General features: G+C 43.7%; 1 protein-coding gene across 1 annotated transcript; it reads right to left on the reverse strand.

Annotated features, from left to right (window-relative positions):
• Positions 1–9148: 9148 nt before the first annotated feature.
• On the reverse strand, positions 9149–97791 carry PPA1 (inorganic pyrophosphatase 1). Its single transcript, XM_077259140.1, has 11 exons — positions 97480–97791; positions 77498–77562; positions 62398–62451; positions 54530–54649; positions 36279–36365; positions 35853–35979; positions 33261–33388; positions 32969–33054; positions 19239–19308; positions 17407–17446; positions 9149–9540 (listed from the first exon to the last, which is right to left on the reverse strand). Exons 1-11 carry the CDS (start codon positions 97538–97540, stop codon positions 9509–9511), a joined length of 870 nt encoding a protein of 289 aa, XP_077115255.1. The 5' UTR covers positions 97541–97791; the 3' UTR covers positions 9149–9508.
• Positions 97792–144179: the final 46388 nt, after the last annotated feature.

Genomic DNA, 144179 nt, shown 5'->3' on the forward strand with positions numbered 1-144179 from the left:
AAACCCTATGGAAACCGCTGTGCACATGCTGCGGGAAAAACCGCGCAGAAATGCAGCGGTTTAAAACCCGCAGCATGTCACTTCTTTGTGCAGAATCGCTGCGATTCTGCACCCATAGGAATGCATTGAACCGCTTACTTCCCGCATGGGGCTGTGCCCACGTTGCGGGAAGTAAGCGGCTAATGTGCGGGTGGTACCCGGGGTGGAGGCCTCCAGGCCCTGGGAACCATATTTGGGGTAAAAAAAAAGAATAAAAATAAAAAATCATGTTATACTCACCTCTCAGCGCTGCACGCGGCCGGCCGGTCAGAGTTGCTGTGCAAACAGGACCTGCGGTGATGTCGCGGTCACATGACCGTGACGTCGCGGTCACATGACGTCACGAAGGGTCCTTCTCGCACATCATCTTTGGAACCGGACCTCCGGGTGCAGCGCTGAGGAGATCCGGATATCGGAGGGTGAGTATAACCAATTTTTATTATTTTAACATTACTATTGATGCTGCATATTGCTGCATATGCAGCATCAATAGTATAGGCGGAAACCCGCAGCGGAAACCGCGGAACAAACCGCGATAAATCTGCAGGGATAACCGCAGCGGTTTTGCCCTGCAGATTTATCAAATCCGCTGCGGGAGAACCCGCAGAGGGACGCCGCAAAGTGTGAACATGGCCTTAAAGTTCCATTGAAAACATTTTGGGGCACATACCATGTTTTGATCGTTTTCTATTCCAATATTTGAGGCAGCATAAACGAAAAACAGCAATTCAGATATTAGGTTTGTTGTTTTAAAGTCGTTGACTCTCCGGTAAAGGTGATAAGACAACTTTATTCTTCGGATCAGTACGATTACAAAGATACCACACGTAAATTTTATAATGTTTTTCCGCTTTTACATAGTTTTTTGCATTGTCGTGTTTAGAGAGCTAAAGTTTTTTTTATTTGTAAGCTGACAGCCGAGTTGGAGCTTGATTTTTGCGGGACATGATAATGTTTTCAGAGATACAATTTTTATTTACACAAGACTTTGAATGGCAGTATGATTAAAAAAAGTATAATTTTTGCCAACTTTGCATATATATATTTTTTTTTTACGGTGTTCACTGCAGTGGTTAAGTAATGCAAAAGTTTTATAGACCAGGTCATTCCATACACTGATACCATGTGTATTTTTTTCTTGTTTATATTTGTTCTTATGTAAATATACGTATTTATTGATATATTTTTTCCTTTTTTTTTTTTTTTACTTTTCTACATATTCCTTCTATAGCACTTTAACTTTTATTTACTTCACGCTAAGTAATGAACACATCACCAATTTTCTAAGTAAATATATTTCTAAAAGGTGCAATTGCCCTGAAATTCTCAAAAGATATCAGTAATAACAATAATCAAATCCACACAGGCAAAGAAATAAAACCATAGATGTCCATAAATTGAGGTATGCGTAATAAAGAGAAATAACACAGGGAAAAAGTATTAAACACGCTTACTGAAATTTATTTTTCTTTAGAAAACAATTGTACTTGCCGATTCCAGATCTTTTTGCAGCTCTCAAGTGGTCCTTGGCTTTTGGACAACTCTTAAGATAATCATTTTCACACCTCTGTCTGAAATCTAGTGGGAAGCACCTAGTCATGGAAGGTTTATAATAAATGTATTTATAGTATAGCAATGTTCTTTCCAATTCCGGATAATGGCCACAACAGTGCTCACTGGAACCTTCAATAGTATAGAAATTCTTCTGTAACCAATGCCATCAGTATATTTTGCAACAATAAGGTTGCAAAGGTCTCGAGACAGCGCACTGGTTTTACCCATAATGAGATGTTGCTTGTGTGGCACCTTGGTAATGAGACAACTTTTTATAGGCCATCAGTTGAACCAGCTATTATTTTTCACTAAGTGGCAGGATTGCTTTCTAATTACTGATAGCTTTCAGCTGGTGTAATTGCTTTCCATGGCTTTTTGCTCCTCTTTCTTCATGTGTTCAATACTTTTTCCTGTGTCATTTCTCATTATTACACATAATGTGTGGACATTTATGGTTTGATTTCTTTGCCTGTGTGGATTGGATGGGTTATTACTCATGTCTGGTGAGTATTTCATGTCGATAGCACCTTTAGAAATATATTTACTATAAATTCATGACTTGTTCAATACTTAATTCACCCGCTGGATAAGATCACTGGTCTAATGCATTGAAATGCATTACATCTGTCAGTTTCCACAGGCAAAACGACTGTTAGACCCTGCTTCTGACTGAGTCTAACAAACCACTGTAGTTGGTAGACCAGGAGGTCATCATTTGATCTCATGCTGTTGTAGCAACCATCTGTAGCCTATAATCAGGTTGCGGTGGTGCCGATTGGGTGTAAAAGGGAACCACCTCCCTCTCTCAACCTTATAAATGCTGCTGTCTCAGCATATGGAGGGTGAAAAAGGCAGGGGCAATGTGGGTACTGATCCCAAGGCCTCTTTCACACTTCAGTCTTTTGGCTTCAGTTTGAATCCGCCATTTTCGTCTGGCGGATCTGCTATTTTCCCATAGACTTGCATTAGCGACGGATTGTGGCGGATGGTCGTCCGTTCCATCCGCCATGTGACGGATCCGTCGAGATTTGGCGGACGTCATCTAGACATTGACGGACATTATAACGTTTTTTGTCTACACCGAAATGGCGGTTCGCGACGGATCCGTCGCGTCCGCCATTCCCTAGAATGGCCGCCTATGGGCGACGGATCCATCGCGATCCGTCATTTGGCGGATCAGTTGCCCCAATCCGCTTTTTCAATTGAGCATGCTCCAAAAAGTAGATACTTTTCCCAGACAACACCCAAGTAACGGATCCGTTAGAACAGTTTTCTCAACAATTGTGATGGATCCGTCGATCCGTCACTATGTCGGAGCAGACTGACGCCAAACAACTGAAGTGTGAAAGAAGCCTTACTGTCACACCAGGGGCTCAGCTATCAGCTGAGCCAAGTTGCCAGAGACAAGTGTGCAGGCACAGCTCCTGTGCTCACATAAGTCACCAAAACACCAATTGCGGGAACGCACTGCAAAATGGGACACAAATGTCATGAAAAGGTCAATTACAGAATCAATAAAAGAATTAAAAAATTATAGTGTTGCCACCCTGAAAAAAAATCTGGATGAAATGGTGGTATCAAACAAGAAAACCATGACAGATGACCTGATCAGCGATGCAATAAAATCTCCTCAGACATAAAGAATAGACAATCAGGGTCAGATTGGGCCACCAGAGAACAGGAGGATTCTCCGGTGGCCCCAGGCACTGACACCTGCTGCCATAATGGCCAGCAGCTGTCTAGGGACCTCCACTGTTGCAGGGGCCCCAGCCAGTGGGCAGCTGCCATGGGGGCCAGCGAAGTAGCAGCAGGGGGCAGTAAGCAGAAGCCCCTGTCCCGGCTGCTAGAGGGAAATTAATATTCACTGCTTGTCATGCCCCCCATGGGCGTGGAGAAGGGTGAATATTAATTTCACTTTAGCAGCAGGCAGTGTTTGCCGTAGTCTTCACATGAGCGCCGTGTTACTTACAAATACTGACCCGCAGGCTGCAGCAGCCGAACATGCCAGCTGTTATCAGTGATGCCCGCACTGCTCTGACTAATTGTGGGAGGAGCCACGAGCAGGACGTCCTCCCAGCGTGACGTTACCAATACTTCTGGCTCCAGTGCTCAGAGCTACTCAGAGCAGTGCGGGCATCACTGATAACAGCTGACATGATCGGCTGCTGCAGTCTGCAGCTCAGGATTTGTAAGTAACAGTGCTGTCCTGATGACTTTTTCTGTCACTCACCACTTTTCCCTGCGGTGGAGCAGCTCTTAATAAGGTTTAAGGTAACACTGATTGGCTGCACTGTGACCAATCAGTGTTAGCTTTGTCTGTGTCCTCAACTCCCCAGCCATACAGCACAGCTCACGTAATGAGCTGCTGTCATCTGTAACGCGCGCTCCCCTCCCCCACAATGTAAGCAGCAGAGGGAGATAGAGGGCTCCCTACTACAGCTGCAAAGATTGAACAAGGGTCCCTCGCCAGCCTAAAAGTAAGTGTAAATGGGGGGCCTTTAGTCTGGGGTGAGGGAGGGGGAGGGGCTAAGTTACTTACTCCTTTCACTCCTGACTGACTGAACCCCTCCCTCTATATCACCCCTGACTGCACCCCCTCCTCGTATCACCCCTGAACCCTCTCCCACTATATGACCCCTGACTGAGCCGCCTCCCCCTGTATCACCCCTGACTGACTGCATCCCCTCCCCCTGTATCTGTGGCACCCCAGGAGTCCTGTTGCCACAGTGGTATCCCCTGCCTCCCGGAGAGCGTGATGCCATGCCTGGAAGCAAGATGGGATCTCCTTAGCAGGTAACATTGGCATACAACACTTTCCTGACTCCAGACCAGAAGGGGGAAGCTCTAAACCCGGTTTCAGGACAGCTTCCCTATAAGTTCTGGCTTGGAGGAGAAGTTGTAGGTCAGTCTATGCGAGACAGTGAAGGGAGAGGAAGCACAGAAGGATAGGAACTGGGAGTGGAGCTGTGATTAAGCTTACCCCGGGATTGAGCACAGGAAACTGGACACCGGAGTGGTTGTGTGGGAACTGTATGCCCCACTACTGAATCCGGACAGCAGGAGATTGCAGGTCTCCTGGCTACATCTGACACTTGAAGGCACCACAGCAGAATAGAGCCCGGAGTCACCACAAGAGAGGGACACCTGAAAAAGGCTCCAGCTGCCTGCCATGCGGATAGTGTTTCGCCTGAGGGACAGACAGAGAGGGACTTGAGGAAAGCTTAAGGCATCAAGAACCCAGCAAACAGCCCAGTAGGAAGGCTTCCAACACCACCTGGCTAGGGGGAATTCTGTACCGCTTCCAGGTTGCCCCGATTTCCAAGATCACCTGTCACCAGTATTCCGGATTGCACTTGCAATTAAAGGTAAAGAAACTACAGTCCCTGTGTCGTCCATTGATTTCTGCACCCTAACATCTACAACCCCTCAGACTGTTCCGGTAGCCCTGGGGCCTCCGCTCCACCTGTGGGGAGCAAAACCATCTAAGCTGCATCACCATCGGCCCCAGCGGATCCCTTTAAGCAGCGTCGGCCATCCCTGGCCGAGTACCACAGGTGGCGTCCCGAACATTCCCTTTATCCCCTTTCCCTGTACAAGCTTTATTCACATTTCTCCATATACTTTATTTTCCACTACACTTCATCCCCTTTAATTGGACGCCCAGGACCACGGACTGGGTCATTGCTGCCGTGACACATCCCCTTTAAGAACTGTGCCGACCCAGTACAGAGTACACCACGGCCCTTGGGGGCGCTCCATATCACCCCTGACTGACTATCGCCCTGATTGAGCCCCCTCCCCCTTTATCACCCCTGACTAAAATTTTACTTTCCCTGCTACTAACAAAATGAGGCCCTTCATAAAACGTTATGGCCTTATAGGTGGCAGAGAGATTTCTGTAAAAAGTGTATGGGGGGGGGGGGGGATGTGAGGGAAACTCTTTCGATATTACTCCAATGTCATATATAAGGCCACTTTCACACTTCCGTCTTTGTAGTCCCGTCGAGACACGTCGTTTTTTGAGAAAAGCATTTTCTCATAGACTTGTATTAGCGACATATCGCGACGGATGGCCACATGTTTCGTCCGTCGTGCACTTGATCCTGCGGAATTTGACGGCCGGTCTTTTCCAAAAAAAAATGTTCCATGAAACGTTATTTTGTCTGCAGTGGAAAAATGTTCCCCGAAACCTCCTGCGGCATATGTCGTTCCACAGAATGGGAGCCTATGGACACTGGATCCTGCGGACACTATGAAACACAGGAATCCAGTGACGGATGCAGTTTTTACATCTGAGCATGCCTGGAAGCATATTCCGACCCGGGGAAAAGTCCTGCTTCTCCGCTATGCAAATTCTGGAGACGCCTCCATCGAAATACTGGAAACGTTACATGCGTTTTACCAATATTTTCTAACATCCGTCGGTACGTCTCTCCGACGCATTAGGACGTGACACTCCCGACGGAAGTGTGAAAGAGGCCTAAGTGATCTAGGACCAGCACCACTAGAAGAGGGGGCATTCACATAATGTATTTGCTGCAGAAGTCAAACGGCAAATTAACAGTGGAAAAATCCACACAGACATTGTGCAGATATCGCTGCGTTTACTACTACTGCGGTGGATTTTCTCGTATAGACGAGGTGACATAAAATCCCCTCCACTACACTGGTGCTATAACACATTGGCCTAGTGGTTAATAAACACCAGGGGACATATATCATTGAGTTTGAACCAAAATGTGGGCCCCAAACCCCTGCTATATCATTAAGGCGCGTACTACCTTATGTGGGCCCCAAACCCCTGCTATATCATTAAGGCGTGTACTACCTTATGTTATGTCCTGATATTAGCGCGTTATATCGCACAATTGGTGGTCTTGTATTTATTTCTATGTAGCTACATAGTGGGCCCAAGGTGATCCAGTCCGACGCTGGACATAATCAAGGGGTTTGAATGACATACACCCCTATGTACTGCAGGAATTAGTGGGGTTGTTCGATAAAAGCAAAGTATACTTTAATCAATAGATCTTTGAATAAAAACCAAGTTCCACAATTGTATTAAAAAAATGTCCGTGTGCTGAGAATTTTATAAATGTGCCCCTGCTGTGTAATGGTTTTGTCTCACCGTACAGGGACATGGTCTGAAGCAAAAGAAAGTATACAGACAGGACAGCATGCAATAATACAGCCACTCCTATGTTAGGTAAAACATTTCCTTACCTGTTTTAAACAAAATTTTGAGAACAATTGGAGTTTGTTAATTATAATTTCATAGCCCAGCAGTGTGTAGTTTTATGAGGTTACAGAATAGACTAAGGTAAGGCCATAGATGTTGTCTATAAAAGCATTAGATACTGTGCCACATAAAAGGTTGGTATATAAAATGAGAATGGGACTAAGGGAAACAAGAGGTAGAGTCAAAACTGTTCATGACTATGGTTGTATTAAAACTTATTTTGGCCACACATCTAATTAGCGCTTTCCATACGAGTTTGCACGTGTTTGATCAGTTTTAATTCCTAACTGCAGTACAAAAAGCATGGCTGCCCCACTGATTTTTTTTCTTTTTTTTTGTGATCTGAGGGTGTGTCTGGTGCCTATAATTATCAGATACTTTGTGCATATAGTGTGGAGAAAGTGTTTTGCCACGAAGAAGTGTGTATGAATGTATAGAGAAGTTCAAGGAAGATCGCACAAGTGTCACCTAAGAAGAAGAAGCTGGAAGCCAGTCCATGAACATATGTGCAGCAAGTCATTTTGAGATTGCTGTGCATTTATTCATTATTTTTGGTATTTTTTTGAGCTTTTTCAGGCTGATTCAATCAAAGCAGAGCCCACATCAAAGACATTGTATGCACATACCATCATTGGGTTAATAACTGACTCAGTAATAGGAAACAGAGGCTGGTTCTTAACTGAATACACACTGACCGGGTCACAGTTATTACTGTAGTAGCACAGGGGTCAGAACTGGGCCCTCTTTTTAATTATATAATAACGACTTTGTTGGAGGCATAAAAAGTAGAATTTTAATATACTGCAGATGATATTAAGCTCTGCAAGGTACTCAACACAGATGAATAAAATAATTTGATATTACTAAGGGATTTAGGCAAGCTTGGAAAAATAAATTGCAACTGAAGAACATTGACAATGGTCATGCACTTGTGCCATGGAAACAAAATGTAAATCTAAAAATAGTTTTATAAAACCATGTGATAAACTGGCTTGGGTTCATTGGTGACAATAAACTAAACTATAGTGACCAGTGCCAGGCAGCTTCTACAACAAAAATCATGTATTAACCCTCTGTTGTCAAAGCAAGTTTTAGCTTTCATGATTAATACTTTTCTTTTAAAATGTGAGATTTCTAGGAGCCGTAACTTTACATTTTTTCACACCTATATGTTATACAACAATTTGTAACTTTTGTTCAGTTTTCTAGAGTAAACTGTATGAATTTCTCCCTGAACCTTTTTCTACATTGGACGTACTGGTATGTTCAATGCTGTGCTCCCGATTGAGCTATGTGTGATACAGCTCTTGTCAGTTGAGAAGCATCTCGTGAGCTGTATGAGTCCGATGGGAGTCTCTGGTCTTGGTCCTGCATCTCCTCTTCTTGAGATCGCCGTCCTTCTTACTTTGTGTGGATGATGCATCCTAAGTCACCATACACTGTCCTCGACATTTGCGCTCCTGCGCAGGTGTACTTATCTCGGCCCTGTACTACAGTAGCTCACATGCATGGGGAAAGGTGAGAAAGTGTCAGCACATTCGCACTACAATACTTTGTGCTGCCCTTGGCAGGGCCAAGAGAGGTGTGCCTGAATAAGACGAGTCATCCACATGAAGCAAGGATGGTGCCGGACCAAGACCAAAGATTAGACCGGACCACCTCGTCCCAGCATATTTATGGAGAGCGTATTGGGGACATATATACAGCATACTAGACTGCTGCATCACGGGCTTACAGGTGCCAGTTATTCAGATATAATGTGGCTTATGGATTAAAAAGTAGACCCCACCTTGAATTTTGTACTGACCTTTTGAATACTCTCTTTGGTCTCCTTTTTCTCTTTCTTACCAGCCTGTAAGCAGACCTAGCTTAGGTCACGACTCTGAAGTCAATAAGAGCTGGCATTGAAAGCCAACTATTCTTTACTCAAATAGAATGGTAAAAAACATGTTATTGCAAGTGGTGCTCAAAAAAAAAAAATAAAATAAAATAAGTGAATATATATATATATATATATATATATATATATATATATATATATATATATATATATATATATATATTTTATAATATAGTGGTCCACTAAGATGAAGGTTGTCAAAAAACGTAAACAAAAAGAACTTTATAATACCAGTTGAAAGGCAGTAACTATTTTAAAGAGGATTACAAATATTCTTTTGATAAGAGCGGGTGGAAGGTCATGCTATAAGTGTACCTTACTGCATGTAACAGAAGAAATTGTAACAGAATGAAAAATCCTCCTTCAAATGTTGAGTACTTTATTCACATTGAGGGCAAAAAACACCAAAAGCAGAATTTATCAACAAAGTAGCTTTATTTGTTTCTATTGTACAGGAACCTACTCAGAGGTTTAGCAGATTTCAGCATGCCAATTCTGCGGTATGTTTTGATAAAACTAGCGAGAAATAAACTGAAGCCTAAATTGCTGCTGCACAATGAAGATAATGTTGGTGCCGTTAACAGTAACCCATTTGTGGCTGCAGCAGCTCATCATACTCATCACTCCGCACTACATAAGATCGTCCAGTGCTTGACAGGGTTACCGCGGCTTCTGTTTACATGGCCATGTCTGTTCTGTCGATATTGTCTCTATGGTGCAGATCAAATCGCCTAGGGAAAGGCATGCAATAATAGCGAGAGGTCTCCACCGGCTAATTAGTTCTTCTGATAATAGTACCACTTGTCCACTGCATATGCCATGAAAAGGAGAGAGAAAAAAAGAAGAAAAAAAAAAAAAAGCAGGTGGGCGAGAGGAAAAAAACGGAAAGAACATTTCGGTCACAAAGAAACAAAATGTATTGGTTATGCTTGAATGAAACATTGCCTACCTTTCCAAACCTGATAATTGCAGCTATTACTTTTTTTTTTTATATATATATAATTGAATTACTTAGCTAAAATGCAAAATGTTACAAGTGTTATTTAAAACATTATGGGGGCGAGTCAAAGCTTTTATGCCAGAAAACTAATATAAAATGCTTTGAAAAGTCACAAATTTTTGTGCAACTCGGAATTGTGCAAACATTTTGTAACCATGGTATTTTCATGTCAGTTTGAAGCTGCTCAGACAATATGTTGGGGTAGAGCGTGGCAACAACCGCCTGTCAAATTCTTCAAAATGGATGGTGATTTTTATACCAGAAATGCACTGACTGGAATAAAATTTCTGGCAACATGCAACGGAGGAGCCGAATTCATAGAGTGTTGTGAAATTCTTAAACTCTGTATCATACTTCAGCGAACTCTTCATTAGGAATACTGTATGATTCACCAGTCTTTAAAGGGAACCGTCACCACTTCTGTCCCATCAGCTAAAAATATCATTTTATTCAGTGTCAGCTATGAATTCCCTAAATACTTATGTAACCCCCTGACTCCCCATGTATCACCCATAAAAACCTTTTATATTTCTCCCGCGATGTATGTTAATAGGGTCTGATGGGCGTGTCTTCGGTTCACTCACTCCACCCCTCTCCGCTGCTGCACGCGGTCCTTGACGTTGATGACAGATCGCTGTGAGATATCGCGTCCACACAAACTTTCTCGTGCGTGCACAGTATGCTTTGCCCAACTGCGGGCAAAGTCGAAAAGCAGAAGTGCGCACGTGCGAGAAATCATTTGACTGCACAGGCGCAATATCTCACAGCGATCTGCATCATCCACGTCAAGGACTGCGCGCAGCAGCCGAGGAGAGGGGTGGAGTGAGTGAACCGAACACACGCCCATCAGACCCTATTAGCATACATCGCGGGAGAAATAGAAAAAGTTTTTTATGGGTGATACATGGGGAGTCAGGGAATGCATAGCTGACACAGAATAAAATAATATTTTTAGCTGGTAGGATAGAAAAGTGGTGACAGGTTCCCTTTAAGGAGTTGACCCCTGAGCTTCTATACATTTCCAGCAGAATAATATCTGGACTCATGATATTGTATAATACTTAGAGACCCAACAAAATAATGCCTAGCAATGTGTCAGGCTACAATGTATAAAAATACAGAATACAATGGCTTTTATATTATAGGCATAGCTGAAAGATGTCCTAACCTTCACATTTTACTAACTAGGGTCCAGTAAATGGTCTCATTAGTGAATTCTGTGCTAGTCATAATAAAACCAACTCAGATTTTAATTGGCTTTTTCTCATGAAGCAGATACTTCATGAAGTGTTTGTGTCAACCCAATTAAGAACGTGCCAAGAGCTTAGTTCACTTAAAATACCGCAGAGAAAGAAAAATATACTAATATGAAATAGCACAATTAGGCCATACACAATCGATAGTTGTTGGCAAGTCAAGTCATGTATGGTCCCCTCATACAACATGCATGCTCTACCAAGTGTGCATATCTTGTCAATTTGGAAAGGGGAGTAAGTAGCTGTCAGCCCCCACTGGGAACGGCCTATTTCACCAGAGGAGTAAGTAGCTGTCAGCCCCCTCTGGGAACAGCTTATTTCACCAGAGGAACAAGTAGCAGTCAGCCCCCACTGGGAACGGCCTATTTCACTAGAGGAACAAGTAGCCGTCAGCCCCCTCTGGGAACGGTTTATTTCACCAGAGGAACAAGTAGCCGTCAGCCCCCTCTGGGAACGGCCTATTTCACCAGAGGAGTAAGTAGCTGTCAGCCCCCTCTGGGAACGGCTTATTTCACCAGAGGAACAAGTAGCCGTCAGCCCCCACTGGGAACGGCCTATTTCACTAGACTAGAGGAACAAGTAGCCGTCAGCCCCCTCTGGGAACGGTTTATTTCACCAGAGGAACAAGTAGCAGTCAGCCCCCACTGGGAACGGCCTATTTCACCAGAGGAGTAAGTAGCTGTCAGCCCCCTCTGGGAACAGCTTATTTCACCAGAGGAACAAGTAGCAGTCAGCCCCCACTGGGAACGGCCTATTTCACTAGAGGAACAAGTAGCCGTCAGCCCCCTCTGGGAACGGTTTATTTCACCAGAGGAACAAGTAGCCGTCAGCCCCCTCTGGGAACGGCCTATTTCACCAGAGGAGTAAGTAGCTGTCAGCCCCCTCTGGGAACGGCTTATTTCACCAGAGGAACAAGTAGCCGTCAGCCCCCACTGGGAACGGCCTATTTCACTAGACTAGAGGAACAAGTAGCCGTCAGCCCCCTCTGGGAACGGTTTATTTCACCAGAGGAACAAGTAGCAGTCAGCCCCCACTGGGAACGGCCTATTTCACCAGAGGAGTAAGTAGCTGTCAGCCCCCTCTGGGAACAGCTTATTTCACCAGAGGAACAAGTAGCAGTCAGCCCCCACTGGGAACGGCCTATTTCACTAGAGGAACAAGTAGCCGTCAGCCCCCTCTGGGAACGGTTTATTTCACCAGAGGAACAAGTAGCCGTCAGCCCCCTCTGGGAACGGCCTATTTCACCAGAGGAGTAAGTAGCTGTCAGCCCCCTCTGGGAACGGCTTATTTCACCAGAGGAACAAGTAGCCGTCAGCCCCCACTGGGAACGGCCTATTTCACTAGAGGAACAAGTAGCCGTCAGCCCCCTCTGGGAACGGCCTATTTCACCAGAGGAGTAAGTAGCTGTCAGCCCCCTCTGGGAACAGCTTATTTCACCAGAGGAACAAGTAGCCGTCAGCCTCCTCTGGGAACGGCTTATTTCACCAGAGGAACAAGTAGCCGTCAGCCTCCTCTGGGAACGGCCTATTTCACCAGAGGAACAAGTAGCCGTCAGCCCCCTCTGGGAACGGCCTATTTCACCAGAGGAGTAAGTAGCTGTCAGCCCCCACTGGGAATGGCTATTTAGAGGAACAAGTAGCTGTCAGCCTCCTCTGGGAACGGCCTATTTCACCAGAGGAACAAGTAGCCGTCAGCCCCCTCTGGGAACGGCCTATTTCACCAGAGGAGTAAGTAGCTGTCAGCCCCCACTGGGAATGGCTATTTAGAGGAACAAGTAGCCGTCAGCCCCCACTGGGAATGGTTATTTCATCTGAGGAACAAGTAGCCGTCAGCCCCCTCTGGGAATGGTTATTTCACCAGAGGAACAAGTAGCTGTCAGCCCCCTCTGGGAATGGTTATTTCACCAGAGGAACAAGTAGCTGTCAGCCCCCTCTGGGAATGGTTATTTCACTAGAGGAACAAGTAGCTGTCAGCCCCCTCTGGGAATGGTTATTTCACTAGAGGAACAAGTAGCTGTCAGCCCCCTCTGGGAATGGTTATTTCACCAGAGGAACAAGTAGCTGTCAGCCCCCTCTGGGAATGGTTATTTCACCAGAGGAGTAAGTAGCCGTCAGCCTCCTCTGGGAATGGTTATTTCATTTGAGAACAAAATGATACGGTATGTTGAAATCTAAGAGCCCTATCCATCTTTTTGATGACATCTTCTGCTGGTAAGGCTGCTAGTCATATGCATTAGACTATTCACACACCATAGGAAATTCATGTGAAAGACATCTTAAAGCATATGTTATTTAGAAATGCTGTAAAAAGTCCTAATTAAAAGACACACAAGAAGACATACAGAACATAAAACTTGTGTGGGGGCGCCATGGCTATTATTGTGACACTTGTCTTTGAATAACTTTGTTCTCGCCTTTATGGTACAGAATTAGAGAAGATGCAGACAAGAGTACTTACCATTAGCGTGTGATCTGAAAACATCGGATGCACTCGGAACAATATTATCCCATAATGTGACTATACATGACAGATAGTTCCCTTGGACGCCATCAGTTTGAGGGAAAAAAAATGCTGCATGCCAGAGTCTGATCCAATATTCAGATCGCACTTGGCCACGCCATCAGACTGAACTCGATGACATCTAAGTGCAGTTCGGTTTCCACGAACTGACAGAATGGAATAGATGGAGATCTTTTTTTCTCCATCTTCTCCTCATCTGAGAGAATTGGATCACACTATGCTCACACGGATCTAAGTTTGATCAGAGTGTCTTTTGCATAATTGACCCTTTCTCTGCTCTCCTGGAGTCTATTCTTACTTACCGTTGAGTATTGACTCATTCTGGAACTTATCTGCACATATGACACACTACGTTTATGACGTCATCCCAGTCATTTTAGCTTGGCTCACCCATATGTTTGGTGTAGTTTTAACCTTTTTTTTTCTACCAAATTTATAAATAAAATTTGATAGGAAAAGTAATTGATCATCATTCTAATAAAGCCTGTGTTCTGGTTTCCTTCTGCTCTAGTTATATATTTTTCCTAAGCTTGGTTCATTTATGATCATTGGTCTATGTATGGACTCCGCCATTCAAAAGATCTTAAAGGGAATGGGTCACCATGAAAATACGGTCCAATCTTCAAGCATCAAGTTATAGATTAGGGGGAGCCAAGGTGATATTTATATGATTAAATGATGAAACCACAGGTTATAATGAAAGGATTAATCCTCCCAAGCTGTCTATATGGACATGCAGGCCATAGAAGGCTGAATAAAATGATACCGTGATATCTGCAACCAAATGTCTTATTCTAGAGAAATCCACATTTTTTTCTGACAAGTCAGACATAGATCTCCCTTAGAATCTGCCTCCAGAGATTAATCTTAACCCCTTCACACTGCAGCCCATTTTCGTTTTTGCGTTTGTTTTTTTTTGCTCCTTTTCTTCCCAGAGCCATAACTTTTTTAGTTTCTGTCAATATGGCCATGTGAGGGCTTGTTTTTTGTGAGGGCTTGTTTTTTGCGGGAGAAGGTTTACTTTTGAACGACACCATTGGTTTTACCAAACCATGTACTGGAAATTGTGAAAAAAAAAAAAAGCGTGAAATTCCACAATGGTTTATTGGTTTTTTTTTTTACCATGTTCGCCAAATGCTAAAACCAACATGCCATTATGATTCTCCAGGTCATTACGAGTTTGTAGATGCCAGAGGTGTCTAGGTTGTTTTTTTAATTTGAGTGGTGAAAAAAATCCAAATTTTGTTACAAAAAAAAAAATTCCATCATTTCCGAGACATGTAGCGTCTACCATTTTTCGTGATCCCGGGTTGGGTGAGGACTTATACGTGTCGAGCTGATGTTTTTATTGATACCATTTTACTGCAGATACGATGTTTTGACCGCCAGTTATTGAATTTTAATGCAATGTTGCAAAGACCAAAAAATATATAATTCTGGAGTTTTGACTCTCGTTACGTTGTTTACCGATCGGATTCATTATTTTTATATATTGATAGATCGGGCGATTCTGAAAGCATCAATACCATATATGTGTATTTATTTTTTTAATTGTTTTATTTTGAATGGGGCGTATGGTGGGGTGATTTCAACTTTATTTTATTTGTTTAATATTTTTAAAACATGTTTTTCTTACTTTACACTTGCTTCAATAGTCTCCATGGGAGACTAGAAGCTGCGATCATCCAATCGCTTGTACTACACAAAGTAGCCCTGTGCTATATAGCAGAAATACTCGCTTGCTAAGGCTAGTTTCACACATCAGGTTTTTGCAGTCAGGCTCAATCCGGCTAATTTTCAAAAAAACGGATCAGGCGAATGTTGGCGCCGGATCCGTTTTTTTTCCCATATACTTGTATTAGTGTCGGATTACCTTGTGTTCTGTCCGGTTTTCGCCAGTTCCGGCAAATTTACCGTATCTGGAAAAAACGTCCATAGCAACGTTTGTCTCCGGCGAAAAAGCCAGAAGCCGTTTGCTAGAATGGAAGCCGGATTTTTTTTTTTTTTTTTTTTTTTTTTTTTTTTAAACTGAGCGAGCTTCAAACTTTTTTTTATACAATTATCTGGATATGCTAGTCAGATCGGTCAAAAAAACAGATCCGTTGCATCAGTTTTTCACAGTCTGCACCGGATCCGTTTTTTCCAACATTCGCCGGATTGTGCCTGATGCAAAAAACCTGATGTGTGAAAGTAGCCTATGAGCGCCGACTGTTGGGCGTCATTCATAGAAATCCAGCAACGACAACCTGCAGACCCCGGGTTGTCATGCCAACCCATCAGCGAGCCACAGTCACGTGACATGGGCGTCGATCAGCAGGATTAGCTACATGCTTCCGGCGCGATTATGTTAAATGCCGCTGTCAGAGTGACAGCAGCATTTAACAGGTTAACAGCTGCGGATGTATCGCGATTCCACCTGCGGCTGTTAGGGTCAGATGTCAGCTGTTCAAATCAGCTGACATGTGCCGGAAAAGACGTGGGCTCAGTGCCAAAGCCCATATCAAAAGGGGGAGGCCCGACATGCGCCGTACAAGTATGTTATGTTGTGAAGGGGTTAAATGAAAGCAGGAGTTACCAACGTTAGACATGTAATGACTGACCGTCTGCTCTCCTGATCTACATGCCTCACACTGGTAAAGCACTTTTTCATTAAAATTAAGAAAAAAAAAAAAAATGTGGATTTCTCATTTTATTCAGCTTCCTGTGACCTACATGACCATATAGACTACTTAGGAAGGTTAATCCTACTGGCAAATTCCCTTTAAACTTTTTTTGGGATTATCGTCCCAGTGAAGTAAAACTCTCTTACACAAAGAAAGCCGTCAGTGACCAATAGGACTGCCAATTACAGAAAAAAAGCAGAGGACCAATCTCCAATACAAAAAGTGGACCGGTTTTATTCCTACTATTCCCATGACTATTCTGATTTTTTTATTTTTTTTTTTATTTCTTAATTGGTTCAACAGATATGGGTATTTTAATTAATTTGTATAGTCTTTACCAAGGGACCAATGCTCATGGGGTAATAATGCAGAGCAGACTAAAGACATGCCCCAGAGGATCCTGTGAGCTATGCCCCCTTGGTAAAGACAAAAAATAACACTAAAAAGGTCCATATGTCTGGAAGCAGATATCAGACTTAAGAAAAACAAAGTGGAATATTTAAGGGAGCAGCAGGAATGAAATTGGAAGAACATAAATTAGTCACTTCTGACCTGGTGACAGGTCCTCTTTAAATGATTAAAGCGCAGGAAATACTGAATCTGGTCTCACAAACTACATACCAATGTGCTCCGCTTTCCTTGCTCTATAACATGGTGCTTGCACATTGCACAGATTGCCATTAAAGAGAACCTGTCATCATGAAGATTCAGTCCACACTGGCGTTTTATTCAATACGTCGCAATGCGTCGTTTAAGGGAAAAAACGCATCCTGCAAAGTCGTCTGCAGGATGCGTTTTTGCCCCATAGACTAACATTAGCGACGCTTTGTGACGCATTGACACGCGTTGCAACAGTCGTGACACGGTTGCGCCGTATTGTGGCGGTCCGCCGGGAGCAAAAAACGTTACATGTAACGTTTTTTGCTGCCGACTGGCCGCATTTTCCGACCACGCATGCGCGGCCGGAACTCCGCCCCCACCTCCCCGCACCTCACAATGGGGCAGCGGATGCGCTGGAAAAATGCATCCGCTGCCCCCATTGTGCGGTGCATTCACTGCTAGCGTCGGTAACCTCGGCCCGAAGCACTGCGACGGGCCGAGCCCGACGCTAGTGTGAAAGTAGCCTAAGATATTGGGGCGTTTCAATGGGTTTTTAAAGATCAGACCTATCTAAGGGCTAAAACTACAGCATGGCCGCATACTGCTCTAAATAAAGGAACGCTTAATTTGCCTACCATCTACTGGGATGGGTCCACCAGGTCCACATGGAGGTGTCTGAAAGAAAAACCAACAACAACGTTTATTCAAAACTTTAAAAAGCTGAAACATTTCCTAGCAAAAAATGGAATGTGCAAAGTATGAAATCAGATCAGAGTAGCAGCAGGACCCTGCAAAGTAGTAATTAGGGCTTTTCTATTGGAAATAAGGTGAATGCAGCTTTGGTAGGTCTGATGAGCTTATAAAGCTATAAATATCAGATTTCAGGGTTGATGGTGAAAATGAAGATTTTAGCTTCAGAGTGCTTTTTGAGTCATCAGTAGTATATTCCCAAATCTGAAGCAAATGGGTGTCCGTACGTAAGGAAGCCATGTCAACCTACTTTCGGTGGGAATATACAGAAAAGCCTAGACACAGATCAGTTAACGAGTCTAGAGGGCTGAGACTAGGCTGTGAACATGAGTACTTGGTGGGCCAGCCCAGAAATAAGCAGGGTGGTGATACCGCTCTACCATTTTGCACGCTCACTGGCTTTGACATAACCAGACCCCTAGATAGTCAATGACGCAGCATTCACTTTAAATGTACTTCAACCGGTCTGTGTCTAATAAGCAAAAATGAATTGCAGGATGAAAGACTTCGTTGTCATCGTCCTACAAGCTGAGCTAATGGGGCAGAACTACCTACTTGCTGGCAGATAGAAAAACCATGTAGGAGTCATATCTACCAGCCAGTGGGCATCTGTCTCAGAAAGCTGTGTGATGCCTATTAGTACAGCCAGAAAAGAGCCTTGTATTCCCCGCAGAGATTAGCATGCTGCGATACCGATGCACCATGTTTATTCATCACCTGGAAATTATTAAAATGTGAAGTGCTTTATGGCTCTGTGCAGCGCACCTATTCATTACATCAGCTCCGCTCGGAAGAGATTAGGCATTTATTTATAACTACTGTCGTTGAAGATGCTCCATCAATGCCATGTTCCAAAAAGCTGAAACACAGCATGCCTAGGAGGCTACTCCATCAATGTCTCAGCAAGCATACTCTATCATTTGCTACATAAGTACTACAATTACATCAGCCATCTATTGTGCAACGATTGATGCCATTCATAAGTGACACAATCTGCTTGATTTCAGTCATGTTTTCTGTCCAGTTTTATCATTCCACAGCCATTCCAAAAAGAGAGCAGTCTGACTCCACGCTCGTGGCTCTGGTGCTCCCGCTATGAGACATCTGTAAGAAACCGGTCACCAGAGTCATCCTGCCCAAACCACGAGCAGCATGAATGGCAGTCTGGCTGCACACTTCCTGCCAGGTCTATTTTTCTCTGAAACTCGACAGCATTTCAGAGAAAATATAGCCAGAAGATCCGACCAGGGATCTCTCACCTGATTCATGATGCCAGCAGATTGGGTACCTTCAATCAGAACCTGGCTGCACGATTTCAACAAGGCATGTTATTCTTTCCGGTGTTTGAGAGAAAATATAGTTAGAAGACCTAGCTGGGGACCATATCCAGAGACTAGACCACTGCAGGTGATTGGTCAGGATTTTATCCTAGCAAGAGAAAAGGTCAACCACCTAGGGCAGCGCTGGAAGAAACCGGCGAAGGGGGAATAATATGCAGGCAATTAGGATTTTCCCAGTACATGTTTAATGGATGGTCAAATGTTGTTCATAATGTGGAAAATTTTGTAAAGTTTTGGCTAAGGCTTAAAAAAAGAAAAACAAACCCAGAACAAAACCTTAGTCTTCCTTATTTCTTTAATATATGGATTCACATGAGGCATGCAACAATCAGTATGAAGCAACATATACAAAAACAAGGTCAAGGCTGCCAACTCACCGCTTCTACGATGGCCTGAGCTTCAACTGGCTTACAAATGAAGGGGCTTTCATATACCGTGGTGTTAGTGCTGAAAAAGAAGATCATCAAAATGACATTACCAACTCTAAACGTTATACTAGAAAGGCAGATGCACCTTAAAATAAATAAAGAACATTATGAAGGGTTTATCCTTCTCTACTGAAAACAAGGCCAAATCCTTATTTCAAACAGGAACTTCCACACATTTTAACAGGGTTGTCTGGTTTCAAATTTTGTGGCCATAGGGTTGCAGATCTATCAAATTACAATCATAGCTGAACCACCCGTGTCCAGCGCTGCCTCCCTGCTACTGCCCCAGTCTCTGCTGATCGGCCGCAATGGTGACATCACATCTACAGCACAGAGAAGCAGCGCTGGACAAGAGGGTGGGTATCGCCTGTGATTGGCAACAATGTTTGAAACAGGAAAACCCCTTTAACACAGCCACCTATAAAATGGCTAGTGTGTATTAGATTTTCTCTACATAATACCCTAAGGGAAAGTTGATTTCTCTATTGTCACACAGACAATATATAGGCATGCTACATGCCATCTCTGTTATTTGCACATGCAATCACACATCCAGTATTGACAATCAATGTTCTTCATAGGATTCCTAATTTAGTGGATATACTAGAATAGGATACAATACTTACTGGATGCTATGTCAGTACTGTGACCTAGCCTGGGCAGGAAAATTGTTTAAGGAGTAAAAGGGGATTGTCCAGGGAAAACAGGATAGGTGATAACGTGTTGATTGGTTGGGTTACAACAGCTCAGACCCGCAACGATTGGCAGAATGGGGAACTTTTGTCCCTGTTAGAATAGAATTGTAGCGCTGTTGTGCCGATTGTGTTCCCTTCATTCCCGATGGGGCTGTCAAGAACTCATGAATTATCCACCAGTTAGATATCCTAGTCAGGGAAATTCTGCCAATCTGTACAAGTTATCAGCGGTGGATATGTGAACATTTGTTTTCACTGGACCCTTTCATCCATGAGTTATTTATATTTTACAACATTGTTCCTCAATCATTGGTTTAGGGATCTTGGCCCCCAAACAGGGCTCACTAGCTTCTGGTAGTCCTAGAAACTTCTGTGAACTTGTGGCACCAGGGGTGTCACAGTATTTCTGAAACATGGTGTGTAAAACCAGGTAACTGGTTAAAGGGAATGTTCTAAGAATTTCAAATTATCACGTATCTACATTATAACAGGTAAGTGTTTAATTGCCAGGGGTCACCACCTGTCAGAGAAAAGGAGTTTCCACTGTACTTTATCTCCCCCAGTCCTGTAGACTTGGATAGTGTGGCACCTGGTGATGTGAAGTGTTAGTTTCCACCACATACAGTGTTTTGCATTTATCCTAAAAGATCTACTTTGGCCTCATCTGACCAGAGGACCTTTTTACACATGCCTTGTTGGGTATACAGCTAGCATGTGGAAGAAGATGTTCTGATTAGTTGAAATCAAAGTAAACTTTTTGGGCTAAATGCAAAGTGCTATATGTGGCTGAAAATCAACACTGCACATAAACCTGAAAACACCATCCCCATCAACAAACATGGTGGTGGCAGCATCATGCTGTGAGGATGCTTTTCTTCAGCAGGAAAGGGAAGGTGGACATAGTTAATGGGAAAATGGGTGGAGCCAAATAGAGGCTGCAAAAGACTTGAGACTAAACTTAAACTTACTGCCAGAACTACAATCAAATGGTTTAGATCAGAGCATATTCCTGGGTGTGATTGTTCCACAGTCCAGACCTAACTCCCTTTGAGTATCTAAGGCATGTCTTGAGATTTGCTGACCATAGAAGCCTCCATCCAATTTCACTGAGCTAGAGCTAGTTTGCAAAGAATAATGGGCAAAGATTTCAGCATGTAGAAGTGCAATGCTGGTATAAACATACCAAAAGACTTGCTGTAGCAATTGCAGCGAAAGGTAGTCCAACAAAGTATTGACTCAGGGGGCCAAATATAAAAGCATGTCACAATTTTCAGATTTATATTTTTCAAATATTTAGAAAACCATGCATCATTTCCTTTACACTTCACAAATACCTGCTACTTAGTGTTGTTAGATCACATAAAATACAAGTTAAGTTTGTGGGTGTGTTGGGTATGAATACTTTTTGAAAGCACTAATACTAGAGTGAAAGCAGTGTCACTAGGGCATATGTAGAGAATCCATCACTTTCATTATTCAGTTTTGCTCTACATAAAAATCGATCATATCTGAAAGTAGCTATAACCTTAAAAAAAAAATAAAAAATTTTGAATGACCGTTTTCGGATATCAAGAGGACTCTGTGGGTGCATTCACACAAAATATCTTTCCGTTCAAAAGATTTCCTGCACTGTATGAAAGTAACTAACTAGCCAAGAAGGCTTGTGATAGAGCCATTTTTTCAAAGGAGCCTTTGACTAAGTAGAGCCAACATGTGAGCTCCATCACTCAACAGGCACGGCTAGGGGGGGGGGGGCTCATGTTCCATCATTAGTAATATCAGCAGGAAAACGCAAGTTGTAAAATGGAGAGCTGCTCTAATGTGAATATATTGGTCAGTATGTTGAATATCCTTGTGCAATCTTCTTTAATAACCATTAAAGTTAAATATGGCACACAGAAAATTCTATATTCTCACATACATTATACTTGTATAATATGTGCCATTATAGCACATTACGGGAACCAACCAGATAACTGCCTCCACAAGCACCCTGCCTTGTCACAGATTGTATTGTATAGAAATGGTACCTCAGACGTTTCCTCAAAGTCATTAGAACACACAAAGCTCAGGGGGCCAATTATATAGCATGCTCTCAGGCCGCTACTACTGGCTAAGCTCTCTGCACAATCTCCTCTGATGTATATGTCATGGATTGGCCTCCTTGAGAATGATCTGTAAAACGTGCCCTATTCCCAGTGCTTTTGTCATTTAATATGATCATTCAAGGACAGTCTGTTTTCAAAGATAATAGAGCATTTAATGTGTCAGATTCATTCCTAGGGTCGCTCCTTAAGTCAAAATGAAGGAAACTTTTAAAGGCCATTTTAGTAATCAGGATTTAAAAATATAATTTTTTTTTTTATATTATGTACAGTGAAGGAAACAATTATTTGATCCCTTGCTGATTTTGTAAGTTTGCCCACTGACAAAGACATGAACAGTCTATAGTTTTAAGGATAGGTTAATTTTATCATTGAGAGATAGAATATCAAAAATAAAATCCAGAAAAATCACATTGTATACATTTGCATTTTGCTGTGAGAAATAAGCACCACATTATTCGGATTATAAGACGCATTTTTTCCCCCAAATTTGCCGCGGTGGAGCAGGGTCCCAGGGTCGCTGCTGGAGGAGGCAAGAGTGGAGCGTTGCTGCAGGCCGCAGGCCAGGATGAGGGTGTGTTCGCATGTGCGCCGCTGCGGGTATTTGGTGGTGCGGGAGCTTTGCCGACATTTTGCACTTACATGGTTTACTATGCGTTGGACTGCGGGAAAATGCCTGCCGGGGGAGGCGCATGCGCAAATGGAGATCTCGGCACCAAGATCTCGGGAGATGAGATCTCAGCCCAAAACAATGTTTCCACCTCCATGCTTGACAGTGGGGACGGTGTTCTTTGGGTCATAGGCAGCATTTTTCTTCCTCCAAACATGGAGAGTTGAGTTAATGCCAAAGACCCCATTTTTTGTCTCATCTGACCACAGTACCTTCTCCCAATCACTCACAGAATCATCCAGGTGTTCACTGGCAAACTTCAGACAGGCCTGCACATGTGCCTTCTTGAGCAGGGGACCTTGTGGGCACTGCAGGATTTTAAACCTTTACGGCATAATGTGTTACCAATGGTTTTCTTTGTGACTGTGGTTCCCGGCTGCCTTGAGATCATTAAAAGCCCCCCCTCGCCGTGTAGTTTTAGGCTGATCTCTCACCTTCCTCATGATCAAGGATTCCCCACGAGGCGAGATTTTGCATGGTGCCCCAGATCGATGTCGATTGACAGCCATTTTGTATTTCTTCCATTTTCTTACTATTGCACCAACAGTTGTCTCCTGCTCACCCAGCTTCTTATTTATGGTTTTATAACCCATTCCAGCTTTGTGCAGGTCTATGATCTTGTCCCTGACATCCTTATAAAGCTCTTCGGTTTGGCCATGTTGTTGAGGTTACAGTCTGACTGATAAATTGAGTCTGAAGACAGGAGTCTTTTTATAAAGGTGACTATGTAAGGCTAAGTTCACACTTGCGTTGGGCAGAGCAGTGTACTTCCTCCGGTAAGCCCTGCCCACTGCTGCACCTCTTCCATTCAGCTCCGCCTACGTTTGCATGCATCCTGCGTATCCATCTTTAACATTAGGTTTGCAAGCCATGCGGATGTATCCGCATGGGTCATTTTGACACTGCGCTGACCGTAACAAAAAATGCAACATGTTGCGTTCAACGCAGTTTGGCGCAGTGTCCAAACAACGCATGTGGACGCATCCGCATAGCCTGCATACCCAATGTTAAAGATAGGTATGCAGGACGCATGCAGACGTAGGCGGAGCTGAGTGGAAGAGGGGCAGCAGTGGGCAGGGTTTAACGGAGGAAGTAAGCAGCCCGCCACAGCTCTGCCCAATGCAAATCTGAACTTAGCCTAAGACAGCTGTCTTTAAAGCAGGTAACGAGCTGAGTAGGAGCGTCTAACTGGTCAGTAGGAGCTAGAACTCTTAATGGTTCGTAAAGGATCAAATACTTATTTCTCACTGCAAAATGCAAATTTATATAATTTAAACACTGAGATTTTCTGGATTTTATTTTTGATATTCTATCTTTCAATGTTAAAATTAACCTGCCCTTAAAATTATAGACTGTTCATGTCTTTGTCAGTGGGCAAACTTGCAAAATCAACAAGGGACCAAATGTATGCATGCGTATATATGTGTGCATATATGTATAATAAATATATATATATATATATATATATATATATATATATATATATATATATATATATATATATATATATATATATATATATATATATATATATATATATATATTTTACACACACACCGTATATACTCGAGTATAATCTGACCCCCCTAATTTTGGCACAAAAAAATGGGAAAACTTAATGACTCGACTGTAAGCCTAGGGTGGAAAATGCCACCAATAAAAGTAGGAAATATATCTTGGTACCGTCACCATCATTAAGCTGCAGAACAATAAAATAGAGACATCACTGTATCAGAAGCCAATCGACCATCCAACATACCTTAAATGGGACAGTTTCCATCCAAAACACATAAAAAACTCCATTGTCTACAGCCAAGCCATCAGATACAATCGTATTTGTTCCAACCCAATGGATAGAGATGAACACCTTGGTCGCCTCAGAAAGACCTTTTTGAATCAGGGCTACCATCCAAGAACAACTGAAAATCAGATCACAAGAGCCACCAGAATATCAAGGAATCACCTGCTACATTACAAAACTAAAGAAGAAAATAACCGGGTACCTCTAGTAGTTACCTACAATCCAAATCTGGAGGTGCTAAGGGGAGCTGCAGGGAAATTACAACCTTTACTACAAAAAGATGCCAGACTACAATCCATTTTTCCAGACCCCCCACTACTGTGTTTTAGGCAGCCCCCAAATCTAAGAAGCATCATTGTCAGAAGCTCCCTGTCCTCTCCAACAGCTGCAGGAACCTTTCCTTGCAAACAGAAAAAATGCAAAACCTGTCCATCTACAATGACCACGGACAAGATAAAGATCCCCAACTCACATCAGGACTACAAGATACCAGGTACATTCAGCTGCATCACATCTAATGTGGTGTACCTAATTATTTGTACTAAGTACTAAATGTCCAACTGGGGGTCTGTATGTGGGGGAGACAGGGCAGAAACTGAGAACAAGGATGAACTCTCATCGCCATACAATAAAAGAAAAAAGAATGGATATACCTGTGGCAATACATTTCTGTCTCCCAAATCATGACATTATGGACATGAAATTACTTGTATTAAAGGGTAACTTCAAATCGCAGAAAGACAGGAGAGTCTGGGAATATAAACTGATGACGACCTTTGACACTAACTGCAGGAATGAATGTGTCACACGGATTTATGTCTTTTTACATCAACTAACTACAACTAAGGAACTTGCCCATCAGACCATGTGGGGGTCATCACAACAGACCCTAATCACAGGACAATAAAACATTCCTTATCTAAGAATTGGCCTAATATTTATGGACGTAACGGTTTATCACCCATGGTAATTCTGCTTCATGTCACCTGGCTTATCCATGGTTTTTTTTCCCCTCACCTTTTTTTTTTTTTTTTTCCTATACTATGTTGTGCATAAATATGTGATTCTTCAGAATTTGTTTTAGTCTTTGCCTGATGAAGAGACGCATGTAGTCTCGAAAGCTTGCAATTTGTTACCATCTTTTCAGTTAGCCATTAAAAGGTATCAACCACTGAGGACTCTCAATTCTAAATATTTTACCAATAATGCTCCATAAAGTTTATGATGGCCCCATAAGATGCTCCATATTAAAATGTGCCCCATATAATTCTGCATAAAGGTTAATAATGGCCCCATAAGATGCTCCATAAAGATATTTGCCCTATATAGTGCTGCACAAACCTTGATTATGGCCCCATAAGATGCTCCATAAAGATATTTGCCCCATATAATCCTGCGCAAATGCTGATTATGGCTCCATAAGATGCTCCATACAGACACTTGCCCCATATAGTGCTGCACAAACATTATGGCCCCATTCAGACCCTTGCCCCATTTGCTGTTGCTGCGAAAAAAAAAAAAAAAATCACATACTCACCTCTCCGTTGCTCAGGCCCCCAACACTTTCAATATTTACCTGCTCCTCGTTCCGGCGCCGCTCCATCTTCAGCGTCTTCTGCACTGACGTTCAGGCAGAGGGCGCGCACTAACCAAGTCATCGCGCCCTCTGACCTGAGCGTCACTGCAATAGACGCTGAAGAGCGGCGCCCGAAACGGGGAGCAGGTGAATATCGCGCAGCGCTGCGCTCCCCTCCCCGTTATACTCCCCTGCTCCTGGTGCGGTGCAGTCCCTGCTTCCCCGGCACCGCAGCTTCTTTCTGTACTGAGCAGTCACCGTTACCTCTCATTAAAGTAATGAATATGCGGCTCCACCCCTATGGGAGGTGGAACCGCATATTCATTACTGTAATGAGCGGTGCAATGTGACCGATCAGTACAGGAAGAAGCTGCAGCGCAAGGGAAGCAGGGACCGCGCCAGGAGCAGGTGAGTATAATTAGACAGCCCAGGCTCCCCGTCCCCTGCAGACCCCTGTGTATGACTCGAGTATAAGCTGAGAGGGGGACTTTCAGCCCAAAAAAGTGGTCTGAAAATCTCGGCTTATACGGTAGGTAGGTATGTATGTATGTATGTATGTATGTATGTATGTATGTATGTATGTATGTATGTATGTATGTATGTATGTATGTATGTATGTATGTATGTATGTATACACACACTGTATATACTCGAGTATAAGCCGAGGTTTTACAGCCCAAATATTTTATACCCCGTATATACTCGAGTATAAACCAACCCGAGTATAAGCCGGGACCACTTATTTTGCCACAGAAAAACTGGGAAAACTTAATGACTAGTATAAGCCTAGGGTGGAAAATGCTGCAGCTACTGGTAAATGTCAAAAATAAAAATAGATACCAATAAAAGTAAAATTAATTGAGACATAGGTTAAGTGTTTTTGAATATTCATATGGAATTAGAGCCCCATATAATGCTCCATACAGTTTATGATGGGCCCCATAAGATGCTCCATACAGACATTTGCCCCATAAAATGCTGCACAAATGCGGATTATGGCCCCATAAGATGCTCCATAGAGATATTTGCCCCATATAAAAAAAAAAAAGACATACTCACCTCTCGTCGCTCGCATAACGCTTGGCATTTGCCACAGAACACCAGGATTGGCAAATTCGCCACTGGGGCCCTGTGCTCTTCACAGATGAAAGCAGGTTCACACGGAGCACGTGACAGTCTGGAGACGCTGTGGAGAGCGATCTGCTGCCTGCAACATCCTTCAGCATGACTGGTTTGGCAGTGGGTCAGTAATGGTGTGGGGTGGCATTTCTTTGGAGGGCCGCACAGCCCTCCATGTGCTCGCCAGAGGTAGCCTGACTACCACTAGGTACCGAGATGAGATCCTCAGACCCCTTGTGAGACTATATGCTGTTCCCCAGACCTGAATCCAATTGAACACATCTGGGACATCATGTCTCGCACCATCCAACGTCAACGTCACGTTGCACCACAGACTGTCCAGGAGTTGGCTGATGCTTTAGTCCATGTCTGGGAGGAGATTCCTCAGGAGATCATCCGCCGCCTCATCAGGAGCATTCCCAGGCGTTGTAGGGAGGTCATACAGGCAAGTGGAGGCCACACACACACACACAAACTGAACATCATTTCCTGGTCTTGAGGCATTTCCACTGAAGTTGGATAAACGTGTAATTTTATTTTCCACTTTGATTTTGAGTATCATTCCTAATCCAGACCTCCATTGCATATTAATTTTGATTTACATTGATCATTTTTATGTTTTATTGTTCTCAACATATTCCACTATGTAATGAATAAAGATTTCCAACTGAAATATTTCATTCAGTGACATCTAGGATGTGGGATTTTAGTGTTCCCTTTATTTATTTTTTTGAGCGAGACACTTTCTGCATACCATATATAACAATCTTAATCATCTTCACTTGGGTTATTTATTTAAATGACAGAGACCTTTTCATGACAGTTATTAATTGAGCATTTAATGAATTGGAAAAAAAAGATTTCAGTCTAGGATAGCAAAATCAAATATCTAGATACAACCAGAAGGCAGAGTGATAACTGAGACACATCATTTCTTCTTAATTATGTCAGACGTAAAATTGAGTAGGCCCAGAATTATAAACTGTTGTCTGAAGTATTGACTCTTCTAATAGGACAAATATTTACCTCTAATATATTATCTCCTACAGTTTACTTTGTTATCTTTGCAATACAGTAATGCATGGCCACTGAACAATTAGGCTATGTTTCCACGGTCTGGAATGGCAGCGCTTTGGATTTAGCAGACACACACCCTGTCCAAAGCGCTGCCGGGTTTTGTACGTGCGGTGATTCCGCATGTGTTCATTGAACACATGCGGAATCGTCGCATCCTACACATAGAACGGTGCTAATTATCTTGCGGAGACTGAGTCTTCGCAAGATAAATAGACATGGTGCGGTCTTTAAAGACGCGCCACTGTGCGTATACGCAGGTCTGCCACTTGCACCTTTGTACGCATAGTGGATATGGGATTTCATAAAATCCCCTCCACTAGGCTTTAACATCTGGATGCTGCAGCTGTATGCAGAAAATATGCCACGTGGAAACATACCCTTATGTTTACTGATATGTTGATTAGATGCATTGTCCATGCCAGCCAGTTTGTTTGCATTCCAAAAAAAACTATGCAAATAGATTACATAATCAAACTATGCAGGATGGCCTCGTTCACATCTCTCTGACCTCTGTATGCTGCTTAAAGGCCAGTTGTAAACTACAGTAAATAAAGAGACTCTTCTCCTTTAGAGTTTCACGGACCAGATCAGCTTAGGGGACTAGGGCCCTGGCTGGAAAAACACAGGACTGCTTCATTAACCATCACTGAAATCCCAGAGACATCGTAAAGAATCCAGATTGGTACACCTGGCCACATACCTCACTGCTCTCGGTTAGCTTCCTAAGCCTGTTACCTCCTCGGTGTGGGATCCTGCCAAAAAGCGGGGACCCACTGGTGGGGCTATTCGGCATTGGAAGCAGCTCTAATCCCAGCGAGTCAGCAGAAGGGTCAGACTCTAATTTGCACCATCTTGGGTATTTGCTGGGACTGTTCTGTAGTTCTGTATGCTATTGTGTGTTGGTGGCTCAATAAATTATTGCCACACCGTTTTACTCTCACCCTATGTTGTCTGAGTAGTGTTTTGCCCACGGTGAGAGAGAGCGGGTGTTCAGTGGTATGAGCGATGGTCCATGCAGTCTTTCTAAAGACAAAGGGGCCAGTGGACTAGAGCACCCACTGACCCCGTGTTTACACAATAACCATTAGCTTTGTTGAACTTAGTTGCAAATTTGAAGCTAGGCTTTTTGTTAAGTGGGGCAAAGATTTTTTGCGCCAAAATAAATGTTAACCCACAAAATAACCTTGGCTTGGTTAAATATGTGTGACCTGTCCTACATAGGTCAGCAGGTATACAGAAGTGTGGGCTTTTTAACACATTTCATGCTCAAGTGTTCAGATTAATCTTTTTGACTATGGTACTTTAGTAGTCTTCAGATGGGAGTCCATAGTCTGGATCTTATGGTCATACTGTATTAGTGTGCTTCAACTGTATCATTATCTGATAAAGGATTTTTATTCTGATTTTGGCATGACATAATCCCATCACTAAACACCTTGCCATGTTGATCTTCCTGCTGGCACTCAAGTGCACACACCCAACTGGCCCGATAGCTCTGGCCCGATAGATGTGCTTTGTGTAAAACACAATAGCTGATCTAGGTGTGATTTAGTATAGGTTTTTGTGTTTCAAAATGTAATCTATTTAGATATTTTCCCCATTCCAGTATGTTCATTTTGATACTAGATATGTGCAGATTTAGGACTATGGATTGAGCTGGCAGTGCTACTGTTAATCGGTAGCGCACATGCCGCCAGTCTGACCTGTCAATCTTCAAGAGCATACTGCTCCTTACCTGGCAACCAGGAAGCACGGAGGCGGAGGAGCAGTGCGCTCCTGATGATACTTTTCTTTTTGAAAAAGGGGTTGTTTTAAAAAGTGTAACGATGATCCAAACTATGTGCTCTCCTAAGCAGCAAGCAGAGAAAGCTTTACGCTAAAGTATAGTAAAAGGTAGCCAGTAACATAGGCAATTTGCTGTAAACTAAATAAAACTAAATAAATAAAAAATATAAAAATCCCTTTGTTCATGAGATGTGAAAGAATTTTTAATAAGACAGAAACTTGCTTGTTTTAACAAACACGTTGCAATTTTAGCCATTTACCAAGTTGAGACAATCCCTTCAAGAGATGTCTTGGGGGCAGAATCACATAAAAGAATGACAATGTAGTGTTCTATGCAGAGCAGACCGATATGCAAGACACTGGGTGATCAACAAGCGGTTAACAAAAATGCTGAGAGGCTTTTAACGGTAGGTGGCACCCTTTGCTTTTGTGAATGGAAGATTGCATCAAGTCTCACTCTGCAGCAAAACCCTCCGCTCTGCGCTTGGATGTAGATATAAAACATTTGGTTAGTCGGAGGAGCTGCTCACTACACATCACTTAATACTGAAATGGCTGAGTTTTGTGAAATGGCCATTACTGCCACTAACCTGGATAAGAGACGCAGAGAATCACACAATTGGCATAGACATTAGCGGCAGAATAGATTGTATAGAAGAGCGCAATTATTTTTAAAGTGGTATTATTTCAAGATGCCAACAAGTCAGCGTGTTCATCTTTAAGGGGTTTTAACCCCTTAAGGGCACAGCTAATGAAATTATAGACTTTTGTATTCTCACATTGAAGAACTATTACTTTATTTCTCCATCAAGGGCATGTTTTTCATTAGAAGAGTTGCTTTTTTTAGCGCATATTAATATAGAGTCCCAGATCCCCTATTCAGACGACACCACGGCTGACTTGACAAGTTTGGTGGCGCACTTTCTCAACTGTATTCAGAGCTCACATAACTACATAGAAGGAGTCAGGCATGCCCAGCCATGCTTCCAGGAATTGCAGCCATCGCATCAGTAGGAATGGGGATTAAGGGACCCCCATTTTGGAGACAGATGTTGGTTCCATAGGTGAAACCAGCATTTGTTGGATACCCATGGTATATTTCATGGATGTGCTATACATGTTCATTACCCAGCTACTCTTAATTATTTTAACTTTTAATTAAACATTTGTATAGTACCACTTGAGTACAGGACCCTGCAGTAGAGGCCGAAACTTCAGCAGCAATTTGCTCAAGCCATCATTTAAGTTACTTGAATCCCTTTTCCACCTATCAGTATGTGCCAATGGGAGGATATGAGAAGGAAACAATATGGCTGCTCCTAAGCAGCTCTTCCTGCACAATATGTACTAGTTTTTACGTTGTCAAAGCACAGCTCTGGATATGCAGTAGAAGAATAAGGGCTTGTTCACACTCCACATTTTTGCAGGGTTTATTTTGTACGGATTCGCAGAAAAAAAAAAAGTGCATGATATTTCTGAAATCTCATGCAAATATTGATTTTTTTCCTAGCATATCTGAACCAAAGGACTTTTTTCAGAGTCTGCAAGCCCATCAATTCAGCATTTTTGCAGCATTTTTCAACTACACAAAAAACACAAGACAAAAAAAACACTTTAAAAATGCATTAAAAGAGGCAAAAAAAGGGCAAGAAAGTATTTTACTCAAACGTTTTTTTTTTTTTTTAACCAGAAAAATCTGCTGCAAATACTCATTGTGTGCACATAAGCTTAAGCTAAAAATGCAGATAGCATGTACCGATATACAGTATTAAGAATAAGACTGTCACATGAGTTGTTGGGATCTCGGCAGGCAATTAAGATAATGTATATTTTATAGTCCTCTGTCCTTTAACATCCTTCAGAAGACCAGATAATGTCTGGACCACTGATCAGAATGCATCAGAAGCTAAGTGGGTATACTATTTTTTTTTTCTTTTAAGAAGGTAGGGAATGTTTAAGCTAGAAACCCATTTTTCACACATTTTAATCCCCCACGGGTCTTGATTTACTTTCCTGCAGCTGATTCATATGCCGTTCCCCCACATCACTGCTCTAGCCAATCAGTAATCTTCACAGTAAAGGCTGTAGCTACAGCACAAGATGGCTATAGCTAGTGATTGGCTGCAGCAGTCATGTGAGTATACAGCATGTGATCAGCTGCAGGGGCGAATAAGGTTTTTTATTTTTTCTTCATTTACTCTAAAACTTTCTCGATCTTTAAAAAAAAGACAAAAAAAAAACAACTGGACTAGGGACTTAATGCTCCGTTTAGCACAAGCGACTGGATTAATCTCCAACAGGGTGAGAGCCCAGGCCTTGTATGCTCTCATTTGTAACAGCTGTCTTAGGGCAAATCTCCTCAGAGGGGGTATACAGTGGACTCCGTGGTTAGCACTGTTGCTATGTAGCTCTGGGGTCCTGGGTTCAAATCGCAATAAAGGCAACATCTGCAAGGAGTTTGTATGTTCTCATTGTGTCTGTGTAGGTTTCCTCTGGGTTCTCCGGTTTCCTCCCACACTCTAAAGACATACTGATAGGGATTCTAGATTGTGAGTCCCAATGGGGACAGTGATGATGAGGGTTGTAAAGTGTTGTGGAATAGGATAGTGCTATATAATTGAGTAAAATAAAGATAATGGAACTAATCAAGTATCTGTGGTAAGGAAATGTCAGCATTTGTCCTTTTGTATACAGTGGCACTATACAGTCACAATAGGACATCCCTGCAGTCTGTGAGGTCCCATCCTTGAGCAGAGTAAACTGTACAGTATTTGGGACTGGAGTCCAGAAGCGTCAAACCTCACCTTGGTTTACACTGCCGTATGAAAGTTTTAGGAAAACTAGAACTTACCAGTTAATTTCTCCGCCATCTGTATTTTTGGTCACTAGCTCCTTCCAGTGAGCATGGGTACACTTGATCACTTCTATAGCAAAATCCTGCATAAAAACGTGGAAAGAACAGAATTTATAAAATGAGGGCACACAGCGTGATTCTAGCGACATCCATAGACTACAATTAAACTCTTATCATAAGAGCCATGACTTCAGCCTTCCGGATATTCGTATACATTACACTCCGACCCTTGTCCCGGAATACGATTTCTTTTTTAAATTCACATTTAAAATCAAAAATAAAAATATACCTTATTCTTAAATTCAGCATCAAAGGCGAATTGGTTCTCTGGCTTTCCATCAGGAACCTTGTACCTGCGAAACCAGTCGACAGTGGATTCCAGATAATTGGGTTTCTGTCTCCTGACATCCTCAATATCTGAAAGCAAAAGACTCCGCTATTAGCAAAACATAATCCAATTAGAGGTAGAGGTGTTTGCTGCCGTTACGAGTGATGAGGACTTTCCTGACACTGAATAGAAAGAGCACGGCTAGCAAACTCATCAGAACTACGAAATATGGATATAATGAACACCAAGCTAGTGTATAAAAGGCTCCGGCACAAAAAGTCTAAAATACTCTGATCTTTAAAACCTGAAGGCCTCATCATTTAGAGCCATCTTTGTACTTCTTTCCCGATTACAACAGGTTATTCCCTCTTTAGGCAAAACGGATTAATAAATCACATTAATAAACATTATAAAATGTATAAATGGAAGCATTGCACAGCAGCAACCCGTATAGTTTTTCAATGAGTTTTTTCACTTTCAATTGTTATTGACTTAACAGAACAGGATAAAGGACTGCACATAAGTTACCAAATATTAACGCTGAGATCTCCATCCTAGATGAAAGGAAGCTAATCTCCAGAGCAGTAATTGCTCCTAGCCAGCTGCCTTTTATAGTAGAGCCAATCACGGCTTCTTTTAGTACACAACAATATTACAGAAAGGAATTGGATATCCAGCGCCAGAAATCCTATGAACGCAACACCAAAGAATATATTTCTCACAGTACGTGGGGAATCAGATAACCGAAAATAGATGTGAGCCAGTTTTATGAAAAACTCTCCTGAGCTTTGTAGCAGACGTGAAGAGAATGCATAATATGGCAGAAAACAAAATGGATTGATATTTAGATTTTATCTGCAAATATATCTTATTTAAATGGATATTTTTTTTGTCAAAAGACATCCCATTTTATTTCAGAATGATTTTCCAAGGGTAAAAAGAACTCGTTAGTGCACTGTGTAATGGATTGCATATCAAGAGATGGCCATTTATTTTGCTCTTGAACAGAAGCCAAGGAAGAAAAAAAAATTAATTATTTCACAAAATCTTTGCAAACTGACACAAGTTGTACCCTGTGATGCCAAATAAGCTGACTTGATCTACCTTATTTTTTTGGAGTATAAAAGGCACACTTCTTAGCAAGAAAAAAACCTTGCTAAAAAGTGTGTGCATCTTATGGTAAATGCAAACGTTAAGTATTTGGTGCAGAAATTAGTGCACCATTTATGCATCTCTTGGCAGGAAAAATGCAGCATATAATTTTTAATCCGATTTTGGTGCAGGTTTTTCCCCATCTCATTACTATGAGCAAAATCTGCAGCAAAAACGCTGAAAATACAGATATAAATCTGTATCAAATCTGCAAGACACAAATAAGCAACACGTAAATGAGACTTCAGCATTCCCCTTCAGTTTGCTGGCATCAAGAAACCCTTCAGGGTTTTGTGACAAATCTGCAATGTGTGCACAGGCCCTTATGGTCCAGAGGCAACTTAATATGATCAATACAAGAGCTAGGAAATTAGCATATAGGTGTGGCATAAATCATGTGGTCAGTAAATATGTATATAAAATTATACACCAAGTGATGCATGGGACAGTGACAGAAAAAAAACAGTCATGATATTAACAATTGGAAAGAAAAAAAAACGACCATAAAAGCCCAGTATGGAGAAAAATGTGTTAAAATATAAATAAACCCATTAAGGATCAGGAAGGCAACAATAAGAATTACAAAAATGACAAAGATACAGATGCGCGCACCAAGAATTAGTTTGATAGCTGCAGACAATATTTTTATTCAGTGCTTGTAGCAGAGCTAAAATTTGTGTACTGTACATGCAGCAGTGTTACTTATACTGTATGTGAGCACAGAAAAATCTTTACATGAGAAGATGTGTCCAATCTTTTGGTCTGTACTGTATAATATATATATATATATATATATATATATATATATATATATATATATATATATATATATATATATATATATTGTACAGTATCACACACACATATATTATGTGTATATGTATATATATATATATATTGTATCGCACGTGTGTGTGTGTGTGTGTGTGTGTGTGTGTGTGTGTGTGTGTGTGTGTGTGTGTGTGTGTGTGTATATATATATATATATATATATACATATATATATATACACACACACACACACACACACACACACACACATACACATATACACACACACACACATACACTTTTTATTTTTTTTTTGCTAACAATTAGAATAAAGAACAGCATTGCCCCCTACAGAGAAGAAATACTAGTTGTCCCAGAACTACATTGCACTATAAATTATGTGATGCTATGGATTGACATTTAAAAATATCAACTTGAGAGGTGAATTCGCCCTCCCCCCTCCACACACACACACACTTTGTATAGTAAAAGAAAGAATGTAGTTATCAATTCCAGGTGAATCTTCTCATTGACCCCATCCATTCTGAGAAAATACAAATTCAGCCTTTTCATATCTTTTATAGATAGTTCCAGGTTATGATTTATCACTTTGTGCTCTGTGTTACCCACCATTATAGAGTGCAGCCTCAGGGTCTTCAACGTTGATCACTATTAATTTCCAGTCCGTTTCTCCTTCATCAATCAATGCCAAGGTGCCAAGAATTTTAACCTTAATGACCTCTCCTCTTTCGCAAACCTAAGAAAAGACCAAGGCTCAGAATGTAATTCTCTAGCATCCAATATTTCTTAGAAACTAGTGTTGTACTTAAATGGCTTCCACTTTAGTGTTGTGCTGCCCGGCTGTAACCCACTAATCGTGCAGATTTTCAGAAGCATCAAAATGTTCAGATCTACACAAAAAAAGTTCATGGTCCTCTAGTCATGTCAACGAGCCATAATTGGCTTCACCAACACGACAAACATAAAATTCAATCAGCAAAGTTCAATCTCCTATATTTAACATCTACAATACAGACATAAATTGCGTTCCATTACCTTAGTCCCAATGTCGCATACGTCAACAGGGTCATTATCACCACCAAATCCGGTGTTCGCGTCAATGTGAGATGGATTTTCCCATGTCTAAAAGAAAGAACACCTGGTTATTTTCTCTATTATCCAATTATGAGTCAAATTCAGTAATTGCTGTTTTCAAAAAGAAAAAATCATCGCTATGTATTTCAGCTCCACAAAAGAATAGTTTCCACTTTACATAAACTGTAAATAAGACAATGTAGAAGGCAAGAGGAGTTCAAGGTAGTGTCCTGCACCAATTTCATCAACCCTAACCTGTTGACAGACCAGTACGAGGGCTTGGTTTTTGCAACACGAGCTATAGTTTTTAATCTGCACCATTATAGGGTACAATTTACGGATTACTATTTTTTGTTGGTGTGGTGGAACAAGAAAGAAAAACCGTAAAACAATTGTGAAGGCTTAGGCTAGTAAAAGGAAACCATAAGCCTACAATATTCTGCTCAGGTTATATTGTTTTCCAAGATTTCATTCATTTTTTTTTTGCAAAAGAAATATTTGTTTAAAAAGGGAATCTGCTACCTCATTTGATCATACCATAAGGAAAGACGTCCTGATGGCAGCAATGTATCACATACTTTACTGGGTGCAGCAGTTGTGATATAATCAAAAGTTTTCTCTGATGTAGATCTAGCAGAGCTCAGAAAGCTGACCGCACTTACACCACTAATGAGCAGCTTTCTGAGTACATTGTATAGCGACAGTAAGCTGCTAATCAATGCTGGTGGCATGCTTGGACCAGGATCCATATAGGCAGCTAGTCCAGCAGTGATAATCTCCTGCTGATAAAGCACTGATTGTATTCAACACAGGCCAGTGGTAAGTGACAAATCACTGAAATCCATGTCCGAGCTCCTCATTAAGCTGCCCTCAGATTAGATAACAAAAACCTGTTCCCTATTAAATACTGCCAGAAATCAGGGAAAATAATGTTCTGCTACCTATGCTCACACATATAGGTCTGTAATTGTACATTGTGCAAGAATTTATAATCTATACCTTAATTGCTTCTTTTTTCTAGAATCGAGGTCAGAGTATTGTCTAGCATATCAGGGCCACAAACCTATTACAATGCCTTGGTATCATTACATGTGCACTGGTGCTTCATCCAGTTCAGGACTTGACTAAAGTAATCCCATGGAGATTAATGCTTGACCACTGCTCCATTTCAGCAGGAGAAAATTACCCCATTTTGGCGGTTGTACTCACTCTGATCTACAGTAGTAATAATCCATACTGTGGATCAATAAGAACTTCTTCTAACAATCAAATAAAAGATACCACTACAAATTTACTGGTAACCGCCCTCCTCCAGTTGCAAGCAACTTCCGGTACAGTGACCTCCGGTGTGCGAGCCGATAAGGTGCTCTCCTCATTTCCTCCCTGCACAGTCATTGCTATGTACACATGGTTCCTAGCAATAACTATGCAGTGAGGAAGTGGGGAGAGCACCTTATCGGCTCGCACACCGGAGGCCACTGGAGTGGAAGTCGCCTGTGCAGTAGATCCCTGAATGTGGCACCCAATAAAAGGGAGGAATAGGGACATTTCTGAGGGAGTGCAGGGCGCAGGCGTGGGACTCCAGGGCCGTAACTGACGTTGTACGGGAAGGGGGGGGGGAGTTGTAGTATTGCAATGGAGAGGAGCCAAGGATTTCTTTCCGGGCACCGAACATGCCAGAACCTGGAAGAAATCATTAGCCTAAAGACATTACACAACATTTCTCAGCAACAAGACCGCTAATATGAGGCCTACAGGTAGGACTAGTGTAACATTTCTAAGACCTGTATGCCCATACTAATAGGTCACATACGTCCCAGGGGTTACAGATTCCCTTTAAGAATATGAGATCCTCGTTCTGGCTCTCAGACTTCCATTGAGTAGTTCAAGAAAGTCTCAGCACTCATAGGTTTGTTTCTTGGTTCCTTTATTGAAAAATCTGGAGGCATTTCAGCCCATTCAAAGCTTTCATCAGCTTGACCCAACTTAAATTGAGAAGCGACTTCCAGTTCACCCAGCAAACACTGGAGGCATCCGGCAGGTCACGAACTGATGGAGAACGACGGGAAAGGCGCCGATAAAAGACAGCAGCAGGTAAGTATAATACTAGGGGCAGAGAACGTTAGATTAGTGGCACCACTCCAGCACCAAAATAATAATGACAAAAAAAAAAAAAAAAAGCTGGAGTGGCGATTGTATTCCGCGAGAAACAAGTCTTTCCACTGAATATTCCTCGGCTCCAAGACAATTACGAATACACTGCCCGCAAGGATAGGGTGAACTTCCCTCTATACCAGTCTGGTTGTTAGTTTGGCCATTAGTGATATTTGTATTTTGATGTAACCCCTTCTCATGTACAGCACTATGGAATCAATGGTGCTATGTAAACAAATAGTGATGAGCAAGTGTACTCATTGCTGGGGTTTTCCTGAGCACGCTCGGGGGTCCTCTGAGTAATTTTTTGTGCTCGGAGATTTAGTTTTCATGGCAGCAGCTGAATGATTTACATCTGTTAGCCAGCATAAGTACATGTGGGGGTTGCCTGGTTGCTAGGGAATCCCCACGTGTAATCAAGCTGGCTAGTAGCTGTAAATCATTCAGCTGCCGCGATAAAAACTAAATCTCTGAGCATTCTTAAATACTCAGAGGTCACCCGAGCAACGAGTAGACTTGCTCATCACTAATAAAATAATTAAGTGAGCATTACTAGTTGCTGGCGATTCCCTACGTCCTAATATTGTCCAGTGTAGAGGCAAATCCCTTTAACAAGAAAAGTTGTTGCTTTAATTATACATATCTAGGTGAAATGGCAAAAGACGCCGCACAACAGAGAGTTCAAATAAAATATGCTCCAGAATTGTCATTTTATGGGGAATACAACTATCTCTTAAAAATATACAAGTCAAGAGACAAAGTTTTGCTGGGCAGAGGCCCAGATTCTAGGGATGTATCACTTACTGGACTGCTTGCTGTATTTTTGATAGAATACACATTTTATCTTGTACAGATCTAGCAGTTCTCTGAATGCAGAGTTCTGTATAACCCCACCCCTGATTGGCAGCGTCGTGTATAACACCGCCCACACCACTGATTGGCAGCTTTTAGTGTGCATAGGCAGAAAGCTGCCAATCAGTGGTGTGGGCGGGGTTATACACAGAAAGAGGCCAATCAGTGGTGTGGGGTACAAAGAGCTCATGAATATAAAGGACTACATGGCAGCAGGTTACTAGTCCTTCATTGACCGTCTCTTCCTGATAAAACAGGGACTACCAAAACTACAGCAAGCAGCTCAGTAAGTGACACATCGCTGAAATCAGGGTCTCCATTTCTACATTATGCTGTTCTCAGATTACGTGGCAAAAACCTTGTGACAGATTCCCAATTCATTAAGCTATGTGCATCTTTTAGTTAATTAGGTGAATCTTACTCCAGCGGCCCCGTTCATTAAGACTTTTGTAAACGCCGTCAGTGTTAAAAGAATCAGGATCATTATTCTCTATAAGTCATGGGCCAGTGTCAACAAGAGATGTGCCGCCGATAACATGATATGGATGGGTCAGAAAATCCATTTGTGATCATTCTATCCCCATCATTCTTCATCAACATCCATAAATAGGCTGATACACAAGCAGCAGATCACTAATATAATTGATCGCATTCATTTAAGGGTCTGAAATTAGCTCCTGGAAATGCACCATAAAAGGTTTCTGGTGATGGTGCAATAGGTTAGCATTGGTGGCCCCACTTATCTTTTGCCCAGGGCCTCACCTTGTCTAAAATTGGCTCTGGGCATAGGACAGGTGCAGTCTTTTACATCAAAAGGGGAAAAAAAAAAAAAAAAAGGGTCATTGTGGTCCACAAGTTGAGATCTTCTGGACGCCTTAGTGTGGATCTGTGCTGTGTGTTTGAATGTGAACCCCATGCAGAGAGTCTCCATGATTAGCAATTGTGCTCTCTAGAAATGGTAAACCACCACTCCAGCTTATAATTAATTTCAGTGCTGGAGTGGCTCTTTAAAATGTAAGGCCACTGCCCCTGGTAATATACTCACCCTGCAGCGTCTTCACCTTTTTTCAGCACCGCTCCGGCGCCATCTTGTGAGCACTGACTGGCTGGAAGTTTGAAGCTACGTCATAAGCGCTCAATGCAAGTCTAAGAGAGCCAGAACGAGGCCAGAACGAGGCTCTCAGACTTGTATTGAAAAGTGACCTCTGTGCAGCTCCATGAAGCACTGCAGCTGCCGGAAGGTCACTTTTTGCTGGAGACTGACGAGAGTGATGCTGGAAAATGATGAAGGTGGCGGCATGCGAGTATGAGACAGGGGAACAACATTTAGGCCGGGGTCACACTTGCGAGTGCAATGCGAGAAACTCAAAGAGTCTCTCGCATCAATTCCCGGCACTGCTGCCTGCGGTTCGGACTGGAGAGTTCAGCTGCACAGAAATACATGCAGCCGCACGCTCCGGTCCAGAGTGCCATCGACAGTGCCGGGAATTGATGCGAGAGTTTCTCACATTGCACTCGCAAGTGTGACCCCGGCCTCTTAAAGCATGACTCCAAAAGTGCTAAAAAAAAAATTAAATATTGCTGGAGTGGTGCTTCAACTTCAAGACCACAAACAGCTCAAGTTCCCCAATTGCCATTGCTTCCAGTGCAACACAAAGCATCTTGTGCCGTCTTCTGCAGTTATGTTAGCGATTGACATACAAAACCCGAAACCATTTTTGCTTCCAAGTCTAGCCTAATCTACAGTCACAATCAGTCATGGCCCCAGGCCTGCAACAGTCATTGGGGCGCCATGCTGTGTGAGAAGAACAAAAATCTGCTTTTTTTCTACGTCACAGACATTTTCTGGCTTATGTGCTCAAATCTTTAGACATGTCCTGCATATAATGTGCAAAAAAAAAAAAGAAAACAAAAGGCATTGCCCTTCTTCATGAGGCATTACAACAATTCCTTATGGATCACAAAGTAAAAGTAAGAAATTTTGGAAAGGAAATTACAGTTTTAAAGTTTAAAAGGTGAATACAGATCTTTCTCCATTCAATGACTGAATTATTGTACTATGCCTCATTACCTATATAGGCCGCCTAGAACACAACACTTATACCTAGTCTTGCCTATGGCCTTCAGATTAAATAGACTCACCTCTACATCATGACTTCTGCTGGAAACCTTACCTCTCGCCCCCATCTGCTACCCCACTATGATACACTTTTCATTGATTTCTTTAAAATACCGTAGTTAGTTAAATAATAAAAGCACTTCAGGTTTCAGTTACAGATTGTGTCCCATGCACAAAGCTTTTATTACTTGGCTCTTCCTTTAATACCCATTGAATCCTACAACCAAGACTGCCTTTGAGGAGCTTACCCCATCCCTTCTCTTGCCATGCAGAATAAAGGCAAATTTAGATAATTGGGAACAAGTGCACTCCTAGGAATTTGGCATTGACCTGTCACCTGCCTAAACAGGCTGGAAATCACTTGAGAAACTAGCTAAATGTTTGTTCGTCAGGTGAAAGGATTTTTAAGCTTGCCTAAAAATAATTGCTCAGCAGCACATCCTAATGTGCAAGCAGGACCTGAGGCGTTGAGAACATGGATCCAGATTAATCAAGACTGGAGTATCTTACTGGAATAAGATGTCAAGATCATGTGCCACTGAAAAATGTACTACAATAAAGGGACTAGAATTCATTTCTGTTACAATTGAAGCTACTTTTTGGGCTAAATTATGAGGGAATTTCTTGGCTGTGTTTTCCCAAGCCCCCTGTTTTTCAAAAAGTTGGCGGAGCTGACTGGGACTGGTGTAAAAATGGAAACAAGTAGCAATATTTTTGGAGCAACTAATAAAAGAAGCAATTCATGCAGTTTTTTTTCCCAGAGAACTGCTAAAACCTGCTTGCTGAATGGGAGGATATTTTATGAGCATAGAATAATGATATATTCACAATCATTCTGTTAGCCTTTCTAAATTAGGCCATTAGATGACTGACGATCAGCTTTACACTGTGTGCAGAATTATTAGGCAAGTTGTATTTTAGAGGGTTATTTTTATTATTGATCAACAGCTGTGTTCTCAATAAACCCAAAAGACTCAAATATCAAAGCTTAATATTTTTGGAAGTTGGAGTGTTTTTTTTTTTCAGATTTGGCTATCTTAGGAGGATATCTGTTTGTGCAGGTAACTATTACTGTGCAGAATTATTAGGCAACTTAATAAAAACCAAATATTTTCCCATCTCACTTGATTATTTTCACCAGGTTAACCAATATAACTGCACAAAATTTAGAAATAATTTCTGACATGCAAAAACAAAAACCCCAAAAATTAGTGACCAATATAGCCACCTTTCTTTATGATGACACTCAGCAGCCTCCATCCACAGATTCTGTCAGTTGCTTGATCTGTTTACTACCAACATTGCCTGCAGCAGTCACCACATCCTCCCAGACACTGTTCCGAGAGGTGTACTGTTTTCCCTCCCTATAGATCTCACATTTTATGAGGGACCACAGGTTCTCTATGGGGTTCAGATCAGGTGAACAAGGGGGCCCTGTCATTTTTTTCTTCTTTGAGAACTTTACTGGCCAGCCACGCTGTGGAGTAGTTGAGGCATGTGATGGAGCATTGTCCTGCATGGAAATCATGTTTTTTTTAACAATGCCAACTTCTTCCTGTACCACTGCTTGAAGTGTCTTCCAGAAACTGGCAGTAGGTCTGGGAGTTGAGCTTCACTCCACCCTCAACCTGAAAATGTCCCACAAGTTCATCTTTGATACCAGCCCATACCAGTACCCCACCTCCACCTTGCTGGCGTCTGAGTCGGAGTGAAGCTCTCTGCCCTTTACTGATCCAGCCTCTGGCCCATCAAGAGTCACTCATTTTATCAGTCCATAAAACCTTTGAAAAGTCAGTCTTAAGATATTTCTTGGCCCAGTCTTGATGTTTTATCTTAGGTTTCTTGTTCAAAGGTGGTCGTTTTTCAGCCTTCCTTACCTTGGTCATGTCCCCGAGTATTGCACACCTTGTGCTTTTTGTTACTCCAGTAACGTTGCAGCTCTGAAATATGGCAAAACTGGTGGCAAATGGCATCTTCATGCTTGATGTTCCTCAATTCATGGGTAGTTATTTTGCACCTTTTTTGCCCAACACGCTTCTTGCGACCCTGTTGGCTATTTGCCATGAAACGCTTGATTGTCCGGTGAACAAGCTTCAAAAGTTTGTCAATTTCAAGACTGCTGCATCCCTCTGCAAGACAACTCACAATTTTGGACTTTTCAGAGCCCGTCAAATCTCTCTTCTGACCCATTTTGCCAAAGGAAAGGAAGTTGCCTAATAATTAAGCACACCTTATATAGGGTTTTGATGTCATTAGACAACACCCCTCCTCATTACAGAGATTCACATCACCTGATTTACTTAATTGGTAGTTGGCTCTCAAGCCTGAACATCTTGGAGTAGGACAACATGTATAAAAAGTATCATGTGATCAAAATAAAACTTGCCTAATAATTCTGTACACAGTGTACATGGATGACCTGTCGTTCGGATAGGTCATCAATGTCCGACTGGCCGGGGTCCTGGCACCCCCTGATCAGCTGTTATCGGTGGCGGCTGGAAGTACTTGTAGATGGCCAACTCTGCTTGTTACTGCACACCCGCCTTCTATTTATTCGTATAGGAACGAGATGTGTAGTACCCTGAGGCCGATACAAAGTAGACGGCCAGCCCCGCAAGTGCTTCCGGCCAATGCTTGCCACTGATCAGCGGGGGTGCTGGGTGCCGGACCCCAGTCGATCACACATTGATGGCCTATCTTAAGAATAGGTCACCAATGTAAAAGTAGTGGACAACCTCTAACATCTGTGGTCAACTCATGTAAGGCTACGTTCCCATGATGAGCTTTTGATGTTGCACCTATTATGTAAATTAAGTGACTTTTTTCATTGATTTTTTATCAAATTTTTGACACTGCATTTGTTTTAATCTCTTATTGGAAAGTGATATTTTAAATAAAGCTGCTCAGTTTATGATACTTCCTGGTATTTGGCGTTAACAGAACTTTATCCATCTAGTCATTTGCGGATTACATGCATTTTTTATGCATCTCTGCCACGGACAAGCACTAAAAATGCATGTGAGTTTTCTACATGCAAATATTTCCGCAAACAAGACCGGAAACATACTAGCTTAGCACATCCAAGATTGCATTCATCCGATTTAAATCGCAAGTTGGAGCGAACCCTAATGCAAATCTATGGGGAAAATCTGCACACAAAACTCAGCATACCCACAAGAGAAATTAACCTGTTGTGGACATAAAAGTAGCAGAGTAAAAAAGAAGCACAGAGGGCACTTTGCTGGAACTGTACGACGCTGCATTTTTGTTATGCAGCGAAAATACGCAGCGTCAAGAACTCACCAAAAACTCATTGTGGATGCTCAGGCTAAATAAGACTCAACTAAGGCTACGTTCACATTTGCGTTGTGCGCCGCAGCGTCGTCGCCGCAACAAAACGCATGCGTCGTGCGGCCCTATCTTTAACATTGGGGCCGCATGGCGCCGCATGTACATGCGTTGTCATGCGTTTTGGTGCGTCGTACGCCGCATGCGGCGTTAGGGCGCACCTGTCAGGGCGCAGCAAACGCAACATGTTGCATTTTTTGTGCGGCGCCGACTTTTTAAAAAACGCATGCGTCGTGTTTGCGTCGCTTTTGCGTCGTCGATGCGCCTTTTTTACCATTGATTTGTATTGACAACGCAGACGACGCAAGTACTTGCGTCGTGGTGCGTTGTACGACGCATGCGTTTTCTAATAAAAATGCCAAACATCGTCTAGACTTTGGGGGGGGCGCATGCGGCGCAAAACGCTGCGTTTTTTGTTCAAAACGCAACTGCGTTTTTGTTTGCGTTGTGCGTTGCGGCGCCGACGCTGCGGCGCACAACGCAAGTGTGAACGTAGCCTTAAAAGGGACTCAGTTTGAACAGTCATTCTGTACGGAAAGCACTGGAGCTCGGGGCCAAAATTGCACCTGCCTGTATTCCATATATCTGCACCCTTCTCTGGCCCTATAAAGCCAGATAAAAAGCGAGTAGGGGTGAAGATTAGAGGGGAAAACAAGTAAGAGGGAAAGTGCACTTATGTTTGGCCACATCAAAGGAGCACGGCCCACTTAGCGCAGCATGTACCGGTACTTGCTTTGAAAAGCCAACAGACTCCTTTTAATGTACGGTAACTAAATAACTCAATACCAATGTCTCTATCTCCAACAATAGATAAAAAGCTATTCAAGGGACTTGTCACCAGTTGTTTCCCTTCTAAACTGTGCCCATCCCTTTAAGATCATAAGAATGGGGTTCTTGCAACCCCTTTAAATCTTCAGACGTGACCCCGCGTACCTCAGTGTTTTATACTTGTCCTGTGCTGCATCTAAATTGCGCAGTCCAGTCCGATGGGTGTTTCCAGCAATTTACATGCAGCACAGGACAAGTATAAAACACTGAGGTAGGCAGGGACACGTCTGAGGATATAAAGGGGTTGCAGGAACCCCATTATTATGATCTTAAAAAGGTGATGGACATGGTTTATAAGCAAAAAAAAAAAAATATATGGTGATAGGTTCCCTTTAAGGGATCTTCCTCAACTGGGAGTGGTTTCGGTCGTGCTCCTAGTTTGGAGCCCTTTTCTATTAAAATTATTTAAATCATGTAAAATGGCAGTGCAAAATCCTTTATTAGGTTATTGGAAACAAAAATTGGTGTATAGTGGAAAGGAAGAAAGAAGGAGCTCAAATACTGAAAAATAGTCACATCCTAAAAAGAGCGTCTAAAAGTATACCATACATAGAGAGGGATACATGAACAATAACCAGTCACAAACTAGACTAGAAACATATTAATGGTATATCTAATGGATCACCATACAGTAGAATATATGATGTGTATATAATTGTTATGGATAAATATAGCAGTGGCTGGTCAAAAATAGATAAAGTGAATGGTAATATACCTGGAACAGGCCCTCCTAGACAAGTGGTGTCAATATTTTTCAGTGTGTGCGTCCGTCTTTCTTCTGTATTTCTAATAAAAGGTTTCTGCATTGTCTTTATACATGGTTGCATAATTATCTGACCTTATATTGGATTTCCCTCTTTTGGTTTCTCCAGTTCAATAATAGATTGGTCTATGCATCACTGTGTCCGCAGATATACATGTATGGGAAACTACATAGCAAGCATTTACACATTATATCCTGTTGTCATAGAAAAATTAAAATCCATAAGACATCTCTGGATGTCACCCTCACACAACATCTGGGAGAAGAGCTAACAATTCAACCTTGTGAAGTAAGCCTTTACATTGAACATATGGGAAAGTGAGAGAAAGTAATTAAAACAGAAGAACACAGCCTCTTTTGAAGCAGAGGGCCCCTGCAGTGGCAGGTAATTAAAAACAGGAAAGTTCTTTTCTGGGAATCAGATACCAAAAGAGATCTGTTTACACAGAGGTACTGCAACTCTTGTTTCCATCAAAGAACCTTTCATAGACACTCCGTCTCTGATGGTCAGAAATTAATATTGGGGTTTGTACCGATTTGATATATATTCTCGGCTTCGCTGTGATGGGAAGGACGCAACGCATTCACTCACGTCACTGTTGGGCCACTAGAAACCCTCCAATTGAATAACAATCTGATAGATGATGCTATAGGTTGTGCCTGTTTTTTCAATGTGAGCACCTCCCTCCGCTAAGCTCTGAGCCATTTCTGTGACCAGGTTTAGTAAGTCTTTGTTATTCCTTTTAATGTTATGCAATTGTATTGTTTTGCTCCCATCCTGTATATAAATTTATATACCACCGAAGTCATATGCTACCTGTAAAGGGTGTCCAATCAGCCTGAATAAACAATTGGTGGTGGCAGTGAGTAATTTCTTTATTATTGTGGAGCTAGCAGTGACCGAACAGGGGTATATACATATATTTCATGCGTTGGAATTGGAGGTGTATATACACACACCATATGCTCACTGCGATTTCCCCAACATCCGTCCTAGTAATGGAAGCAGCTACGATCTCCTCCATCACTCATCAGACAATTGTGTAACTGTCCTGGAGATTGGAGGCCTTGACAAAAAGTAACAGCGGCTTGATCTGCGAGGACCCTCCCCCGGCTGTGTATCTGACACCTGTATATAAAACTACACATATACACTCTGCTTGTTCTTTGTCCTTTGGGTGTCCAGGCACTTTCAAAAAACAAATGTCAAATCAACTATAAAATCGTTCTTTGGCAGGAAGTTCAAAAGCCTCACTGCTCTTACAATAAACAATCCTCAAATATGTTGGTGTAGAAAACTTTTCATATAAATATAGTAAGAGTCTTGTAATAGATAGGCTGCGGTTAGACAAGTGTATGGAAAATTGTCTATTTTTCAGCCAGAAAAAAAACATGATTTTGCATCTTTATTGTCATCTGTATGTCCATTTTTTACATTCATATGGCATACAGTTTTTGCATGAACTAATTAGGCCAAATACAGTTTCCTATATTAACAATTGTAATGGATCAGTGAGGGACAAATAACGCACACACTACATAAGAACAGTAACTCTTATCTGGCCATTTACGCAATCATTGACTTATAATAGAGAGACTGATCCAGAATACAAATCATAGTACTGCATGCAGCAATTTTTTACATGCAGACCATTGGTCTGTGCGGAGGAATGTTCTTGTGAACTACCACATTGACTTGGGTGCGCTCCGTATGCCATCAATTTTTAAAACCAACTACATACTCGTCTGAACAAACCTTTATAGTCCGGATTTTAAAAATTAATCCGTATACATATATATTAGTTCACACCTCCGCAGTCTTTTTTTAAGCAACCACAATTTTGATATATTTTCATGGTACTGTAGTCCACCCATTCCATATAATACTTTGGTTGCCCAGCTTTGAACCATCTCTACCATTATGGCTCCAATTCATGAATGCGTGAACGAAATAATTAACACTTTCAAAAGTTGCAAGATTTTGATGCAACTCGCAGCTGCTCCTAAATTTTGCGACATATGGAGGTTCCATACTAGTTGCAACTTAAGATTATTTTGCCTGAAATTACCTTAAGGAATCACTCCCTCAATTTAACTTGTATTTTCTTAATTGAAACGGACGTTTGTATGTGTAAGAGTCCAGGTGGACGGTCCTACTAGTGACTGACAGCTCTCTCTACTGGGAAGACTGTCAATCACTGAGTAGGACCGCCCACTGGCCTCACTCATACAAACAGCAGGGATTTCAATAGAAAAAAAGAAAATACAAGTTTTACTGAAACCTTTCCCACAAAAACGTACATCAATCTGATCAGCTCCTATATAAAACATACCACCATTAGTTTCCTTTAAGTACATGCAAAAATGGTGCGGGGCTAAAATTGACTAATCTAAACAAGTAAAATTGGAAAAATTAAAATTCCTTCACTTAATATCTTAGTATAATCCTAAAATTGACAGCTGAGCTGCATTTGCAGAAAAACATTATTTTACATCTTCAAAACACTTGCCTTTGTAAGTGTAGCATTTGCATGTGTTCCTGTAGGGGGGGATGAACAGGGCCTTAGGCCAGTACCAAAATAACTAAAAATGAGATCTTTACATTTGTGAAGTCCTAGAAACAAGTCAAACATTTTGTGACAAGGGAACATGTAGCCAGGCCTACAAAATGCTTATGCGGTCACAATTTTTTGTCACTTAAATACATAAAATCTCAAATTTTTTTTTTTAAATCAGAATGCCAAAACAAGCAATACCTGAAATTAATAATATGGAAAGGTCTTACCATTTCAGGAGTCACTAAATCCAAATTACACAGCCACAAAGAGGATTTCCCTGCTGCTAGCTTAGATGTCGACATCAGAAAAGGAATTACCGTAACAATCTGGCACTTTTCAATGTACCGATTAACTAAAGTGACGTTTACCTCACATATGCCGTTGTGATATAACAAGTTGCCAGGTTCATGAGGAAAACACACATGTTCGGCTAAAATGGCGTATTTCAGTGTATGGATTACACACATTCATTTTTGACTATCAACTTTGCCTACGTGTATGCACAGTTATGGCCAAATTAGCGGATAGTCCGAGCAGGGCAGAGTTCTAGTGTTAGGACGACTGCAATCTCGCTCATATCATATACACGCACATCCGTGTTCTCAAAAACCACTCCGTGGCAGTAGGAACAATAGTTGTAATGCAAAGGTATCGGCTATTACCCCCTTGTGTTTGCCATCGCCCACATCACACTGTACATTCCCATACAGCACTTCCACGTGGGCACAAAATGCAGCAGGAACTGGTGTGCATAAAAGCCAGCGAGCACACGCTACAGCCCTTCATTGTGGGCTGTGAATGTAACAGAAGCGGCCGCCATAGGTTGGTGAAGTAGAAATTGAGACAAATGCACAGCGCTTACTGTGGTTTGAGACACTCTGCTACACTGCTGAATGTAGAGCACATGAAGAAAGCTTGAATGAGGTGGCCTCCTTCCCCACCCCCACTGTACATCCCTGTATGGCGCTCTTATGTGGGTGCTGAATGCGAATGTAACAGGAGCTGCTCCCAGCTACAATGGGGAGTGGGTGGCACAGCATCGTTCTCACTCACACCACCACCACCACCCCGGGATGGTGAACACCGGCCAGTGTCCTCAACAGTATAAACAGTCAGGTGTCCAGGTCCCCTCCATTGGCCCACATAAATGCCTCATTGTGTCCTGTGCTTATACAGACAGACACAGGATATGCTAAGGCACGGTATAGATCTTCAGATATAAACTAATGTCGGCTGAGGTGTAACTTTAGACGCTGGGTCCAAATGAAAAAATATATATATATACACCGGTATATATGAGGGTTTCCAACTACTAAACGTCATTTATAGCCATGAACAACAATGTTGGCATGTCCTACAGATGACAAATCAATGATAAAAAGCGGGTGTGCTTACAGTCTGCAATGTGTAGTGTAAAATATGGAAGAACAGGGCACACTTTAAAGGGAACCCATCACCTCGTTTTTGGCTATTAAACTGGCCCCAGTGTGCTGTTAGTGATGCAATGTGCATCACTAACGTTTTTGTTAGAAAAACACTTTATATCGTTAGGGGACTCCCTCACAGACCTTTTCTTTCAGTCATCGTGGAGTCGATTTTATTTTTTCAGTCATGGATCAGTCCGTATGGTTTTGTAATTATGCACACCTACAGAAATGCGATTAATTGCTGCGATTGCCACAATGTTACTGCAACCACTTCGTAAAACTTGCGCATGTGCACTGCTCATCTCATAAGCAACCAAATGCACATTCCCTCAACACAATCAGCGGTTTACAAAGGAGTTTCATGCTCTGTTACATAGAGATCACATTTCATTGACTTAGTTTTGTATGCAAAAACTCTCATTTCTGGTTAACTACATAAGCATAAAGGCAAAATTAAAGTTATGTTTAAAATCATGGTACACTACTAAAAAAAAAAAAATACATATATAATATATACATATACACACATACATACATACATATATACACACATACATACATATATATCTTCGCAAGTTTGTAGCACAAGGCCAGATAACGCCTTGTCACATGGCACACCGAGAATTCTCCGGTGCCAACAACAGGAGGATGTGACTGCACACATGCAATTTGCATACTTCCAGCCATGTTCAATATACTTGCATTGAGTGAGACAATGCCCATCTAGTCATCACATGTGTACAAATAACATACTTGTGGTCACACGCCTGCTGTTCCCAGCCCTGGATAATCTATACAGTGTGCAGACAGTGACTGCAGACTTGCACCCCAAGGCTGGACAACCCATTTACTCCTTCACCCCTGAGCCTGTTTTCACCTTCACGACCAGACCAAATTTTAGAATTCTGGCCACTGTCACTTTATGTGGTAATAACTCTGGAACACTTCAACGTATCCCACTGATTCTGATAATGAAAAAAGGCCGTCTTATCAAGATTCAGCAACTAAAGGAAATGTAAAAGGCAATGATGAGTTCACCATTCCATGGAGAATATGGGCATATAAGGGGATTAGAGGGGAGAACAAATTTACAGACAGAGTACCTTTAGGGTATGTGCACACGTCAGGATTTCTGGCAGAAATTTTCCTGACAAAAACCAGACATTTCTGCCAGAAATCCGCATGCGTTTTTACCGCATTTTTTTCCAAATGCATAGAATTGCGGGAAAAACGCGGAAAATCCGCAAAATTAATGAACATGCTGCTTTTTTTTTACCGCAATGCGTTTTTTTTCGCGGAAAAAAATGCACCATGTGCACAAAACATGCAGAATGCATTCTAAATGGTAGGATGCATAATGTATGCGTTTTTAATGAGTTTTTATAGCGTTTTTATCGCGAAAAAACCTGAACGTGTGCACATAGCCTTAATCATTTTGCCCTGTTCAGCTTTGAAGGCTTTTTTAATCCCTTGCACATTACTGGCTACAGCATGGGTTAATCAATCAGTGATCATTCTCTGAGTGAAAGCTGTGTGCACATGATCAGGAAAGAGCAGATAAAGCCCCATGTGCTCATTGAACCATGCAGACTTAAGGCATCTATGACATGCTGCGGCTCGTAAACCTGCACCGCAGGGGAGGTTACGCAGCGTTAAATAGAACAGTGGGCATGAGATTACTATAAATCCCATCCACTGAGCTTGCAATGTTGAATGCAGCGTAGGCGAGCTGCGTCCAAACCGCTGCTATTCCGGATCATGCGACATACCTTTACTGAACTTCTCGGGGCTGAATTTTACCTGATCATAAATAAAGCTCAGAAAATGATCTGAGCTACAAATGCCCCATCAGAACAAAATAATTCTGCTGCCAGAGATGTGCAGGGTAGCAAGGTTGAAAGATCCAAGAGGAACAGCATTTTTAATAAAACCGAAATTGAGGAAAATGCATGCATTTTAAAGGGAACCAGTCAGCAGATTTTTGCTATGTAATCTGAAGACAGTAGGAGATAGAGGCTGAAACACAGAATACAGGGATGTGTCACTTGTTAAAGTGCTGCTGTTTACTAACTGAATGATTTATCACCAAGATTAACATTGCCGGAGTAGTCCGGCAACTAAGCACCTCACTGTCTATGGACTTTGTACACAGAGGTCTGGTGTGAGCGGGGGCAGCTTTTTCAGCTCTGCTTCATGCCAAATCTAAAAGCTCTGACAAAATGGCTGCACCAAGTAATTAAGTCATACATCGTTGGATTCAGATTCTCTACCTACATTACACTGCTCTTAGATGAGGTAGGGAAAAACCTGCTGACAGATTCCCTTTAAGCAAAAAGTATTATGTCCATACACAGGTTCTTGGTGTTTTGAATCCTGTAAATACCTGTATGCCCATAAGTATGCAATGTGCGTTTAACAGGATCATAGGAATCGGACATTATCTCCAATCGAATCAAATTTGTGCAGCACTAATCAAGCAGAAGTCTAATCGGCCATTGTAAACAAGAGAAAACTGATTTGCAGAACCATGGACCAGCAGCCTTGGATATGAGAGCTATCGGATTTGTAGACCTTTTCGATCCACACGTCATCATACCTTGGCTACTATTACACCTTTTATTTGTTGCTGAACTCCAGAGAAGTTTCCATTTAAATTAATATGCAATGAGATTTTAAGTGCTCAGGAGACCGCAGAGAACTTAACCAGCTATTGCCTCTTGAGGTCGTTCCACCACTCATCACAGACAGATTTCAGTCAATCAATCAACCTAAAAAGGCTTGTGCACTCAGGCAAGGAAATAAAAAAGTAAGCTATCACAGCTAAAAGGGCTGGCGCTGGGTAGGTCTTTAAGTGCTCTGCCATTCCCAGAGCATTTAGCATTTTAATTCATATGAAAAATGTGGCATTAATTAGTCGGTAATGCAGAAACACATAGAAAATATAAAACGGTGACAATGGGTATACATTTGAAAGACCTGCTACCCATAAATGTGAGGTGATCTGACAGATTCCCTTTAAATAAAATATATGCCTTGCACATATGCCAAAATAAATATAGGTGCAAGGCATATATTTTATGTAGTACAAGTATGAGCTTCTGCCTAAATACTACATTTATAAAAATTTATATATACTGTAATTTTGTTTTGTTCAGTAGACATTACCAAATATTAGACCAAAAAAAAAATTGTTATTGTCCCATTGGAGACCTAAACAAAACTGATGATGAGGTTCAGAGTTCGCATATTTATGGAAATGTACAAGCCCAATTCCACGTCACAAAAAACCTCTGTTGTGGACACAGACAGAAGAGGGCCCCTGTGCAAGAACAGTTTATGGGCCCTTTGCAGCCCAAGAGCTCATCATAATTGACAATCCCATATGTTTTGGAGGTAGATATGGGCCCCTCACCTCTTGGACCCTTGTGCAGCTGCATAGGTTGCACCAATGATATGTCCACCCCTGGGTGTGAGCCATTGTTGCCCAGAATTGTTGAGGCTTTGCCTAGCAGCATGGGTTTAGTGGGGGCCATGGGTCGCTCCTCCTGCGGGCATGGTGTCTATAGCTGTTGGACAGGTTAGGTACCAGTTTTGAACAACGCAGTGATGTGGCAGTGGGCTCATACAGTCTGTTCAAAATATTAAGAACTATGATGTACTGTAATGCATATTTGGATGTCCCATGTCTTTCTACACCCTTCGTATATTTGGTAAAATGCCTCTTGCCAATTTAGTATGTGTGTGCAGACATTTCCAAGGCTCAGAATGGAAAAATCCTAGCCCGTTACCTTACATCTTTATTTCAGAGGCAGGATAGTAGATCCTTGTGTTTGGCGTAATAGCAGTCTTAAAGAGTTGAAAAACAAATATGTGAACTTTCCAGATGTAGAGGAATAGCAGCTCTGTATTCTAGAACCCCAAGAATAGAAGCTGGAGAGAATAAATCACTAACGGCAACAAAACCAATAAGAAAATCATAAAAATAGTTTCTTGATTATACACTTGTGTTGGGAATCCTCTGGCACAAATTCTCTACTTTACACACATTATACAAGACGCTATCCATAAATGCCACACAGCGCTTGGCATCACCACTACTGTTCAGACGCCCAGCCAGTGTTCCAGTTTATCCAGAGCTTGTGGCTGGAATAGATGGTTATTACCTGTGGGAGGGCGCCATAGTTCCAGATATAGCCCTTGTGAGGGAACACATTGGCCACGTAACGGAGCTTGCCTTTTTTCACATCTTGTTTGATGGGATTCAATGGGTCTTTTGTGGCAATCTGGAAATACAAGCAACAGCAGCTGGTTACTGGAAGATCTGAATGAATTCCTATAGTTAAGAATAAATGAGGAGAGAGGGAAAAAAAAAAAAAAAGCGATCAGCATGGCATGAACAACATCTGAGCTGGAGAACAAGTCAGCAAAAAGCCCACGCACATCAAGCCGGGGGTTTGCGAACAATTCTGAGTCATGTTCTGTTCTCATTCATTGCGGTTATCTCATATTCGGTTACTTAAGGTGAACCATAAATAGGCCTTTGGATAATTTAGGCTTCTGAGTCGAGGAGGTATAGACATTGCATGGAGCCTTCATTGGAATACAACAGCCTCAAGTTTAAAATATAGAAAGTTACTATAATATGATCACACTCAGTTCTGCCGGTGTGTTTAGAGTATATTATACACCAGCTGCAATATTAGAACCACCTAATCTTGTACAAGTCACTTGTGCTGCCAAAAGAGCTTTGACCCCTCAAAGCATGTAATACCGAAGAACCCCATCAATAGTCTTGTGTATCTTTCCCAGTGAGTTACAAGACCTTAATCATCTGCGAAGGTGAGATGTTCATAAATTGATGTTGTTTTACAAAGCACATCCAACAGAAGGCTGATCAGATTGAGATCTGAGGAATTTAGATGCAAAGTCTTCACCTTGATCTTTGTAACGTTCTTCATGCCATTTTTGTAGTGTGGCTATAAAAATAAGGGAGGCCAGCACCATTAGTGAATACAATTTCCTAAAATTGTGAGTATTTGGTCTACAACAATGTTCAGGCATGTACCATCCAGATGACTGCTAGGACCCAAGTTCTCCCTCCAGAACATTGCCCAAAGTATCAAACTATCTCCGCCGACTTGCTTTTTTTCACATCTTTATGGAATCTGTTCTCTAGGTAAGCTGCGAATAAAGGGCCAGTCTGTTCCTTCTGTATAATATGAGGCGCGATTCATCAGAAAGGGCCATTCTTTCTTTGCTTCCTAGCCCAGTCCTCATATTGACGTGCACATTGAGGGCACTTTGTGTGCTTAACATGAGTTAGCGTGGGAACTCACTGGTCAGTAGCTATGCAGTCGATACGCAGCAATTGGTGGTTATGTATACCAACCTTTGTTAGGTGCCATTGTCACAAGCTAATCAATGTTATGTAGTTCACCTGTAAGTGGTCTTAACATTGATAAAGGGACATTCTTCAACTCTGTACACACTAAAGACTGAGAATTATTGCCACAATAAACACATTCCGACAGTTTGTTGTATTATCTTAAACATTTCATACAGAGTATAATAAAAGGTTACTGTAGATTATGGGTTAAGCTTCATACCGGTATGGGAAGTGGTTTTCAAGAATTACATTAGATGAAAATCCACACTAGAGAAAGTAAAAACAATTTGTGGGATCTGCAAGGAATATAAAAGGTTTATGCTCATCTTTCTTCATGAACACACCGCTCCCCTGTGTCAAGGCTTCAGGTTTGCTGGGGGGGGGAGCGGACGCGACAGCTCGGAACAGTGGCATGGGCCGAATTGTGCGCTCTCCTATGCCACGAACAGAGGCACTAAAACTGGCCAGAAATGTAAATGCTGGGCTCTTTCCCATGAAAATGGGCCACCTCAGTCTGCAGAGGTGGCCAGATAAGCTAGGAGTAAAACAGATTAAAAATTAATTTGTTCTTGAGACCCAAAATTTTAACCAAGATGTAAATTGCAAAGTTGCTTGGTTTTAAAAGTACTTTGAGAATTTTACACATTAATAATTAAAAACAACAAAACATTTAACCCCCTCCATTTTCCATTTTAGCTGTCCGTATAAGGGCTTTTTTTTTTGCAGGACAAGTTGTACTTTTAATTGACAACATCCATTTCACATGGTACAATGGAAAATGGGGTGAAAAAAATTCCAAGTGCGTTGAACTTGCCAAAAAAAAAAAAAAAAAAAAGTGCAATTCAATTTTTTTTTTAAATTTGTTATGTTCACCAAGTACTCCTAGTACAAAATAAATAGGATAGGTATATTTAAAAAAAATATATAAGTGGTGAAAACTTCAGAAACTTGGCGAAACAAGCGTATATTTTTTTCTTACATTTTCTGAGAACTGTAACACTTTCATTTTTCAGAATATGGGGCTGGGTGAGAGCTTATTTTTTGCGCCAAGCTGACATTTATTGATACCATTTTTGGGTACATATAATGTTTTGATAGTCTCTTATTACATTTTATTGCAATGTTGCGGTGGCCAAAAAAACTCACAAATCTGGGGTTTTGATTTTTTTTTTCTCTCGTTACACTGTTTACGGATTCGTGAATTCTATATTTTAATAGCTTGGACATTTTTTGAATGCAGTGATACCAATGTGTATTTTTTTAATAAAGGGATGTGATGTTGAACTTGCGTTTATTTTTAACTTTTTTTTTTTTAAACTTTCTAGTCTCCTTAAGAAACTTGAAGCTGCATCAGCCATGCTAAGTATAGCAAAAATCACCATCTCTCATGAACCCTCACAATCACATGACAGAGTAACCGATGGCTGGGATGAATGAAGTACATCCAACCGCTGCCTCTTAACTCCTGCTGTCAGATGGACAGCGGAATTTATCCGGAACCCCCCCCCCCCCCCCCCGATTTTTGACAGCCAGCTGTGGTAAAGCAGACAGTTGGGGGATGGCACGTCCATTAGATGCGCTAATTCTGGTGCTTTGCTCTGCTCTTCCCATTTGCCCTATAGCCGTGGCAAGTTGGGTTCATATTTGTGGGGTTGATGTCACCAGACAATACAAAAGGGTGACATAGCTTAGTAATGGGGAGGAGTCTATAACACACCCATCCATTACTAATCCTATAGTTGTATTGTAAATAAAGACACAGCCAGAATAAAGTCCTTTATTTGAAATCAAAACAAAAGCACACTTTGTTGGATATTTTTAAATAAAAATGGAAAAAAAGTGGTTTGTTTTGATTTCAACTAAAGGTCTTTTTTCTTGCTGTGTCTTTATTTACAACTAGCTGTACTACCCGGCTTCGCCCGGGGTAATAACTGCTGTTAGCAAAATAGAATGTGTTAACAAAAATTTATTCTGCACAAAAAAACCACAAAACAAATAGATAGAAATGTAATTATTAAAAGGCAAAAACTAAGCTAATAGAAGCATTTTACAACATATATTTCAACACCAGAGATATTCCACACAGATTTAACTAAATTGGCCAAGTAATGTGAAGTAATCTTCTACTACTTATTCGAGAGCCTTTTGATAAACGACATTCTTAGTTTTTCCTTCAGGTGCAAAGACAAACAGATTTTTGGCTGTTCCAACTCTTGAACAGGCCACATAAAGTTGACCATGAGAAAAGCATGGAGATTGTAAATCTAAGCTAGCTGAAGAGCCCGGCGTTGCCTGGGCATAGTAAATATCTGGTTAGTTATAGCACCTCACTTCTCTTATTTTCCCATCACGCCTCTCATTTTCCCCATCATATCTCTCATTTTCCCCCTCACTCCTCTCATTCCCCCCTAACACTTGTCATTTCGACCTCACATCTGTCATTTTCCGATCACTCCACTATTTTCCTGCACTCCTCTCATTTTGCACTCGCACCTTTTCATTTTCACCTCACACCTCTCATGTTCACCTCAGTATATACATGTTTGTCATCTCCCTTATATATAGTATACACCTGTATGTCATCTCCTGTATATACAGTAGTATATACCTGTATGTCATCTCCTCCTATACATAGCATATACCTGTATGTCATCTCCTCCTGTATATACTATATACCTGGAGGTAATCTGCTCCTGTATATAGTATATACCTGTGTCATCTCCTTCTGTATATAGTATATACCTGTATGTCATCTCCTGCTGTATGTAGTATGTACCTGTATGTCATCTCCTCCTCTATATAGTATATACCTGGGTGTCATCTCTCCTGTATATAGTATATATCTGTGTCATCTCCTCCTGCATATAGTATATACCTGTGTGTCATCTCCCCTGTAAATAGTATATACCTGTGTGTCATCTCCTCCTGTATATAGTATATACAGTTGGGTCCATATATATTTGGACAGAGACAACATTTTTCTAATTTTGGTTATAGACATTACCACAATGAATTTTAAACAAAACAATTCAGATGCAGCTGAAGTTCAGACTTTCAGCTTTCATTTGAGGGTATCCACATTAAAATTGGATGAAGGGTTTAGGAGTTTCAGCTCTAACATGTGCCACCCTGTTTTTAAAGGGACCAAAAGTAATTGGACAATTGACTCCAAGGCTATTTCATGGAGAGGTGTGGGCAATCCCTTTGTTAGGTCATCCTCAATTAAGCAGATAAAAGGTCTGGAGTTGATTTGATGTGTGGTGCTTGCATTTGGAAGGTTTTGCTGTGAAGTAAACATGCAGTCAAAGTAGCTCTTCATGCAGGTGAAACAAGCCATACTTAACCTGCGAAAACAGAAAAAACCCATCCGAGAAATTGCTACAATATTAGGAGTGGCAAAATCTACAGTTTGGTACATCCTGAGAAAGAAAGAAAGCTCTGGTGAACTCATCAATGCAAAAAGACCTGGGCGTCCACGGAAGACAACAGTGTTGGATGATCGCAGAATAATCTCCATGGTGAAGAGAAACCCCTTCACAACAGCCAACCAAGTGAATAACACTCTCCAGGAGGTCGGCGTATCAATATCCAAATCTACCATAAAGAGAAGACTGCATGAAAGTAAATACAGAGGGTTCACTGCATGGTGCAAGCCACTCAAGTGTCAAGAATAAAAAAGCTAGAATGGACTTTGCTAAAAAACATCTAAAAAAGCCAGCACAGTTCTGGAAGAACATTCTTTGGACAGATGAAACCAAGATCAACCTCTACCAGAATGATGGAAAGAGAAAAGTATGGCGAAGGCGTGGTACAGCTCATGATCCAAAGCATACCACATCATCTGTAAAACATGGCAGACGCAGTGTGATGGCTTGGGCATGCATGGCTGCCAGTGGCACTGGGTCACTAGTGTTTATTGATGATGTGACACAGGACAGAAGCAGCCGAATGAATTCTGAGGTATTCAGAGCCATACTGTGTGCTCAGATTCAGCCAAATGGAGCAAAACTGATTGGTCGTCGTTTCATACTACAGATGGACAATGACCCAAAACATAAAGCCAAAACAACGCAGGAGTTTATTAAAGCAAAGAAGTGGAATATTCTTGAATGGCCAAGTCAGTCACCTGATCTCAACCCAACTGAGCATGCATTTCACTTGTTAAAGACTAAACTTCAGACAGAAAGGCCCACAAACAAACAGCAACTGAAAACCACCGCAGTGAAGGCCTGGCAGAGCATCAAAAAGGAGGAAACACAGCGTCTGGTGATGTCCGTGAGTTCAAGACTTCAGGCAGTCATTGCCAACAAAGGGTTTTCAACCAAGTACTAAAAATGAACATTTTATTTAAAATTATTGAATCTGTCCAATTACTTTTGGTCCCTTTAAAGACGGGGTGGCACATGTTAAGGAGCTGAAACTCCTAAACCCTTCATCCAATTTTAATGTGGATACCCTCAAATGAAAGCTGAAAGTCTGAACTTCAACTGCATCTGAATTGTTTTGTTTAAAATGCATTGTGGTAATATCTATAACCAAAATTAGAAAAATGTTGTCTGTCCAAATATATATGGACCTAACTGTATCTGTATGTCATCTCCTCCTGTATTAGACCTCGTTCACACGTTATTTGGTCAGTATTTTTACCTCAGTATTTGTAAGCTAAATTGGCAGCCTGATAAATCCCCAGCCCACCCCCTGGCAGTATATATTAGCTCACACATACACATAATAGACTGGTCATGTGACTGACAGCTGCCGGATTCCTATATGGTACATTTGTTGCTCTTGTAGTTTTTCAGCTTATTAATCAGATTTTTATTTTTGAAGGATAATACCAGACTTGTGTGTGTTTTAGGGAGAGTTTCGTGTGTCAAGTTGTGTGTGTTGAGTTGCGTGTGGCGACATGCATGTAGCGACTTTTGTGAGATGAGTTGTGTGGCGACATGCGTGTAGCAACTTTTTGTGTGTCGAGTTGCATGTGACAGGTTAGTGTAGCAAGTTGTGTGCAGCAAGTTTTGCGCGTGGCGAGTTTTGCGCGTGGCGAGTTTTATGTGTGGTGCCTTTTAAGTATGTGCAAGTTTTGTGTGAGGCAACTTTTGCATGTGTTGCAACTTTTGTGCATGTGGCAATTTTTCCGCGTGTGCAAGTTTTGCGTGTGGCGAGTTTTCCATGAGGTGAGTTTTGCACGTGTGGCGAGTTTTGCATGTGGAGAGTTTTGCGTGTGGCGAGTTTTGAGCGGCGACTTTTGTGTTTCAACTTTTATGTGGCGAGGTTGGTGTAGGTGTGGTGAAATGTGCGCTGAGGGTGGTATATGTGTTTGAGCACGTGGTAGTGTGTGGCGCATTTTGTGTGTGTGTTCATATCCCCGTGGTGGTGTGGTGATTATCCCATGTCGGGGCCCCACCTTAGCAACTGTACAGTATATACACTCTTTGGCGCCATCGCTCTCATTCTTTAAGTCCCCCTTGTTCACATCTGGCAGCTGTTAATTTGCCTCCAACACTTTTCCTTTCATTTTTTCCCCATTATGTAGATAGGGGCAAAATTGTTTGGTGAATTGGAAAGCGCGGGGTTAAAATTTCACCTCACAACATAGCCTATGACGCTCTCGGGGTCCAGACGTGTGACTGTGCAAAATTTTGTGGCTGTAGCTGCGACGGTTCAGATGCCAATCCCGGACATACATACACACATTCAGCTTTATATATTAGATACAACTATAGGATTAGTAATGGATAGGTGTCTTATAGATGCCTTTCCATTACTAAGCCGTGCGCTTGATGTCACCAGACAACACAAAGGTGAAATCAAGCCCACAAAGTGGGGACCCCTCTATTCTTGATAACCAACCTTGCGGTTTGCAGCCCCAGCTAGTTATTTTTTTTCCATTTATTAATTTGTAGGGCAGGCAGCGGCTAAAGAATACTCCCATCAGCCGCCACCTGCTGCTGCCGTTATCAATTGAATAGAACTCATCATTCTCCTCTGCTTGCGCTGATCGCTGGCAGAACAGGGAAGACTGACGAGAGCCGTTTTCAGCACCCTGCACCGGGGAACAGCGCTAACTGTACTGCTACTTCCCTGGTGCTGGTACATGTGGTACTGATGCGGAACACTTGTGCCGCAAGTATTACACACAGACGCTGCTCTCTCCTGTACCGGTTTTTCCGGCCTTAATACAAAGTGTGGGTCTTTTTTGCAGTCGACACTGATGACACTCAGATTTGACAAACAGACATATGAATGAGTCCCTACGTTTAATTTTATGTCAGCTAATGGTCTTGGAGTGGTCAAATAAAGGATATGGCCTGATTTAGACTAGATAATCAGGGTGTAATGGAATGAAAGTAACCCAAATTCCTCCAGTAACACAGCTGATTGCTAATGTTAGTATGTAGCCATACACAACAGGGTTAATGTAGGAGACCACTCCAATAAATGAAAATAATGTGCATTTACTTAGATGCAGAATAAGGCGAAAAAGTGGGTGGTAATAAAACTGAAAAAAAATAAGATGCGCTTCATATTTTCAAATAGTAAAGGAGAATCCATGTAAAGTGCTGCATACACAGTATCAGTATATTGTGGAAGCTTTTGTAAGGCGATGGAATGGAGTTTTTCCATATGCAATAATATACTGACCTCCATCTTTGCATTAGTCCAGCGTGGCACTTCTACGACCATGTTAAATATTCCCTATAAAAAAAAAATAAATAAGACTAAGGAGACAAGTCACAATCACAGATTATTGTGTACACATATCCATAAACTTCCATTGCATCTTATACACGCCAACACATTTAGGAAAACCTATTGCAGGTATCAACATAAATAGGGCACTTAAAAAAAAAAAACAATTCTCCAATTGCAAAGCAACAACATGGTATAGTGATTTGGTATAAGAAAGGTTCACTTTAAGTTTAAAATATCTATGTTGTACAGAATAACTTTTCCCCCCCACATTGCTTACTGCATCAAAGCTGGCCCCTACAAGAGAATCAGATTGTCAGAAGATCTGAAGAAAGCCGTTACATCTGATCACACTCCTGTGCCTTCCAGTGAAGCACATCAAACCACCAAAGATAATGGCCTCATCCTGTCATGTTCCAAACGTTCCTTCTTCCAGAAGCGCAGAAACATGGAACCGAGAGCCTGAAACTTATTAGCCTCTGTCTTGTATATTAAGAACAAAACACTACAGACTGTTCCTGCGGAGTTTATGCATCAATACAACGCTGACACATTAATTCTAAGCGAGCACATTTGTAAAGGGTCAGAATTTTTTTTCCCCATAAATCAATAGTACATAGAAATAAAAGCTTTGTAAAATATCTTATTTGCGAAATCCGCTTCTTTCCCCTCCTGGACTGATCACTCAATCTCAATTTACAGGTAAAATCTGTATTTAATGAAGACAGATTACATTGTGGAAATAGGAGCAAGGGTGAGAAGGAGAGGGACAACAGCCACCATGAAGGTGCGACAGCAAGAACAACGTGAAGTGCTTTCCCATGCTTGCTCTGCCAGACATCAGCAGCTGGGTGGTCTTTGCTCTTCTGCATCTTGTTTTAGGTCTTTATTCCAACCGCTGTCCAAGGTACCCGACTAGTCTTGTACATGGAACAATCAGCAGGAACAACTCTATTATGCCTTTTTAATAACATGCATCAGTGTGATTTCACGCTCCAAGGGAAAAATAAGAACTGTATGAAGTCAAGAAATCCCTTAATTTGTAGAACTCAGAGCTTCGAAGCGGCCACAGATGGGTTTATTCTAACTAGTTTAGAACGCATTGCATTGCTGGCTACCCAGGGCGATTCGCAGGTGAACACATTTATGAAATCCCATCACTGTCTGGCAGAAATTGCAGCAAGACCTTGAAAATGGGATTTAAATCTAAAGGTTGTGGGAAGAGAAAAAAAAGCATGAAGTCAATTATATTTAACTTCTCGAATTCTGTCTAGGATTATGCAAAAGGCGGCTGCAGGATATAGTTATTCTTATCAGAAATGACACTGCTACTTAAAAGGTTCAGCATAAAAAAAATAAAATAAAAAAAAGTGTATATTCAACTATCGGTTATCCAGTGACTGAAAGGACCACTGCAGCCAATCAGTGGATGTCATAATACTAGCAGCACAACTCAGCAATGGCATTTGAATACTGCTTGTCAACCTTAAAAAGGGCTATTCCCATCCCTATGATCCTATCACAATATGTTGTATGTGTAATAGCAAATACCTCCAATTAGAAATGTAGTATAGTTTTTCTGATTCACTGTCACTTTCCTCATGTAAAGGCATTGCAGGACCTTACGTATCCATGGTTACGACCATTAGCAACTAGCTGTCACTATGTCAGTATTCGCAACCATGGATACCAAAGGTCCTGCATTGCCTGCACATAGCAAATCAGAAATAAAACTATACTACATTTCTAATTGGAGGTATTTGCTAATATTAATATACCTACTACCGATTAGGGCAGGGTCCTGGAGATGTGAGTGCATCGGATGCGATATGCTAATGACCCTCGGATCCTGCTCTGCTGCGGGCGGGAACAGAGTGTCATGCTACTGTGGTCCAATCCTCTTGCACAGAGAATCGGAGCACAGCTGCAGAGGAGGCGGAGAAATTATTTCTTCATCTCCTCCACTGCCGGCATCTGCAAGACACCGGCGAGACAGGTATGCCAACTGCCCCGGTAGCTGAAGACACCCTAGTGGGACTCCTAGCAACCCCGCCGAATTTACCACTTGGCCAGTCACTGTAACCTGGGATAACATGACAGACTTAAGACATGATTTATCTGATTGCAGACAACAGAAATTAAAACTACCCCCTGAGGAAGGTCATCTCGTACTGAAACGTGCGTTGGGGAATTGGTCCCGGCTCCATTGCTCTACATCATGACGGGTAATGTAATTTGACTTAGACCTTTCACATCTTTGTTTCTCTGTGCCACCAACATTTACTGGTTTACTAGAAATATGAAGGCAGTATAAGCGCTGCGATCTATCCAGGGGTAGCATTAAGCACCTACAGGAATATCCTGCTCTTCAAGCACCTAGCAACACCTGCTTTTTTGATTACTATTTATATGGTGACACATTCAAACCTCTATATACCCATGATGCACAGCTCTGTAGCCGGCACCTGATATCTTGGGATCTTTTGTATCACTGACCCAGTGTTTATTTCTAGTCCATTTGACTGTTTTACATGTGCTCCTTTTTATATTTGTCTGTTTTGTGTACTATTTGGTATAAATAAAAATATATTTGTATTTTCTATAATTAGCTATGACTCCGTTCTCTTTTTCTATATATTAGAAATTAAAACTAGCCACAGAGGAAACAGAGCTAAATGGGAGCAAATGGAACAACGTAACCTGCTAGCTAAAGCTCAATCCTGTACGGCTAAACTTACCAATAAAGGACCTATAAGACTAGGAACTGTTATTACCTTTGATTTGGGCAAAGGATGGGGATTTCTCAGAGAGCAAGGAGGACGTAAGGAACTATTTGTCAACCGTAGAGACGTTGAATCACATCTATTAAGGGGACATCCTGACCGTGATCTGTACCACTGTGACAAAGTGACCTATACCCGGCACCTTGGCGAAAGGGGATATTTCGCCCTACATGTAAAAAGGTGCCTAGGACAGCATGACTATAACCGTGTAGCCACTGAGCGTGGACAGCAAACCCAGGCTACACAAACATCTGATGGACTGTTTGCAGCAGAGTCACCAGTTGTGACACACACCAAAGGACTTCCCCAGTCAGGAAGCTGTGCACACCAGGACCTGCCCTGCAAGAATAATTAAAGAGACATTCACATGCGTGAAAGTAATGTAAATAATGTTTAATTTGTGTTTCCTTTACAGTTAGAAAGACAATAGGGTAATGGACAATGATTACCTGAGAACTGTTCCTATAAATAGTTGGCACCTGTTAAGGTGCACCCTGGTTCTACCCACTTTGCCGACGTGGGTAGGGCCTTGTTTCTTTACAGCAGAACTGTATGGCGTAGCGGAGACCAGGACTGGTCAACGCCTTATTGTTATTCAAATATTTGCACTTTTTCCTGTGTACACTTATGTTAATGTTATGCAACGTTCAAGAACCGCACCTCCCATAAAGGGATGTTTAAGTTTTCACCTGTTGAAATGCATATCCAAAAATTTTCTTAACCTTCAATGGCTGTTTCTTTTCCCAGTCTGGGAGTACTGATCTTAACGGGGAGGGGGGGGGGGGGGGGGGGGTAGAGTACAGCACCCCAGGTGACTGGTTGCTGCAGCGATGTTGCTTTCCTTTTGGGGAGGGTAATGTCATGCTCAGAGGAAATGGAGTTCTCTTCACCAGGAAAAAAACCCACAGACGACATTCAAAATCCAGGCGAGGAGGGGGAGCTCAGGACCCGGATTCTGGGGAGCTTCCCTAAGCTATATGTATCCTGACCTGGAGAAGGAGCTAGTTAGTCTCCAGGAGGGAGAGTTAGAAGGAAGTCTGGAACGGAGTGCAGACAGAGAGGCCTGGCAGCCACGAGGGAGCTGCAGCCTCTGGAAGAAAGAACCTGAAGGGTTGTTGTATGTGGTGGAGCTGCAGAGGAAAGGAGTAGGAGGAGAGAGGAAAAGGCTCACAGGGGAACGGCGGAAGGACACCCTCAGAGCCAGAGAACAGTAGCTGGGTACCGGGAGCCCGAGGCCTTAGTGGAACTGTACAACACTTGGAAGAACCGGAGGGCTCAGAACTGTATGTAATTGGCCCACACCACACCTGAGAAGCAGCAGCACCTGAGGAGCCCGGGGCAAGATACAGTCCCTGTAAAAAGGCTAAAGCTGCCCGTCATGCAGGTAGCTGTCTCAGGACGGGGGGAAGAGGACTTTGCAGAAAGCTTCAGGCAGCAGGGACTTCACTTTAGCAAGCACTAGTTGGAAAGGCTCACGGACCTCAACTGGGAAGGAGATTCTCCCATTGCCTCTGAGCTGGCCGGACCACCATCAACCATGCCTGGTACCCTGGACTGTGGCCTGCCAACTACAGTAAACCAGGTAAAGACTTACAACTTGTGTCCTTTACTCATTTTACCAGCCTACACCATCATCGCCATACACTTCAAGACCTATGTGGACCCCGCATCACCTGTGGGAAGCGTTACCATCATTGCTGCGATAACATCCCCCAGAGGACCCCTTTAATGCAGCGTCGGTCCCACTATTAACCGAACACCACAGGTGGCATCATGACAGACTTTACGACAATTCCCCTTAAAAGACAGTTCCCCTTTTATTGGACGCCCAGGGCCACGGACCGGGTCGCAGCCACTGTGACATCCCCTTTTAGGCTACTTTCACACTAGCATCGGGAACAACCCGTCGCTGTGTGTCGGGCCGACGTTCCCGACGCTAGCGTGGTCTCTGCCGCACAACGGGGGCAGCGGATGCATTTTTCCCACGCATCCGCTGCCCCATTGTGAGGTGCGGGGAAGTGCGGGGAGGTGGGGGCGGAGTTCCGGCCGCGCATGCGCGATCGGAAAAAGCGGACCGTCGGGAGCAAAAAACGTTACATGTAACGTTTTTTTCTCCCGACGGTCCGCTACCACACGCCCAAGCGTCGCAAAACGGACGCAACGTTTGGCAATGCGTCGCAAATGCGTCGCTAATGTTAGTCTATGACGAAAAAACGTATCCAGCAAGAACTTTTGCTGGATGCGTATTTTCGGCAAAACGACGCATTTGCGACGTATTGCAGTTAACGCTAGTGTGAAAGTAGCCTAAGACCGGACCCGGTACAGAGTACCCCCACTGCCCTGGTTGGGGCACTCCACATCGAGCACCTGTGCTTAGTTGAACAGCTAGTCCGTGCTGACAAGGTCCCCTTAAGGGAACCAATCTTTGGGGGAAAAAAAAACAAAAACAAAAAAAAAAAAAAACAACCACAACCTGCAGATACAGGGCTAATCTGCAAGCTAAATAGAGTTCTGACGCTGTGCGGCGCCAGCACCGAGAGCCATGCTGCCGGGAGGAAGTTAACTTTATTCCGCTCACCGGTGTTCAACATTCAGTCACAGCAGTGGAGTCGGTGTTTTATCAGTCACCGCTCTATTGTGAGCAATGACGAACCATGCCCCCTGCACAAAGTGGCAGCCAGCCTTGATGCTGAGGTGCAGGGGGCACAGATACAGTCAGTGCTCACAATACCCCTTCCTCTCCACCACCTTTTCTGGGACCATCCCCCTCTAAAAAGACAAAAGATCCAGAGAGGATTCCGATTCAGAGTCTGAGCACTCTTATAATTCATCTTCGGGGAAATGGGAGGATTCTACAGCCCCCAAGTCGGAGGCTAGGCAATATCTATTCTCCTCCGTATATAGAGGAGTTGGTGAGCGAGATGCTTAGCACTATGAGTTAGAGGTGGAGTCGGTCCTCCAGTCTATTCAGGATCAAATGTATGGGGGATTAAATACAGGCACACAGATTGGCTTTCCGGTGCATAAAAACATCCTGGATATGATCTCCCAGGAATGGGAGCTTCCAGAAAAAAAATCCCTGAGCACCCCCTCAGAGTTCAAGCTTAGATTTCCTTTGGAGGGTAACTCACCTATATGGGATGTCCCTAAGGTGGATGTACAGGTGGCGAGAGTGGCTAGAAAGACGGCACTCCCCTTTGAGGATTCTTCACAACATAAGGATCCAATGGATAGAAAGATAGAGAGTCTGCTGAAAAAGTCCTGGGAAACCTACACCTCTGCCCTAAAGTCCAACATAGCTTCTACTTAGGTTGCCAGATCCCTCTTCAGATGGCTGGAGGAGTTGGAAAAAAAAAAAAAAAAAAATCACATCTCAGGGTACCTCAAGAGGGGAGTTATTGGACTCTCAAACCTATTCTTCAACGTGTGACTGCCTTCCTGGCCGATGCTTCTATGGAATCGATTCGCATCGCTGCCAGGTCCCTGGTTCAGTCCAACTCCACCAGAAGAGCCCTCTGGCTAAAGATGTGGAGTGGGCATGTCACTTCTAAAATCAAATTATGCTCCATCCCCTTTAAAAGACAAATAGGTCTTCGGGCCAGCTCTCGATGAAATTCTAGAAAAGGCCACAGATAGGAAGAAGGCTCTTCCTGAGCAAACACCCCCCCCCCCCAGGAAGCGCTTTTTCCCAGACAAAGGGAAAACTGGGAGATGGAGTTATGCTAAGGGAAGGGGCAAGAACATTCTTGTTAACCAAGAATAACAGGATAAACAATGACTCAGACCCAGTGGGGGGGAGACAAACTTTTTCCCATCATTGGCAGGTGATCTCCAATTGCCTTTGGGTCCTCAATGTCATAAAGGAGGAGAGCCTCCTTCTAGAGTTCGAGTCCTCCCCTCCTCGGGGTCTGAGAGTCACCTCCCTACCATCCAACGGTGCCCAGACATTACTCTTATTAGGGATTCAGGATCTTCTAAGATCAAAAGCAATCTCCACTGTACCAGCAGTGAGGAAGAGACCACTATTCCCGACTCTTCTTGGTAAAAAAAACAAAAACACAAAAACAACCTTCAGGAGAGGCACACTTCATAAATGTTAAGAATCTCAATCAGCATGTTTCCGATTGCAGATTCAAGATGGAATTGGTAAAATAAGCTATTCCCCTGATAGTTGCCATGAACAAATGAGGACCTTACGACCTGAAGGATTCTTACTTTCATGTGTCATTCCATCCTTGACACAGTAAGTATTTGAGGTTCGCAGTGCAGCAGAACCAGCAAGTGAGGCACGATCAGTTCAATGTGCTCCCATTCGGCATCTCCTCGGGGCCAAGGGTCTTCTCTTGGATAATGGCAGAAGCAGTGTCATAACCGAGGACAGGGCATCTGCATTGTGCGCTACCTGGACGATCTGCTAGTCATAGGCCCCTCCACTCAGATTCTCAGGGGTCAGGTGGCAAAATCTCTGGACATTTTGCAGTCTCTGCGGTGGCTCCCAAACCTAAAGAAATCTCAGCTCCAGCCCTCCAAAACGAGACAATTTCTGGGTGTCCTTCTAGACTGGGAAAGAGATGTCCTCTCTACCAGAGGATCATCATCTGGCGGTGATGGCAAAGGTCTCAGTTCAGAAAACAAAAATTCCCTACCCTTCGGGCAGCCATGTCTGTCCTAGGCTCTATGACTCCATGTATCCAATCCATGTCCTGGGCTCAGGCCCACTCCAGAATTCTTCAAACCCATGTTCTCGAGAACTGGAACGGGAATCCCAGCTCATTGAACAAAAGGGTGCAAACTCCAGGGCGTGTAAGGGCCTCCCTGGCCTGGTGGTTGAACCCGAAAACCTTCACAGAGGGGTAAGCTGGTCTCAATCTCCTCTGGTTATGATAACATCCGGTGCCAGCAAGAGAGGATGGGGGGCATAGTATCCCAGACTCCATTCCAGGGGCGCTGCAGTCAGAAGATAAGTGCCAGGTCCTCCAACATCAGGGAGCTGAAGGCGGTGGAGGAAGCTCTGACAGCGAAAAGTCTGATCTCTGGCCGCCACGTCAGAGTATATTTGGACAACATGACTACAATAGCCCACCTCAAACATCAGGGGAGCACGAGGTTCGACAGTCTAAAGGCCATTTCAAGTCGAATATTTTATTGGGCCAAAAAGCATCTTCTCTCCCTATCAGCCGTCCATCTATATTGGGTCTTCCAATCGTCAGGCGGATTTCCTGAGCCGCCAGTACATACAGGTGGGGGAATGGAGCCTGAACAAGGGAATTTGTATGATGCTGGTAGACCGGTGGGGCCTACCAGAAATCGATTTGCTCGCTTCAAGCAAAAATGCTCAGGTCAAAGCCTATTTCTCCCTAAACCCCAGGGACAAGTCCAAGGGGGTGGATGCCTTTGCTCAGAAGTGGAACTTCAGGTTGGCATACGCATTTCCTCCAATTCCAATAACAGCAAAAACTCTTCAGAAGATCCAGAAGGATCAAGTGCTAACCATCTTGGTAGCTCCGGTGTGGCCAAGAAGGAGCTGGTTCAATCTCATCATCGAGCTCCAGATAGACAGACCAGTTCATCTACCGTTAGACTCTGACCTTCTGTTGCAGAGCCCTCTCTGTCATCCGAATCCTCAAAGACTTAATCTGGCTGCCTGGTTATTGGAGCCCAGGTGTTGCATGCTAGAGGGCTTTCGCACACAGTAATTACTACTTTGCAGAGATCCAGGAAACCAGTCACCAATGCCATTTATAATAAAGTGTGGAAGAAGTTCTCATCCTGGTGTCTCCCTAGTCTACCTGATCCCTTCCACCCAAATATTTCAGAAATATTGGACTTTCTACAGAAAAGGCTAGAGTTAGGCCTTAAACCCAGTACTCTGAAGGTTCAGGTCTCTGCATTTGATAAAGACTTACCCAACCACCGTTGGATTAAGAGATTCATGATATCGGCCCTTAGACTGCATCCCAGGAAAGTCTGTCATCCTCTTCTTGGGATCTAAATTTGGTCCACAGGGGTCTCACACTTCCACCGTTTGAGCCTCTGTCTTCCTGTACTCCAACTTCTCTCATACAAAGCAGCCTTTCTTGTTGCCATCACAGCAAGACGTGTAGGAGAGTTACAAGCTTTATCCATAGGAGAATCTTACATAATAATTAGAGTCAACTCTAATTCTCTGTCTTGATCTGTCCTCCCTAAAGCAGTGTCTGATTTCCACCGGTCACAGGACATCATCCTCCCCTCCTTTTGTCCAAAACCAAGCAAATCCAAAAGAGGAGGAGTTCCATACTCTCGATGTTCAGCGTACAATCTTATATTACTTAGAACAAACCAGACCCTGGAGAGGTGACCAAAATTTATTTATACATCTGTCGAGTTGAAATAGAGGGAGGAAAGTTGTGAAAAGTACCATCGCGAATTGGATCAAGAGGGCTATATCTGAATCATATCTGGCCCAGAACATGACTCCCCCAGCTGGAATAAAGGCTCATTCTATGAGGGCTACCTCAGTCTCCTGGGCTGAGAGAGCAGGTGCATCCACCGAGCAGATCCGCAAGGCAGCAACATGGTCTTCACTCCATACCTTTACCAGACACAATAGGTTGGACTTATTGTCCAATAGGGATCTAGTCTTTGGCCAGAAAGTACTCCAGGCCGTTGTCCCCCCCCTATTGCAGAATTGGTTGGTATTCCTCCTATGCTGCCGTGGAAGGTGACTAGAGAAAATAGAATTCGATCTACCAGTAATTCGGTTTCTGGGGAACCTTCCATGACAGCACTAATTCCCTCTCTGTGCTTCTTGGACAATTTCTAAGAATTTAGAGGTAACCGGTGCCAAAGTGTTAGTTATAAGTCAATGGCGAGTAGGAGGCGGGAGGGGCTTTTAACCTCTTGTGCTTCCTGTCCCCCATTAGGGCGTGGAGACAACCTATGCAGTCGTGGAAGGTTCCCAGAAACCGAATTACCGGTAGGTCTTATTCTATTTTTTTTTAAAGAAATATATAAAAAACAGTGTCGCACTTTAATCGTGCAACACCCCTTTAAAAAAAAACAAACAAAAAACAAAAACAAACAAACAATCCCTAGGTCACATTTCAAGAATTCGATAGCGTCAGAACCTGCAAAATGTTAACAGCCTTGCAGAGGTGCTGGAGAATGGTCACTCCAAAGGTTATCCATCACACCTTTTAAATGAAGCGGTAACTAGCACAATCGTTTAGAATAATTCTTCTTTTGAAAATAGATTGCATACCTTTTATGAGAGATTCTCATCCAGTGACTATAAAGATAGACCAAATAAGGACACACTGGCATATCCTGATATTGCAGATTTTACAACTTCACCTTTAAAATTTTCAAAAAAAAATGCCCTAATATTACGAATAAAGTGGTACGTGCAGATCTTTGAAGTCTTGGCAATTGTAAGGCTGCAGTAGCATCGTACGCAGTAAAGAAGCAGTGACCCACAAATTCAAACACAAAAGTCTCTTTTAATGTGTTTCTTCACAGCATTAAAGTCCAATTCACATAAATGCATATAACTTCAGTGGATATTAACAGTGACCAGTTTACACCGGTTCAAAGCAATACATATCACATGGCTTTAGATTTGCGGTCCCTAAACAGGCCAGACTTCCCTTGTCCAGTTTCCCTGGGCGACCGCACGCCATCTCACAGTCTCTATACGTCTCCATACACACAGCCTCATATGTTGCAGACACTACACACGCCAGCCCTCTGACTAGTTCTCGTGGGTGTCCTGCATCGCTGTATCACAGTCTCTTTACACACTCTTTACTCACACAGTCGTACACAGTTCAGGATATCCTCCGGACAGCAGCCGGGCACCATATACACCTGTTTGCAATCGTTGCACATGCTAGTCCTCTTTCGGGCACAGGACATCCACCTCCGTGCACCGGACTGTCCACATCCGACTCCTTTGGGCACAGGACATCAACCTCCGGGCACATGTCTGTCCACATCCGAGACCAGTACCATGGACGACTTGCATCTCTGTGTACGCTGCAGGTGCCAGGCTATTCAGCTGCCCTGGGTGCTGGCTCTGCTGGCCTGTGCCTCCATGCACTCTGCAGACCAGCACACACCAAACTGACACGGACGTGCACCTCGCACACCTGACACGACCCCTGACAGCATGTTACACCCATACCCCTTACTGCAGGGTTTTTAAACACACACAAACCTGTGTCCTTCAGCCACATGGAAAACCTGGACCGGAAATCCATGACTCATGCACACCTATGGACTTCATCCGTCTGCATGCACATTCTGGGGAGAACAAACAGCGCCCCCTAGCTGTATCAGAGGCCACAGCCTTACACAATGTTTTTGTCTACTAGAACGATGGGACTTATCCATGTTTGAGCTGTGCACAATACAACAGCGTAATTAAGGGGGAATATTTTACTCATCCACGTACTGGAAGACAATTTAAAATTAATGGATTTTTTACATGTACATCTACTAATGTAATTTAGTCAATTACATGCCCATGTGGATTGATATATATCTGAGAAAATACCATACTCATCAAGTCTGTATGTGAATTAATAAACAAATCAACTATAAGATGTCAGGAAATTTCATTACCTCTCCCATTTCATTTTAAAGAAAAATGACACTCCATTGCACAACTTAAATATCAGATATCAGAACAGGTTTCTCTTCCCAGGAGGGGCGGCAATATTAAAAAGCTCCTTCATAGAGAGGCATATTGGATCTATACCCTTAATACTCTGTCCCCTAATGGTCTCAATAAAGACCGAGATTAACTGCATTATATAATGAATATTACTCACTCCCCTTTATTCTAGACGTCCCAGGTGCGCTGACTTATTGGACATATTTTCGCTTTATGGAATTCTATAACATGTGAGTGGATATTTATTCCTTGCTAGGATAAAAATGATTGATTAATATAGTGATGATATTTACAGAAATGTATTCAGCCAATTTTTGTACAATTAAATATCCATATAACATTATAGTCATTATTGAAGTATTTATGAGAAATTGAATGAATAAGAGTTAAATAATGAATGAAATAACTTTTTCCCCATTGATGAGGACATTGATCCACTTTGCATACATAGAGTTCCATTGAAAAGAATGTATTAGTTAATCTTGGATGTTGATTTTGATTATTCTAAAGGTTATATTTTTGATTGTTTATTTTTCTTGGATATATGACTTTATAAGTTCATGGTTCATATTATATTTGAGTCTTTTTTTCTCTATGTAAATGAGATTGATGTAATGTTCTTGGATTTTTCCATGTTTCTGCTGCATACGTTAATCCACAATTAACAAAAGCCTGGGATGGGATGAAATGTCTGCTGTGGCTTTCCATTAAAAGTAGTAATTAGCCACATGTGCGTGCCGGGACCTTTTCTGCTCTGTGTTGACGCCATAACTTGTCATGAGCCATTAACCTGCAGACTAAGCCCATATCAGCAGACCCACCGGCCAGGCGGTAAAGGCGCTCCTAGCTCTGAGCACAGAATGACTGTTCAAACTAAGTACCGCCACTCAGTGCACGAATGTGGTGCCAGTCATTTAAATACACCTTCCCACCTGCTTATTTCCCCCCTTTTATCTCCACCCCACTGTTCTTAAGGGCCAAAGAAGGATGGTGAAAGGGAAAACAAGCAGGTGGGAAGATGTATTTAAATAATTGGCTGCGCCATGATGCACCGAGCGGCGGGACTTGGATTCAACAGTCATTTTGTGCAGAGTCCCCTTTAACCATACAAATACTTTTCAAATCAGCAAAACCCAGCGCAATCTAGAATTTATATCGCTGGAAAAAAATCTGCCATCTAACAATGAGGAATGGCAATTAGTGGCACACCAACAGGGACAAGATTGAGCTAAACTGGTTTTGTGCTCAAGGTCATGAGTTTCCTCTTGGCAGTAATACAATTCTGATTGGAATCTACCGAGATCAATGTGACATATTGAGTGATTAGAAATGCTTTAATTAAACCATGAATTAGGAGAATCTCTAGTTTTTAACAGCTGCACATTGCTGATTTTACATTCTAAAAAGGCAAGGATAAGATAACAAAGTGTAGAACATGGATACCATTTGTGAGGGCCTCATGTTCTGTTCTTATAACAAGCTACCACTAACATTATCTGACCTTAACACTAATCCACCATGACCCATCATATGCTGGAGTATTCAGAACAGTAGATTACTTCACCCAATAATCTGGATTACAGCATTGCACATGGTCCATAGACAAAACACACGGCCATAGAATTTATGGAACAGTCACGTCTGCAAACAGAATGACCAGCTCCATGTGTCGAGCTCTGTAGCAGGTGGGTTCAGGAACTGCCTTCTTCTAACTTTCCTCCATAACAGATGACATTCTAGTGATGGTGTCACGGGGTATGCCACCACTCACATTATTATGCCATGTGAGCGCTGCAGTCCATCAGTGACCGTCCATGGTCTGCAGCCTTCACAGCTCCGTCGGACAGCGTTCTGCTGATTGCCAGCCCTCACATGACATTAATGTGACGTGCAGCCTGACCGCACCAACATCACTTTCAATTTCCAATGTCTTTTGTAATTCAGGACCACAAGATGTGCAGAAAGCCGATATTTCAGTCTTTGAAAAATATATTAAAAAATAGAGGAATTTCATAAGGCTTCAGGAAATAAACACAGTGCAGGTTTTCTCTTACACAGACATGACAGTACACCCAGTCTCATCCCCATCTCATGACTTTACAAGTTGACAAATCAAAGTCCAGGTTTGCTATCGTGGAAAAAGCAACCTGTCACCTGATGCCTTATTTGATTTATGGTCAGTGATAGATAGCAATCTTTCTTCATTCCCTGCGCAGAAGCAAGTGGCTGCGATTAAACGGAACAGCTGACTTAAACCGACTTTATGGGTTTCCAAGGCATTTAAAATGTGATTTATTTTTTCGTAATATCTTACTTTGATTGTAAGATATGTTTGCTTTGCTCATGGGCCTAAAGATCGTGCTTAATTCCTGTCAAATGCAGCGTTGTGCAGCTCTGGAGGCCCAAGTTCTCTACAACACCGCCTTGGCCAAACGTCAGAACAGAAAATGTTGTTATTTGTGGGCTTGTTGGACCTATACCTTAAAAGCATTTTATATTTTACTTTTAAAAAAGGTGGCTCATGTGATTTTTGTTACCCCAAACATGTTGAGGGGGATCTCCTGTTCTTTATCTCACATTTATGACACATCGAGTTGATATTAAATCAAGATGGAAGAATTCACTGAGGGCTGCATTAGTGTTTTTTTCTCCTCAGCTTTTTTTACATTTTTTTTTTGTTCTGGACTTTAAAAAGTCTGATAGAGAAACTATGTAAAAATTCTATATTTTCTATGCAAAATACACTTTGGCAATTCACCTCATCTTAATGAAGCAGGCCATAAATTTCAATCTTTCTAGACCAGCTCTATAATAATTTATACTCAACATCCAGCCGCGCCAGTGCCACCCCTATGACTGGAAGACAAACGCTGCAGGTGGTGATAAAGATTTCCTCCCAGCAGAGGGGCTCTCATTGTACATGGCACCAGAACGCTAATGACCCCATATCTACAGGTTAACAGTGTCATTTTACATGACAGGTTCCCTTAAAAAGAGGGTGTTTGGGATTACTAACATACAAAAAGGGAGAACGCAAGAACCCTGCACAACAGCTGTGGTAACATTAGAGGAACCTATGACCCGAATTCCTTACAGTGAACAGAGAACTGAAAAAGAAAAGGGAAAAAAAAAAAAAAAAAAAAGCAAGATTATATGAAACACCTGCATGATGTAATTTTCTACCATTTATTGGCTTTTATAGAGACTGATACATATTAATTTATGACTTTTCTGAGCCAACACACACAAAAAAAAAAAAAAAATTAAACACATGACAATTGTAATACTATTTGCAATTCCCATAATTACAAAATCTGGATATTAAGATAGATACTTAAATATATGCAAATAATTGCTAAACAAACAATTTATAGAATAATTATTGAGTAATACACAAAGCTACAAAGTAAACACATTCTCATTTAATGAGGCGTGTTAAGCAAAAGAAATGAAAATCTTGTAAGACTTCTGTTTATCTGGTGCTTAAGGATTTAGACCAGGAAGATCAAAAGAAAACACTCATCCAATTAAGAAGTTATTGTGAGCCATCCCGACACTCCTAACAACCGCATACACACAATCCATATGGCCGTCTGTGGGGTCATAGACTTACATTTTTCTCATCTGCATACAGAGGGATATCATGGAATGGAGAGATGTAATGTCCCTTGCAGTCTTCTATAAAACAACAAAAATACTGGGTATTAGCGAATGTGTTATAATAAATTACCTGTAAAATAAAAGGATACAAAAATAGTTACACCGTGAACTAAAATAAAAAAAAATAAAAAAAAAAGACTGAAGACAAACCCAAAGCTAACAATAATCGAGCAGTAAACAATGTTATGTTATCTTTAGCCCTCCACTATGTTTGCATTGAAATCCTTTACCATTTTTTTGGACTTCTTCCATCAACTTGACAAATAACAAAAAAACAAAAAAACAAAAAAAAAAAAAAAAAAACACAACACACACCTGTACATGCTCATAGCTCATCTCTCTTGTCATGCAAGCGTGGTTGTTAATGGGCATTTATCACATTATACATTGACTTTGTTTCTTTCCTCTTTTAGATTCCACAGTAGACACTAACAGGCATACAATTTTTCCCCTGCCTCCTTCTGATCCCACCCTTTTCTCCCTCCAAATTTTCCTTCCCCCCCCTTCATATCCCCTCTATTTATTAGTTTACTCTCCTTTTAACCTATACACCATCTTCTGACTAACCAATACCAACATATTCACCCCCCTGACGAAGGCTGATGCAGAAACGCGCGTTGGGGTGGACGCATCCATGGGGACAACGCCTCACTTCTCCACTTTCTACCTTTTTGCTACACACCATAAGGTCTCTATTTGATGCGGAGTGATACTATATGCACTGGCACTTTATATAGTCCTACTTTTACCATACTTTCTCTGTATGTAACCTGCTACTATATTTGGGTCCAAAATCATTTAAAACTATATTAATCATCCGTTTTTTGGTCTCTTCGCAGCGCAGCACATAGGCACTTTTACAGTTTCTCTCTGCAGATATTGTAAATAATTTTCCTCTAATACTACTCCATTCCCTATTCTCAGTTTGTTTTGCATCCCTTTTCTTCCCTGGTTATTTGTGTTCACCTGCACCTTATTTTAATATATTTTCTGGGCTTAATACATTTTTTTTCCCCCTCACACAATTTGGGTTTTAAATTCGGTTCATGATCCAATACCAACACATGTATGCTTTTATAATGTTGCTATCTCTGCCAACGGCGCTGCCTGCTTCCTGTAAGCTGTGTTCTGCCGCGGTGCAGCATTGCAGGTGCACACTACACAGTACCAAAGCGCAAATCTACTAGGTCTGCATTCACTTGGATTTTATTTACCTAATTTCTGCCTGATTTACCATTATAATAAAAATTCAAAGACTGTACTTTTTGAGTACCGAAGTTTACTATTTTTCTTAACACACACACACACACACACACACACACACACACACACACACACGTGTTAGTCAATAGGGCTCTTAAGATGTGCTTTTTTCAATGAGAAAAAGGGGTAAGAAGGAAAAAAAAAAAATCCCATACACATCAATAGTATGGTAGTCAATGCCAGATACATTGTATTTCTGTAACATAGGGAATTGTATTTTTTTTTTGGTAAATTTTAACTGATATATTACAACATATGCCCTACAGATGAAGATTGCCATTTTTTTCTGGATTGAACCTGGATGATCTTTTATGTATACATGTGTGCAAATTTAGACTGGGAGGGGGGGGGGGGGGGTGACATTAATTACATAATTCATTACATATTTTCTAGCACCTTAAGCTACTTATGAAGACTACTAAAGAAAACATAGCAACTGCAAGTAGATGTAACATGGCCTACTTATAGTCTTTATTAGAATAACCTTTATTTTTATATAGCGCTAACATTCCGCAGCGCTTTACAGTTTTCACGCATTATCATCTAAATTCCCTATCAGTATGGTCTTTGGAATGTGGGAGGAAACTGGAGAACCCAGAGGAAACCCACACAAACACAGGGAGAACATACAAACTGGAGAGGAGAGAATGGTTTATACAATATGTCTGTGCTGTCAATATTTACCATTTTCAAAAGGAGTTTGCTACATTTGTGTATACATGTGACTAAGGCTACTTTCACACTAGCGTTGTGCACGGCGTCGCAATGCGTTGTTTTGAAGAAAAAACGCATCCTGCAAAAGTGCTTACAGGATGCGTTTTTTTCTCCATTGACTTGCATTAGCAACGCAGTGTGACGCATTGCCACACTTCGCAACCGTCAGGCGATGGTTGCGTCGGACCATCGCCACCAAAAAACGTTGCATGTAACGTTTTTTGGTGCGTCGTGACCAGCATTTCCAACCACGCATGCGCTGCCGGAACTCCGTCACCTCCTCCCCGCACCTCACAGTGGGGCAGCGGATGCGTGGAAAACAGCATCCGCTGCCCCCGTTGTGCGGCGCTTCCACATTATGTGTCAGTGCGCTGCAATGTCGCATTGCATGACGCTAAAGTGAAAGTAGCCTAAGAAAAAAAAAAATTTATATATTAATATCTACACAGTATATTAGCCAAAATGTTTATTAAAAAGTTTCAAACTAATACATACCCCACTCCCCCAAATTCAGTTGTTTATGCCAAACACAGTACAATAAGCTACTTATACTGTTACAACCCAGTTTCTTTTCCTCTGACTGATCACTTTGTTTTCTTTTTTCTGCCCCTGTTTCCAACAGTCAACTTTTTTTTTCTCTTTTTTTTTTTTTTTTAATCTTGAAGTGGTGAAAAAAAAATATAACTAAAATGTTGTTTCGCCATTTTCAGAGACCTGTAAAGTTTTGATTTTTAAGTTGATGAAGCCGTGGGAGAACTTTGCTTGGCAGGCTGACTTTATTGATCCCATTTTGGGGTTGATAGCGACATTGTCAGAATGCAACGTGGATGTCAGCGGCAGATTGCGGATGTTTTAAGGTGATGTTCACATCACGTTGTATCTTACTTTGTTTGTACGTCAGGGCTTCGGTTCAAGCCGCCATAAGAAGTGTCCTCTGTCGTGCACCATCTTTGTGGCTGGAGGTGAACACAAAAGGCGTACACAGCCGAAAACTGTGTGTGACAGCAAACATGGAGATGGAGTCAGAGTGTGCTGGTCAGCGCATATATCAGAATCTCACTTCGCAGTGGTTTGGGGACAGGGCACACACCAGTACATTCAGTGTGCTTATTTAGTGAGAATTTGTTTGGCCTTTACCAAGGGGACTGTGCTGACAGGATCCTCCAGGGCATGTTTTTAGGTTGCTCTGCAGTACTACCATATGAGCAGCGCCCACTTAGTATTAGCGCTTAAAGAGAACCTATGCCCAGAAAGGAGGGGCATGCATCTTATTGACAGCAGGTCTACAAGAAAATAAGACCATGCACAAGACCTCATCTTTCTTCTACCGCATCTCTCCGCCTGCACTTGGCTGCTGAACGGTTTAAGGGCTCAGGGTTTTATTTTCCCTGATGTGTTGCTACTTTTAAAGACGTACTTGGAAGCACTTCACTCTTTAACAAGAAATATTCCTTATCTCCACCTCTGCCTTTCATAGCTGAAATGTTAGCACCACCTTCTAGTTCCCAGCCACCTGAGAAAAGCATTTGAGCAATGCTGTACTAAGCAGTCTGCAACTGGCACAGAATCAATGGGAGTTTTGGAAACAGTGTTCAGTGCCAAGAAACTAGAATCAGTTCTTCTCATCTCAGCCATCAAAGCTGGGCTGTGGAGTTTGTAAGCCAAACCTCCGAATCAATTTTCCTGACTCAGGACTCCCCAGCACTGGTCACTACTGAGCATGTGCATAGAGTGCAGCTCAGATTCATCTCCACTAAAAGCAGAGATCCTTAGATCAGGAACAGAATCAGTGCTGGGGAGTCAGAGTTAGAGTCGGTCTAAAATGGACCAAATAAGACTTCAAAATATAAAAAATTGGCTACAGTAGTACAATGCAGGATGTGCTGTAAATGTTTTCATAATTTGGGAAAGTGATGAAATGTCCTATAAATGTCTGTTCTGTTCCTGATCTAAGGATCTCGGCTTTTAGTTGAGATGAATCTGTGCTGCACTTCATGCACATGCTCAGTAGTGACCAGTGCTGTGGGAGTCGGACTCCGTGGTTTGGCTTACCGATTCCACGGCCTTGAACAGAACAGACGTTTTTAGGACATTTCATAACTTTCCAAAATATGTTCAGCAAATTTTGCATTGAACTACTGTACCCCATTTATTATATATTTTAGGAGTCGGAGTCTGTGCATTTTATACCGAATCGAACTCCACCAAAATGGATACATACTCCACAGCGATGAAACTAACCCTGTAAAAAAGGGGGCATTTTACTGTTTCGAAGCTATAGGACACTAAGAGGAGCACTAATGACATAAGTAGACTATAAAGGCCCCGTCTCACATAGCGAGATCGCTAGCGAGATCGCTGCTGAGTCACAAGTTTTGTGACGCAACAGCGACCTCCATAGCGATCTCGCTATGTGTGACACGTACCAGCGACCAGGCCCCTGCTGCGAGATCGCTGGTCGTGTCGGAATGGCCTGGACCTTTTTTTTGGTCGTTGAGGCCCCGCTGACATCGCTGAATCGGTGTGTGTGACACCGATCCAGCGATGTCTTCACTGGTAACCAGGGTAAACATCGGGTTACTAAGCGCAGGGCCGCACTTAGTAACCCGATGTTTACCGTGGTTACCAGCGTAAATGTAAAAAAAAAAAAAACAGTACATAGTCACCATCTGATGTCCATCAGGTCCCTTGCCGTCCGCTTCCTGCTCTCACTGACTGCCGGCCGTACAGTGAGAAGTGAGAGCACAGCAGTGACGTCACCGCTGCGCTCTGCTCTCAGTGTACGGCGGCTCAGTCAGAGCAGGAAGCAGACGGCAAGGGACCTGACGGACATCAGAAGGCGAGTATGTAGTGTTTGTTTTTTTTGGTAACCAGGGTAAACATCGGGTTACTAAGCGCGGCCCTGCGCTTAGTAACCCGATGTTTACCCTGGTTACCCGGGTGCTGCAGGGGGACTTCGGCATCGTTGAAGACAGTTTCAACGATGCCGAAGTCGTTCCCCTGATCGTTGGTCGCTGGAGAGAGCTGTCTGTGTGACAGCTCCCCAGCGACCACACAACGACTTACCAACGATCACGGCCAGGTCATATCGCTGGTCGTGATCGTTGGTAAATCGCTTAGTGAGACGGGGCCTTTACTGTGCAAAACACAGATCTGTTAATGCTGTACACTGTGCCCCAGACAGTAACCTTGTCTATTACACAGCTGGCATTATTGCCTTCAGCAATGCCAGCTGTCTGGCGCTTTTTAGGTTAATGCCATTCTTTTTGGAGTGCAGTATCACAGACGGTGCTTTAATAGTGGCATATGGAGCAGCACATTACGGGTAGCAGCAGGGTGGAGGGGAGCGCTTGCGTAGGTTGCCAGAAACATGGCAAGTCAACTACATTGCAAACTGTGCAGACCACCTACAATTAAAAAAAAAAAAGTGGTGCTTGTCACTTATGAGTTACCGCACTGTAATAATCCATTGGTCTTTAGGAATGGCATATACCACTGGATGCTGATAATATTAGTCTTGCTCTTTCTATATTCAGTAGATACATTTCACATGCAGTGCCCACTATAACCGGCATAATTATGGTACATCCAGCAGCTGTAATCATCATTTGGGTAGGGGCACAGCAAGTCTCAAACTCTACCTCTGGGGCAATCACCGATAAATATACTGCTTGAAGTTAAAAAGCAGCTTTTCAAGTGATAAAGAAAATACTGAAGCCATTAGTACTTGCTGCAGAGGCAATAGTGTAGCTACCAGGGGGCATTTGCCCTGGGCCCTGCACTCTGAGGGGCCCACCCGAGCTACGCTACTACTTCTGGGTCAAGTACTGATGGCTTCCATACACTCGAAGTCTCCCTGCACTGCCACAGGGCCCAGTGCCAGCCCCAGCCAGTCATCGCAAATTCAATTGCATTGGCTAGATGCCGATACAGTTGAACGCAACAACGAGAGAGTGAGCGCTCTCTTGCTTGTCTGTCTTTGATGCACTTTATCCACTTTTTCTACTTCTATTTATACAATAAAAATACTTATAACCTACCTACTCTGTATCCTCCTAGATTCAAGTTTCTATTGGAGTTGGTTGTTCCCTTTTGGGACCTGTTGCACTGTTTTGTGCATCTTCTTCACATCTAGAATGCAACTGGCAAATTTGTTTGACACAATCAGACAGGGTAGACTGTCAATCTCCGAGTAGGACCACCTACTGGACTCATACCTGCAGATCAGACAGTATTCAACATGACCGGTTACATTTTTAATAGCCTTTAGCTGAATCTCGAGCCATGGTAACTTGATGAATGATCTGTAAGAAGATCAATCTTGTGCCAGCCTAGATAAGACCCAGGTGGACCTCTCAGTCCTTATCTTGATTGTATCAAGCCATCAGGCTGCTGGTCTTACTCGTCGCCTTGGTCCTTCTATTCTTCCAACTACGATGTCCTTCTCCAGTTATTGGACACATCATATGAAGAGATCAAAGCAAGCAAGTCAGAGCTTGGTGATCCTTGCTTTGAGTGACATGTTTGGTTTGATTTGTTTGCTCTGCTCGCCATCCATAGTATTCATAACATCCTTCTACAGCACCACATTTCGAAGGCGATTAATCTTCTGTCTTGTTTCTTTAACGTCCAGGTTTTGCCACCATGTTACTACAGAAAAGACCAGACTATATATGAGCAATGTCTTCATCACCAGAGAAATGTTCCTCTACTTGAAGACCTTGCCTTCATTGTTGAATTGCCCATAGCTATTCTATTTATTTCTGGCATCATCACTGCATCTTGAGTCATCATTGATCTGAGCAACTTGAAGTCCTTCACAACTTCCAGTTAGTCACAGTCCATCTCCATGTGTCTCAGTCATACCTGGCAGTAGGTTCCATTTAAAAGGGAAATCTGTCTGCCCCCCGCGCCCGAAACATATATGACCATATAGGTAATATAAATGTTACACTAGTCCTATTGAATGCCTCATATTAATGGTCTTGTTGTGGAGAAATGTTATATTCTGTCTTTATGTTAAGGATTTCTTCCAGGCTTTGGAGCATGTGGTGCCTGGAAGAAATCCCTGCGGTCTTCATTATAATACTATCCCCCCACTCATGCACCTCAGTTACGGCCCCGGAATCCTGCACCCCCCTCCACAATATGTACCTTTTCGTCCCCTCTACGGGCACCGCTTTCGAGGATCTTCTATGAAGGAGACTTCCGCTCCAGTGACCTCCAGTGTGCGTGCTGATAAAGGTGCTCGCCCCACTTCCTCCCTGTACAGTCATCCCTATGGACACATGGTTCCTAGCGATGATCATGCCTGGAGGAAGTGGGGAGAGCACCTTATTGGCGCACACGCCGGAGGTCACAGTGACTCACCTGTACAGAAGATCCCTGAATGCAGAGCCCATAGAAGGAAAGAAAAAAAATAAATGGATTTTTGAGGGAGTGCAGGGCGCAGGATTTCGGGGCCAGAGCTGACATGCATGGCAGGGGAGTAGTATTAAAATGAAGACAGGTGGCAGGGATTTCTTACAGCACCGCACGCCCAGGAGCCTGGAAAAAAATCATTAGCATAAAGACAGAATATAACGTTTCTCAACAATAAAACTGTTCATAGGAGGCATACAGGTAGGACTAGTATAATATTTTTATTACCTGTATGCCCATATTAATAGATCAAATAAGTCCTGAAGGGGGACAGATTCCCTTTAAAGAGTAGTTAAGCTTCTTCTCTCCCAAACACAATGTAAATAGACAGTTTATGCTTCATTGGAAGCTTCTTTCATCTGTTCCTTATACACTATAATGCAACAGAATACAAGAATTCCCCTGTCCAAGTACCAAAAAGGGAGCAGATTGGACAAGACCAAGAGAGTCCCTTATACTTTTCTTTTTTGCTGCATGGTTCATTCAATGCAAACAGACACACATAGAAAAGGAGAGAAGGATGCATAAATAAGCTAATAAAAGTATATTTCTCATATTCACACCAATGCTAATAAGTAAAATAAAATAAGTCTTTGGAGTTAAACTTTGCAGTGAAGGAGGCTTCTCTATGGGCCTGAGGATTATACATCTGTGAAAGGTCAAGACGCAAGTCTATTTATAGAAGTAAATCTTACAAAGAGATTAAGAATCAGGAAGCCCCCTGTTCTATAAGGCTTCTTTAGTGATCCTATACTACCACCGGAGAGCAGATCAAACGATTAGGGTTAACAACATTCATTGCTTCTTTGATATCGTCAGATTACAGGGAACGAGACAGACAAGAACTTTAACGAGCATTAAGCTTCGTTTTCCTGTGTGCTTCATAGTATGTATGACGGGATCTTTGTCATCTTAGCACTGAAAATGCGCTACCGAAATTATTTGGAGATACAAATGGGCGAGTTCAATTGCAGCCACATGTAATCGTTTCATGCCTGGCCTAGACATTATCTAGCAGGATTTATTACTTACTGCGGGGCTCTCACTGCCCAAAATACAGATTTCCAGCAGCTCCGGGGTCCTGAATTAAATGCAAGGTGAAAGAAACGCAAGCCGAAACCTGGCAGCTCGTCAAAGTCAGTCACCAGAGTAAGGGCCTCCCTAAATTCATGCTATCACCTTGGCTTAAAAAGACGTGTACAGGTAAATAAAACAAGGGCTGGATCAGACAGATTTTCAGGAGTTTTGCCAGGGAATAAATATACTGAAATGTTTAATATATAAAAACTTACAAGAAATGGACTGGAGTGGCTCCCAGTAAATTAAGCCACGTAGGATAATACAGCGGTAATAGGAAGGTATTAAATATATTATTTACAGTTATTTTTTTCCCTGGATACCTCAATAACCCCTTCCCGACCTCCGCCGTACTATTACGGCGGAGGTCGGGTCCCCTGCTTTAATGTGGGCTCCGGCGCTGAGCCCACCTCAATGCTGGGACATGTCAGCTGTTTTGAACAGCTGACATGTGCCCGCAATAGCGGCGGGTGAAATCGCGATTCACCCGCCGCTATTAACCAGTTAAATGCCGCTGTCAAACGCCGACAGCGGCATTTAACCGGCGCTTCCAGCCGCACGTCACATTATTGGGGGTCTGCGATGCATCAGGATGGTAACCATAGAGGTCCTTGAGACCTCTATGGTTACTGATGCCGGCCTGCTGTGAGCACCGACCACAGGTTCACCTGCTATGTAGCTGAGCCAATCGAGTTGTGCCAGCTTCTAGCCTCCCATGGAGGCTATTGAAGCATGGCAAAAGTTTTAAAAAAAATGTTTAAAAAAAAAAAAAAAAAAGATTAACCTGATCGATAAACGGCGTAGCGACACAAAAATTCAAAACACCAGAATTACGTTTTTTTGGTCGCCGCGACATTGCATTAAAATGTAATAACGGGCGATCAAAAGAAAGTATCTGCACAAAAGTGGTATCGTTAAAAATGTCAGCTCGGCACGCAAAAAATAAGCCCTCACCTGACCCCAGATCATGAAAAATGAAGACGCTAAGGGTAACGGAAAATTGTGCAATTTTTTTTTTTTAACCACTTAGATAAAACGTAACCTAGACATGTTTAGTGTCTATGAACTTGTAATAATCTGGAGAATCATAATGACAGGTCAGTTTTAGCATTTAATGAACCTAGGAAAAAAGCCAAACAAAAAACAAGTGTGGGATTGCACTTTTTTTGCAATTTCACCGCACTTGAAATTTTTTTTCCCGTCTTCTAGTACACGACATGCTAAAACCAATGATGTCATTGAAAGTGCAACTTGTCCCGCAAAAAACAAGCCCTCACATGGCCATATTGATGGAAAAATAATAAAGTTATGGCTCTGGGAAGGAGGGGAATGAAAAACGAGAATGCAAAAACGGAAAGGGACAAGGTCGTGAAGGGGTTAAATTGCCTCCATCCTAAATATGCAATATACGGGCACATGTACTTGCTGTATACAGTGATAAAGTAAGGCTGTGACATACAAGAGAGCCATGATGGCGGCTAGAAGCGTCAGCATATCTATGGAAAGAAAACTTATGGAGCTAAATATGTATAGAGACATGGAATGGGAACCCCCCTGGGTAAGTCCAGTGACGTTCTAAGCACCGTGGTGAGCAGGAACCAGCCAACACCAATATGAAGGTTCACAGAAAATGAACGCTCCAGAGATTTGCACCAGATACCAGGCAGAATAGTGTAATCTAAATAAACATTCCACAGTGAATCAAAAGTGATGTCCTCATAAGGAACAGGTTACCAAACCTTGAGAAATATTGTAGGGTTTTTTGTTTGTTTTTTTTTTTTTTGGGGGGGGGGGGGTTAAACAAGAGTTGCAATGTGCCCTACTGCTTAGAGCCTTTAGCGATCAGCTGTCATCCTTGGCAGAAGGTGCAGAACCTGGCAAGGTCATCGGTGTGAGTAAATAGGATGTCTGAGTCAATTAAGGCTATGCAGGAGAGAGGCTGTATGGAGCAGCTCCCTGGGACCCATCTACTGATCCAGAAAACCCATTTTCTAAGTTGTAATAAATAGCAATTGAGGTCTATAAGCGTTCTCCTCCAAAACAACCCCGATTATGGTGTGCCAGCTCTATACTGCCAGGGATTGAGACAATTGTCACTTATCATACACATTATGTGTGACAACTGTAAGACCGTGCCCACGAGTGTGATAGAAAAAAATACATAGACATTTGTGCGAGACAAGTACTGAAGTACAGCCAAAGAACCAAAAAAAAAAAAAACCCACACAGACATGAGAACAGTGCAATGGATTATAATAGGCATGTATCCTAACTGTGGAAACCAGGAATAGAAAGACAACGAAAATCTGGAGCAAATTCAGAGAAAAGCTACAAGGATGGTGAGAGGACTGCAAAGTATGTCCTATAAGGAACGGTTGCAGGATCTGGGAATGTTTAGCTTGCAAAAAAGAAGACAGGAGTCTTAAAGGGAACCTGTCACCCCCAAAATGGCTAATGAGGTAAGCTCACCAGCATCAGGGGCTTATCTACAGCATTCTGTAATGCTGTAGATAAGCCCCCGATGTTACCTGAAAGAGGAGAAAAAGACATTAGATTATACTCACCCAGTGGCGGCCCGGTCAAATGGGTGTCTCCGGTCCGCTCCGGCGCCTCCCATCTTCATTCCATGACGTCCTCTTCGGGTCTTTACGCTGCGGCTCAGGCGATAAGCCGGATTACTCACCGGTAATGCTCTTTTAATGAGTCCACGACAGCACCCCACATGAGAAACTTTCAGAGAGTCATTATTCGGGTGGGATTACTGTACTAAGAACAGCTCTACCAAAGGTCAAATCAGAAGATGAAGATAGATCAAGTCTATAATGGTTGTAAAAGGTAGAAGGTGTAGACCAAGTTGCGGCCTTACATATTAAATGGATTGGGACATCCGCTTGTTCCGCCCAGGAGGAAGCCATGGCTCGTGTTGAGTGCGCTTTAATACCCACTGGAGGAATCTCGCCTTTTGATGTATAGGCCAAGCAGATAGCATCTCTGATCCATCGAGATATGGTAGCTCTCGTGACCCCATGTCCTTTCTTGTGGCCCTGAAAGGAGATAAACAGAGCCCTACTCTCCCTCCATGTCTGACACCTTTCTATATAAGTCAGGATGGCTCTTCTGACATCTAAGGTGTGGAACTTATGTTGTTCAGGGGTTACAGGAGAATCAAAAAAGGAAGGGAGAAATATTTCCTGTGACCTGTGGTAGGTGGATGCTACTTTAGGGAGGTATGAGGGGTCTGGTTTTAGGACTATTCGATCATGGAATATCAGTAAGAATGGTGGGTCTACTGATAGGGCCTGGATGTCGCTAACACGTCTGGCTGAGGTCAGGGCTACCAAGAGGGCTACTTTATATGTGAGGACATTTAGAGGTATAGAATCTAGAGGCTCAAATGGGGAGCTGGTTAAGGCTTCTAGCACTAGATTTAAATCCCACGGAGGTAGACGGGGAATATGTACCGGGTTACTTCGTTCACAAGACTTAATGAATCTGGAGACCCATCTATCAGCGGCTATATTATATCCATATAGGGCTCCTAACGCGGATATCTGGACTCTTAAGGTGCTCACTGATAATCCTAATTCTCTACCTTTTTGTAGGAACTCTAGAATAGGTGTTATCGGAACCTGTTTAGTGAATGGTATTGTATGAAAGTCTAAGAATTTTTTCCATACCCTGCTATATATCAGGGTGGTAGATCTTTTTCTACTTAGTAGCAGGGTTTTTACTAGTTGTTCTGAAAAACCCCTTGAGCTTAGTAACTGCCGCTCAAGTTCCACGCCGTCAAGTGAAGCCCTTTCACTTGCGGGTGGAAAAACGGCCCCTGGAACAGTAGTTCCCTGTCCAATGGAAGAATCCATGGATCGCATAGACACATGCTCTGGAGGCAGGAGAACCACGGCCTCTTTGGCCAGAAGGGTGCAATGAGAATCACCCTTGCACGTTCCCTCCTGATCTTCCTGATCACTAGCGGAATTAGAGACATTGGAGGAAAGGCGTAAGCCAGTTTGAAGTTCCAAGGATGGTGTAGGGAGTCCAGCATGTCTGGATGATCCATGGAGTTCAGGGAAGCGAATCTTTCTACCTGTCTGTTGCCTCTTGTGGCAAATAGATCTATCTGAGGCACTCCCCATGCTCTTGTTATTAGTCTGAACACGGTTCTGTTTAAGGACCATTCTCCCTGGCGCAGCCTGTTTCGACTGAGGTAGTCCGCTTTGGTATTCTCTATTCCTCTGATGTGTAGGGCTGTTAGGGACGCAAGATGAGTCTCTGCGAACTGGAAGATCTCCCCTGCGATGGTCATGAGACTTCCTGACCGTGTACCGCCCTGACGGTTTACATAGGCCACTGTGGTGTTGTCTGAGAAAACTCTTACATCTGCTCCTTGAATCTGTGGAAGAAAATAATTTAAGGCTTTCCCTACTGCTGTTAATTCTTTCCAATTTGAAGAACATGATTATTCTGACTGATTCCAGGTATCCTGGACTACATCATTTTCCATATGTGCACCCCATCCCGTAGGGCTGGCGTCGGTAGTAATTATTTTGGATGGATCTACTATCCAAGGTACGCCCCCTGAAAGGTGTCCCATATCTAGCCACCAGGATAGAGATTCTATGACATCTCTAGAGAGAGTTAGTTTACTCTCTAGGTGTCTTTTCCGTCCCTGGGCTGACAGGACTTCGTACTGTAATTGGCAGGTATGGAATTGAGCCCATGGTACAGCCAGGATACATGAGGACAATGATCCTAATAAGGACATAGCCTTTCTTAGTGTCATGTAGGGTTTTTTTTATTGCTTCTGACACCTTTGACTGTCATTTTCTTTGAATGCGGGAGGAAGCTTTTTTGACTTACGGAGTCTAGCTGGATCCCTAGAAACATTTGAGTAGTGTCTGGATTCAGTCTGGACTTTTCGAAGTTGATAATCCAACCCAACTCCTGCAGGGATGAGATTGTGTTAGACAACCGCAATTTACATTGAGCCACAGAATTGCCTATCACTAAAAAGTCATCCAGGTAGGGTATTATTAAAGTGTCCCGTTGGCGTAGATGAGCCATCACCTCTAACATCACTTTTGTAAAGATGCGGGGGGCCATAGAAAGCCCAAATGGCATTGCTACATATTGGAGTGACGAACCTGTCCCTCCAGGATGACCGCTACTCTTAGATACTGCTGGTGTTCGGCATGTATAGGAAGGTGATAGTAAGCATCTTTTAGGTCTATCCCGGCCATGACACACCTAGGGAACAAAAGCTTGATGGTAGAACTAATGGATTCCATTTTGAAAGTGTGGTTACGTAAAAAGGAATTTAGTTTTTTGAGGTTTATGATGGTTCTAAATGAACCATCTGGTTTATTGATCAAGAATAAAGGGGAATAGAACCCCCTCCCTTTTTGATCTCGGGGAACCTCTATCAATACTTTTTTAGATAGAAGCGACAGGATCTCTGATTCTAGAGCTTCTTGTTGTTGTTGACCTCTCGGAGATGTTACAATAAAAGAATCCCAAGGGATTCTATCAAATTCTAATTTTAATCCGTTTCCAATAATGTCCAGAATCCAAAGACTAGATGTCATCAGCTTCCATTTAGAAAAGAAATATTTCAATCTACCGCCCACTTCATAATTAACGGTATTTATTACGTTTTTGGTTATAGGATCCAGAAAACAGAGCACCTCTTTGTTTTGGATCCTTTGTCTCCCAGCGCTCCCTTTGTTCAGTAGGTTTGTTCCTGGTAAAGGGGCGTCTCCTGAAAGCTCTCCTGTAAGAGGGAAGGTACTGGTTAGGGAAGCCTTTCTTCCGCTCTCCTGCCTTATTTAAGAGCTCGTCCAGAGTTTTCCCAAATAGGAACTCACCCTGGCAGGGGATCGCACAAAGTTTTGCTTTGGCCTGTGCGTCCCCTTTCCAATTTTTCAACCAGAGTGCTCGCCGGGCTGTGTTTACTAGGCCGGCTGACCTGGCTGTTAGGCGTAGCGAATCCACCGACGCATCTGCTAGAAATGCTACTGCATCTTTCATTAGAGGGATTTGACAGAATTGTATTTCTCGAAGCTCCACCTCTAATTTGTTCCTCCAGCTTCTCTGTCCATACTAGCAGTGACCTTGCAGTACAGGTGCTATAGATGGCTGGTCTGAATGCCCCCGTATTAGCCTCCCATGACCTCTTAAGTAAGGCTTCTGCCTTTCGGTCTAACGGATCAGTTAGAGTCCCTGAGTCCTCCACAGGCAAGACCGACTGTTTAGAAGTTGAAGCCACTGCAGCATCAACGTTTGGTATCTTTTGCCAGGAATTAAGTTCTTCGTCACTGAAGGGATAGCGTCTTTTAGCAGAGGATGGTAAGAATCCTCTTGTATGTTGTTTCTCCCACTCTTTTTTAACCAGCTCCTTAATTGTGGATATAGCGGGGAAGGACCTTCGTTTTCTTTGTCCTAACCCCGCAAACATGATGTCCTGTGCTGACTTCTTTCCCTTCTCATCTGGGCACCCCATCGTGCTCCTGACGGCTTTAATTAAACTGTCTACACTACTATTTGGTAGACAAAGCCCTCCTTCATATTCCGATGAACTTGGCTGGGACTCCTCTTCAGAGGATTTTTGTACTACCTCTGACTCCGAGCTTACTGGAGATCGGGACCTGCTAGGCTGACGGGTACTGGTGCTACTTGTATGCGCCAGACCCTGCATCTCTTTGCGAATTATGGCTCTAACGTCAGACGGAGTCATTACGTTTTCTTGCCGTAAGGTCAATATGATGCAGTCTGCACACAATCTCTTAGTATATGAGTCCGGGAGGGGTTGCAAACATAAGGCACATTCTCTGTGTTTGGTTTTATGTGTCCTTTTCTTAGTCTAGAGGAAGGGGATATAGGAGGAACATATATCAGCATATGGGAAGAGACTCTTTTAAAAACTCACCCAGTGAAGCTGACAGGTACCGGTTCTGGAGGCGGATTCTTAGATGAAAGATCCTTCTGTTTGGTGGCAGATCGCTTAACCTGGGATCAATCTCCACTTTTAGTGCTGCTCCTGGCGCTTGTCTCCTTACTGGGAGACCGCTCTGTTGCAGGCAAGTGCGCTACATCGGCCGGTGAAGCCATACTTACACACACCGGCCGACGCTAGTGCTGCACTTTTAAATCTGGCGCCGAATCTCCTGCCTCCCCGGACCCAACCCGGAAGTGCTCCAGCGACTTCCGGGTTAGACGCGCCGCTCCTCCTTACCATGCGGCAGCTGCTGGATAAGAAGCCGGCCGCTGAGCGCGCGCGTCCTCATGGAGCCGGGCGGACCAGCGGCACCGAACCCGGACCATGGCGACGATCAAGGCCTCTGACCTTTCCGGCGCCTGCGCACTGCAGTACTTTGCTCTGCCCTCAACAGAGCAGACAAAGTACGCCTGCGCCGGAGCCGCGGCGTAAATACCCGAAGAGGACGTCATGGAATGAAGATGGGAGGCGCCGGAGCGGACCGGAGGCACCCATCCGACCTGACCGCACCGGGACCGCCCCTGGGTGGGTATAATCTAACGTCTTTCTCCTCTTTCAGGTAACATCGGGGGCTTATCTACAGCATTACAGAATGCTGTAGATAAGCCCCTGATGACGGTGAGCTTACCTCACCAGCCATTTTGTGGGTGACAGGTTCCCTTTAATAGCTGCCTACAAATATCTGAAAGGCTGTCAATATAGAGGGATCATCCTTATTCTCATTGGCACATGGAAACACGAGAAGCAATGGGAAGGGAGACGATACAGATTAGATATAAGAAAACACTTTTTGATAATGAGGGTGATGAATGAGTGGAACAGGCTGCCACGGGAGTTAGTGAGGTCTGCTTCACTGGATGTCTTCAAACAGAGGCTGGACAGACATCTGTCGGAGATGGCTCAGTGAATCCTGCATTGAGCAGGAGGTTGGACATGACGACCCTGGAGGTCCCTTCCAACTCTAACATTCTATGATTGTCTGAATAAGGCCCAAATCTGACACCTACTAATAATGGGTGGTATTGCTACAAGTGGGGAATTTTTGTGCCTGTCCCTGGAACTGCAGCACAGAGGTTATCACTTAAAATGGGCCTGAGCCGCAGGACCAGGGACAGTCACAGCCATGATTAGTCAGATGAAGAATTATTACTTCCTTTGATAAACCCTGTGAAGAAAATATATCACACAGTAATCATTAACATCAATGGACAGCGATGCAAACAGGGAGACAAGTGACAGAGGGAAAGTTGCCACGGAGGCCTCACAGTCACGTAGCGTGACTCCTCTATACCGGGCTGTTGTAAGATGCACAGAAAAAAGGATTTGTAAATTAAAGGAGAAATAGTTGAAGTTGCTGCAAGAAATCCCATGACCCGAACACAAGTTTCATAAAGGGTTAAGGTCTTGAGCTGTCAAATTAAAGGGATTATTCTTTCAGAAATTTGAAAAAAAAAAAAAAAAAGTTAAAAAACTGCATGAGAGAACACCCCATACAACAGTATAAACATTTTTTTAGTAATGCAGTGTTGTCCAGTAGTCCTTCTATAGGCAGCAGGTAAATGACTGCTGCCTTTAATCTTCACTACCACTAGTGACCTGCAATCTACTCAGTGACTGCCACAGATGTCCTAAAGATAACATCTCCATAGAATGCTCAAGATACCTTTGGTACTGCTCAGAGACTAGTAAGAAGCAAGTCACAGCCTATGAGCCTATAGACAAAAGGGTTGAACAAACAAGTATTATGCTTGGACTATCCGATATGGAATAAATGGTGCAATAATAATAATAATAATAATAATAATAATAATAATATGGGCGAAGGTGCTGCAGAACTCATCCCAGACTAGAGCAGAAATGGCCACATTCATCGCCGGGATCTCAAGCAAAAGCTTTTTTAATAGAATTCTGCTCTAAAAGGTTGTGTGAATCACACCAATGTCAGCCTTGCAGCGCCGGGTCCTGGGTTCAAATCCCACCAAGGACAATATCTGCCAGGAGTTTGTATGGTTTCCCCATAAATAAGTGGTCTTACCACCATCAGTGTATGAAGCCACCGGCCTCGTATAATTGGGTGCCAAGCTCAACAGCAAACAATACTTGTAATCCAAAGCCTTACAGCACATCTGACATTAAGAAGGATACACGATTTATTCAATCCATGTACAGTCGCATGAGGCACACATGACACCAACGCGTTTCTGCCATTCCTCATATGTATTATGGCAGGAGACCAGGAGTGGGCGGTGTGATGGCCACATCATCTCATGTGAAATATGACATTATAAATGGACTGAATAAAGCAGGTTTAATGTTGGATGTGCTGTACGGTCATTCTTTAGATTACATGCAAGTGTGTGGGAGGAAACTCACACAAAGACAAACTGATAGAGAAAGTAGATTGTGAGCCCCAATGGAGACAGCAATGATAGCTTATGTAATACACCGCAGAATATGATATATGAGGAAGTAAATACAAGAAGTTGCCCACCAGTAGGAGACGTTATAAGACGATGCACGATCCTTGACTTCCCTGGTGATCTCAGTCATTCCTTCAGGGATCATCATCAGCCATGTGACCACTGCAGACCCTCACTGGCCTTAGAGGGGGCACCTGACAGGTAAGTGACGGTTCCTAGATCATTTTATAACAGTTCCTGCCTTTTTCCCCCCATAATCCAGGACAAGCTTTTTCTCAAAACCAGTCTCCAGGAGCACAGCGCATACCGGCCCCCTGAGTTCTTGTTTGCTGGGGTCAGTGAACTTCTGAATGATTGACAGTTGGAGCTGGTGGCATAGTTGAGCCTCTGGTCCAAACTGCAAGTCCTCCAGAGGGGCGGCTAGAAGGGCTCTAAAGCCGCCTGATTCTAGTGATCCGACCAGCCCGTGAGCAGCGCTTCCAAACTCTACAGAACAAGGAGACCGGCCACTACTGAGACTAGAAGAGGCAAGAAACCTAGGCAACAAGCAGCGAACTGGGAATTAAAGATACATTTCTTCTTGAGAATATGGAGGATGTTTAACAATAGCAAAGTTGGTCGTTTTTACAAGCTCTTTCCAATCTTAACCATTTATCATTTTGAGAACTTTAAAGAGGATTGTTCCCCACTTCTGAATCCCCAGGTTTCCTCCCAGTAAATAACACTTAGGCCGGGGTCACACTTGTAAGTTCGATGCGAGAAACTCACGTGAGTCTCTCGCCTCAATACCCGGCACTGCAGCCGGCACACGGGACTGGAGCGTGCGGCTGCATGTATTTCTAAGCAACTGAACACCCTGGTCCGAACCGCCGGCGACAGTGCCAGGTATTGAGGCGTTAGACATCGGTTGGGATACAGTCAGGAGACCCCCCCATCTGAGCCTGCTGATATCAGGAGTACAGCCGATAATAGTCTGATGTATATGGAGGGGACGTCAGTGCCCAAAGCAACAAATCAGAGAGCACCAAGTGGGATTCTCCAGCACTTCTCACTTCTGCACCAGGGGATGAGACAGATACCGGGTGGTCTTCTGAGACCGGTGCCGATTCCTGGTGGCCCCTCCATGACCAGCTCTTCCCTCCTGATACACAGTACAGCACAATCCCTTGGAACTATTGTATAAATAAGGCGCTAGCGAGTTCTTACTCCTCACCATTGTCAAGATCTCCGCTTGCTGTTAATAAACTCTTCATCTGGAGATACTGATCACAGAGACGTAGAAACAAAAAGGTAAATCAAAAAGTTCCAGAACCGTCACTTATTTAATCACATTGTACCGAGCAGTGAATAACGCCAACGGAGCCGACCCAAAACGTGGGGTGAGCACAGGACCTTGCTAATTTACACTTAAAAAAAAAAAAAAAAAAACTCTTAATAAGTTTATATGGGAAAATGCACCCTCAGACCCCACTGCAATAAATGTGCCCTGTCACTTCTCAGGGTTAACCCGTGATCTGCCACAATGGTAACAATGACATGTACAGAGTGGTGGCTCCTATGTGGGGGCAGCAATGATCACACAGCAGCCTCCCCCCACACAGCAGCCTCCCCCCACACAGCAGCCTCCCTCCCTCCATACAGCAGCCTCCCTCCACACAGCAGCCTCCCTCCACACAGCAGCCTCCCTCCACACAGCAGCCTCCCTCCACACAGCAGCCTCCCTCCACACAGCAGCCTCCCCCCACACAGCAGCCTCCCTCCCTCCATACAGCAGCCTCCCTCTCTCCATACAGCAGCCTCCCTCTCTCCATACAGCAGCCTCCCTCTCTCCATACAGCAGCCTCCCTCTCTCCATACAGCAGCCTCCCTCTCTCCATACAGCAGCCTCCCTCTCTCCATACAGCAGCCTCCCTCCCTCCATACAGCAGCCTCCCTCCCTCCATACAGCAGCCTCCCTCCCTCCATACACCAGCCTCCCTCCATACAGCGCTAGGATACAGGCCCGTCCATGCACCCCTCCTCCCCAGCCCGCTGCACATCACTCACTGAAGAAGATCCGGTACTCCAGGCTGTTGGCCTTGGCCCTGTGCTCGATGCTGAACGCCATGCTGCCGATCCTCTGCGGTGTGCTCCGGCTGACGTTAGGCACAGTAAGGACAGGCCCGGCGGCGCACAGCTCCCATATCCCCACACACACCTTCCCGGCTCTAATTTCATTGGCCGCAGAGGTTGTGGGCGTGTCTTAGGTCCGGGCTCCTGTCAAAAGAAAATTGTTTGCGGTACACACCCACAGAACGGGGAGCCAATAGCCTTCATCCATAGCGAGTAGGCGCGGTCTAGAATACGCAATGAATGAACGGTGAGTGACGTCATGTGTGCACTGACAGGCAGAGCAGTGACCCCGCCTACTGTGTGACGCCGGCAGGTAGTGCTGGCGCCACGTGGAGTTAGTGGTGTAGGAGGACCCCGGCGCCCGCAGAGCACTGAGCACTGCCCCGGCTATGCAGCCAGTCACCTCGGTGTCATGTGGTGGGAGGCGGCTGGTGCTCAGACCCGGCCGGGGAGAAGACACAGTGCCAGCCTAGCGCTGTGAGCTGCTGCGGGCACAGGATCTGCTCCTATAAAACACAAGTCCATGTATACTGACCGGGACCCTGTGTATGAGGCTATAGGTTCAGGTCAGAAGACCCCATCAGTCCCCGCATCTATGTGCGCCATGGAGCGTATAACCCCATGCACATGGAGAGGTGGCAGCATGCAGCGCTATGTTCAGGCGGGCCTGACCAATGCATCCGATGTATCGGCGGATCCCGCGCCCGTCCGGAGCGGGTGAACCATCACATCTGTATTTAGGCGGCACCACTGGCCGGTTTCCTCCTGAGTGTGGCCTCGTTCAGACAGGGATTCTTCTAGTACGTAAATACCGTGCTGATTTTCAATAGAGGCGAGTTTTTCTCCAGTGATTTCTCGAGTTTGCGATAAATTGCACCATTTCTCCTATCCATTAGGGCAGGTTCACACCACGGGCCTCGGCCTGACCGCCGTCAGTGACAACAAACCATGACATGGTCTATAGGGCTACTTAGATGAAAGTTTTTACATAGACCAAATGTTCACATGAAAGAATTAATTGATTTTTTTGTGGTCACGTGGTTCCCAAAAAACATGGACATGTGAACAGCTCCATAGATTATAGTGGGAACGTGTTTTATCTATAAAAACACGTATGCGACTCAAGGATGTCTGAATGAGGCCTTATACCTTTTCCATATTGGTATTTGTCATCCATATTCCATCGGTTTTATAGCTGTTGAAATATGGTGTTAGAAGGGGTTGTCAGCTACTCAGACAACCCCTTCTGAATCCCTGTTTCCCCCCAGTAAAATACCACCTATGATCACCTCAGGCGCCGTTCCAGTTGTGTCGGCACTGGCTCCCCTGGGGCTCACATGACATTGGCCCCTGGGATCGCGTGACATAACAATCAGCGCTGGCTTCACCCTCATACAGACGTAATTGACATCCGGAGGAGGTGAGACCTGCTTTTCATCTCTCACTTCCTCAGAATGTCTGGATTTACCCAAAGGAGAAAAGAGTGAAGCCAGTGCTGTCTGCCGCAAGGAGATCCAATGTTGACACCATAAGTGGAGGGGATTGGGATTCAGAAGGGGTTGCCCGAGTAGTGATATTCACAATAGAAATGCATTGTGCCATTTTGTTTCATTTTACTGACGGAATATGCTCATTAAAGTCTATGACACTTGATTAAACTGCGTGTACATCCGATTAGTGTTTGCAGATCTACAGGTGCTTCTCACAAAATTAGAATATCATCACAAAGTTAATTTATTTCAGTTCTTCAATGCAAAAAGTGAAACTCATATAGAGTCATTACAGATTGATCTATTTCAAGTGTTTATTTCTGTTAATGTTGATGATTATGGCTTTCAGCCAATGAAAACCCAAAAGTAATTATCTCAGTAAATTTGAATAATTAACAAAAACACCTGCAAAGGCTTCCTAAGCATTTAAAAAAGTCCCTTATTCTGTTTCAGTAGGCTCCACAATCATGGGGAAGACTGCTGACTTGACAGATGTCCAGAAGGCAGTCATTGACGCACTTCACAAGGAGGGTAAGCCATGAAAGGTCATTGCTAAAGAAGCTGGCTGTTCACAGAGTGCTGTATCCAAGCATATTAATGGAAAGTTGAGTGGAAGGAAAAAGTGTGGTAGAAAAAGGTGCACAAGCAACCGGGATAACCACAGCCTTGAAAGGAAAGGCCATTAAAAAAATTGGAGATTTACAAGGAGAGGTCTGCAGCTGGAGTCATTCCTTCAAGAACCAGCACACACAGACATATCCAGGACATGGGCTACATGTGTCGCATTCCTTGTGTCAAGCCACTCATGACCAATAGACAATGCCAGAAGCGTCTTACCTGGGCCAAGGATAAAAAGAACTGGACTGTTGCTCAGTGGTCCAAGGTGTTTTCAGATGAAAATAAATTTTGCATTTCGTTTGGAAATCAAGGTCCCAGAGTCTGGAGGAAGAGTGGAGAGGCCACAATCTAAGCTGCTTGAGGTCTAATGTGAAGTTTCCACAATCAGTGATGGTTTGAGGAGCCATGTCATCTGCTGCTGTAAGTCCACTATGTTTTATCAATACCAAAGTCAGTGCAGGCGTCTACCAGGAAGTTTTAGAGCACTTCATACTTTCCTCTGGGACCACCACTAATCTATAACACAAGTACATTTTGTTTGTGAAAGTCAACCAAACACTACACCGCAAAAAAATACATAAAAACAATTAAAACCAAACACATTTCATAGAACCCAAGGGTTCTATGAAATGTGTTTGGTTTTAATTGTATTTATGTATTTTTTTGCGGTGTAGTGTTTGGTTGACTTTTACAAATAAAATTTACTTGTGTTATAGATTAGTGGTGGTCCCTGTGTATAGCATGTTTCTTCTTTTTGTTTTCCCCAGTGTCTCATGTATTCATGCTTCAGGTAGATCCCCTTTGTCTTTACTGATACTGGTTGATAGTGCCCTCCATGTTTTTTTGTTTGTAGCTCATACTTCCCTCTGCCAGCAAGCTTTTTAGAGATGGAAATTTCATTCTCTAGCAGGACTTGGCACTTGTCCACACTGCGAAAAGTACCAATACCTGGTTTAAAAACAAGAGGAAGATGAGAGATGCCAGGCCCAACAATGCAGACGAGCTGAAGGCTGCTATCAAAGCAACCTGGGCTTCCATTACACCTCAACAGTGCCACAAGCTGATCGCCTCCATGCCATGCCGCATTGATGCAGTAATTGATGCAAAAGGAGCCCCGACCAAGAATTGAGTGCGATTACTGAACATACATTTCAGTAGGCCAATATTTTGGATTTTTGAAATCATTTTTCAATCTGGTGTTATAACGTATTCTAATTTACTGAGATAATGACTTTTGGGTTTTCATTGGCTGTAAGCCATAATTATCAACATTAACAGAAATAAACACTTGAAATAGATCACTCTGTTTGTAATGACTCTATATAATATATGTTTCATTTTATGTATTGAAGAACTGAAATAAACTAACTTTTTGATGATATTCTAATTTTTTTGAGAAGCACCTGTATATTACACACTGAGGCAGTGGCGCCCACAGCGGTGCAGTCGCCCATTGCAAATGGTCTCAAGGGGTGGACTGGCTTGTTTAGTGACTGTAAACTGAAGGATATGGAGCCCGGCTGCGAACACGAGGATATCATGTACTGCGTGATGCTGTGAACAGAACATTAACACGTCAGTGCAGTGGTCCACGGCAACAGGTCAGAGGTGGACTGGCATGTTTAGTGACTGTAATCCAGAGGATATGTGCCCGGCTGCCACCCGGATGTGGACTGTCTTCCCGCCTGCGAATCGAAGATGGTCTGTCTTGTTTCCCGGCTGCGAAGGATATCGTGTGCTGTGTTTTTTTTAGTTAAACATTAACGTGACTTTTGCTTTGAACATTGCTGGGTCACTGCCTCATCACTGCATACGGTGCTACCACAGCACTACATATGGCTGGAGAATGAAAAGCAGTGTGAACTGAGGGATACCACAAAGCGTACTGCATGTCAGTGAGCAAGCCGGCATTGCTACAGCTCAAGCCTGCTGGACAAAAAGAGGAGCTTTTGAAACAGATGATCCTCATGCAGCAGAAGCAAGAGGCGCGGCATCAGCAAGACTCGCTGCAGTTGCAGTGGCGGCAGCAGAAGCAAGAGGTGCTGCAATTTGAGCGTCGGCAACAGGAGCAGTTCCAGCGGCAGCAGCAAGAGGTGCTGCAGCGGCAACAGCAGATGCTGCTGGGCCAGCAGCAGCGGATGGTGTCACTGCAAGAAGAGACCCCCAAAGAGAGGGACGACTTGCGGTGTAAAGAGGAGACCCCTAAAGTGAGTGGCAAACAGCGGTGTCAAGAAGAGACCCCTAAGGTAAGGGGCGATCAGAGAGTTTACCAGTGGTCCTTTATGGAGACTCATCCCGTCAGGTCTGAGGCATATGACTTATTGCAGTTGGTGGAGGAATGGCTCCAGCCTGAGGCTTTTGACCCTGGCCCAGATGTTAGGGTGGTGGTAGAGAGGGTGGTGGTCGACCAGCTGGTGAGGGCTCTGCCGGCTGCCATGCAGCGTTGGGTGGAGCAAGGGGACTTGGGAACTCTAGACCAGCTGGTAAAATGGATTGAGCGGTATACAGCCACTCAGGACTGTACAGGAGCATGGGAAAAGTCCACAAACCACTGTTGGGGCTAACCAGGATCAAGCCTGTGATGGGGTAACCCAAAGTGAGGGTGACAAAAGTTCTGTTTTCCCTAAAGTGGCTCCAAGGTGTAGTCGGGCCGCAGAGATTAAGTGTTGGCGATGCTGATGGCCCGGACATGTGGCTGTCAACTGCCCCCTGGTGTCTGAGCCTATGAACTGCAGGTATGCTTGCCAGGTGTCTATATATGCCCAGCCGGTCTGTTCCGCTTACAGTGAGCCCCAGCTGTGCCAGATTCTCGTGAACAGGTGCCAAACAGAGGCTCTCCTGGACACGGGGAGCAGAGTGACTTTGGTCCATGGGTCCCTTGTTGCTTGGGACAACCCCAAAGGACGGAAATTGGAGGTGATGGGTATCCATGGGGAAATCCGGTAGTACCCAACCGCGGAGGTTAATTTTTCCACACCGTGTGGGGACATTAAACATGTGGTGGGAGTGGTGAAGACCCTTCCATATGTGTCATGATCCAGACTGGGTTTTGAGTACTATTTTTCCTTTTTCCCGGTCTGGTCATGTCAAGAGTTAACCTTTCTCAGCCTCTGTCTGGGTTCAGGTTGGCTATTTATCACCGCTGCTTCGTACAGGTGATGTCAGTTATAGTTTTTGCCTAGTTCTGCTGTAGCTGACTCTGAATGCTCTGATTTGTCCTGCTGCGTTTGCTGTTTGAACCCGTGTCTCTGTTTTCCCCTATTCCCGTCTTGACTCCATATTTCCCTTCAGTGTGCTGACTCCCTGGTTTTGACTTGGCTTGTATCCTGACTTGCTTCTTTCTTTTGTCTTTTGGCTTATCCGCTCCTGACCGTCACTGACTCCCTGGCTTGTCTCTGACCATTGGTTACTATTTGCCAACTCATCTTGAAAAAGAGCAGACGTCCTGGACTCCCGCAGGAGTAGAAAAATTCAGCGGGCCCATCCAAATTACCCAGAATCCTGTGATTCCCTCTAAAAGGTCTCTTGTGCCTCTTGAGAGGCCGAAGACGGACACGCACAGTGCACCTAATATACATAATGGAACCACCATCACCTGGTGCAATCTACTTATCCTGTCACAAGTATAGATCAGTGCAGAACGTATGCACTGCAGAGAGGCTCTACTAGGGCATACTCTTCAGTACCACGGAATTTATCAGTATTGTGCCTCAAGTCCATCACATGAATTTTAGATCCAGACTGGCTGCAGCTGTGTAAGTTATTACTACTTTATAAAGCAACACTATTCCATGCTGCTGTACATATGAAGAGGATTTACAGACAAAATGCAACACACTAACAGTGACAGACTGGTACACAGGGCAGAGGACCCTGCTCTCACTGGATTACAGTCTGGATTACAGGGTGGGGGGTGGCAGCGGAGTTATGTAGGTTGTAGGCTTTTCTTCAGAATTGCTGGGAAAGAAGGTTGTGGGAGAAAGGGATTGGTTTGTTATATGGAGGGTGGTGGTTGACCATTAATATATGGAGGGTGATGACTGACTATTAAAGGTTTGTCTGATGTCTTGTTATTGAAATGTGTAGCAAAGGCTTTTGCAGAAATTCAAGAGGTCAGTGAGGGCAACAGTGGACAGAGTGGCAAATTTAATGTGCTGAATAACTGGTAGGGCTGTATTGACGTTTTTTATACCCCACAGATATCATATATTGTGCTAAAGAATAACTTGTGCGACATATGCTTATTCACCTTGCTAAGGCTACGTTCACATTTGCGTTGTGCGCCGCAGCGTCGGCGCCGCAACGCACAACGCAAACAAAAACGCATGCACAACGCTGCGTTTTGCGCTGCATGCGTCCTTTTTTTCATTGATTTTGGACGCCGCAAAAATGCAACTTGCTGCGTCCTCTGCGCCCGGACGAGGGCGCCGCAGGGACGCATGCGGCGCAAAACGCAAGTGCGACGCATGTCCATGCGCCCCCATGTTAAATATAGGGGCGCATGACGCATGCGGCGACGCTGCGGCGCCGACCGCAAATGTGAACGTAGCCTTAGTCTACGTTCACATTAGCGTTCGGCGCCGCAGCGTCGCCGCATGCGTCATGCGCCCCTATATTTAACATGGGGGCGCATGGACATGCATTGTGCTGCGTTTTGCGACGCATGGCCGCAAGCGTTGGGCGCAGAGAACGCAACAAGTTGCATTTTTTTTGCGTCCAACTTTCGGCAAAAAAGGACGCATGCGTCGCAAAACGCAGCGTTTTAGCGTGCATTTTGTTGCGGTTTTGTTTGCGTTGTGCGTTGCGTCGCCGACGCAGCGGCGCACAACGCAAATGTGAACGTAGCCTAAGGTAAATAACCTCTATCACAAACACATTAACTACCTTACTGGGCCTCTGGCTTTTGGACACTATGTCTCTCTCTTGGACCCCAGTCCTCCGGTCCCCTTACTGTGTCTTATACTTCACAACCTCATATTGGACCATGATCCCGACTGTTACTATTTCTCCCTCTTTTTTGCCAACTGATAGATGTCTAACAATATCTAGTATGTGCTATGTAACCGACAAGGATTTTCTGACTTTCTTTTTCCTGGGTTCTCATCTTTATGTGCTAACGGCTGCATATTGTATCAGTTGTATATATTGTATATATTGTCTTGTCTATTACTTATATGTATTTCGTTTTTTCTAGCGACCACTTGAAAAAGACTCGGGAAGAGTCGAAACGTTGTCAGTCTTTGACTTCTGGTCGCCTACTGCACGGTTGAATACTATGTTTGTAGCACTTTAATAAATTATAAATTTGTCACAATATATACCCCCAGAGTGTACGGTGTATTATATTTATCTTGAGTGCTTTAGGACTGTCTAGTCCTCTACACCAGCACCTCGCCATTACATTCCTAGTGCACACCAATTTTCTTTTCCCTTTACATTCAGGTCAGTCAGGGAACTGCACCCAGGATAAGTAGTTGCCGGAGAGGCTGCCTTGTTACATACTGGTAATTGAGGCACTCTGCCTTGAGGACAAAAGAAAAGACAAAAAAAGCCAGCTCACCGATAAATGAAAGAAGCCCGGAACTCCGTCCTGATGAGACGTACTAAGACTCCACAAAGAAAAAAAAAATGGTTCCAGCTTCTTGTAAAATGTAAAACTTTAATCCAACATGGTAAAATCAGAGTAACTCCTGGGACAACTCCATAGCACTGTATGAGGCAAGCGACGCGTTTTGACCGACACAGCGGCCTTGAGGGCGGAATATACATCACCAGTCCCAGGCCTGGAATATATAGAAACCTCCAGTCCGTCACTGCCAGGATCCCCCAATAACACCAGAACGGTATGATGCCACCAGTTCCTCGTTAGATGCAAGCCTGATCCTTTAATAAGCCTCTATCGGGTCAGAAACCAACCCCAGGTAGCGTGTAAGTGCTAGCCAAACTCACGGACTTGGGAAATTGGGATTCATGGTAAAAGAGCAGCCAAATATTAATTAATATCTTAATTGCCGAAAGGCACACTAGATAATACAAATATATACAGAGGAATGTGCAGATAGTACAGCCAGAAATGCAGATAAAGGTAGGGTACAGGTATGGGATTGCAATTAGCTGTATGTGTCAGTTTACTGTTCCTTATAGCATGTGGGCCCAGGGAAGCTCTCGAGTCCACAGGTACTTTCTTAGTTTCTGGTCCTTTTCCACGTGTGATGTGACGCAGCTTCCGTGGCAGAACAATGACACTGGCTAAAGGTGTGTAGCTAGCTTTTAACCCCTAGCTTGCCCCCTCCCATATTTGCCACCGCCCCTCTGAGCCGAACTGAAATCTCCCCTGACCTAGCTGAAATAATTCTCAATATCTAGGATGGTTCATAGCTTCCTAGTGGGAGGTCCAAACGGACCGACTGATGTCTCAACAGGTTCATTGGGGTTGGACCGATATTGAGAGTCCAAACTTGGGTCGGCTAAGGGGTTCTGGAGAGCCAGTCTTGATAGCTCGGTATCTGGGACAGCTAGAGAATGATGAGACCCAAGTGTGTGTGCGGAGGGCTCCCCGGATTCTGATGGTGTATTGGACTTAACTCTGAGCTGCACGATACTCTCATAATTCATCTCTATGTGTCGGTACCTAACCATCTATGCCTTCCATTGATCGCTGACCGCCTTGCACAAAAGATGGCAGGGGGTCCCAGCTCTGTTCCTCCTTGCATTAACACGTGGTCTCTAATTCTCTGGCCATATGGAATGTTCCTGTTCTTTTGGGAATTTGTGTACTTATCCTATGAGTGGGTGCCACAGTTCAGGAGTAGAGGGAGATCTCTGGATAATCTATTGGGCCTGAAATTAATAAATCAAAATGGAGTCTCCCTCGTCCCTCACAACAAGAGTTTGCAGATTGATTGGTGGATGTCAATGGGGATGTTGAAGTCACCCATGATGATGGTGTGAATCTCAGCAGAAATAAAGTGTAGAAGCCATATGTAGAAATGATCAATAAAGGAGATGATGTTCTTCTTTTCAGAGATGCACAAAACTTTAGCCAACCCCCTTTTATGGGCACTTAAAAAGACGGACCGCTGAATCATAGGCCAGAGTCCTGTGTCCCCATCTGCCTCATTATAGGAAATCTTCCACCAGAGATTCAGTCTGAATCACGTATTTTAGAGATTTACTGCACAGAGCGTAGGATAAATGTGAGTCGAAACTTCGATCTTTGGGAGGCAGAATGAACAAATCAACAGCAGGTGAAGAGTTGGTTTAATTAATTTTTATGCACTTCCTCATGCAGTATAAGGGATTAGATGACTTTTTAGTCACGACTCATTTTGTGGAAGTCATGACAGCTCTGGTTCTTCTTTAATTTAAATGTGTTTTTTTCCTTTTAGGCCAGCAATGGTTAATGTCAGTTTCCTTGCTGGCAGCTGCTGTTTTAAATGGTCACTTGACACATTAGCTGAGTTGCTTGTTTATTTACCTTTTCTGTCTCGTGTTTGTCACTGTACCCTGTGTTTGTACCATCTATAGTGGTGAGGCTAATGTCCTTGCCGGCCAGTGTACTAGCCAGGGTTTAGTGAGGTTACAGCTAGGGACTAGGTACGTTATGGCGGTGGAGGGAAAGACCCACATAGGGCGTTAGGGGAGCTTAGGGATAGGCACAGGCTGTGTTAGGAGGTGCCGCATCCCTTGTTCCCTATTAGAGTCTTCCGCCCCCTTTCCCATCCCATTGTTGGTGTTTGTTGTGCCGTCCGCTGGACCGACCCTTGTGGGTCGTGACATTATCACCAACCTTACCATTCTTTCGTTGAACCTATGGCACAAGCGGAGGCTCTTGCTCACCTGATCCAGACCCTCACGGATGAGTTAACGGAGTTGTGGTCTCATGTGGTACATCAGCTTCAGCAGATGTCTGGGTTCATGGTCTCGGCTCATGTCTTGGCTCAACTGGGACCCAAGATATCTCTCTCTGACAGGTTCTCTGAAGGGAGAGATAACGTTTTGTTCTTTAAGGAAGCCTGTAAGTTATATTTCAGGCTTCACCCTCATTCTTCAGGGAGTGAGAAACAGCGTGTGGGGATTATAGTCTCCCTTCTCAAGGGTAATCCCCAATCCTGGGCCTTCTCCCTGCCGACCGATTCACCAACTTTGCGGTCGGCAGGATGAGTTTTTTGCGGCATTGGCGCTGGTGTATGGGGATGCTGATGGTGTCTCCCTGGCTAAGTCTCAAATTCGTAAGATCAAGCAGGGGAACCGGCCGTCTAAGGAGTATTGCCCAGAGTTTCGGAGATGGGCCACTGACACTTAGTGGAATGATCCTGCACTTAGGAACCATTTTTGTCATGGTGTGTTATCTAGGCTTCAGGATACTCTGGTGCAGTATGCTACTCCTGGGTCATTGGAAGCACCATAGCCCTTGCAATCCGGATGGATAAACGTCTCAGGGAGAGACATACACCCAATCTACCCCCTGTTGTTCTTTCTAGGTAGGAGGACACACTGGTGCAGTTGGATGAATCTATGCAAGTGGGAGGAGTCTCTTCGCAAACTGGGTTGCCTGCAGTTCATCGTGAGACAGGGGCATGTTTCTACTATGGTTTTACAGATCATTACATTAATGTCTGTCGATCTCGCGCCAAAGATGGTACTTTATCACCAAAGCCATGTTCCCCTGGTCGTATGGAGAGAGGCGACCAGGGTGTGTACATTTCCATATCTCAGTTTTCCATTTCTGCTTGGTGGTTGGTAAGGAGACTGTGACGGTACTGATTCTTGTGGACAGTGGAGCTGGGGTCAAAATGGTGGATTTTTACTTTGTTAAGACTCATGGTCTGACTGGTAGGATGCTGGCGAGCCTCTGTCCCTCTCAGCCAGAGGAGTATGACCCAAGTCGTAGACAATATTAACCAACCTGCGTATAGAAACTCTTCATGAAGAGTCCCTGACATGCTACGTCTTGGAGGGGATGCCAACTCCCATTGTCTTATTCTTTCCCTGTCTGAAGCGACACAATCCGGTCATAGATTGGTGGTCCAGGGAATAATGGGAGTTGTGATCCTATTTATTTTACTCACTTATATAGCACCATTAATTCCACAGTGCTTTACAGACATTATCAGAACTGTCTCCATTGGCGCTCACAATGTAGATTCCCTATGTCTTTGGAGAGTGGGAGGAAACCCACGCAAACAGGGGGAGAACATACAAACTCCTTGCAGATTTGTCCTTGGTGGAATTAGAACTCAGGATCCCAGCGCTGCAAAGCAACAGTGCTAACCACTGAGCCACCGTGCTGCCTATCTCTAAACAGTGGATCCACACACTGTTAGAGGCATGAAAGCATCAAACTCCAGAATAATCTCTGCACACAGACTAGTCACTTGAATTGATCAGACCCTTGGACGTAATTCAGACCCTAAATCAGAGCAACAAAAAAAAATCGATTCAGACCTTTCTGCATTGTATGCTGGCAGATATGCTTTGGCACATTGGGTCCTAACACCAAACCAAATCCACCAGAGAAAAAGTGGACCGGAAAATAGTACGTTTTGGATGTAACTGGGCTCAATGGTTACAGGATATTCTGGACCAATCAATGCCTCCCTCCTCACTTCGCACTTATTCATTAAAGCTTCCATCAGGTCGGTTTCACATACCTGTGTGTTGTGGGCTGAGTATGGACTGGCCGTGGAACCCTTTACCAAACTTGCTAGTCTCATATTTGCCTATTAGGCTGTTGAGTTTGGGTTGGGAAACCTGCAGCCATTCCACTAATGACAGTCCGTGACACACGTATATGTGAGTGCAACATTTGTCTTCAGATGGAGGTGCTGTTGCTACCTATGCAGAGCTGTGCTGGAGTTCAGTGCGGGAGAATAAATTGCCAACCCCTGCAGTCTTAGTAGAGCACCATCTGCGTGAGGCGAGGTTCTCATCTTATCTCATGGATAATGCGGCCTTGGTAGTATTCACAGCAAATCATGGAGATCCAACATATCATGTAAAAAGTTGAGCAGTAAAGGTACCTTCACACGAAGCGACGCTGCAGCGATAGCGACAACGATGCCGATCGCTGCAGCGTCGCTGTTTGGTCACTGGAGAGCTGTCACACAGACCGCTCTCCAGCGACCAACGATGCCGAGGTCCCTGGGTAACCAGGGTAAACATCGGGTTGCTAAGCGCAGGGCCGCGCTTAGTAACCCGATGTTTACCCTGGTTACCAGCGTAAAAGTAAAAATAACAAACAGTACATACTTACATTCGCGTCCCCCGGCGTCCGCTTCCTGTACTGTGTGAGCGCCGGCCCTAACAGCAGAGCGGTGACGTCACCGCTGTGCTTTTACTTTCACTTTAGGGCCGGCGCTCAGTCAGAGCAGGAAGCGGACTGCAGGGGATGCGCAGGTGAGTATATACTGTTTGTTTTTTTTACTTTTACGCTGGTAACCAGGGTAAACATCGGGTTACTAAGCGCGGCCCTGCGCTTAGTAACCTGATATTTACCCTCGTTACCAGCGTAAAACATCGCTGGCATCGTTGCTTTTGGTGTCAAAAACGACGATACACGCCGGTCTGACGACCAAATAAAGTTCTGAACTTTATTCAACGACCAGCGATATCACAGCAGGATCTAGATCGCTGCTGCGTGTCAAACACAACGATATCGCTATCCAGGACGCTGCAACGTCACGGATCGTTGTCGTTCTTGTTGTAAAGTCGTTTCGTGTGAAGGTACCTTAAGTCAAGGGAGGGCAGTCGTCCTGTTTTACTGACTCTTTTTTTGGGAAGGCTATACTTAGTTTTGTGATCATGCCATGGCCTTCTGACACATTGAAGTTATTATATCCCCATCTTTGATGGTTAAACTAATTTCAGGGTTCCCAGTAAAAAAGAGGGTGAAGCTATAAATTGACATTCTGTGGATATGGCACTTGTCAGCCCTGTTTAAATTCATGCTTTCGCTAACCTGTTATTTTGTTTGCCAACATTGCAATTATCTTGATTTTATCCCTTTAGAGTAACATTTTAGATTCGTTCCCGACATGTTGAAATTCTTTTTAATTTGATCAGATGAAGCTAGTTGTCGTTTTGTTTTTTTTTCTTCTTGCAAATTGCATGGATGCATTTTTCTACTTGCTTGTTTACTGCTTGCCCTAGTGTGCCCTGTAATAGCACAATTTTTGGGAACTTTAAAATAATGCTGTTTATATTAACATACAATTCTTTATAACGTATCTACGAAATGTAGGCAGCCAGTGTGTGCTTAGATATTGAGGTTGATTCATTAAGATTGGCATTGTGCATGCCAGTCCTAATTAACAGGCTCACTGGAATACGAAGTACCTAATTTATTACCATGCGCATGTCACTTAATGAATTGGGTGCAACTCCTAAGGCCTCTTTCACACTTCAGTTGTTTGACGTCAGTCTAAAACCGTCATTTTCCTCAAAAAACGGATCAGTTTTTTTTTTTGACGGATCCGTTTTTTCCCCCATAGACTTGCATTAGCGACGGATTGTGACGGATGGTCGTCCGTTCCATCCGTCATGCAACGGATCCGTCAAAATTTAGCGGACGTCATCTAGACATTGACGTTCATCTAGACGTTTTTTGTCTCCGTTGAAATGGCGGATCGCGACGTCCGTCATTTCATAGAATGGCCACCTATGGGCGACGGATCCGTCGCGATCCATTTTTTGGCGGATCCGTCGCCCCAATCCGTTTTTTCAAGTTTTTTCAATTGCGCATGCTCCAAAAAGTATATACAACCCCCGAGTAACGGATCCGTCAAAAAAACGGATCCGTTACATCCGTTTTTTCAACAATTGTGACGGATCCGTCGATCCGTCACTTTGTCGGAAGTGACTGACGCCAAACGACTGAAGTGTGAAAGAGGCCTTACTAGTATGTGCCTCTGCCAGAAATGTATTTCTGTAACTAGAAAGAGGCACATATTAATGATCTACAAAAATGTAAGGAAACTTATTAAAAAAGGAATGCAAAATTTCAGAAAGTACATTACATCCCTCATATTTTCAGGAAAAATCTTTCTGAAGATTATTTGGATAAGACATACAGTTGTGTGAAAAAGTGTTTGCCCCCTTCCTGATTTCCTATTCTTTTCATGTTTGTCACACTTACATGTTTCAGATCACCAAACAAATGTAAATATTAGACAAAGGTAACACAAGTAAACAAAAAATGCAGCTTTGAAATAAAGGTCTTTATTATTATGGGAAAAAGAATCCAAACCTACAGAGCCCTGTGTGAAAAAGTGATTCCCCCCTAAACTTAACTGGTTTGGTCACCCTTAACAGCAACAACTGCTATCAAGCATTTGCGATAACCAGCAATGAGTCTGGCACGAAGTGACTGTCCAAGTGTGACACGACCCAACGGGTGGTCGGTCACAAAACGGCGGAGCTCTCAAGGGTACAACGGGGACACAATAACAATGGTGGGCTCTGTGATATGGAACGGGGAAATGGACACCTCCTGCCCTCTCCTAAGGATGTGCCCTAATCTTCCTGACGTCCCTATACAGGTTCTTTCAACCTGTCACCGAGCAGGATACCTTAGACCCCGCGCGCCCTGCACCTATCCCTGGGTAGGGAATTGGCTAGTGAGAGCACTGGTCTCACTGCTGCACTAAGGCCATGTGCACACGTTAAGTATTTTTCACGTTTTTTTCGCGTTTTTTCGCTATAAAAACGTGATAAAAACGCGAAAAAAACGCTTACATATGCCTCCTATTATTTTAAGTGTATTCCGCATTTTTTGTGCAAATGTAGCCTTTTTTTCCGCGAAAAAATCGCATCGCGGAAAAAAAAGCAACATGTTCATTAAAATGCGGAATTGCAGGGGATTCCGCACACCTAGGGGTCCATTGATCTGCTTACTTCCCGCACGGGGCTGTGCCCACGATGCGGGAAGTAAGCAGATTATGTGCGGTTGGTACCCAGGGTGGAGGAGAGGAGACTCTCCTCCACGCACTGGGCACCATATAAGTGGTCAAAAAATAAGAATTAAAATAAAAAATAGTCCTATACTCACCTTCGATGTCTTCCCGCCTCCACTGCATGCTGTCGCTTCGGTTCCTGTAGCTGATGTGCGGTGAAGGACCTTGCCGATGACGTCACTGTCCTGTGATTGGTCGTGAGCGGTCATGTGACCGCTCACGTGACCGTGACGTCACGGAAGGTCCTGCGCGCACAGACCAGCTATAGGAAGAGGAACGGACGCCACTGAGGAGATGTCTGGGTGAGTATAACCTTTTTTTTTATTTTTTTTATTATTTTTAAACATTCTATCTTTTACTATAGATGCTGCATAAGCTGCATCTATAGTAAAAAGTTGGTCACACTTGTCAAACAGTATGTTTGACAAGTGTGACCAACCTGTCAGTCAGTTTTCCAAGCGATGCTACAGATCGCTTGGAAAACTTTAGCATTCTGCAAGCTAATTACGCTTGCAGAATGCTAAAAAAACGCGAAAAAAACGGAAAAAAAACGCAAAAAAAAAAATGCGGCTTTCTTGCAGAAAATTTCCGGTTTTCTTCAGGAAATTTCTGCAAGAAATCCGCAACGTGTGCACATACCCTAATAAAACACAAAGGGAAAGTTTAGACAAACAAGGTATAAGCAAACAACACTTAGCGTTCTCTGCTGCAATGCACAGTACAGCAGAGTAATGCACCAGGTATGAATATTCAGCAGAAGAACCACTGCACTCAGAAAACTCCTCCCACCTGCTTGGTTGACCTCCAGAAGGACCTGTATAGCCAACAGTCAGCTGATGCATCAGAATAAGCTGCAGAGGCACAACACATGCATGGAGAGCCCAACAAACAGGCCAGGACAGCCACGACACATGCAGCTGAAGAGCCAAACAGCTGATCAGCCGGAGCGATTCAGGAAGCCGGGTTCCCTCTGCAGCTTATTCGGTAAGTGCTATAGCTTGCTGAATAAGTCCTGACCCGATCAAATTTGCACATCTCTAGTGATAAAACAGTTTTATGGGGGGGCAATCACTTTTTCACACAGGGCCCTGTAGGTTTGGATTTATTTTTCCCTTAATAATAAATACCTTCATTTAAAAAGTGCGTTTTGTGTTTAGTGACTTGTGTTATCTTTGTCTAATATTTAACCCTTTAACGACGTTGGGCATAATAATTATCCCTCGTCGCACTCCCTCCATTTGACATGGGCTCCAGCGGCTAGTTTTTGAACAGCAGACATGTGCCAGGAACAGTCGCGAACCACCTGTGGCTATTAACTCGTTAAATGCCGCTGTCAAAAGCTGACAGTAGCATTTAACATGCACTTCCGGCAATCACGCCGGAAATCCACCCATCGGTGATCGCAGGTCACCGATGGGTTGACATGACAACCAGAGTTCTCCTGGAGACCTTTACGGTTATCACTGCCAGATTGCTATGAGCGCCGCCTGATGGTCGATGTTCATAGCAAGTTAGGTATTCTGCTATATACAGGCGATCTGATCATCGCCTGTATGTAGTAGAGCCGATCGGGTTGTGGCAGTTTCTAGTCTCCCATGGAGACTATTGAAGCATGCCAAAAGTAAAAAAAAATGTTTTTAAAAATATAAAAAATATATAAAAGTTCAAATCACCCCCCTTTTGCCCCATTCAAAATAAAACAATAAAAAAAAAATCAAACATGCACATAATTGATATCGCCCAATTCATCACTAAAAAAAAGGTTTAACCTGATCGCTAAATGGTGTAGTGATAAAAAAAGTCAAAACACCAGAATTACGTTTTTTTTGGTCGCCGCGACATTGCATTAAAATGCAATAATGGGCGATCAAAAGATTGTATCTGCACCAAAATGGTATCATTAAAAACGTCAGCAAAAAATAAGCCATCACTCAACCCAAGATCACAAAAAACAGAGACGCTACGGGTATCGGAAAATGGCGCAATTTTTTTTTTTTAACAAAGTTTGGAATTTTTTTTTCACCACTTAGATAAAAAAGAACCTACACATGTTTGGTGTCTATGAATTCATAATGACCTGGAGAATCATAATCGCAGGTCAGTTTTAGCATTTAGTGAACATAGTAAAAAAGTAAAACAAAAAAACAACTTTGAGATTGCACTTTTTTTGCAATATCACCGCACTTGGAAATTTATATCTGTTTTCTAGTACACGTTATGTTAAAACCAATTATGTCATTCAAAAGTACAACTCGTCCTGCAAAAAACAAGCCCTCACATGGCCATATTGACCAAAAAATAAAAAGTTATGGCTCTAGAAAGAAGGGAAGCAAAAAAATGAAAACGCAAAAATGAAAATACCTCATGAAGTGGTTAAATTTGTTTGGTGATCTGAAACATTTAAGCAGGGGCGGACCTACCGCCGGTTCAACCGATGCAGCCGCACCGGGGCCCGGAGGTGGAGGGGGGCCCTTGCAGGCAGGGCCGGCGTTAGGGGCAGGCAGACCAGGCAGCTGCCTGGGGCCCCCACTCCCCCAGGGGCCCCCAGCTATCGGCAAGTCACGCAGCCGCTATGGGGCCCCTGTGAGGCAGGGGGGCCCGCCTGCCGCCAGCGCCGACTCCCCCGCCGCATTGAACTATACCGGCGTCTGCCGGTACAGTTCAATGCAATGATGGAGGAGAGAGCGTCACCTGACGACGCCCCCTCTCCCATCATTCCCCGCTCTGCCTCTGACACAGCGGGTGCGCGCGCACTCACTGTGTCCCAGGCAGAGCAGCGGCAGCCACTGACACAGGAGCAGGGAGCAGCGCGGGCACGTGTGGAGAGGTGAGGAGCTTGTTTTTTTTTTTTTTTTTTTTACTGGACTGTGGGGCCATTCTCAGGAGAGGTGGGGAGGGGAGGGAAGGGGCGATGAGCATGCTGTATACTATTGTGGGTTCTGCTGTATACTACTGTGGGCAGTGCTGTATACTACTGAGCCCTGTGCTGTTACTGTGGGCTGTGCTATATACTACTGTGGGCTCTGCTGTATACTACTGTGGGCAGTGTTGTATACTACTGAGCCCTGTGCTGTTACTGTGGGCTCTGCTGTATACTACTGTGGGCTCTGCTGTATACTACTGTGGGCAGTGCTGTATACTACTGAGCCCTGTGCTGTTACTGTGGGCTCTGCTGTATACTACTGTGGGCTCTGCTGTATACTACTGTGGCCTGTGCTGTACACTACTGTGGGCTCTGCTGTACACTACTGTGGGCTCTGCTGTACACTACTGTGGGCTCTGCTGTACACTACTGTGGGCTCTGCTGTATACTACTGTGGTCAGTGCTGTATACTATATGGAGGACTATGGGAAGTGTATAATACTATATGGAGGACTATGGGAAGTGTATAATACTATATGGAGGACTATGGGGCACATTATATTATATGGAGGACTATGGGGTGTATTATACTAAACAAGCAAAATGCTGCATATTCATTGGGTGATTGGATTGTTTATGCTGGAATAAAAATCCTTGTTCTCAGCAGCACATCGCCTGGTGTAAACTGTAGATATGCTGCTGATAACATGATGCTGTATGGTGATCTGTAGTGATCTATTAGTGATCGTTCTGTCCCCTTCATTCTTTCTCAGATGGTGGAAAGAGGCAGGGAAACAAGCGTCCATGACTTCAGTATTGTCGATCACACTCATTTAGCGGCCTGAGATCAGCGCAGGTAAATACAACCGAAATGCTTCTGTATGATGTGCAATATGCTAGCATTTGGGGCCCCATTTTAAACTTTTAAGCACTATGGAGCATCATGTGCGGCCATTATACAGTATGGAGCATCATGTGCGGCCATTATACAGTATGGAGCATCGTGTGCAGTCATTATACAGTATGGAGCATCATGTGCGGTCAATATACAGTATGGAGCATCATGTGCGGTCAATATACAGTATGGAGCATCATGTGCAGCCAATATACAGTATGGAGCACTGTGTGGCCATATTTTTTTGTTTATAATTATTCTTTATAAAACAGTGTGATCAGCTGTGCTAAATGGATGTGGTTGGGACGTGGATATGGGTGTGACTAGTTATGAATGTGTGTGGCCAGAGGCGTGGCCTAAAATTTGCCGCGGCGCGCGTTACGCGCCGCACACTTTTTCCCTCTTTCCCATCTTCAAAACTTGGGAGGTATGATGCTGGGCAGGGAGGGGGGCCCAGACACATTTCTTGCACAGGGGCCCAAAGCTGTCAGTGTCCGCCACTGCATTTAAGTGTGACAAGCATGCAAAAGAATAGGAAATCAGGAACGGGAGAAACACTTTTTCACCCCACTATATAAGATTGATGCCTTAGGCCGGGTTCACATTACGTTAACAGCAGCCCATTCAACATGCATTGTGGGCATGCATTAGTGATGCGTCCGCCATAGGACTTAATGGCTACATTAACAGACTGCGTTACACCGCGTTATGCCATTGTGTAGCGTAGTCCATCTAACGGACGCCACAGACGCAATGTGAACCCAGCCTTGTTGAAAAGATCAGTTAAAGCACCTCACTGCCCTTTGAAGACATGGGTCATTTTTGACCCTACTCACAAACAATTGGGAACATTCTAAAAAAAATGGGAGATCTCTACTGCCTTTTTATTAGAATTTTGTTGCTCCACTTACTACACCACTTATTGCACCACTCTTTATCATAAAGTTTGGGATGACCAATTAGAAGGACACCTAAACGCCAATTCCCTCAAAGGCAAGATACTATCCTCTTTCGATTTCCTTTGGAATACTATTGATTTAATATCAGAAGCCTTTGCTGATTCAGCTGGAATGGCTGTTAGAGCTGCTGCCCTGTCCAGCACTACAAAAGGTCCATATGTTTGTATATCTGATCAAGTGACATTAGTTCTAAACTGTGTTCCAAATTATTGTGCAAATTGGATTTAAGTGTCATAAAGATTTAATTGTTTTGTTTTTCAAATAAACTCATGGATGGTATTGTGTCTCAGGGCTCAATGGATCATAGAAATCAATCTTAAACACGTGATAATTAGTTTTCCAGGTGATTCTAATTAAAGGAAAACTACTTAAAATGACGTTCCACATTATTAAGCAGGCCACAGTTTTCAAGCAACATGGGAAAGAAAAAGGATCTCTCTGCTGCCGAAAAGTATCAAATAGTGCAATGCCTTGGTCAAGGGATGAAAACATTAGATATTTTCCGAAAACTTAAGGGATTTGTGGCTGAATCTGAGCACAGACGTGTTTCTGCTGATAAAGGCATAATGAGGAAGGTTTCTGCCAGGCAAGTTCATCGGATTAAGAGAGCAGCTACTAAAAAGCCATTACAAACCAGCAAACAGATATTTGAAACTGCTGGTGCCTCTGGAGCTCCTCGAACCTCAAGGTGTAGGATCCTTCAAAGGCTTGCTTTGGTTCATAAACCTACTATTCGGCCACCCCTAAACAGTCCACAAGCAAAAACGGTTGCAGTGGGCCCAGACATACATGAAGACTAATTTTCAAACACTCTTGTTTACTGATGAGTGTCGAGCAACCCTGGATGGTCCAGATGGATGGAGTAGTGGATGGTTGGTGGATGGCCACCATATCCCAACAAGGTTGCGACGTCAGCAAGGAGGTGGAAGAGTCATGTTTTGGGCCGGAATCATGGGGAAACAGCTGGTAGGGCCCTTTATGGTTCCTGAAGGTGTGAAAGTGACCTCTGCAAAGTATATAGAGTTTCTGACTGACAATTTTCTTCCATGGTATAAAAAGAAGAAACGTGCCTTCAGGAGCAAAATCATCTTCATCAGTGATGAACGAACATGCTCGCCACTACTGGTTACTTGCCCGAGTATCACTATGCTCGGTGTACTCGGCGAGCACCGAGTAATTCCAGGATTATTCGTCGAGAGCTCGTGTCTCCTCCCTGCAATTCTGGCACTCTTTAGAGTGCCAGTGACAGTCCAGGGATTATCAGCCGTGCACTGTAAGGCCGGCCTCACACTCAGCGTATAAAAATACGGTCCATTTTTTACGGCCGTAATACGCAGAAAAGTCCCCAAAATAGTGGTCCGTATGTCATCCGTAGGCAGGGTGTGTCAGCGTGTTTTGCGCATGGCATCCTTCGTATGTAATCCGTATGGCATCCGTACTGCGATATTTTCTCGCAGGCTTGCAAAACCGACATCTAATGGATTTATGTGCTCAAATGTTCGTTAAAAAATATATACAGTATACTGTATATATATATATATATGTCATTGAGACACATATATATATATATTCTGTATTTATATTTAATTCAGCGCGATATATGTGAAAAGCTGGTAATTCAATTGCCGGCTTTTCCTATCTCCTTCACAAACCCGACATGATATGAGACATGGTTACATACAGTAAACCATCTCATATCCCCTTTTTTTTTTGCATATTCCACACTACTAATGTTAGTAGTGTGTATGTGCAAAATTTGGGCGCTGTAGCTGCTAACATAAAGGGTTAAATGGCGGAAAAAATTGGCGTGGGCTCCCGCGCAATTTTCTCCACCAGAGTGGTAAAGCCAGTGACTGAGGGCAGATATTAATAGCCAGGAGGGGGTCCATGGTTATTGGCCCCCCCTGGTTACAAACATCTGCCCCCAGCCACCCCAGAAGAGGCACATCTGGAAGATGCGCCTATTCTGGCACTTGGCCACTCTCTTCCCACTCCCGTGTAGCGGTGGGATATGGGGTAATGAAGGGTTAATGTCACCTTGTTATTGTAAGGTGACATTAAGCCAGATTAATAATGGAGAGGCGTCAATTATGTCACCTATCCATTATTAATCCAATTGTATGAAAGGGTTAAAAAACACACACACATTATTAAAAATTATTTTAATGAAATAAACACACAGGTTGTTTTAATATTTTATTGCTCTCTCAATCCACCTGAAGACCCTTGCTTGGCAAAATAATAAACCAACAATATACATACCTTCTGATGAACTGTCACGTCCCATGAAGTAAATCCATCTGAAGGGGTTAAATCAATTTACAGGCAGGAGCTGTGCTAAAGCACTCGCTCGTACCTGTAAACCCCGGGTGCTGAAAGGAAAGCTGGGTGATCTGTACTTACATTGAGTCGCGGTGAGGCGCCCTCTGCTGGATGTTCTCATGAACTGGAGCCTTGGAAAAGTTCCCACGCTCGAGTTCATGTGAGTTCATCCTGCAGAGGGCGCCTTACCGCGACTCAATGTAAGTACAGATCACCCAGCTTTCCTTTCAGCACCCGGGGTTTACAGGTACGAGCGAGTGCTTTAGCACAGCTCCTGCCTGTAAATTGATTTAACCCCTTCAGATGGATTTACTTCGTGGGACGTGACAGTTCATCAGAGGATATGTATATTGTTGGTTTATTATCTTGCCAAGCGAGGGTCTTCAGGTGGATTGAGAGAGCAATAAAATATTTAAACAACCTGTGTGTTTATTTCATTAAAATAATTTTTAATAATGTGTGTGTGTTTTTTAACCCTTTCATACAATTGGATTAATAATGGATAGGTGACATAATTGACGCCTCTCCATTATTAATCTGGCTTAATGTCACCTTACAATAACAAGGTGACATTAACCCTTCATTACCCCATATCCCACCGCTACACGGGAGTGGGAAGAGAGTGGCCAAGTGCCAGAATAGGCGCATCTTCCAGATGTGCCTTTTCTGGGGTGGCTGGGGGCAGATGTTTGTAGCCAGGGGGGGCCAATAACCATGGACCCTCTCTAGGCTATTAATATCTGCCCTCAGTCACTGGCTTTACCACTCTGGCGGAGAAAATTGCGCGGGAGCCCACGCCAATTTTGTCCGCCATTTAACCCTTTATTTTAGCAGCTACAGCACCAAAATTTTGCACATACACACTACTAACATTAGTAGTGTGGAATATGCAAAAAAAAAGGGGATATGAGATGGTTTACTGTATGTAAACCATGTCTCATATCATGTCGGGTTTGGGAAGGAGAAATGAAAAGCCGGCAATTGAATTACCGGCTTTTCACTAACACCGCTGCGTATTTCTCGCAAGTCACACTGCTGGTCCGTGTGGAATCCGTATTTTTCTCGCCCCGATAGACTTTCATTGGCGATTTTTTTGCGCAATACGGTGACAAACGCAGCATGCTGCGATTTTCTACGGCCGTACAAGACCGTATATTACGGATGCGTAATATACGGCAGATAGGAGCTGGGCCATAGAGATTCATTGGGCCGTGTGTAATGCGAATTTTACGGACGTAGTTTATGCGCTCATACGTCCGTAAAACTCGCTAGTGTGAGGCCAGCCTTATCCCGTGCTATCTTTGTTGTGGTATTACAGTGATTGGCTGGCCGCACAGCGTCATCAGGCCTCCAAAAAAGTTCTCCAAACCCCTCCCAAAATTATACAGTCTGTTATGTCAGGCTGAGGCCTGGTTTATCTGTGTTTGAAAAATCGTAGCTTCGCAGGCATAAGTATCATAGTTCTGTCTGCTAGCCTTGTTCCACTTTAAAAAAAAAACAATTATCCAAAAACCATAAGAAAATATATACAGTCTGTTATGTCAGGCTGAGGCCTGGTGTATCAGTAGTGGAAAAATCGTACTTCGCAGGCATAAGTTTCATAGTTCTGTCTGCTAGCCTTGTTCCACTCTTTTTTTGTTATTTTAAAAATTCTCCAAACCCCCCCAAAAAATTATAGAGTCTGTTATGTCAGGCTGAGGCCTGTTGTATCAGTGGTGGAAAAATTGTAGCTTCGCAGGCATAAGTTTCATAGTTCTGTTTGCTTGCCTTGTTCAACTCTTTTTTTGTTATTTTAAATATTCTCCAAAACCCGCCCAAAAAATTATACAGTCTATTATGTCAGGCTGAGGCCTGGTGTATCGGTGGTGGAAAAATCGTAGCTATGCAGGCATAAGTTTCATAGTTCTGTCTGATAGCCTTGTTCCACTCTTTTTTTGTTATTCTAAAAATTCTCCAACCCCCCCCCAAAAAAAAATTATACAGTCTGTTATGTCAGGCTGAGGCCTGGTGTATCTGTGTTTGGAAAATCGTAGCTTTGCAGGCATAAGTATCATAATTCTGTTTGCTAGCCTTGTTCCACTTTGAAATATATATATATATATATATATATATATATATATACAGTGGGGCAAAAAAGTATTTAGTCAGTCAGCAATAGTGCAAGTTCCACCACTTAAAAAGATGAGAGGCGTCTGTAATTTACATCATAGGTAGACCTCAACTATGGGAGACAAACTGAGAAAAAAAAATCCAGAAAATCACATTGTCTGTTTTTTTTATCATTTTATTTGCATTTTATGGTGGAAAATAAGTATTTGGTCAGAAACAAACAATCAAGATTTCTGGCTCTCACAGACCTGTAACTTCTTCTTTAAGAGTCTCCTCTTTCCTCCACTCATTACCTGTAGTAATGGCACCTGTTTAAACTTGTTATCAGTATAAAAAGACACCTGTGCACACCCTCAAACAGTCTGACTCCAAACTCCACTATGGTGAAGACCAAAGAGCTGTCAAAGGACACCAGAAACAAAATTGTAGCCCTGCACCAGGCTGGGAAGACTGAATCTGCAATAGCCAACCAGCTTGGAGTGAAGAAATCAACAGTGGGAGCAATAATTAGAAAATGGAAGACATACAAGACCACTGATAATCTCCCTCGATCTGGGGCTCCACGCAAAATCCCACCCCGTGGGGTCAGAATGATCACAAGAACGGTGAGCAAAAATCCCAGAACCACGCGGGGGGACCTAGTGAATGAACTGCAGAGAGCTGGGACCAATGTAACAAGGCCTACCATAAGTAACACACTACGCCACCATGGACTCAGATCCTGCAGTGCCAGACGTGTCCCACTGCTTAAGCCAGTACATGTCCGGGCCCGTCTGAAGTTTGCTAGAGAGCATTTGGATGATCCAGAGGAGTTTTGGGAGAATGTCCTATGGTCTGATGAAACCAAACTGGAACTGTTTGGTAGAAACACATCTTGTCGTGTTTGGAGGAAAAAGAATACTGAGTTGCATCCATCAAACACCATACCTACTGTAAAGCATGGTGGTGGAAACATCATGCTTTGGGGTTGTTTCTCTGCAAAGGGGCCAGTACGACTGATCCGGGTACATGAAAGAATGAATGGGGCCATGTATCGTGAGATTTTGAGTGCAAACCTCCTTCCATCAGCAAGGGCATTGAAGTTGAAACGTGGCTGGGTCTTTCAACATGACAATGATCCAAAGCACACCGCCAGGGCAACGAAGGAGTGGCTTTGTAAGAAGCATTTCAAGGTCCTGGAGTGGCCTAGCCAGTCTCCAGATCTCAACCCTATAGAAAACCTTTGGAGGGAGTTGAAAGTCCGTGTTGCCAAGCGAAAAGCCAAAAACATCACTGCTCTAGAGGAGATCTGCATGGAGGAATGGGCCAAAATACCAACAACAGTGTGTGGCAACCTTGTGAAGACTTACACAAAACGTTTGACCTCTGTCATTGCCAACAAAGGCTATATTACAAAGTATTGAGATGAAATTTTGTTTCTGACCAAATACTTATTTTCCACCATAAAATGCAAATAAAATGATAAAAAAACAGACAATGTGATTTTCTGGATTTTTTTTTCTCAGTTTGTCTCCCATAGTTGAGGTCTACCTATGATGTAAATTACAGACGCCTCTCATCTTTTTAAGTGGTGGAACTTGCACTATTGCTGACTGACTAAATACTTTTTTGCCCCACTGTATGTACAAAAACCCATAAAAAATATATACAGTCTGTTATGTCAGGCTGAGGCCTGGTGTATCTGTGTTTGAAAAATCGTAGCTTCACAGGCATAAGTATCATAGTTCTGTCTGCTAGCCTTGTTCCACTTTAAAAAAAAATATATATCCAAAACCCCCCCAAAATATATACAGTCTGTTATGTCAGTCTCAGGCCTGGTGTATCGGTGGTGGAAAAATCGTAGTTTCACAGGCATATGTATCATAGTTCTGTGTGCGAGCCGTGGTCTCCTTTTTTAAAAAAAAAAACAATTCCCCCCCCCCCAAAAAAAAAAAATTCTACAGTCCGTTATGTCAGGCTGAGGCCTGGTGTATCTGTGGTGGAAAAAATCGTAGCTTCGCAGGCATAAGTATCATAGTTCTGTCTGCTAGCCTTGTTCCACTTTAAAAAAAAAACAAAAAACAATTATCCAATTTGAAGGCATACTGATCAGATATAATTTTGCTCCAAATAAATACATTTGTGTTGAGCTTTTGAAATAGTTCAGTAGTCCATTTAAAATGGGCAAGGCAAGGGGCAAGGGACAGGGAAGTGGACGTGATGCTGATGGTGCATGCAGAGGACAAGGCCATGGCCAAGCTGAAAGTGGGCCACAACAAAGACCCACATCTTCTCGTTCGACCTTCCTGTCTCAGTTTCTATGGGATCGCAGCACACCACTATTGAAGCCAGAGCAGTGTGAAACAGTTGTTGGTTGGGTAGCGGATAATGCTTCCAGTCACTTAGCCACCACCACCACAATGTCTTCCACATGGTCAAGTTTGAGTAGCCGTGAGTGTGGACTGGATATTCCTCACCTTGATCCTCCTTCCTCCCACCATGCCGAGTGCTCTGAGACAACTGATCCCACACTCTCAGCCGGTCAAATTGAAGTGGGGCCAGATGAGATTGCATGTAGCGATGCCCAAAGCTTTGACCAGCCATGGTCACACAAAGGCAATGGTGGGAAAGTGTCACAAGAGGTGGACAATTATGAGACACAATTGCCAGAAAGTCAGGAGGAGGAGCAGGGTTCGGATGTGGAAGACAAAGTGGTGGCTTATATAGTGACTGACCCAACCTGGCAGGAGGACATGCAGAGCGAAGACAGCAGCACACATGGGGAAGGAGGCATATCACCCAAACAGGCAGGAAGAAGCAGTGTGGTGGCCACAGACAGAAGGCGTGCATCCGTTCCCGGGTAACACCAACATGAGTAAAGTTGCCATTCCAATGGTTAGATCTCCCCGAGTCTGGTTATTTTTTAAAGACTCTGCCAATAACCCCAAACAGACCATTTGCAGCACCTGCCATGCCCACATCATCAGGGGTAGCAAAACTACCAGCCTGACCACCACTAGCATGATCAGGCACATGGCACCAAAGCACCTGACTTTGTGGGCCGACCCCCAGGCTCCAGGAACACTGTCTGCAGGTGACACCACTGTTTCCTCCACTGTTTTGCATAGAAGACAATCCCCAGTCCACCGTGCATGTGAAGATGCCTCTAGCCCTGCACCTGTTGTTGCCCACAGTTAAGCAGCACCATCATCAAACCCGTCCACGTCCTTGTCCCAGCACAGCCTTCAGTTGTCTATTCCCCAGTGTTTGGAACTCAAACGGAAATACCCAGCCAACACCCCACAGGCCAAAATACTAAATTCTACTTTACTCAACCTGATGGCTGCAGCTGTCCCAAGTTACTCAATCCCCAGTCGTCACTATTTCTCCCAGTGTGCCGTACTGGCATTTCACAAGCATGTGTCCCACAACATTACCCTTGCCCTCAACAATTCTGTCACTGGGAAAGTCCACCTAATCATGGACACGTGGACAAGTGGTTGTAGCCAGGGACGATACATCTCGTTGACGGCACACTGGGTTAATATATGGAAGCCGGGACCTAGTCAGACCTTGGGATGAAACACATCCTCCCCACACCAAGGATTGCGGGCCCTACGTCAATCAGGGCTGCCCCCATAGTCTACAGCTCCTGCACCTCCTCTTCAGCCTCCATCTCTGAAATCAACACATCAGTCAGAAGCTGGAAGCACTGCAGCACTGCCTCAGCCAAGCGGCAACAGGCTATTCTGAAGCTAATCTGCATAGGTGACAAACCGCACAATGCAGAAGAGTTGCGGACAGCGCTGAAAGAGCAGTCAGATATTTGGATGACACTGCTGAACCTACAGCCAGGCATGGTCGTGTGTGACAATGGCTGGAACCTGGTGGCGGCGCTGAGACAAGGTGAGCTCACACACGTACCTTGCATGGCCCATGTACTTAACCTCATGGTTCAACGTTTTCTGAAAAGCTACCTGGAGCTGCCGGATCTGCTAGTGAAAGTACGCCATCTGTCTGCCCATTTTAGAAAGTCAGCTACAGCTTCAGCCGCCCTTGCCGTGCTTCAGCATTTGCAGCTTCTGGCTCACTGACTGGTGTGTGATGTCCCCATGCGCTAGAACTCTACGCTGCATATATAGGAAAGGATTTGTGAGCAGACGAGGGCAGTTGTTGACTACCAACATCAAGGCCGTCAATATTCCGTTCAGACTCCACACATAAGACCTCAGCAGTGGACATGGATGTCAGACATACAGTATGTACCATCCTACTTTGAGGACTGCACCAAGATGGTGAACGGCGATGACATCTTTATTCTCGTCACCAGCCCGCTTCTCAGAATTCTGAAAACCTCTCTGCTCACAATTAAAGAGGATGCATTGCAGGCAGAGCACGAAGACATGGATCAAGGAACCAAACAGGGTGATTACACTCAGCCCAGCCTCATGTCTTCCCAATGTGGATTGGTAGGCAATGAGGAGGAGGAGGAAGAACAGGAGCTACTATTTTTATGCGCTATAGACGGTACTGCAAGCACAGCTGTCATACTGTCTGTTCAGCAGGGATGGCCTGAGGACAGGGAGGAGGAGGATGAGGAGGAGGAGGACAGCATGGTCAGTCGCCCTGTCGGTGAGGACACGGAATCTTTCCTGTTAGCAGTCTGGCATGCATGGTTGACTTTATGTTGCGCTGCGTTTCACGTGGCCCTCGCGTTATAAAAATTTTTGGTGACACTCATTACTGGTTGGTGACACTTCTAGACCCATGCTACAAGGAGAACTTTCAATCTCTTCTGCCAGAGGCAGAGAGGTGTGCTAAAATGTTGCTGTACCAGAGGGCCCTTGTAGTGGAATTACTTAAAAAATTCCCATGTGAGAACGCAGGCAGCAGACGTCAGAGTTTGTTGTACAAACAAGGAGTCCAAACAAGAGATACAGAACTACAATCCAGCTCAGGCAGGGGAACAATGGCAAAGTTCTGGGACAGTTTTCTCAGACCCACCCATCATGCCAGCACAGAGGCAAGGGGTGCTGTCACAAGAAATGCAATGTTTGGGAAGATGCTGAAGGAGTACCTTGCAGATCGTACAAACGTCCTCCGGGATTCCTCTGTGCCTTTTACTTATTGGTTATCCAAGCTGGACGCTTGGCATGAACTGGCTCTCTATGCCTTGGAGGTCCTGGCCTGCCCTGCTGCTAGCGTTCTGTCAGAGTGGGTTTTTAGTACTGCTGGAGGAATTATAACAGATAAGCGCATCTGCCTATCAACTGAAAATGCTGACAGGCTGACTCTTATAAAAATGAACAAGGGCTGGATCGGGAGAATCTTCTGTACACCACCAAGTGAAAACAGCAAAACATAACCTCTAATACATTCTCTTTTTTGGGAGGTGTATTCTCATGCACCTCTTCACAACCACACATGGGTATACGCTTCCAGTTTTGGTCTGCTTGTTGTTATCCTCCTCCTTATCCTCATCATCCACAACCAGTAGAACACCAGGGTGAACGGATTCCGTGGTGCCAAAGTCACAATTTTTTTTTGCAAGGGTGTTTTTCTGATGCCGTTACTAATTGGAAATTAATACAAATGTTACTCCCACAGGGGGACATGTCATAAAAAAGAGATTTACGTCAATTATTCCCATTTATTCTTATATTTTCCATTTTCCCTATCTCTGGACAGTCCTCTAATGAGGTAGTGTATACCTCTACAATAGAAAATAATTTAAAGACTTTTATATTATATTTTTATTTATAGCCCTGTCTCTGAGCTGTTGCTAGGGACAAACATATCTCGTTGGACATATTCTGGCTTCAAATCTTTGAACCTGTATTTGCCCCTCCCTTTTGTTATTTACTTTCATCGGTGGATTCCCCTTTTTTTATTTATTTGTTTTATTTCATTATGATTTACCTTTATGTCTCCTCATTCTCCACCACTAGATCACCAGGCTTAACGTCGTCTGTGCTGCTTCAGATAGTCAATTTTTTGGCAAGTGTGTCTATGATGCCCATAGTATATTTTTTAAAAATGTACCCCCCATGGGGAAATGTTTGTCAGCCCATACACTTAGTGTATGTGCATTACAAGTCTAGGAGACCTGCTCCTTTAAATTGGGCCTAGTTTTTAATGAAGCCTTCAGCAATGTCTCCTCATTCTCCACCACTAGATCACCAGGCTTAAACGTTTTCTGTGCTGCTACAGGCAGTCAATTTTTTGGCAAGGGTGTCTATGATGCCCATAGTATATTTTTTTAAAATTTACCCCCCTTGGGGAAATGTTTGACAGCCCATGCACTGCGTGTATGGGCATTAAAGTCTAGGAGACACGCTCTTTAACATTGGGCCTAGTTTTTAATGAGGCCTTCAGCAATGTCTCCTTATTCTCCACCACTAAGTCACCAGGCTTAACGTCTTCTGTGCTGCTACAGACAGTCAATTTTTGGCAAGGGTGTCTATGATGCCCATAGTATATTTTTAAAAAATTTACCCCCCTTGGAGAAATGTTTGTCAGCCCATACACTTAGTGTATGGGAATTACAAATCTAGGAGACATGCTCTTTAACATTGGGCCTAGTTTTTAATAATGACTTCCTCCACATATCATCATTCTTCGCCACTAGAACACCATGGTGAACGTGTTCTGCACTGCTACAGCCATTACATTTATGGCCAAGGGCGTCTATGATCCCCATAAATAATTGTTTAAAAATATAACCCCCATGGGGAAATGTTTGTCAGCCCATTCGCTTGGTGTATGGGCATTGCAGGTCTAGGAGACACACTTCTTTGTAATGGGACAGTTTTTTTTATGAGGCCCTCCTCCGTGTTTCTTCCATAGGGGATTGGGGTGCGTGCAAATTTGGGTCAAGGCGGAACTTGCATTCAATGCATAAGGAAACAGTATGCCAGGACCAACTGAGGAATGTGAAGTGGATTTTCCTGTGGTCATCCAGTACCTGGGTTCAAAGGCTTATTGGGGTGCATATGACTTGATAGCAGGGCAGGCCTTGCAGGTAATACATAAGAAAACAGTATGGCAGGACCAACTGAAGAATGTGAAGTGGGTTTTCCTGTGGTCATCCAGTACCTGGGTTCAAAGGCTTATTGGGGTGCATATAACTTGATAGCAGGGCAGGCCTTGCAGGCAATGCATAAGAAAACAGTATAGCAGGACTAACTGAAGAATGTGAAGTGGCTTTTCCTGTGGCCATCCAGTACCTGGGTTCAAAGGCTTATTGAGGTCCGTATGACTTGATAGCAGGGCAGGCCTTGCAGGTAATACATAAGAAAACAGTATGGCAGGACCAACTGAAGAATGTGAAGTGGGTTTTCCTTTGGCCATCCAGTACCTGGGTTCAAAGGCTCATTGGGGTGCATATAACTTGATAGCAGGGCAGGCCTTGCATTCAATGCAACATTTTTTCAGGAAGCCCTCCTTTACCTATAGTGAAAGGGGTATTGGGGTGCATTGTAATTGTTGGCAGCCCAGCCACTCACTTCATAGGCAATAACAGCATAGGAGACCCACTGTTTAATAATGGCGCTTTAAGAATATTAATGCTACCTGATGCCCCTCTAAAAATAGGCTTTGAGACTTTAAGACTGAGTCCCTCTTTCATAAATGAAACAATATGTGTTTCCTTATGTGTCACACACCACATGGCCAGCTAGGGTTGTTAAATGTTACAATGACATTTCCCAGTGAATTCATTTGTATTGGTTGAAAGCAATGTAAAAGTTGAAAAATGCATCAAAAACGCTGTGTGTGAACATAGCCCAAGTGGTGGAGGAACATTTCGCTCTGTAGTTCATTATTTTGCCTTATATACAAGTCATTACCCTGGAAAGGATGTACATTAACATGTTTCCCAGCAAAATCCATTTTGGTTTAGTTTTTGTATGTTTTTTGGTGCACCTGTAAAATTGGCATGAAACTCTGGTATCATTGCTTAAAGCTGTGACCTTGGAGTCAGAAATGCTTTCAGGGGCGATCCCCATCGCTGGGGATCGCCGTAAAAATGCTCGGGTTTCCCATAGACTTACATTGGGCTCATTGCTCGGATCGAGTACCCGAGTATTCCAATTTGCTCGACTCAAGCAATGAGCACCCGAGCATTTTAGTGCTTGCTCATCACTAATCTTCATGCATGACAATGCAACATCTCATGCTGTAAAGAATACCTCTGAGTCATTGGCTGCTATGGGCATAAAAGGAGATAAACTCTTGGTGTAGCCACCATCATCCCCTGACCTCAACCAGAGGTGAACCTAGCCTCTCTGCCGCCTGAGGCGAACTGCAAAACGGCGCCCCCCATAGTAAATTTTTTAAATCGGTAGAAATTAATATGGTTCATACAGATTTCTTTCTATCCTGTAAACATTTGTGCAATAGTGGTCATTTGAATTTAGAGAAATAGAAAAAATGATGTCCGAACACAAGTACCGTATTTTCCGGCGTATAAGATGACTTTTTAACCCCTGAAAATCATCTCAAAAGTCGGGCTCGTCTTATACGCCGGGTACGGAGTGTGCAGGGAGCGGTCCTGTATGGTTCCCAGGATCTGGAGATTCTCCTTCAGGCCCTGGGATGCATATTTGTGTAAAAAAACTCGCTGTATAAGATGGGGGTCATCTTATACGCCCAGTCATCTTATACGGCGTGTGCGGTGCGGATGGTTCCCAGGATCTGAGGAGAGGAGACTCTCCTTCAGGCCCTGGGATGCATATTAATGTAAAAAAAAAAAAGAATAAAAATAAAAAATATGGGATATACTCACCCTCCGACGGCCCGCAGCTCTCAGCGGTGCAAGTGGCGGCCTCCGTTCCTAAGGATGCAATAAACGAAGGACCTTCGATGACGTCGCGTGACCGTGACGTCATCGAAGGTCCTTTGCTCATTGCATCCTTAGGAACGGAGGCCGGCCCTTGCACCGCTGAGAGCTGCGGGCCGTCGGAGGGTGAGTAAATCCCATATTTTTTTTTTTATTATTCTTTTTTTTTTTTTACATTAATATGGATAAGATGACTGGGCGTATAAGATGACCCCCATCTTATACAGCGAGTATATCCCAAACTACATATTTTATATGGAAAAGTTGGGGGTCGTCTTATACGCCCAGTCGTCTTATACACCAGAAAATACGGTACATCAGCGCCATCACCGTACATACAAGAACCACACAGAAGAATCCAGAACAAGGATCATTAATGGCAATGGCGGGCCTGGCACAAGCATACAGACAGACAATGATGGCTGCAGAGCGGTCCTGTAGCAGGGCCGGACTGGGACAAAAAAAGCAGCCCTGCCACACAAACCCCTCCAGCCCACATAACACGTTATAACACGTCCCACCCCAGATCAGTGAATTTTTGCTATACTTTGTCATGCTCCTCACCACTCTCTTATAGGATATATTTTAAGAGCCACATGTGACTGGTGCTGCAGTGTGTATGATTGCCCACAGCTTCGTTTACATGGTGCTCTTCAAAGCTATTTTTCTCAGGATCATGGGGGTCCCCGCAATAAGGTCCACAACAAACAGAAAGTCATCCCCTATCCAGAAGATAGGGGAGAACTTCCAAATTTGGAATAGCTTAAACAGGTTTTTCATGACTTGCGGTATTTTTATTACATTTATAGGAATGTAGAAAATAAACCGATAATGACAATCCAGTACTCCAATGCTCGTGCAAACAAGTGTATAAATCAGGCAGGATTTTTTATCAGATAGCACACTGACCGATGTCATACAATGGGGCCACGCAGAGAAACATTTTTTTTCTCAAACTGATCCGGCGTGAGAAATTCAGATCATGCTGCGATTTGGCTCTGCAATTGAATGACTCACCCATTCTAGTCTATGGGTGGGAGAAAAAAATGGATACCTCAGTATAACACCCAGTATTTATGGTTACATTACAATTCTATAACATAGGGGACTGTAAATGATCCTGTAAAAGATTAATAACTGCTCAGAAAAAAACTGACTGCAAACAAAGAACAAGTGAGAAAAAAAATCATCCCATTCTCCTGGATAAAAACAGATACTTATATATGATGTACAGGGAAATATCGGTATAGTACAATGCCAAAGATTTTACTTCTTACATTACATGAGCGATATCTATTATGAATTCTACAACAGCTCAGAAACTGGCGAATCCTCGCAGCGCACAGTGTGAGTCCTGGGAGGATTAGAAAGTCTGTAGTCACAGAGTGACACACAGAGTGAGTGTAGCCAGTATAGTCCTCCATACAATATTATAGGCACCACGTAGTCCTCCATACAGAATTATGGGCACCGCATAGTCCTCTATACAGTATAATGGGCCCACATAATGCTCCATACAGTATTATGGGCCCCATATATTACTCCATACAGTATCATGGGCCCCAAATATTACTTCATACAGTATAATGGGCCCTATATACTCCATACATAAAAAAATTAAATACTTCTCCCTGCAGCCTGTTGATCTGGTCTCCTCAGCGTATTCTAACCTTTTGCACTGCCCGACACAAAGGATACGCTGTAGTGATGTAATTGCGCCTCTGCGCTAAGACGTCACAGAGCTCAGACACAGAGGGGGAATGATGGGAGAGGGAGCATCAGCGGGTGGCTCCCTCACTCATCATTTTTTTCAACTGTGTTGGCGCTGGTACTGGGGCCCCACCAGAGGCGTAGCTGGGGTTTCAACTTAGGGGGGGGCGAAACATCTGAGTGGGCCCCTAACCAGCTAACCCTGATTACAGCTACGGTTGCGCACTTATTGTGAATATAGGGGAACCTCAGAATGTGACCCTACTGTTATTGAAAATAAATCTATATACAAAAACGAACATTGACTTTACCACCATATTGGACCATATGCACAATAATAATGTCCCCTAAGTTCCCCCATGTACTGCTCCATTATACACAGTATCGTGAACTTAAAGCTTCCCTATACACAGTCTAAGGCTCCCACAGCTCCCCTATACACAGTATGATGATTCTATAACTCCCCTTTACACAGTATGATGTTCCCACTGCTCCCCTCTACACAGTATGATCCCACTGCTCCCCTATAGATAGTATGAGCCCAATGCGCCCCTATACAGTGTAATGCTGACAGAACTCCACTATAGAAATTATAATGCCCCCCAGAACTCCCCTATATACAGTGTAATGGGCCAACAGCTCCCATATGCACAATATGCATTCACAGTTCCCTATACACAGTATGATGGGCCTGCAGCTCCCTTATACACAGTATGATGGGCCCACAGCTTCCTTATACACAGTATGATGGGCCCACAGCTTCCTTATACACAGTATGATGGGCCCACAGCTTCCTTATACACAGTATGATGGGCCCACAGCTTCCTTATACACAGTATGATGGGCCCACAGCTTCCTTATACACAGTATGATGGGCCCACAGCTCCCTTATACACAGTATGATGGGCCCACAGCTCCCTTATACACAGTATGATGGGCCCGCAGCTCCCTTATGCACAGTATGATGGGCCCGCAGCTCCCTTATGCACAATATGATGGGCCCGCAGCTCCCTTATGCACAGTATGATGGGCCTGCAGCTCCCTTATACACAGTATGATGGGCTCGCAGCTCCCTAACACACAGTATGATGGGCCCACAGCTCCCTTATACACAGTATGATGTGTGCACAGCTCCCTTATACACAGTATGATGGGCCCGCAGCTCCCATATACACAGTATGATGGACTCACAGCTCCCGTAAACATAGTATGATTGGCCCCCAGCTCCCTTATACACAGTATGATAGGCCCGCAGCTCCCTTATACACAGTATGATGGATCCGCAGCTCCCTTATACATAGTATGATGGACCCGCAGCTCCCTTATACATAGTATGATTGGCCCGCAGCTCCCTTATACACAGTATGATGGGCCCGCAGCTCCCTTATACATAGTATGATGGACCCGCAGCTCCCTTATATACAGTATGATGGGCCCACAGCTCCCTTATACACAGTATGACGGACCCGCAGCTCCCATATACACAGTATGATGGGCCCACAGCTCCCTTATACACAGTATGATGGGCCTGCAGCTCCCATATACACAGTATGATGGGCCCACAGCTCCCTTATACACAGTATGATGGGCCCACAGCTCCCTTATACACAGTATGACGGACCCACAGCTCCCTTATACACAGTATGATGGGCCCACAGCTCCCTTATACACAGTATGATGTGTGCACAGCTCCCTTATACACAGTATGATGGGCCCGCAGCTCCCATATACACAGTATGATGGATCACAGCTCCCGTATACATAGTATGATTGGCCCCCAGCTCCCTTATACACAGTATGATGGGCCCGCAGCTCCCTTATACATAGTATGATGGACCCGCAGCTCCCTTATACATAGTATGATGGGCCCGCAGCTCCCTTATACATAGTATGATGGACCCGCAGCTCTCTTATATACAGTATGATGGGCCCACAGCTCCCTTATACACAGTATGATGGGCCCGCAGCTCCCATATACACAGTATGATGGGCCCGCAGCTCCCTTACACACAGTACGACGGGCCCGCAGCTCCCTTATACACAGTATGATGGTCCCACAGCTCCCTTATACACAGTATGATGGGCCCGCAGCTCCCATATACACAGTATGATGGGCCCACAGCTCCCTTTTACACAGTATGACGTGTGCACAGCTCCCTTATACACAGTATGATGGGCCCGCAGCTCCCATATACACAGTATGATGGACTCACAGCTCCCATATACACAGTATGATGGGCCCGCAGCTCCCATATACACAGTATGATGGACTCACAGCTTCCTTATACACAGTATGATGGACTCACAGCTACCTTATACACAGTATGATGGGCCCGCAGCTCCCATATACACAGTATGATGGGCCCGCAGCTCCCTTATACACAGTATGATGGGCCCGCAGCTGCCTTATACACAGTATGATGGGCCCACAGCTCCCTTATACACAGTATGATGGGCCCGCAGCTCCCTTATACACAGTATGATGGACCCCCAGCTCTCTTATACACAGTATGATGGGCCCGCAGCTCCCATATACACAGTATGATGGACTCACAGCTCCCTGTCATGATTTGGATGCCCCGGTCATTTACTCATCCTCCAGCGTATTCACTATTTTGTGGCACTGCTGCAGTCCCACTGCTCAAACTTGTGAGCGCAGCTTCTGAATGGCCAGAAGTTAGAAGCTATGTCACAAGCGCTCAATGTAAGACTATGAGGCTATCTGCACTTGTTGCAGATTCGTGTGCGGATTTACCGCGGATTTCCTGTGTTTTTGTGCAGATTTCACCTGCGTTTTAGCACCTGCGGAATCCTATACAGGAGCAGATGTAAAATGCTGCGGAATCCGCAAAAAGAATTGACGTGCTGCGGAAAATACAATGCAGCGTTTCCGCGCTGTATTTTCCGCACCATGGGCACTGCGGATTTGGTTTTCCATAGGTTTGCATGGCACTGTACACCAGATGGAAAACTGCTGCAAATCCGCAGCGGCCAATCCGCACCGTGTGCACATAGCCTGAGAGTGAGAAAGAGGCCAGAACGAGGCTCCCAGAGACTCACATTGATTAGTGACCTCTGCGCTGCTCCATGAAACACTGGAGCCTCGGACAGGACACAAACTGCAGGAGACAGAGCCGAGCGGAGACAGAAACAGATGAAAACGCCAGAAGGTGAGTATCAGACAGAGGGCAGGGGACGTGGATTTTCGGCACCGCACCAGCAATGAAATAAAAAAAAATGCCGGAATGGTGCTGTAAATGTGATGCAGATCTTGGTTACTGTATGGGGGCTTCTTATACTAATACTCATAAAAGACCCAGGTGGTATGTATCAAAAGCCCCCTACCCCCCCATCTCCAGCCTCCCCAGACAGCAAATATTACATGATGGACTACATATAATATCATAACAAAACATTATAATATTCAGCCCCCAGTGACCTGTCTCCCCTCCCCCACTTCAGCCCCAATACCCCCATCATCTCACATCCACCCCCTCAGTGCCCTGTCCCACCTCACCCACCTTCTGCTCTCACAACAACCAAATGGTCTCACATTCACCCCCCAGTGTCCTGTCTCCCCTCCCCCACAATACCCCCATGGTCTCACATTCACCCCCCAGTACCCTGTCCCCCCTCACTCACTTTCCGCCCCCACAATACCCCAACGGTCTCACAGTGACATACCTGAATTTAATATAGTTACATATAGTTATATATAGTTATTAAGGTTGAAGGAAGACTGTAAGTCCATCTAGTTCAACCCATAGCCTAACCTAACATGCCCTAACATGTTGATCCAGAGGAAGGCAAAAAAAAAACCATGTGGCAAAGAGTAACTCCACCATGGGGAAAAAAATTCCTTCCCGACTCCACATACGGCAATCAGACTAGTTCCCTGGATCAACGCCTTATCAAGGAATCTAGTGTATATACCCTGTAACATTATACTTTTCCAGAAAGGTATCCAGTCCCCTCTTAAATTTAATTAAAGAATCACTCATTACAACATCATACAGCAGAGAGTTCCATAGTCTCACTGCTCTTACAGTAAAGAACCCGCGTCTGTTATTATGCTTAAACCTTCTTTCCTCCAGACGTAGAGGATGCCCCCTTGTCCCTGTCTCAGGTCTATGATTAAAAAGATCATCAGAAAGGTCTTTGTACTGTCCCCTCATATATTTATACTTTAAAATAAGATCACCCCTTAGTCTTCGTTTTTCCAAACTAAATAGCCCCAAGTGTAATAACCTATCTTGGTATTGCAGACCCCCCAGTCCTCTAATAACCTTGGTCGCTCTTCTCTGCACCCGCTCCAGTTCAGCTATGTCTTTCTTATACACCGGAGACCAGAACTGTGCACAGTATTCTAAGTGTGGTCGAACTAGTGACTTGTATAGAGGTAAAATTATTTTCTCCTCATGAGCATCTATGCCACTTTTAATACATCCCATTATTTTATTTGCCTTTGTAGCAGCTGCCTGACACTGGCCACTGAATATGAGTTTGTCATCCACCCATATACCCAGGTCTTTTTCATTGACGGTTTTGCCCAGAGTTTTAGAATTAAGCACATAGTTATACATCTTATTACTTCTACCCAAGTGCATGACCTTACATTTATCCCCATTAAAGCTCATTTGCCATTTATCAGCCCAAGCTTCTAGTTTACATAAATCCTCCTGTAATATAAAATTGTCCTCCCCTGTATTGATTACCCTGCAGAGTTTAGTGTCATCTGCAAATATTGAAATTCTACTCTGAATGCCCCCTACAAGGTCATTAATAAATATGTTAAAAAGAAGAGGGCCCAATACTGACCCCTGTGGTACCCCACTGCTAACCGCAACCCAGTCCGAGTGTGCTCCATTAATAACCACCCTTTGTTTCCTATCCCTGAGCCAGCTCTCAACCCACTTACACATATTTTCCCCTATCCCCATTACTCTCATTTTATGTAACAACCTTTTGTGTGGCACCGTATCAAAAGCTTTGGAAAAGTCCATATACACTACGTCCACTGGGTTCCCTTGGTCCAGACCGGAACTTACCTCTTCATAGAAGCTGATCAAATTAGTCTGACATGAACGGTCCCTAGTAAACCCGTGCTGATACTGGGTCATGAGGTTATTCCTCTTCAGATACTCCAGTATAGTATCCCTTAGAATGCCCTCCAGGATTTTACCCACAGTAGAGGTTAAGCTTACTGGCCTATAATTACCGAGTTCAGTTTTTGCCCCTTTTTTGAATATTGGCACCACATTTGCTATACGCCAGTCCTGTGGTACAGACCCTGTTATTATGGAGTCTTTAAAGATTAAAAATAATGGTCTATCAATGACTGTACGTAGTTCCTGCAGTACTCGGGGGTGGATCCCATCCGGGCCCGGAGATTTGTCAATTTTAGTGATTTTTAGACGCCGCCGTACTTCCTGCTGGGTTAAGCAGGTGACATTTAATGGGGAATTTTTATCACTAGTCATATTGGCTGCCATGGGATTTTCTTTTGTAAATACTGATGAAAAAAAGTCATTTAGCATATTGGCTTTTTCCTCATCCTCATCCACCATTTCCCCCAGATTATTTTTAAGGGGGCCAACACTGTCATTTTTTAGTTTCTTACTATTTATATAGTTAAAGAATATTTTGGGATTATTTTTACTCTCTCTGGCAATGAGTCTCTCTGTCTCAATCTTTGCTGCCTTGATTTGCTTTTTACAGAATTTATTTAATTTTCTGTATTTATTTAATGCCTCCTCACTACCTACTTCCTTTAATTCTCTAAATGCTTTCTTTTTGTCCCTTATTGCGCCCCTTACAGCTCTATTTAGCCATATTGGTTTCCTCCTATTTCTAGTATGTTTATTCCCATACGGTATATACTGTGCACAGGTCCTATCCAGGATGCTAATAAACGTCTCCCATTTTCTTTGTGTATTTTTGTGTCTCAGGATATCATCCCAGTTAATTGCACCAAGATCCTCTCTCATCCGTTGTTAATTTGCCCTCCTGAAGTTTAGTGTCCTTGTCACCCCCCTACTACCCATCTTATTAAAGGATACATGAAAACTTATTATTTTGTGATCACTATTCCCCAAGTGACCCCCAACCCTTATATTTGATATGTGGTCTGGCCTGTTGGTTAATATTAGGTCTAGCTTTGCCCCCCTTCTTGTTGGGTCCTGAACCAGTTGTGAAAGGTAATTGTCTCTCATAGTTGTCAAAAACCGATTACCTTTTTGCTGGAACTGCAGGTTTCTGTTCCCCAATCTATTTCAGGGTAGTTGAAGTCCCCCATAATAATGACTTCTCCTTGAGTCGCAGCTTCATCTATTTGCTTTACGAGGATATTCTCCATTGCTTCCATTATTTTTGGAGATTTATAACAAATCCCTATCAGTAATTTATTATTTTTTCCCCCTCCCCTTATCTCCACCCACAGGGACTCCACATTTTCATTAAATTCACCTATATTATCACGCAGGATGGGTTTTAAGGATGATTTTACATACAGACACACCCCTCCCCCTCGCTTATCTGTACGGTCATTTCTGAACAGGCTATAGCCCTGCAAGTTAACAGCCCAGTCATGGCTCTCATCCAGCCACGTCTCAGATATCCCCACCATGTCATAATTATGCTCCAACAACATTAGTTCTAATTCATCCATTTTGTTGGCGAGGCTTCTGGCATTAGTATACATGCACTTGATGTTCCTCTCTGTACCTCTATTCTTTCTTAAATTACTAACTGTTCTAACCACACCCCCCATGCCACCGCCACCCCCAACTTCCTTATTTGTGCCCAGGTCTCTATCGGCACTATCTTCCCCACCTATAAAATGAATACCCTCCCCCCCATTCCCTAGTTTAAACACTCCTCCAACCTTCTAACCATTTTCTCCCCCAGCACAGCTGCACCTTCCCCATTGAGGTGCAGCCCGTCCCTAGCGTAGAGCCTGTAGCCCACTGAGAAGTCGGCCCAGTTCTGCAGGAACCCAAACCCCTCCTTCCTACACCAATTCTTGAGCCACTTATTAACCTAATAAGTTCCATCCCCACTTACTGATAAAGTTTGCACTGCAGGCAGGACCAGGAAGTGTCAGTGAAATGCAGGGTGGGCACTAGGACCCAGCGTGCCTGAGCCAATCCCAGCGTGCACAGAGTGAAGAAAAACTGCAGCCAGGAAAAGCTTCATGATCAGGTCAGAGGGGCGAAACCATTCACTGCAGGGGGGAGACTGCAGCCGGCCACTGTGCTAGTAGCCAGCCTGCAGAGTCTCTGTCAGACGGGAGCAGACATTATACTGCTCTGCTCCTATGCGGTGTTCTGCCTCCTCACAGAAGTGGCCCTGGCTCCCGGTGGGCCCCTTCATGTGACAGGGCCCGGGGCGACGGCCCCCTCTGCCCCCCCAGTAGCTAAGCTACTGGGCCCCACGACTTACAAGCCCCATAGCATGCCATGTCCACAACGGTTTGTGGACTCTGGCACTTGCCAACTTACGCCGAGTGGTGATGTCAGTCCTGATGTGTCATAACTGAGCACCACCAAAAATTAAGAAGTGGGTGAAATGCTTTTAGGACACACACCCTTAAATCAAAGGGATTTATAAAAAGAAAATAATCAGTACACGGACTAAATAAAAGTGGAGGAATACTTATTAGCCCATTTGGTAACATCTCAATTCCACAGCAGAGAAATGTTCAGTTATGGATCTGAAACATTGCCTGCCACATGGGCTAATAGTCCTCCACTTTCCACAATTAATCGGAGTGCTTCATATACATATACACACACAGGGCTCAAGTGTGCAAGACAATACAGACACACTGCTGTGGATGTGGCACAATTACTTGGGTGCAGTTATTATCACCATAGACACAGTTTTTTATAGTGCTCAAGTGAGCAACAGAATACAGACTTATAGGACTATATACTAGGGGGCAGACCCACAGCTGCTGTATCACTACACAATTGTATAAGTAGTGTGCAACTCCGAGATCCATTCCTGTGCATGTGAACAGCGCTATACATTACATACACATACATGCACAGTGCAGCAGCATATAGAGATGCTGGGCAGGATGCCAGTGGGAGCAAACATTGCCTGCTGTGTGCACACAGGCAGAGACAAGGCTGAGGAGTCTAATGAGGGAAGCGGTGAACTATGACGGAGTCACGGAGCCGTGGTGCAGCAGAGCATGGGCAGGAGTCAGGAGATGTTTACTTACTGCTCTGCGAGTCCCAGCAATCAGCAATGTGTGTCCCCAGGGTCGGGAGACAGGGCACTGCTGCTGGTAAGGTAGCAGTCATGTTAGGTTGTGAGTGCCAGGCTCCAGCAAGGCAAGGGTCTGCAGGGATTACAGGGAGAGTCAGCAACAGCACCACGTGTTCTGACCGCCGCTCTGCCGCCCCCTGGCTTGAGGGATGAGCTGCCGCCTGAAGCAAAGTGCTCAACTTGCTTCATGATAGCAGCGCCCCTGACCTCAACCCTATAGAGAACCTTTGGAGTATCATCAAGAAAAAGATCTATGAGGGTGGGAGGCAGTTCACATCAAAACAGCAGCTCTGGGAGGCTATTCTGACTTCATGCAAAGAAATACAAGCAGAAACTCAAAAAACTCACATGTTCAATGGATGCAAGAATTGTGAAGGTGATATCAAAGAAGGGTTCATAGGTTAACATGTAACTTGGCCTGCTAGGATTTTGGAGCTAAATAGCTTTTTTGTTCAGTGAATATGACCTCCTAATGCTGCAAATTCCACAAATGAGCATTTTCAGTTCTTTAAAACATATCAAATGTTTAAAAATTCTACTGTGCTCTATAATTTGGAACAGTGTATTTTGAGTTTTTATTCATTGTGGAGATTAAACTGTTCTCATTGGGAGGTTTCTTCAATAAAATTCGATGTATACTCTAACGGGTGATGCCTATTATGAGACTGTTATTTGCACCGGCTATTTAGTAAAATCCGAGAAAAATATCATTTGCATAATAATTTGGAACATGGTGTAGTTCTTGTCTGTGTTCTACTCTATTAGATGGGAATAGATGGTTTAATTCAGGTCTTGATGACAGAAAAAAGGGATTTTTCCATGGAAAATCAGTAAAAATGACCAAATCAGTTGAATGCAAATTTATTAAATCCAGTAAATTTGAACAATTTGTGATTCACTTCACATTCATTGAATAAAATGGATTCCTCTATTTTACACATTTCAGAATATTGCACCAGCTATAGGAGCCTCGCATAACCTTGGACATGATGTAGCATTGGCATCCTTGCATGCTTCCCATCCTCCTTTACTCCGGCAGTGATATGGACCCACTCATCGCCCTGGCCTGCAATCTGCACTTCTTTTTCCTGCTTCTGCCTCCCGGGGTCTGCGCATGCCTAGCATTTCCCCAGACACTACACTTAGGTCGCGTGTGCACCTGTTCTCTTAAAGAGAGAGTGTGCACCATCCTAAAGTGTCCCCTGTCAATGGCTGGGAGACACTTATTGTTTAAGGCACCTTCACCTGTTGGGAAGTGCCTGAGCAACATTTTCACTGTGTTTGTTTCCATGCTTGCTTGTTCTTAGGCCCCCTGTTCTAGTATATCTTCCAGTACATGGCTGTGCCTGCCTTTATACCTGCTGTACCTATCTACACCTGCTGTGCCTGTCTGTAAATCAGCTGTACCTGTCTGCACCTGCCTGCTTGCTAGTATGCCAGTTGTACCTGCCAGAACCTGCCGTGCCAGTCTGTTTACCAACTGTACACTCATGCACCTGCATTTTTTTACAATGTGCCTGCCTATACCAGCCAGACCTTCCAATTCCAGGCCGTTCCAGCTATCTGCACCTTTGGGGGTCAGTTGCCATGTTTCAGAGGTCCGTCCTAGAGTAGCACCTAGCGTCTATCTGGAGTCAAGTCTAACAACACCTTCAGCAATTCTTTTTTGGTGGTGGATGCTTCTTCCCTTTTGACCGGTGCCGTTCTTACTTAGAAGTCTCCTACTGGATGTATGGTGACCTACAGTTTCTTTTACAAAGCTTTCTCAGCTTCAGAACACAACTCAATAGGCAATCAAGAACTGTTGACCATTAAATTGGCTCTTTTTAAGAGTGGCGCTTTCTACTTGAAGGAGCGGTTCATGTGGTAATTATCTTTACTAACGACAAGAACTTAGCCTATCTGCAGTCTGCACAGTGGCTAAATCCGTGTGAAGCCAGGTGATCTTTGCCCACTTTCATTTTGTTCTCCATTTTTGGCTAGCAGACAAGAACATTAAGGCGGATACGTTTTCATGGTCCTTTCTGCCTTCTAACCAGGAAGAGGATTGAGTCCTCCAATATGCTTACTGTCACTCCATTGGACTTGTCTCAGGTCCCATCCAGAAAGATCTTCGTCACTGAACCAGCCAGGAAGTGGGTTCTTAAAGGGAACCTGTCACCCCCCCAGGTGTTTTTTAACTAAAAGAGCCACCTTGTGCAGCAGTAATGCTGCATTCTGACAAGGTGGCTCTTTTAGTTCTGGGTGCTGTAACTGCCGGGCGCCGCCTCCTCACCGCTGTTTTGAAATGAGCCGGCGCCTGCGCTCTTTTCTCCTGCCTTGGGCAGGCGCAGTGAGCGCTGTCCGTCTGTCCTCATATGCAGTCTAGCTGACTGGGCCTGTGCGGCCGCCCTGCCTGTGAATCCCAGCCCCGCAGTGCCTTCTGATTTATTCACATTGTGGGGCTGGGATTCACAGGCAGGGCAGCCACACAGGCGCAGTCAGCTAGACTGCATATGAGGACAGATGGGCTGCGCTCACTGCGCCTGCCCAAGGCAGGAGAAAAGAGCACAGGCGCCGGCTCATTTCAAAACAGCGGTGATGAGGCGGTGCCCGGCGCCAAGAAGACATGTGTGACGGCTGTGTGGCATCTGCAGCAGGGGGGAAACGCCTGCCTCCTTGACTGAAGAAAAGGTATTTAGGACAAATTACAAAACTGATTATTTCAGCAGTTACAGCACCCAGAACTAAAAGAGCCACCTTGTCAGAATGCAGAATTACTGCTGCACAAGGTGTCTCTTTTAGTTAAAACGCCTGGGGGGGTGACAAGTTCCCTTTAAGTAGGGTCACTCATCCAAATTGGCTGGTCTTGTCGGCACAAGAAAGCTACTTGTATTTCTCAGCATTATTGGTGACCATCCCTGAGCAAAAATATTCCAGATTTTGTTTTTGCCTGTCCATCCTGTGCTCATAATAAGAATCCTAAACAGCTATTGCCCGGGCGGTTACTTCCACTGCCCGTACCATCAGCTCCCTGGCAGCATATCGCTATGGACTTCATCACCTATCTTCCAGTCTCGGATAGAAGTGCCATCATTTGGGTAGATGTGGACTGCTTCTCAAAGATGGCCCATTTTACTCCGTTGTTTGGTCTCCCTTTCTGATGTATTCTTACTGAGAAGTTCATCCAGCATATATTTTATCTTCATGGGTTACCTCTCCATATAGTTTCTGATAGAGGTGTCCAGTTTACATATCGGTTCTGGAGAGCTACCTGTAAGCTACTATATGTAACCCTGTTCTTCTCTTCAGCCTACCATCTCCAAACCAGTGGTCAGGTAAAGCAAGTCAACCAGATCCTAACCAACTTCCTGCAGCTTTTCGTCAATGCTCACCAAATTGATTGGGCCAGACTCCTGCTGTGGGCCAAATTCTTCTACAATAACAATATGAGACCTCTGCTAAGTTTTAATTTTTTATTGTGTATGGTCAACACCCTAATATTCCATTCCCTGTAGCTACTACAGGCTATTCATGTTTGAAACTTTGAATCAATTTGGTCTATTGGGAACATTTGTTATGACTTTAAGTAGTCTATATTGTCAACCCTCAGGTGTCCTTTATCCCCCCTGCTCTTTGTTTTA

Source organism: Ranitomeya variabilis, chromosome 4, assembly GCF_051348905.1.
Source record: "Ranitomeya variabilis isolate aRanVar5 chromosome 4, aRanVar5.hap1, whole genome shotgun sequence".
Lineage (NCBI taxonomy): Eukaryota > Metazoa > Chordata > Amphibia > Anura > Dendrobatidae > Ranitomeya > Ranitomeya variabilis.

Bases quoted from the DNA above. Each gene is read 5' to 3' on its own strand.
- PPA1 (XM_077259140.1), bottom strand. From the start codon at position 97,540: ATGGCGTTCAGCATCGAGCACAGGGCCAAGGCCAACAGCCTGGAGTAC. The intron at 62,452-77,497 runs GTAAGTCTATGA...TTTTTTTTATAG, and splicing joins TGTATGCAGATGAGAAAAAT to GGAATATTTAACATGGTCGT. The intron at 19,309-32,968 runs GTAAGTTCTAGT...CTTCTTTTTCAG, and splicing joins GATGGCGGAGAAATTAACTG to CACTAACACCACGGTATATG.